The sequence below is a fragment of the Gorilla gorilla genome, chromosome 7, assembly GCF_029281585.2.
Source record: "Gorilla gorilla gorilla isolate KB3781 chromosome 7, NHGRI_mGorGor1-v2.1_pri, whole genome shotgun sequence".
Classification (NCBI taxonomy): domain Eukaryota; kingdom Metazoa; phylum Chordata; class Mammalia; order Primates; family Hominidae; genus Gorilla; species Gorilla gorilla.
The window spans coordinates 12,552,194-12,692,844 of record NC_073231.2 but is presented as its reverse complement, the minus strand read 5'-3'; the positions used below and the strand labels follow the sequence as shown (position 1 = coordinate 12,692,844).

At 41.3% G+C, this 140,651-nt stretch overlaps 3 protein-coding genes, 1 long non-coding RNA gene and 1 pseudogene across 10 annotated transcripts; all 5 read left to right on the top strand.

The window, feature by feature from the left end:
- The first annotated feature begins 20,663 nt into the window (after positions 1-20,663).
- LOC101144598 (large ribosomal subunit protein eL19-like) lies at positions 20,664-49,439 on the top strand (annotated as a pseudogene).
- Positions 48,520-93,410, top strand: MTMR9 (myotubularin related protein 9). The gene is made up of 10 exons (XM_004046642.5): positions 48,520-49,875; positions 60,489-60,597; positions 65,315-65,440; positions 70,129-70,302; positions 71,478-71,695; positions 74,797-74,958; positions 80,191-80,332; positions 81,968-82,188; positions 84,944-85,095; positions 87,872-93,410. Exons 1-10 carry the CDS (start codon positions 49,694-49,696, stop codon positions 88,033-88,035), a joined length of 1,650 nt encoding a protein of 549 aa, XP_004046690.5. The 5' UTR covers positions 48,520-49,693; the 3' UTR covers positions 88,036-93,410.
- A 2,347-nt stretch (positions 93,411-95,757) lies between these two features.
- SLC35G5 (solute carrier family 35 member G5) lies at positions 95,758-100,222 on the top strand. The gene has a single exon (XM_031013886.3). It carries the CDS (start codon positions 96,652-96,654, stop codon positions 97,666-97,668), a length of 1,017 nt encoding a protein of 338 aa, XP_030869746.3. The 5' UTR covers positions 95,758-96,651; the 3' UTR covers positions 97,669-100,222.
- A 2,996-nt stretch (positions 100,223-103,218) lies between these two features.
- Positions 103,219-108,882, top strand: LOC134759060 (uncharacterized). The gene is made up of 2 exons (XR_010134918.1): positions 103,219-103,780; positions 105,166-108,882. It is a non-coding gene; the product is annotated as an uncharacterized lncRNA (long non-coding RNA).
- A 3,435-nt stretch (positions 108,883-112,317) lies between these two features.
- Positions 112,318-131,158, top strand: LOC101145339 (L-threonine 3-dehydrogenase, mitochondrial). 7 transcript variants are annotated; one of them, XM_055349068.2, is made up of 12 exons: positions 112,318-112,873; positions 115,368-115,599; positions 119,298-119,454; positions 120,247-120,357; positions 121,287-121,473; positions 123,331-123,373; positions 124,397-124,467; positions 126,451-126,600; positions 126,700-126,872; positions 127,946-128,036; positions 129,791-130,060; positions 130,654-131,158. In XM_055349068.2, the coding sequence occupies exons 5-12, from the start codon at positions 121,302-121,304 to the stop codon at positions 130,791-130,793; spliced, it is 1,110 nt and encodes a 369-aa protein (XP_055205043.2). In that variant the 5' UTR covers positions 112,318-112,873; positions 115,368-115,599; positions 119,298-119,454; positions 120,247-120,357; positions 121,287-121,301; the 3' UTR covers positions 130,794-131,158. The 7 variants fall into 7 exon arrangements, with proteins under 7 accessions (XP_055205043.2, XP_018887551.3, XP_055205042.2 ...); XM_019032006.4 differs by lacking the exon at positions 119,298-119,454; XM_055349067.2 differs by lacking the exon at positions 119,298-119,454 and having other exon boundaries at positions 115,368-115,737.
- Positions 131,159-140,651: the final 9,493 nt, after the last annotated feature.

The window sequence follows — 140,651 nt, the reverse complement described above, 5'->3', positions numbered from 1 at the left end:
TCAGGCTGTAGCTGGCCTCCAATGGCTCCCTCTGATCTTTACTTCCTAGTATCCACAATCTTGTGTAGCCATCTCACTCACCAAATAGAGCTGCCCTGTGTAACCAGTAGGATATTGTGGAAACAATGCAATGTGACTTCTGGATCTAGGCCATATATGGCATTTTGGCTTCTATCTTGCTCTCTCTCTGTCTCTGAGGAAAGCCACCATATTATGAGGACACACAAGAAGCTTTATAGAAAGGTCCACATGGTGAGGAACTGAGGTCTCCTGCCAACAGCCAGCACCACCTCACCAGCTATGTGAGAGGCTCCAGCTGCAGTCAAGACTTCAGATAACAGAAGCCCCTACTGACATCTTGACTGCAATCTCATGAGAAATCCCAGTGTCAATACTAACACCACCTAGGAAAACTGCTGCCACACTCTAGACCCACAACAACTTCGTGATATAATAAAGGTTTGTGATTCAAGCTGCTAAGTTTTGGAGTAATTTGTGAAGCAGTAATAGATAAACAATAAGATCAAGACATACATTTTTTTAAAACTCCTAGATTTGGATGTGCAGCTATGGTCGGGAGCCTTTGGCATGGTATTCTGCTCCTATAAGTATAGCAGCTATCGTTTTGTGCTAGTGATATTCCTTGCTGGTCTTCACTGCTCACTTGTGTGCTCACTCAGTGAAGGAATGATGTTTTGTTCATCTGGGTACCTTCAGTACTCAGAGAGAACCTGGCACAGAATGAGTGGTCCATCAATATTTGTTTAATTGGAGTGACCCTTCCAATAAACACAGAGAGTAGGACCTACAACTGCCATCAGCCACCTAAACCATTTCAATGTATCTTTTTCATTCAAATAGTTTATTTTATTTTTATTTATTTATTTTTTGGGGGACAGAGTCTCACTCTGGCACCCAGGAGTACAGGCTGGAGTACAGTGGTGTGGTCACAGTCCACTGCAATCATGAACTACTCTAGGCTCATGCGATAATCTCATCTCAGCCTCATGAGTAGCTGGGACTACAGGCATGTGCCACCATGCTTGGCTAATTTTTTTTATTTTTTGTAGAGACAAGGTTTCACTATGTTGCCCAGGCTGGTCTTGAACTCCTTGACCCAAGCAATCCTCCCACCTCAGCCTTCCAAAGTGCTGACATTACACATATGAGCCACTGCACCTGGCCTCAATATATTTTAAAAGAGTCTACTTTGAGCCAAACACTGGGCTCATGCTGGAGTTGCAAAGAAGAGGAATGTCAGTCCTTGTAGCCAGGTACTTGGTCAAGCAGGGGACATCAAGGCGGCAGACATTGGAGACATGCAGGGGCACATGCCAGGGTTTGTCTAGGAGCCTCTGATGAAGTGATCAGTTCAGCTTGGGAGGGCTGAGATGTTTCCAAGAGTAAGCAACGCTTGAGCCATGACCCAAAGAGTGACTGGGGGTGTGCCAGCTGGACAAGGAAGAAAAGGGTATTTGGGGAAGAGAAAAGAACCATGTGCCTCAGCAGAATGACTTGAAATCACATGCAGTATTGGAGTAAAATGGCAGGAGGGTGAGAGATGAATATGGTGGTAAGGAGGTTGGATGTATTCTGTAGGTAACAGGATCACCGAAGCGTGAAGTAGAATTTAACACAACCCAGTTTACAATTTTAGAGAGCTACCTCTGTTTGCAGTGTGGATGATGGATTATAAGGAAACACTGAAGATTGCAGGGCCTCTTGGAGAAGGTAAAGACATTGTAATTGTCCAGGCAGGAGAAGGTATGGGCTGGCTAGGCAAAGTCAGGAAAAGGGGGAGGAGGGCACAGGTGTGAATAGGATGCTCCTACAGGCAGAAAATAAAGTTGAAGGACTGGAATCTGAAGCTTCTCCACCTTCTGCAGTAAGAAGGTTGGAGGAAGGAAGGTGAGTATGAGATATATTATCCAGGCAGTGTGTTCTTTTAAAATTTTCCTCCTAAGAACCAGAAAAAGATGGAAAAGCAAAAAGGCGAGGAGGGGTGGGATTCAAAAAGAAACTCAGTACATATGCTAATGTCACTTGGGAACTGTAAGCAGCTCACAATTTCCATCTATTATCATGGGTGAAGATATATTTCCAGCCGAAAAGAATAATTTTTAAAACATGGGTGTGAAATAAATGAGCACATGAAACCGTGTTGTCCAAAAAAAAAAACCCCAGCAGAATGTTTTCCTTAGAAAGCAGCCTTTGGGTGACACTGCCAGCAGCCTGCAGCCCCAGCAAGGATCTCTGCTTTTGTCACTCTGTGATTTGCAATGGGAAAGAAGCTCGCTTATCTAAGAAATGCCTCTGAAATTCCATGGCTGGCAGGTGCTTAAGAGCACTGAACAGATGTCTGTCGAATGTACCAAAAGTCATAGATATATATTGGAAAGTACAGATGCACTACATCTTTGCTACCATAGTAGAGAAAATATCTCAGATATGCACCAAGGGGCTTCATGCATTGACCTTGCTGACGTCTCTTCTACAGGACTTGGAGCCCGTGATGGGAGCTACTTAGAGACCTGTGTTCACTGGCATTTTGAAGGAGCTTGCTGACCCCATCTCCAAGCAAGACTGGAGCCAGCTAACCAAAGATTTCGGTATGGTGTCTGAGGTTCTCTCCAGTCTCATGAGCCTTGTATTTGCTAGTGTTAATGCTGCATCCCGAGTCCCCCTTTTCTCACCTGCCTCCCTCTCACAAGTTTTGGAGCACTAACCTGTTGCCTCTCAGGCTCCACTGCTGTCTAGTCCACCAGTCTTACTGACAAGGCCCCAGTGTACTTTTTCGGCTGCCTGGCATCCCTTAGACACCTCTCCAGGTTGACTCTCCTCAGTCCTGGAATCCACTCACTCCCCTTTCTCTTTTGGCAGAGAGAGGATGTCTTAGTCCATTTGGGCTGCTATAATGAAACACCACAGTCTGGGTGGCTTATCGACAAGAGAAATTTCTTTCTCACAGTTGTGGAGGCTGGAAGTCCAAGTTCAAGATATCAGCAGAGTTGGGTTCTCCCGAGACCTCTCTCCTTGGCTTGCAGATGGCTGTCTTCTTCTGTGTCCCCACACAGTCATCCCTCTGTGCATGGCTGTATCGTAATCTCTCTTTTTTTTTTTTTGAGACAGTCTCGCTCTGTTGCCCAGGCTGGAGTGCAGTGGCACGATCTCAGCTCATTGCAAGCTCTGCCTCCTGGGTTCATGCCTTTCTCCTGCCTCAGCCTCCCGAGTAGCTGGGACTACAGGTGCCTGCCACCACGCCCAGCTAATTTTTTTTGTATTTTTAGTAGAGATGGGGTTTCACTGTGTTAACCAGGATGGTCTCGATCTCCTGACCTTGTGATCAGCCCATCTCGGCCTCCCAAAGTGCTGGGATGACAGGTGTGAGCCACGACACCCAGCCCGTAGTCTCTTTTTATAAGGACACCAGTCATATTAGATGAGGGCCCATCCCAATTACCTCATTTAAACTAAATTACCCTTTAAAACCCCTATTTCCAAATACAGGCCCATTCTGAGTTACTGGGGGTCAAGGCTTCAACATAGGAATTTGGGGAGACAACATGCAGCCCATAACATGAGCTATTGTGTTAGACTCCTAACTTCTCTCTGTGCCTTTTTCCTCACCCTCTGGTCCAGCTGCATGGTACTTCTACCACAATCTTCCTCAAACACAATCTGAGCATGCTGCTTTCCTGCTCAGCATCCCACACGAATGTTCGTGACTCCCTGGCTTGGTAACAAGGACCCCCATATTCCATTCCAAGCAGCTTCTGCTGGAGCTCTGACTCCCACCAGCTCTGCCTCGGAGCTCTTCCCCCATCTTGGCCACTTCCTCTACGTACCTTCTCCACATGATGACGTGAATGGAGCTTGGATGACCTGCTCTTCCCACACTTCCTCTAAGGTACAAAGTGGGCAACGGCTTTCCATAGGAAAACACCATGGCATGAGATGTTGACTTGAGCAGCAAAAGACCATGGAGAAAATCGTAAGAAACCTGCCTGGGAAGCCAAAGGGCTACTTGCACTTTGTTAAGTCCTTCTCTCCATTTTGTCTTCTTCAGAACTTGCCTTTTGCTCCTCCTCCCTCAAGCAGATGGTTGAAGATATATGATCACATTTTTAAGTTGAGTGTGAATGGGATTGAATTCACTCACAGCTATTTGGGGGCTTATTGCAGGAAGTCAGGGACCCCGAACGGAGGGACTGGCTGGAGCCGCGGCAGAGGAATATAAATTGTGACGATTTCATGGACATTTATCAGTTCCCAAATAATACTTTTATAATTTCTTATGCCTGTCTTTACTTTAGTCTCTTAATCCTGTTATCTTCATAAACTGAGGATGTACGTCACCTCAGGACCACTGTGATAATTGTGTTAACTGTACAAATTTATTGTAAAACGTGTGTTTGAACAATATGAAATCAGTGCACCTTGCAAAAGGACAGAATAACCACGATTTTTAGGGAACGAGGGAAGACAACTATAAGGTCTGACTGCCTGCAGGGCTGGGCAAAAAGAGCCATATTTTTCTTCTTGCAGACAGCCTATAAATGGATGTGCAAGTAGGAGAGATATCGCTAAATTCTTTTCCTAGCAAGGAATATTAATATTAATACCCTAGGGAAGGAATGCATTCCTGGGGAGAGGTCTGTAAATGGCCACTCTGGGAATGTCTGTCTTATGTGGTTGAGATAAGGACTGAGATATGCCCTGGTCTCCTGCAGTAACCAAAGGCTTACTAGGGTGGGGAAAAATTCCATCCTAGTAAATTTGTGGTCAGACCGTTCTCTGCTCTTGAACCCTGTTTTCTGTTGTTTAAGATGTTTATCAAGACAATACATGCACCGCTGAACATAGACCCTTATCAGTAGTTCTGCTTTTGCCCTTTGCCTTGTGATCTTTGTTGGACCCTTATCAGTAGTCCTGCTTTTGCTGTTTTGTCCTGTTCCCTCAGAAGCATGTGGTCTTTGTTCTGCTTTTTGCCCTTTGAAGCATGTGATCTTTGTACCTACTCTCTGTTATTACACCCCCTCCCTCCCCTTTTGAAACCCTTAATAAAAAACTTGCTGGTTTGAGGCTCAGGTGGGCATCATGGTCCTACTGATATGTGATGTCTCCCCTGGTGGCCCAGCTGTAAAATTCCTCCTTGTACTCTTTCTCTTTATTTCTCAGCCGGCCAACGCTTATGGAAAATAGAAATAACTTACATTGAAATATGGGGAGTGAGTTCCCCAGATAGGGGCTTCCATGGACTGAATTGGGTCCCCTCCCAAATTCATATGTTGAAACTCTAACCTCTAATGTGACTGTGTTTGGAGATAGGACGTTTAGAGTAGTGATTTAAGGTTTAAAAAGAGTGAGGCGCTAATCTGATGGGACTGGTGTCCTTACCGGAAGAGTAAAAGATATGAGAGGGCTCTCTCTCCACTTACCCACAAAGGAAAGGCCATATGAGGATGGAGCAAGAAGGTGGCTGTCTGTAAGCCAGAAAGAGAGCCCTCACCAGGAGCCAAATCTGCTGGCACCTTAATGTGGAACTTCCAGCCTCCAGAGCTGTGAGAAAACACATTTCTGTTAAGTTATACAGTCTATAGCATTTTGTTATGGCAGCCTCAGCAGACGAACACAGGGGCTTTCCCAAAAGGAGTTGCGTGTTTTGCCTGGTTTTGCTGATAGTGAGACCTGCATGGCTCATTCATCAATAGCTCTTCCTTTGTATGAGCATCCTGGCTTGGACTCCTGATGTCTGTCCCTCCAGAGGTGGATGTAGAGTGATCCTTTAAGGAGGCCATTATCACTGACCAGTGACAGAGAGAGGAACAAGCCCCTTTCCTTCCTGACCCATGAGACTGGTGTTGGTTAGGAAATATCAACAGCTGGGAAATGTTTGAGATTTCACCCTACTTGCAGTCTAACAAGTTAGCCTGCCACACTTTCAAGGTTGCTGGCAGAAGACACAACAGAAGCAGAGACAAAGGACTTCATTACTCATAGCAATAGCAGTAACCAAGTGTCAGCATTTGTGTTCATCTCCCCAGTCCCAGTTCCTGCAGGCTAATGTGACAAGAGCCAGGTGTTATCTCCAGAGGCAGTGGGTGACTTTCCTAGAGAAGAAGCTCAAGCTTTGGAAGCCCAAGTCTTTTATATTGGGCAGTAAGCTTGTATGAACTTTGCTGTGGAGGGAGACAATATCTTTATCATTTTAGACAGTAAACAAGCCTGCCCTTTGCTGCTGACGGAAACACTATTGCTCTCTTACAAGGCTGGTTGCCATACAAGTACCCTGGTGGTGTATCTAGTGAGGTGTGTATGCTAGTGCCTCTGCTTCTCTGATTGAACTCTGATTGACACTGGCACCTAATCCATTTCAATAAGCTACGCTATTTATTATCCCTAGGAAATATTCCTTCTAGATAACGGAAATGGTCCTGGGACCTACACTTAAACATAAATATCTGGTATCCTGGAACTTGACAATATGTCTATTGTGAAATGCAGGTTTCAACATGATTCAGAAGGCAACTGCCATTGAAAAGATAGTTTGTTACTCACGGTTCCCAAGAGAAGGGGCAAGGCATGCCACACCACGTGATGGTGGGAGTGGGGGACACATGGAGAAGCCCTGGGGTTGACCAGGAGACAAAGGTAGAGAGGAGAAGTGTGGGTAATAGCCTTTACTGTGACTTCTGCAGGAAAGAATAGGTGAGGCAGGTGAGCAGGCTCAGGATTGGCTAGTGTGAATCCTTTCAGTGGGCTCTGGGGCATAAAGGCTGTTCCTAGTTGCCTGGAACGTAGCCTTGCAGTGATCGTGGCCCAGAGTGCAGGAGCCCCACAAAGGAGGTGGTTGGGAGGTGGGGTCTGGGTGGCTTGGTTCGCATGTGAAAGGCATGCTCACAGAAGAGCTCTTTGCTTCTACTAAGAATTGGCTAACCCTGGGTGGGGCAGTCCCTCCAGCATCAGCAAGTCCCCAATATGGCCAAGCCTCAGAATAAAAAGGTTGCTTAATATGACATCACCCAAAAACTACACCTCACTGTGAAGACCTAACTCCAGAAGAATGTGGAAAACTAACCAAACACCTTGCCTGACATCATCACTGAGCCTTCTGCCCTCTCAGTTAATCCAAGGTAGCTGGGCAGCATATCAGCTAAGGCACTTCCAGAGTTTAAAAGCATCCCACTACATAGCTGGTCAGTCAGTCAGCAAGTGTCCCGAGGGGGTGCTGTGAGTGAGGCATGGTAGGGGGTGCTGGGGAGATGGGGGGAACCAAACACACCTGGCCCTGCCTGATGGCACTTAGGATCAAGCTGAGCCCATAACCCCTTCCCCCAACCTGAGCAACATTCACTTGTCTTCTCAAATAAAGGGAGCATTTCTTTGGGGGAACATGTGGGCCTGAAGACACAGCACATCTCTGCCCACGAGGCAGCCTGGGGAGGAGGGAAGACTCTGCCTTCTGGAACTTCTTGTTCCTGTCAGAGGCATCTCCAGAGTTTTCTCAGCAGCCTGTGTGCATCTTGCATCAGGAAGACCCAGATGTCGTTTCTTGGTCACATTGGAGAAACTGTGTCTGCAGGTGGCTCAGCTCATCTCTGTGATGCTCTGCTGTGATCTTTTGGAAAAGTTGTTAAAGTGTTTTTGTAGCTTGGAAGGGCATCTAATTTGGGGATTCGCCTCTGCTGTTAGTCTCTCACTCGCTTTCTATCACATTCTCTGGAGGTAGGGCAGAGACTGTTTTAAGCAATGCTCTCTCTTCCATTGGGCAAGGAGCCAGAATGACTTGCAGCTGTTGACTGACACGTGCTGCCCAAGAAAGTGTAGGACACTCCTAATTATGCAAATATGAACTTCTCATAAAATAGACGTCAAAGCCCTAGTTTTTAAATCTTGTTGCAGTAAAATGTCTTAATTTGGGTTTCTGGAAACTACTACTATCATCTTAGGAGACGTATAAGTACATGTATACAAGACATTCACATCACAAGATTGTTGTGGATCATTTGCCCATCTGCCTTGGTTCTGTAATTGAGAAAGCATAGTTCCTGGAGTCTGGCCTAAGCATGAAAACATGTCACAATGACTCTAGGTTAGCAACAGTCTGCAAAGTGCTTACTTCTGGGGGCAAATTTCAAATTAAGTTATTGTAACACCTTGCAGTTCACCTAAGCATTAGGTCAGAGGCTGGTGTTTGGGAGAGTGCCTCCAGAATTGTCTGGAGTGCGTCTAGAAATCCCATTCTAGGGCTCTGCTTTCAGAGATTCCGATAGGATGGGTCTGGCATGGGGCTCGGGAGGGTATTTTTCAAAAGTTGCCCAGGTCCCTGTGATGAAAAACCTCATTTGGGAACCATCGGTTTAGTCTGAGAGTTTTGCTTTTTGAATATGGTCTCCATCCCAGTAGCTTCAGCACCTCCTGGGGACTTGTAGACACACCAAGCCTGCATCTTTACAGAGTCCCCAGTGGATTCTCAAGCCTTTGGAAACTTCAGAAGCACTGGCTAAGGGCATCCACAGGCCCAGGTGAAGTACATGGGAGAGAATGATGATCTCACGGCTAGTTAATCAAGAAAGCCTTTATGGAGAAGTTGGGATCTTCAGCGGATAGAAAAAGCAGAAAACAAACCACCGCCCCTATTTGACTGATGAAGAAGCGCAAGAGGTAATGGAGAGGCAGAAGGATTTAGGGAATGAATGAAGAGTGTCCTGACTCAGTTGAACCAAAACATGGAACACAAGCTCTATGTCATTGGCATGTTGCAGCTGCCATCCATTACATCATTATGGTTGGCCTTCGTCTGCAGGGCACTATCCTGGGTATTCATCAAATGTATTCACAGAGCATGTTAAAATGGTTTTTTGGAATTTTTACTCATCTAAGGGACTGCCTGATGCCAAAGAAAGTATTGGGATACCAGGAGATTGGGCCTAGAACCAGCCCTGCATCCAATCCTTTCACTAACCCACTGCATGTCCCTGGGAGAGTCATGTGGGCTCCCCAGGCCTCAGTTTTCTCATCTGTAAAGCATCAGTGGCTCCCAATTTAAGCAGACCATGCACCCCATTTTGTAATAGATATTTGTAACATCCTCTGTCTTTGCCATTCTAAAATAAAAGCCATAGACATGACTACTAACAGGCGTAATTTTTAAAGACCACTCTGATGCCCTACTTGTAATTTAAATGGGAAGTTGAGGGCAGGCATGGTGGCTCAAGCCTGTAATCCTAACACTTCAAGAGGCTGAAGCAGGAGGATTACTTGAACCCAGGAATTCTAGATCAGCCTGGGCAACATAGTGAGACCTCATCTCTACAAAACTAAAAAAATAGTTGGGTGTGGTGGTGCACACCTGCTGTCCCAGCTACTTGGGAGACCGAGGTGGGAAGATTGCTGGAGCCCAGGACTTCAAGGCTGCAGTGAGCCATAATCATACTACTGTACTCCAGCCTGGACAACAGAACAAGACCCCATCTGTAAATAAGTAAATGGATAGATAAAAATTTAAAAGAAGGCTGGGCCTGGTGGCTCATGCTTGTGATCCCAGGACTTTGGGAGGCTGAGGCACACAAGATATATTGGCTATCATTTTACTTAATTTTGAAATATTATGCTATGCATGTCCTGAAATACACACTTTCGGTCTTCTGATCCTTGCCCCAAATGAGTATACTATCAATGGCATGAGCCAATGAGCTGAGGAGGAGGACCCATGAATAATATGCAAGGCCGATGACCCAGTAAATCAGTGAGTGCAGGCTGTAATGTGCAAACTTTCCAATAAAACTCGCGATGATGCTAGATTCTGTTATGGGTAGATTGGCCGATCTAAAATCAGCTCCCTCTAGGGTGGATTTTCCTAAAGAAGAGAGCACTTACTTTTCCGCCTTTTCCCTCTCCCACCTTCACACGCAAAATGCTTTATCTCAGAAAGAAGGAAAAGCAAACCTCTGGTCGTGTGTGGTAGCTCATGCCTATAATCCCAGCACTTTGGGAGGCCAAGGTGGGCGGATCACTTGAGCCCAGGAGTTTGAGACCAGACTGGGCAAGATGGCAAAATCCCACCTCCTAAAAACATGAAAGCTAGCTGGGTGTGCTGATGCATACCTGTAGTCCCAGATCCTCAGGAGGCTGAGGTGGGAGGATCACTTGAACCCAGGAGGTCGAGGCTGCAATGAGCTGAAATTACAACACTGCACTCCAGCCTGGGTGACAGAACAAGACCCTGTCTCAAAAATTAAAAGAAAAAAACGTAAATAAATCAGAAGTTGAAGTAAAACTAAGTTATAATACAATAATATGTATTTCGTTATGTGAATACTTGGGCAGTATATTGACCATGTCTTTTACTTTCTGAATTCTCGTGCTTTGACACTTGGGCCTTGTGATATGGTTTGGCTCTGTATCCCCACTAAGTCTCAAGTCAAATTGTAATCCCCACATGTTTGGGTAGGAACCTGACGGGAGGTGATTTGATCGTGGGGGCGGGTTTCCCCCTTGCTGTTCTCATGATACTGAGTTCTCACAAGATCTGATGCTTTAAAAGACTTGTTTGCTTCCCCTTCACCTTCCACCATGATTATAAGTTTCCTGAGGCCTCCTACCCATGCTTCCTGTTAAGTCTGCAGAACTGTGAGTCAATTAAACCTGTTTTCTTCGTAAATTACCAGTCTCAGGTAGTTCTTTATAGCAGTGTGAGAATGGATGAACATAATGTTGCTTACCCCAAAGGGGCTGCTGTTACGACATGGGATGTGGCAGTAATAATGACACATCACAGCAAATGCGTCTCTGAACTTGAAATCCCACCACAGGTTGAAGCCTGCATTCTGTCTCAGCATGTCCGGCAGGATGATGGAAAGTCTTACCAGTCCTGGGTCAATTTCTCCTTGTGTGACCTGTCCTGAGCATTGCAGGATATCCAGTGTCCTCCCGACTAAACATCACTAGTGCCCTCCAATCATCATGGCAACCAAAACTTCCTTCAAAGATTTTCAAGAGATCCATGATGACAAACCACTAAACTGGATAACTCCCAAAGCACTCCCAGAATGAGCTCACTTCGATTCTAAGATCTCTGGGGTGTCACAGGTAAAGGAGATTGCCAATGAGTTTTAAAGTCTGGGAGTTACTATTGCAGGCCATTGCCGTGACCTGACCAGAACATAAGACACAAAGGAACATGAATCTAAGAAGGAAATATGGCAAACCAAGCCAAGGTATTTACTTTTGAGAGCAAATCACAAGCTTTAAGGGAAAAATAAAAAAATTACTTTTAGATCTTACAATAAGAATTGTGCAAGTAACTATAATTCTGGAAGTATGGTTCAGGGTGGGCACTCCTCGAGCCCCCAGGCTCTGAGGTGTGGAGCTGGTAGTGTGTCCATGGGGGTAAGGAGCTTGAAATATTGTGCTACATATGCCAAGTATGCTCACTCCATATGTTTCTGGAGAGAGGCAAGACAAGCAGCTCCACCCCTTGCTGTGTGGCTGTGGTCAAGTTACTTGACCTCTCTGAGCTTATTCTATAATTAGTAAGGCTGACCTCATATTCCTAATGTATAGGTAGTTGTAAGGATTAGATATTGCACACAAAGGACTTAGCTCAGTGCATGGTACTTAATAAAGGATGAATAAGCTATATGATAAACTATTCATTTTTTATACAGTATTGGATCGTTCTCTTTTCAAATTTTCCACTAGAGGGTGCCAAACACTAGCCTGAAACTTGGAAAAACTGTTGTCCAGACTCCCCCTGCCCCAAACACCCACTTTGTAAAACATGCTCTCAATATCCTAAGTATTGATGTCAGGAAAAAGACTTGGCAGACTCTCCATTTGCTTTCCTCTTCACCCCTGAGAGGTCCTACACCTAAAATAAAGACGCTCAACTTCAAGACTGTTAGTTTAAATTAAACACTTCTTACAGGTGCATAGACACTGGTAACTGTGATGTTGCTATGGCTTTAAATCAGCTGCATACACAAGACAGAGCTGCAGGGGCCGCCTGCCCCTGAGGCAGACAATGAGGGATGTTTGTAGAGAATTTAAACACAATAACACAGCTTACTAAGAGTCAGTTCGCTTATGATACCACCAAGTGCTAGCAACTCTAAATAACATCAGTGATAAAATACTGTTCTGCAAAAAAAAAAAAAAATCTTTTGCTGTTTAAAGTTCCAAATAATCTCTGCAGATATGATGGCATCTTAGCAATATGTATGTAAGCTTCAATTTGATACATTTCTTACTTACCACTAACAATTTTAATATATCTGGAAGTTAATTCAGAGAACTCCATGTGGTACAGAAGCGTCTTCCTAGTGGACTCAGCCACGTACATTTTGTTGTTATCTGTTCACACACAGCGCCAGCCCGGAGTTTGCACCTGGAGCGACAACTGTTTCCAACCCCTACATCTAAATAGTAAATTCAAAACAAACCATAATAACTGTGATTGTAATGATGAAAGGAGTAGACCTTGGGTTATCTTACTTTTGTCATTTTATGTGATAAAAAATTTTAAATTTGTATGTAAACTTTAAAACCAAAACAGGCAGAGAATCATGAGGTCAATTTTTTACTGGCAAACTGCAAATTTAGTTCATATGTGATGCGTTCCAAAATTTGAATAATATTCAAATGAAAAGGTACTCTTTCTTTCAGTTGTGTTTTGAAACTAGAGATTGTTCAACTGGTCAATTTTTTAAAAATGAAGAAACTACAGACTGACTCAAGAAAATAATGATTGCTACTGATTGCATGATTATCACTATAAAAATAATTTTGTTGTATGGGGAGGGTGTTAAAAACTCTCCACTCCAGGTGTCAACTGTTCTAGTTCTACTTTTGTCTTAAATCCCAACTAAGTCGCTTTGCACATCCAAGAAAGGAAGGCTGACTGCCCTGGGAGAGCCCCCAGTGATGCGCTGAGAAGAATCCTAGTTGTGGGCAGATGGGATTGGCTGCTCCTGAGCATACGCACTGCCCGTGGACTCCTAAGCCCTCCAAGCCCTGTCTCTTCCACTCCTGCACCCCTGGAGACCTTTTATTTAAGGAGGCCCTATTTGGGAAGATCTCGGAGCACTTTACAAATACCAACTTTGGTCTACAAGCGGGAGGAAGTTTCAATCTCTGTATCCTAGATGAAGGGGCAGGCTCAGGCAAGGGAAACCCCATTGAAAGGCTTGCTTTGAGTGTGTTCTGGCTATGACCACACCATGATATATGCATGTTATTACACACAGACCTACGCTTCAAGAATGCATGAGCTACCCTCCCATGGAACTTGGTCAGTTATTATCCAGCAAAATAAATGGACAACTTTTTTATTCCCTTCTCCTTTGCATTGTTGCAGGGTTTCACATTCCCATCCCCAAATTAGAGGGATGAAAGAAAGCAACAACATTCTTTCCTATCCATAGTACATGTTTCTAGCAACATAGCCAACTCCATTCCCCCAATAGCTACCAAGCTAGGAACAATTCATACCATTTATTAAGAGTAGAAGTACACACCAAATCAAACTGTTCTGTCTGCTTTATTTCTAATTCTTGCAGTAACTTCAAGCAAGTTGCAAAAACATCACCCAGCTAATGATACAAGGAGCCAGCCCTCTTTGTATGTTGGAGAACCAGGCATTCTTCCAGGCATGTATAGAAATGAGCTCAATCGGCCGGGCGTGGTGGCTCAGGCCTGTAATCCCAGCATTTTGGGAGGCTGAGGCAGGCGGAGCACGAGGTTAGGAAATCAAGAACCATCCTGGCCAAGATGGTGAAACCCCATCTCTACTAAAAATACAAAAATTAGCTGGGCGTGGTGGCGCATGTCTGTAGTCCCAGATACTCTGGAGGCTGAGGCAGGAGAATCGCTTGAACCAGAGAGTCGGAGGTTGCAGTGAGCTGAGATCACACCACTGCACTCCAGCCTGGCAACAGAGCGAGACTCTGGCTCAAGAAAAAAAAAGAAAGAAAGAAAGAAAAAAAAGAAAGAAAGAAAGAAGTAAGCTTACTCTTCCCCCAACCCCCAAATCCTTTTTTTTTTTTTTTTTTTTTTTTTTTGGAGAGACAGAGTCTTGCTCTGTCGTCCAGGCTGGAGTCCAGTGGCGCCATCTCGGCTCACTGCAAGCTCTGTCTTCCGGGTCCACGCCATTCTTCTGCCTCAGCCTCCCAAGTAGCTGGGACTACAGGTGCCCGCCACCACGCCTGGCTAATTTTTGTATTTTTAGTAGAGACGGGGTTTCACCGTGTTAGCCAGAATGGTCCCGATCTCCTGACCTTGTGATCCACCCGCCTCAGCCCCCTAAAGCACTGGGATTACAGGTGTGAGCCACCACGCCTGGCCGCCTTTTTTAAGTTCTAAGTTTTCAAATTAAAATTGTGGTACACTACACATAAAGGGACATTTACCATCTTAACCATTTCTCAGTGTACAATGTCATGGTCTTCAGCACATTCCCACTGTCGTACAACCGTCACCATCACCCATCTCCAGAACTCTTCATCTTACAAAACTAAAACCTGTACCCGTTAAACAATTACTCCCAATCTTCTCTTCTTCTTCTTTCCCAAATCTTAAGTATAAAGCAGATAGTATTATTATCACCATCCCCATTTTTCAGATGAGGGAATGGAGGCATCGTGAGATTCAGTAACTTCCCCTGATCACAGCCGGTTGGTGGCAGAGCTATGATTCAAAGCCAGGTGGTCAGGCTGCAGAAGTCATGGCCTCAACCACTGTGCGGCCTCAGGCACACCTCACAGAACTGTGCTGTGTTGTCTCTTCTGCTGTTGAGCTTATCTAGAAGATCAAGAAACGGTAGCTTAGAAAGTTAAAGCAAATTGCAGATTCTTCCTTGTAAAGGCCAAGGAGGCTCTGTGTTGAGACCGCTTGGATCCCAGGATGGTGAGCCTGCACCTCCTCTTAGATTAGAGCAGTGACCCTGTCCTTGGTCCCATCCTCTGTTCTCATCCACATCCAAAAGCAGCTCTGGTCCTCTCCCCTCAGTCCCGAGTGCAGCCTGTGGTTCCAGCTTGCCTGTGAGTAGAGAAGTGAACTCTGCCCTTTGGCCAGCAGACAACACACTAGGCCCACCTGGGATATTCTTGCTCAGCTGCACATAGCTGGGGGGATGTAGTCTGTGCTGGAACAGCCTGTGCTCCTTGTCACTGCTAAGAAAGCCCCTCTTCTGCCATTGGGTCAGCGCTGCTAAGGCAGGAAAACTTCCTCCTCCACACCTCCATCAGCTTCTATCAAACACAGAATGGGAGACTGAGCTGGACCCTTACCTAGCACCTGTGTTCAAGGAAGGGGTGCTAGGAAGATGGCATACCCCCTCCCCCATAAACAGATACTTATTTATTTATGTTGGCACGTTGGTCCTATTTTCAGTCATTAAAATGAATAGCCCTGAGGAAGAGCAGCTTCACTATGAGAGGACTTAATAAGAAGAGAATTTTTCCCCAGTTGACCAATGTAAGCTTGAAAGCCAACCTAGAAGAGGAAGAACTTTAAAACTCTACATCTGTTTAATCAGCACACCTTATTTTACCCAAAATAAACTCCACCACTGACCTCTGCTCACTCCACCACCGTAGCCCAAGCCCTATTGTCACTCACCTGTACAGGCCCCTCAACCCTGCTACCTCCCAGACTATTCTCCACAGGCAGCCAGAAGCAGCCTCTAAACTGTCAACCAGATCCTCTAAGATCAGGAATGAGACAAAGATGCCCACTCTTGCCACTTCTGTTCAATAGAGTACTGGAAATTGTAGCCATAGCAATTAGGCAAAATAAAATAAAATAAAATAAAAGCCAAATGAAAAAAAAGGGAAGTGGCCGGGCTCACGCCTGTAATACCAACACTTTCGGAGGCCAAGGCGGGCGAATCACGAGGTCAGGAAATCAAACCGTTCTGGCTAACATGGTGAAACCCCGTGTCTACTAAAAATACAAAAAATTAGCCTGGCGTGGTGGCAGGCGCCTGTAGTCCCAGCAACTGGGGAGGCTGAGGCGGAAGAATGGCGTGAACCCGGGAGGCAGAGCTTGCAGTGAGCAGAGATCATGCTACTGCACTCCAGCCTGGGCGACAGAGTGAGACTCTGTCTCAGAAAAAAAAAAGGGAAGTAAGTTTATCCCTGTTTACAGGTGATATAATCTTATATGTAGAAAACCCTAAAGATTCAACAACAGCAAAAAAACCTGTTAGAACTAGTAAATGCATTTAGCAAATTGCAAGACACAAAATCATCACACAAAAATCAGTGCATGTCTATACACCAACAATGAACAATCCAAAAAGGAAATGAAGACAACAATCCTATTTGTAATAGTATCAAAAAGAAAAGAATATTTAGGAATAAAATCTAAGAGGCAAAAGTCTTGTACACTAAAACCTACAAAATATTGCTGAAAGGCATAAAAAGACACACACATAAAAAGTGGAAAGACATCCTGTGTTCATGGATTGGAAGACGTAATATTGATAAGATGTCATACTACCCACAACAATCTATAGACTTAATGCAATCTCTACCGAAATTCCAACATTGTTTTTGTCAGAAATAAAAAAAATCTATTCTAAAACTCATATAGAATCTCAATGAACCCTAAACAGCCAAAACAATCTCAAAAAAGAGGAACAAAGTTGGAGGTCTCACATTTCCTCATTTCAAAGCTTACTACAAAGCCACAGCAATCAAAACAATGTGGTACTGGCATAAAGACAGACATATAGACCAATGGAATGCAATAGAGAGCCCAAAAATGAACACTTGTGTAGATGGTCAAATACTATTTGACCAGGGTGCCAAGACCATTCAATGGGGGAAAGGATGGTCTTTTCAAGAAATGGTGCTGGGAAAACTGGATATCCATATAGAAAAGAATGAAGTTGAACTGTTATCTTATACCACACACAAAAATTAATTCAAAATAGATCAAAGACCAAAATATAAGACCTAAAATGATAAAATTTTTTTAAGAAAACATACAGCAAAATAATATCTTTATGATATTGCTTGGCAATGACTTCTGGTTGATCACACTGAAAGTCAAGCAACACAAGACCAAATGAGTAAATTTTACTACATCAAAATGTAAAAGTTTTCTGCATCAAAGTACACAATCAACAGAGCAAACTCCACAAGTCAACTCATGGGATGGGAGAACATATTTGCAAATCATATATCTGATAAGGAGTTAATATTTAGTGTACATAAAGAATACTTACAACTCAAAAATGCAAAACCAACAATTCCATTTAAAAAATGGACAAAGGACTTGAATAGACATTTCTCCAAAGAAGACATTCAAATGACCGACAAGTATATTAACAGATGCTTAATACGACTAATCATTATGGAAATGCACATCAAAATCAGATATCACCTCACACCCTCACATATCATCAGGATGCCAACTACCCCAAAAACAGAAATACTGTGCATTGTTGAGCACGTGGAGAAATTGGAACCCTCATGCACTGTTAGTGGGAATGCAGAATGGTTCAGCTGCTCTTAAAAGCAGTACGGTGGTTCCTCAAAAAATTAAACATAGAATTACCACATAATCCAGCAATTCCACTACTGGGGAGATGCCCCAAAGAACTGAAAGCAGAGTCTCAAAGAGACATTTGCATACCCGTGTTCACAGCAGCATTATCCATAATAGCCAAAAGGTGGAATCAACCCAGGTGTCCATCAGTGGATGAATGGATGTACAAAATCTGGTCCGTCCATGCAATGGAGTATTATTCAGCCTTAAAAGGGAAGGAAATCCTGACCAAAGCTACAACATGTATAAATCTCAAGGACATTATGTTAAGTGGAATAATCCACACACCAAAGGACAACACTGTATAATTCCACTAATATTCAGCACCAGAGTAGTCAAATCCATAGAGACAGGAAGTAGAACAGGGGTTGCCAAGGACTGGGGAGAGGTGAGTGGGAGGTGGCGTTTAATGAAAACAGAGTTTTAGTTTGGGAAGATGAAAAAGTTCTGGAGATGATGGCAGTGGGGGCTGCACAGCAGTGTGGTTGTACTTAATGCCACATACACTGAAAAAATGGTTAAAATGGCAAATTTTATGTTATGTGTGTGTTTGCCACATACCCCCAAAAAATCAGTCAGACTGTGTGACATACCTGCTCTCAGCCCTCACTCAGAATACAATCCAAGTTCCTTCCTCAGTGGAGCAGGCCTCACACTCCAGCCACACGGCCCCTCCTCTCTCACTGGCCCAGCATGTTTCTGCCCCAGGCCCCTTGCAGTCACTCTGTGTTCCCTTCACAGGCTCTTCTCCCTGGCCATTGCACGGCTCATTCCCATATTTAACTCAGGACTCTGCTCAATCCTCACTGCTTTTGGCCACCCTATTAAGATAGCACATCCCTCCAACCCCATAGCACACCTTATTTTTCTTCATGAGTTTCATCAGTGCCTGGGATTATCTCAACCACTCATTTATCTGTTCATTATTTGTCTCCTGCAGTGGAGTGTGCGCTCCATGCAGTCTGGGCCTTTGCCTTGCTCACTGCTGTGTTCCCTGGGGCCTAGAATAGTGGTGGCCCATAGCAGAATTTAGGAAAGAGGAGTCCAACAATGAATGAATGGATAACGCCATGCAACGGATGTGTTGGAGAAATTGACAGAGGTGGTAGAATTGAGGGCGACTGATGATGGAATGAAGCTCCCACAAGATCTCGAGAGTCAATATGCTGGGCTAAATGACTAAGATGAAGCTTAGCACGGGTGCTAAGGCTGCACCTGGGTCAAAAGCACAACTGAGTACAGGATGAGGAAGAAGTTGTTTCACAGTAGCTGCACAACTAGCAAACACTTGGAAGCTACAGAATGGTGGGAAGCTCACAGTGGGATAGATGGGCCTGCAGAAACACCCCGTGATCTCAGGCTGCATGGGGTGGGTGGAGCAGGTGGCTGGTGTGCTCTGCAGGAGACACCTCATGGGGCAGCCCTGTTAGTCCTGGGCTTTGCACTTAAGCAGTCAGAGGTTATTCAAGTACATCTTGACCATAGGGACCTGGATGGTAAAGGCATTCAAAACTACATCCTCAACAATACATAGTTTCAAATAGCTCAAAGGAGGGTATTGAACATTCCCAATACAAAGAAATGATAAATGTTTGAGATGATGGATATGCTAATTACCCTGACCTGATCACTATACATTACATGTATAGAAACATCACTATGTACCCCATGAATATGTACAATTATTGTCAATTAAAAATTAAAAATCATACTCTATAAAAAAAGAATAGAAGGAATGTTTAGCCCATAGATGGTAGATTTGAGAGCCAGAGAGAACTGAATCAAATCCTGGTTCTGCCTTTTATTAGCTGCAGGACACAGGCAGAATTCTTAACCTTAGTAGTCTCTAGTTGTATGACTGCCAAGACCAGTGCCATAAAAGTAAAATATAACTGTTTGATTTTGTAGTTATACACAAAGGCTTGTACTGTGTCCTGCAGAAAATTTGAAGAGTCATCCTTTAAAAATATGTATCCATAGTCTTTGCTGAAATTGCCAATGAAATGTACTTTACCAGGGTCCCAATATCATGTACAAAATGTAGCATTGAAACTTAATGCCCACTTTTTATAAATGTTTATCTATAGATGGGCATCTCAATTTGAGGTAACACATACACAATCAGAACTAACAGTGAATACAAATGATGGAGTATCATGATAGTAGAATCAGATAGAATATTTAGAATAGAAACAGCCCTAAATGAATAACAACTTCTGTGTCTCTTCTGCTAGATTGTTTATAACTTAAAACAGTTCTGTTCTGGATGATCTTGGTAAATCATATGCTTGCATCGTGACTGAAATCATCTTGAAAAACGTTTTTTAAGCTGGGAGTGGTGGCTCATGCCTGTAGTCCCAGCTACTTGGGAGGCCAAGGCAGGAGGGTCACTTGAGGCCAGGAGTTTGAGACCAGCCTGAGCACCATAGCAAGACTCCATTCCTACAAAAAAATTAAAAATTAGCTGGGCATAGCTGTGGATGCCTGTAGTCCAAGCTACTCAGGAGGCTGAGGCTGGAGGATCACATGAGCCTAGGAATTGGAGGCTGTAGAGCTGTGGTCTCACTATTGCACTCCAGCCTGGGTGACAGAGAGAGAACTTGACTCCAAAAAAAAAAAAAAAACAAAAAGAAAAAACAAACAAAAAACCCTGCAGGTGGTACCTTTCAAAAGTGTTCCTTTTGGGATACAAAATTAATTTGGATCCCCAAACACAAATTATTTCATATAAATTGGGGCACCGCAGGTTTTACAGTGGAGTCGCTGCAGTGGCTGATGAAGAGGACACAGAACAAGAGTCCTTCCTCTGGGATTTGAATGCTGGTTTTCCTCATCAGAGGTTTGTCCTTCATGGCTCCAGCTTTCAGCGGAGTCAGGTACAAGCAAGTGATGACATGCTGATGAAAACACTGGACAATGCAGTCTGGATTTTTTTTCTTTTACAAAAGTGGAAATATCAGAATGTGACAACTTAAAGTGACCATATAATTTATCACCCAATTGGAATACCTTAGAGAGTGAGGGAAGCGGGAGAAGGTGAGTATGAATAGATGCACTGGGACCACAAGCGTAAACCAACACTGTCCTTTGTCACTGCTGTGGCTGAAGCCATGAGGATATTCAGGCTTCAGAAGAGGCTCGCCACGAGTGCCTCCACTGTAGCAAGATGGTCTGGCTGGACCCCAGTGAGTCCAGTGAAATTGTCAACGCCAACTCCCATCAGCAGATCCGGAAGCTGATCAAAGTTGGGCTGATCATCCACAAGCCTGTGACTGTCCATTCCCAGGCTGGATGCCAGAAAAGCACCTTAGCCCACCAGAAGGGCAGGCACATGGGCACAGGTTAGCGCAAGGGTACAGCCAATTTCCAAATGCCAGAGAAGGTCACTTGGATGAGAATGAGGATTCTGCACTGGTTGTTTGGAAGATACCGTGAATCTAAGAAGACTGATCACCACATGTATCACAGCCTGTACCTGAAGGTGCAGGGGAATATGTTCACAAACAAGCAGATTCTCATGGAACACAACCACAAGCTGAAGGCAGACAAGGCCCACAAGAAGTTCCTGGCTGACCAGGTTGAAGCCCGCAGCTCTAAGACCAATAAAGCACGCAAGCTCCGTGAAGAGCGCCTCCAGGCCAAAAAGAAGGAGATCATCAAGACTTTGTCCAAGGAAGAAGAGACAAGAAAAAAAGCTTCCCCTTTTTCTGTACATCCTGGCCACTGCGATTATATAGATCTGCCATTAAAATAAAACAAGCCTTAAAAAAGAAAAAGAAAAAAAAAACAGGACTGCCCTGAGAAAACTAGGACGTATGGTCACCCCAAGTGGAGTCCCTTCATGGGGATTTGGCTTGAGATGCACAGGCCTGCCAGGAGCTGTTTCATAAGGATTCAGTGTTTTTCTTGCACAGGGGAATGAATTTTGATGAGTATGAAAGATGAGTGAAAGGACCAAGACATTCCAATTCCACCCACTAGATTAGACAGTTTGGTTTTGACAGTTCTGTCCATCTATTTTACATTTTCCAGGTTTGGGAAATGCAGACATAGATACAGATAGTAACATTTTTAAATGACTCAGTAGCCCCTGATAGCCACAAGAGCTTGGCATGGGTTGAAGGCATTCTCCAGGTGGGAACCAAGGAAAAGCTGTATGAGTGCCTTTGCAAAAAGATAAAGAGATGCTTTGCAACAAAAGAGGGCTCCACCAGTCTGAAAATACAGTAGGACATATTCATTAAGTGTCTGAAATCCAAGTCATCTGGACCTGGCACGCTCACTGATGCCTTTGCCACACCTTTACAGACATTCTAGGGTTATGCTGCTTGCAGGTGACACAATTAGTTATATAAATAAACATGAAATAAAATTTATCTCAAGTGTTTTTGTACCCAGGTGCTGATTCTTGTCTTTTTTTTATTTTTGTTTTTTTTTTTTTTTTTTTTTGAGACAGAGCCTCACTCTGTCACCCAGGCTGGAGTGCAGTGGTGCCATCTCAGCTCACTGCAACCTCTGCCTCTTCGTTCAAACATTTCTTGTGCCTCAGCCTCCTGAATAGCTGGGATTATGGACATGCACCGCCACTCCCAGCTAATTTTTGTATTTTTGGTAGAGACAGGGTGTTGCCATGTTGACCAGGCTAGTCCTGAACTCTTGACCTCATGCGATTTGCCCTTCTTGGCCTCTCAAAGTGCTGGGATTGCAGACGTGCACCACCATGCCTGGCTAATTTTTGTATTTTTAGTAGAGACAGGATATTGCCATGTTGGCCAGCCTGATCTCAAACTCTTGGCCTCATATGATCTGCCCACCTCGGCTTCCCAAAGTGCTGGAATTACAGGTGTGAGCCACTGCGCCCGACCTGATTCTTGTCTTTCTAGCATGTGCATGTCTCCCCAGCAACGGGCACGTGCATTGGTCTAGGCACCACCAAGGGGCTGTTTTAGAAAAATCAAACATGGTGGAGATTCAAAAAAATCTGTCAGGTTGTGAATTTGGGGCTAGATCTTGGAAATAGCATCAGAAGGTAAACTAAAATCCAGAAGAAGGGAACTTTCAGGGCAGTGAAACTATTTCCTATGTTAAAATAATAATGGATACACATAATATATTTGTCAAAACCCAGCAAATATACAACTCAAAGAGTGAAGCCTGATATAAACTACAGGCTTTATTTAATAATAATGCTGTATCTTTTTTTGGTATTTTTATTTTATTTATTGGTAACTTTTTAAATTTTAAATTTGTAAATTTTTTTCTTGATAGTGTTGGTGAAAATCTTTTTGAAATATAATTTAATTCTATTTTTAATTGATAAATAATAATTATACAAATATGACAAATAATTTATAGAGTATGTAGTGATGTTCTCATAAATACAATGTGTAGAGATCAGATCACGGTAATTAGTGCATCCATCATCTGAAACACTTCATCACTTCTTTGCATTGGGAATGTTCAATATTTTCCCTCAGCTATTTGAAACAATATATTATTGTTAAGTATCATCATTCATATAGAACACTAGATCGTATCAGAATTGGTTTGTCAGTTATAGCAAACGTACCACACTAATACGAGATGTAAATAATAGGGAAATGTGAGGGGGGAGCCTGGGCCGGGAGAGATATGTGGGAATTCTATACTTTCCAATCAATTCTTCTCTAAGCCCAAAATTGCCCTAAAAAATTACAAATCACGCCTCACGGAGGAGAATCATGTAAGATGCTGGCCCAGACACAGTGGGCATGGCTGTGCCCATTCCTTCTCCTTCATTCATACCACACACCTGTGTCAGGGTCCTGGTGGTGCCACCATACATTGCTAGCTAGTGCCAGCGCAGGGTCTGAGCCTCTTCAGTGGCCACACCTGCCAGCAGCCTCTGATGGGCTACCCCCACGTCCTGCACCCTTAGACTGCTTGATGCCTTGCCCAGGATGGCCACTGCGGTTACCCCTGAGTGACTGGGGTGAAGTGGATCGGAAATGCCTCCCCTGCCATCTGCAATGCATTTCAGGAATCTCTTCCAAAGGTCCTGAAAGTTTGAGCAGCAGCTGCACTGGGTGTGGCTGCCTTGATGACCCCCCGCCGTGGGCTGGCTTTCTACCTTCCTCTGAGTCACTCCTCCTACCCCTCACTGCTGCTCCCTAGGACCACTTCCCAAAAAAAGTTCTGAATGCAAGTCTTCACCCCAGACTCTGCTTAGGGGAAGAGATACATTTAAGTGCATTTAAACCTGTGCGTGTAGGCATGTGTCACACCAAACAATGTTAAAATGACAACACTACTCAGCTCTTTGAAATGTGAATTTTATAAACAGAACTAATCTTATCAAGTATATTAGGTCTATTTGTACTATCTTCATTTGAGTGTTACAAAAATATATATGTGTTTCTATGGGCAAAAAGACATAAGCCAAAACCACGGGCATGTACTTTCTTTCTCTTTGTTTATAATTTAAAATATTTTCCTTGGAAAATTTCCAGATACGTAAAGACTATTCTCTAATTACTTCAGCTGATAATCAGCTAAAGGTCTCAAGTCAGTTAGGCATCTTAGAACATGTATTTTAATTTGACATTAAAGAAAATATAATCACTGTAATTATTAGAAATAAAACTCTTTAAAACTCCCACAGTAAAGGTGAAGTGATTCTATAGGCTCACCTAACTAGCGGTGTTTTATATAAAGACATCAAATGTTACAGCTTTCATTAAATAAATACATAGGTTTACATTTCTAGTCTTAAATATATGGTGTTAGCACTGATAACCTACCTGACAAGTAGAAGGACCTTAGGATATTCTATTTAGTTAAGCTTGAGATAAGATGATAATTCCAAAATTATGCATAAAGAGTTACATTTATATTATATTTTACACCATGATAAAATCAAAGAGAAAATATGTAGCTATCTATTTTGCCAAAATCTATAATTCATTAAGTATGCATGATGGATTTTTATATAATTCTTCTGTATTTATTTTTTGTAAGTAATACTGAAATCCTTCACATTTTACCTAAATTTCTAACACGCAAGGGTGTTTTGTAAAGCCGTCATCTGACTACTAATTGGTGGCTTAATGATTATTCACACTTCTTTCTTCTCTTGTAATTCAACAGTAGGAACTCCATGTTATTAAACTAACATTTGCATTTTTCCTTTTTCTGATCCAAAAGCTTTTTAGAGAGAGATGTAATTTAATATTAGAAAACAGGAACACTTTTCACAGTTCTATTAATGACTTAATTGTTTATACATAGTTTAAATTTTTTTAATTTTATGCTAACTAGGGTAATATATACCTTTATTTTTATCATCTTAACCATTATGAACTTTATAGTTATAGATGTTAAGTATATTCACATTGTTTTGAAAGATATATACTTTTGATGAATGACTTAATAATTAAATTAATTTCAAAAAATCTGTTCTCATTTGAAAATCTCCTTTTCCAAGAAGGAAACTATTGGATGTTTCAGTTTCCAGAAGACAGATTTCTTTAAACCATTTAAAATATCCATACGTGTCATTACAATATATAGCTTTTCAGCTAGGTGCATTTAGGCAAATTTCACACTTTATTTCTGTCAGGTGGAAAGGTTTTCCTAAAGGGCCACATGTCTAAAGCATTTTGTGTTTTGGCATAATTTCTTAAACTTTTTTGCACTTTGGGGGGGTCTGAGATTCTTTATCTTATTCATTAATATTCTTTTTAACTTCCAGAAACCATCAAAATAGCTGTATTGAATTTGCAAGACTTTCCAACTGTATTTGCTAATTCCCTTGGGAGACAGACTATCCCAACTATTCCCATTTGCATTTCTGCACCATTTTGTTAGCTGTGCTAGGGATGTAATTAGTTCACACATCTGGTATCGCATGGATTGGCTAGTGTTAAAGGTTTCACAAATTAATACGAACGCTTTTTATTTTTGAAATTGAAGGGCTCTTAATTAGTTTAAAAATAGCTATCAACTTGCTTATAACAAGCATTTGTATGTTGCTACTTGTTCTCTTCCTAAAGGTGGGGAAGTGAGATTTGACAACAGAGACCTATCTCCGTAAGAGTTATTTGAGAAAGAGTCTTGTTGGATCAGAGTCAGACTTCCTGTCCTGATTGCAGTAGTGGGTGGGGTGAATTTCCTTCTAGCAGCGTGGAAAAGGGGCATGGGAATCAATGCAGGTGGAACAGTGGTTCCTGATGTGACGTAGGCAACCATTGGACGTTGGGCTTTTTTACATCCTCAGATTCAAGAGCCTCTTGAAAATGTCTAATTTTGATCATATCGAGTTCTGTCTGTGAAAGCGATGGCAAGTCTGGGTTAACTAGTGCCCTAGTCTAGTCGAGTTAGCTTAAGACTCTTTCTTATAATGCATGGACATGTAAAAACCAGGAATTTCTTGGTGAAAAAATTTGTTTCCTTAGAACCAGAACAACCGATAATGCAAAGGCATAAAAAAGATTTGCAAATTGAGGTCCTCAGTCTCTCTAGATACATTTCAGGTGTTCAAGATCCACGTATAGCTAGTGGTGACCATATTGACATCATGGAAATATCTACTGGGCGGTGCTGGTTTAGACCATACTCTCTGAAACACCGCTTAGGCATTCACCCCATGATTCTGTGTATGACTGCCTTTAGTAGCTGCTGCCGCTATTTGCTACCACGAAGGCCGCCTCCTCCTCCCGTGGTCGGTAGGTAAGTTTAGGTTCTTGATCTCACCACACAAAAGAATTTGAGAGTGACTCCAAAGTAAAAGTAGCCAAAGAAGCTTATTGTAAAGCGAAAGTACCCTCTGAGAGGCTGAGTGGGCTGCGCAAAGGGAGAGACAGCAACTAGTGCCTTCAGAGGAATTCCTTTTGCGGGAACTGTTCGTATATATTCATAAAATACTGGTGAGGTCAAGTATGTAAAGACAGACCTGCGGTTGACACATGCGCTCAGCATCTGCATGCTGTAACATGCAATGCATGTATCATTAGCATATAAAATCTCCGCCTAGGGGTGTGTATTTTTACTATTAAAATGAAGAAAAGATTACTATGAGCTAAACCTTGAGCCTAGCTGAGCAGGTGGGACCCTGGAGCAATCCTCAGCGCTCCCGCCCCAAGGCAGTAATTTGCAGCTAATAGCTTCTTGGGTTTTGGATGCTGATTGGCTAGGTACTGGGGAAGCTACATTATGAATAAGTCTCTTTCCCGGGCTGTGCTAGCTATTAGGAACTTGTAACCATCTGGCAGTTGGCTGGTGTCCTGCAGGACTGTTTATCTTGCAAAAGAGTCAGGCGCTGACGTAAGAGGGTGCAAGGGATGCGGAGCCCACTGGGCTTTACACCAGGAGAAAAGTCAGTAAGTCAATACGGCCTCCTAACCTTCCTTATCCTGCTTCACTCCTCCTTACTCTTCTTTTTGTGGCCGTTTTATTGAGATATAGGTTACATACTGTATAATTCATCAATGTAAAATGTACAATTCAGTGGTTTTTAGTATATTCACAGAGCTGTGCAGCCATCACCATAATCCACTGTAAACATTTTCATTACCTCAAAAAAAGACTCCCATTTGCTTTAGTCATCACTCCCCAATTCCCCCATACTCCTGGCTCTAAGCAACTACCAATCTATTTTCTGTCCCTGTATTTTGCTCATTCTGGACATTTCATATAAATGGATCATGTCATGGGTGGTCTTTCGTGACTGTTTACCTCCCACGATGTTTTCAAGTTTTGTCCATGTTGTAGCATGTATTAGGACTTCATTTCTTTTTCTGGCCAAATAATATTTCATTTTATGAATATATCACATTTTGTTTGTCCATTCACAGTTCATAAATATTTGGGTTTCTATCTTTTGCTTTATGACTAATGCTGCTATAAATATTCATGTACAAGTTTTCATATGGACATACGTTTTCATTTCTCTTGGGTGTATACCTAGTAGTGGAATTGCTGCTCAAATGGTTACTCTATGTTTAGCTTTTTTGAGAAACTGCCACACTGTTTTCCAAAGTGACTGCATCGTTTTTACATTCTCACCAGAAATGTATGAGGGTTCTAATTTCTCCACATCCTCACCAAAGCTTATTATCTTTTTGATTATAGCCATCATGGTAGGTGCTAAGAGGTATCTTATTGTGGTTTTTAATCAAAAAATGAGTGTTGGATTTTGTCAAGTGCTTTTTCTGCATGTATTAATATGAGCATGTGGCTTTTGGTTTTTATTCTATTGATAGGGTCTATTACAATAATTAATTTACAGGTGTTAAGCTAACCTTGCCTTCCTGGAATAAATCCCACTTGGTCATAGTGTATGATTCTTTTTATATGTCACTGGATTTGATTTGCCACTATTTTGTGGAGGATTTTTGTATCCATAGTAATAAGAGATAGTGATATGTAGTTTTCTTTTTTTGTGATGTCTTTGGTTTTGTAATCAGGGTAATACTGTCATCATAGAATGAGCTGAGAAGCATCCCTTCTCTCCTGTTTTTTGGAAAAGTTTGTGAAAAACTGATATCGTTTCTATAATTCTAATAATTTAAGTCTTCTTTCTTATGTCTTGGTTGAATTCTGTTATTTTTGTTTACCTTTCCAAAGAACCAGCTTTTGGATTCATTGATTTTTCTTTACCATTTTGTATTCTCTATTTCATTAATTTCCATTCTAATATTTACTATTTCCTTTCTTTTTTGAATTAGGTTTAATTTGCTCTTCTCTTTCCAGTGTCTTAAGATGCAAGTAATTGTTCTGAGTTTTTTTTCTTTTTTAATATAGGCATTTACTGCTATAATTTTTCCTAGGCAGTTCTTCAGCTGAGTTCCATAAGTTTTGGAATGTTGTGGTTTCCATTTTAATTCAGCTCAAAGTATTTTCTAATTTTCAGTTTGATTTTTCTTTTGACCTACTGGCTATTTAAGGAGTATGTTGTTCAATTTCTACATATTTGTGGGTTCCCCAAATTACTTTATGTTTTTGATTTCTAATTTAATTCCAGTGTGGTTGGAGAAGACACTATGTATCATTTCAATCCTTTTAAATTTACTGAGGTTTGTTTTATGACCTAGCATAAAGCCTACCCTAGAGAACATTCCATATTCACTTGAAAAGAACATACATTTTGCTATTGTTTGATAGAGCGTTCTAGAGCTATAGCAGATTTTTTGAAACTCACTCAGGAAAATCTCAAATGTGTGCAGAAGTAGAGATAATATTATAATAATTGTGAGTTGAATTGTGTTCCTCTTCCAAAATATTGAATTCCTAGCCCCCAGTGTCTGTGAACAAAGGGTTTTTTGTGGGGAGGGGGCACATTATTAAGTTAAGATGAGGTAGTAGGGTGGGCCCTATCCAATATGATTGCTGTCATTTAAAATGGGAGAAATTTGGACACAGAGACAGACATGAACACAAGAAGAACACCATGTGAAGATGAAGGTGGAGATTTTGGAGATGTAACTACAAAGCAAGGAGCGCCAAAGATTGCTGGCAAACCACCAGAAGCCAGGGAAGAGGCATGCAACAGGTTCTTGTCCCTTAGAAGGAACCAATCCTGCTGACACCTTGATCTTAGATTTTCAGCTCCCAAAACTGTGAGACAATAAATTTCTGTTGGGCCAGGTGCAGTGACTCTCGCCTGTAATCTCAGCACTTTGGGAGGCTGAGGTGGATGGGTCACCTGAGGTCAGGAGTTTGAGACGAGCCTGACCAACATGGCGAAACCCTGTCTCTACTAAAAATACAAAAATTAGCCGGGTCTGGTGGCAGGTGCCTGTAATCCCAGCTACCTGGGAGGCTGAGGCAGGAGAATCACTTGAACCTGGGAGGTGGAGGTTACAGTGAGCCGAGATCACACCACTGCACTACAGCGTGAACAACAGAGCGAGACTCAGTTTCAAAAAAAAAAAAAAAATTATGTTCTTTAAGCCACTCTGTTTATGGAAAACACTTACGTACTCAGCACTCAGATTCAACGACCTTTTAGCCAGGTGTATCTTCACCACAAGCCAGAGCTCAGTGGCTCCCAGGCATTATAACAACACGGACCCTCTGGTCAATGATGGACTCTCAGGTGAGAAAGTTTAAAGGCAAAAAGACATTTTGGCATGCTGCCACAGTGTCCTCTGGTCAGGAGGTGAAAAACAAGTTCTGAGTATTGGACTTCCAAAACTGTAAAAGACAAAAAGTCAACACAGTTGAGCTGATGTGGTTTGGCTCTGTGTCCCTACCAAATCTGTCGAATTGGAATCCCCAGTGCTGGAGGTGGGGCTGGGTGGGAGGCGATTGGCTCGTGGGGTGGAGTTCTCATGAATGGGTTAGCGCCATTCCCTGGGTGCTGTTCTTGTGAGAGTGAGTGCGTTTTGGTGAGATCTGGTTGTTTAAAAGTGCGCAGCACCTCACCACTCACTCTCTTCTTCCTGCTCTGGCCATGTGAGATACCTTGCTCCCCTTTTGCCTTCTGCCATGATTAAAAGCTTCCTGAGGCCTCCCCAGAAGCAGAAGCCACTATGCTTCCTGTACAGCCTGGAACCATGAGCCAAGGAAGCCAATCTTTTCTTTATAAATTATGCAGTCTCAGGCATTTCTTTCTAGCAGTGTGAGAATGGACTGATCCATGAGGCTTGTCAAAATTTTATGGTATGCATAGTAGACAATCAAATACCAGATTGTCTGAGGATCTTGGAGGAAGGATTTTTAGTGCAGAATTAGGTTGTTTGTCAAAATGATTCTATAATGTTACACTGTGTGAAGGTTGTCAGAATCAAAACGGAGTTGCTTGTGTTAAAAATCTAAACAATAGACCCAGCGAAGGGCATGAAGGGAGGAGGATTCCCATGCACAAATGCCCGACAACAGGAATTATCACACAAGTCTGCAAAAATCACAACCTTGCATACAAATATACTTCTGCAAGGACATCTGCCCAGCAGCTGCCTGTCTGACCTTAGGTTGGCACAACCCTTATTATTGCTCCTTGTTGCCAAACATAATTATCTTAAAACAGTTATGCAGCCCTCCTCATTTTTCTTCAAAAAAACCTTTGTCTTCTTTTACCTCCTGAATATGCACATAGTTTATTATGACACACATATTCCCATTGCAGTGTCCATTCCCAAATAAATATCATTTTCTATTAGAGAGCCTCTCTGTTATTTAGGTTGGCAGTTGTTGAAGCATGACTTTGAAGGCAGATCTTACTGTGTCTTTGTTGTCGGGTTATCAGGTACTCTATAGTTTTCTGTTTGGGTGCTATTAGTTAAGTAGAGATCATGGCAGATGGTAGTTACTGTTTGTAAAGCTTGCAAAATTCATATTTGTTCCAAAGTCTAACAGTCCCTTTTATTTCTTTAGACATATTTAAATTTTTATTTCAATTTCCATTCCAATATGCTCAGTGTTTTGGAATGCATTTCTACTGTTTCTTCTTCCTCCCAACTCTCGCTCAAATAATGGTTTCCTCTTGTGTCTTACAGCTTGCTGTTGTGAAATTCTGTTCTGTGGAACAAATCTGTAATAATTTTTTAATTTGAGGTGCATTCCTCGAGAGAAGATTGACAGTTGCTTTTGCAGGTACTGGATATATTAGCAATCCAGAATATCTTTGTTTTTGTTTTCTTGTTGTTGTTGTTTTAAAGTCAGGGTCTTGCTTTGTCATCCAGGCTGGAATGCAGTGGCACAATCATAGCTCACTGCAACCATGGATTCCTGGGCTCAAGTGATCCTCCTGCCTCAGCCTCCTGAGTAGCTGGGACTAGAGCTGCACACCACCACACCTAGCTAATTTTTAAAACTTTTTTATAGAGATAGGGTTGCCCCAGCTGATCTTGAATTCCTGGGCTCAAGTGTTTCTCCTGCCTCAGCCTCCCAAAGTGCTGGGATTACAGGCATGAACCACCACATCCAGTACAGGATGTCTTTAAATTATGTTATCAGTTTGGTGTTTCCAGAATTCTTGGAGAGTAGAAATTCTGTCCCTAAACTTGTGTGACGGTAAAATACAAATTCTTAAACATGTTTTTCTCCCCTTTACTGAAAGGCAAAATCAAGGTAGACAAGTTTCCTTACTAACTCCTTAAGAAAGGCAGGATTTTTTTTTTTTTCGTATTACCCAGTGTGTGACTTTCAGGGTCTAAGCCTTATGTAAAATAAAAAGGTCTACAGTCAGACTTCCCAACTGCATTAATACCTGAGAAATTAATGAAATAGAGAATACAAATAAAGAAAAATCAATCAGGTGTGGGCACTAGATTTTGTCTCCTTTTCTCCTGAACTAAACCACGTAAATGGAATCTCCAGGTCCCCGGAGACTGGCAGATATTCCTTAAGCAAAACCGTTTCAATGACCTTGCTTACCTTTCTGAATTCATATGTTCCATTATTTGTGGTCTTTAAGGATTTCTCTTTTACTCTTTGCCAGACCAGCTATATATTTAATAATCTGTTGTTTAAAAAATATTTACACAATTATAGGTTTTTTTAAATCAAAAGTCTCATTATGATTCCTAAGTCTGCCATATTGCTAAAAATGGAAGGCTATAATGATTTTTCATACTGAGAGCTCTATCTCATCTGGAACTTATTTTTCTGATTAGTTTGAGGTTGGGCCAAATTTCATTTCTGCAGATTCTAACAGTGCAAGGAAAGGTAAAATGGGCCCTGAACGGGCGTTCTGTTAGGCACTTTCATGAGTTCAGCTTTAGGGGCAAAATGACACACAAAAGCAAAGATCAAGTAATAAAGAGTTGGCTTTCACAGTTTTGATGAATGTCTTCTATCCACCCTAGACCTGCTTCCTTTTGATACAAAAGGTGCAAAGCGACTTTTATTCTGTTCTTCCCAATGCTTTGTTCACTACATTTCCCCTGCCTCATACCAGAGCTTTTTCCCGCTGAGCTTCATGCACAAGGACCTTCCATTTGATCTTCATGGTTCTTCCAGGTAAGGTGGGACCTGAAAAAAAGTGAAAGATCAGAAGGATGGGAAGACTTAAGGATTTTGGACTGATTCTGGGTCCACATAAAGATAACCCAGGGCTGCTGATAAGAGTAAGTGTAGAGTAGTTGATCAGCAAATCTCATCCCATCTAAAGACAAAAACTTAGAATGTCAGGATAAATCCCAGTGCAATCAGCTTCAAAGAACTATCCTAATTCTTTGATGTATCGAATATGTGTTAAATAAGTAAGCGGTTGGCTAGGATTTCAAAACCTACTTTGTTATAGAGAGATTTAAAGTATAACACATTTTCTTTCAGAAATGGGGTCTTGCTATGTTGCCCAGGCTGGACTGCGATGGCTATTCACAGGCGAGGTCACAGAACAGTACAGCCTTGAACTCCTGACGTCAAACAATCCTCCTGTCTCAGCCTCCTGAGTAGCTAGGACCGTAGGTGTTCGCACCACCATGCCTGGCTCCAGACAGCCTCTTTAGAAATGACAGAACATTAAATGAAGACTATCCACTGTTTAAAGGTTAAAATCGCTAGCCTTTTTTTTTTTATTCCCTTCCTACCTTTTGATCAGAAAAGTTTGCTCTGTCTACTTTTTGAGGACACTGTATTTTATTACCATCCAAATATTAGAAATAACTTATATCTATGTGATAGAAGTTCCAATATTCTATTTTTACTTTTTCCTGCAGCAGAGCCTAGATATTCTTTTCTGATATTCTGCTTCTCTCCTATGAAATCTCCCTTGTTTATTTCTCGCCATCTTGCTGATAATTATACAGCATTTTCAGGGGGGGTTCCCTAGTCCTGACTTGTAGACCTTCCAGTGACTGTATACTTCTGATTGCTTTTACAGTTGCAATCACAGTATTTCCTCTCCCTCTTCGTGTCCTGGTTCTGTACAGAATCAGAGAAGCTTCAGAGGCATTGTCTAACGAGAAGCAGAAGGCTTTTAGAGGCTGTCTTCAAGACCCATGCCTGGATGTTTTCCCCAAATAATCTTTTTACTTAAAATGTCAGACCATAATAGAACCTCTAATGAAATGGTTGCTTTTATGTGAAGAATGAGCGGGGCTTGGGCTGGGTGTGGTGATGTGCATATGTAATCCCAGCACGTTGGGAGGCTAAGGCAGGAGGATCACTTGAGCCCAGGAGTTTGAGACCAGCCTGAACAACATAGCAAGACTCTGACTCTACAACAAAAAGTTTCAAAATTAGCTGAGCATGGTGATGCATGCCTACATTTTCAGCTACTCAGGAAGCTGAGGGAGGAGGATTGCTTGAGCCTAGGAGTTCAAGGCTGCAGTGAGCTATGTTTGCGCCACTGCATTCCTACACTCCAGCCTGGGTGGGAGAGCTGTTTGCTAATCATTTTATGTTTTCCCAAGCTGTTCCAAGAATTTGGCAGGGAGCTGACATCAACTTATCTGTCTATACTTGCTTTCCGAATAAACCACTCAAATACTGAAGCTGAAGACTTCTCACCTGTATCTAGGAATGGAACTGAGAGTGACATTACAAGGATTGGAAACGTTTTAGTGATCATCTCAGATACCTGAAAGACTGACAGACTGAGACTGGTGGGGCTTCTCTAAAAGTCGCCATGGTATAATCTCACGCAGTGGAAAGGTGGCAGGTCTTAGAACTGGGCACTATTCATTGAGCTGTCACCGTATAGAGGCATGGTGACAGTTGCAGCTTCAGAAACAACTGGCGAGCTTGTAGAACAAGCTTAGGCTCGCAGAGGTTCCTCTTTTTTTTTTTTGAGACAGGGTCTCACTCTGCTGCCCAGGCAGTAGTACAGTGGCATGATCTAAGCTCACTGCAAGCTCTGCCTCCCAGGCTCAATCAATCCTCCCAACTCAGCCCCCTAAATAGCTGGGACTACAGGCATGTACCATCATGCCCAGCTGATTTTTTTTTTTTTTTTTTTTTTTTGTAGAGGTGGGGTTTTGCCATGCTGACCAGGCTGGTCTCAAACTCCTGACCTCAAGTGATCTGCCTGCCTTGGCCTCCCGAAGTGCTAGGATTACAGGTGTGAGCCACCGCATCCGGCTGGCTCTTAGAGGTTCTGATTCGCTGGTTGGGGTCAGGGTCCAGGAATCTGCATGTTCCCCTGTGCCTACCCAGGACATACTGATGTGAATGCCTTTCACCCCATAGTTTAAGAAACACTGCCTACGGTCAGTAATGATTGGCTGTTGCTGCCAAGGTAACCCCAAGGGGACGCTGATGATCAGGAGGCTCTGGAGCCAAAGTAGTCTAACAGGCTGTGGGAAGCAACCTAGCACCTGCAGGCCCTGCCTCCTGCATTTCAGACACAGGCAAATTAAAAGACTTGAGCAAATGCTAACACAGCTTCTAACAGCTGAAAGCCACAACCCTAGGATGTCCCTAGTTCCCCTTAAAGTGCCTCCTTGAAAAAAAAAAAACACACAAAAATTTAAGGCTGCCAAATGAGTTTACTGTTTGTTCTATCCAGTATCTGACATAGGTCTCTTACCTCCCTTTCTTAGAGCATTTACCAAAAGGGGCTTATAATTGTGAATCTTCCTCCATCTTTGAGAGGTACAGGTGTGTGATATGACTCAAAAGAGTCTCAAGGACCTGAAAGTGCTTCCCTTGAAATGTAACAATCAGCCAGGCGCGGTGGCTAATGCCTGTAATCCCAGCACTTTGGGAGGCCGATCACCTGAGGTCAGGAGTTCGAGACCAGCCTGGCCAACATGGTGAAACCCCATCTCTACTAAAAATACAAAAATTAGCCAGGCATGGTGATGCATGCCTGTAATTCCAGCTATGCGGGAGGCTGAGGCAGGAGAATCGCTTGAACCTGGGAGGTGGAGGTTGCAGTGAGCCAAGACCGTACCATTGCACTCCAGCCTGGGCAACAAGAGCGAAACTCTGTCTCAAAAAAAATAAAAAATTAAAAATAAAAGAAATGTAACAATCAGGAAGGACAGGGCCCCGTCTCCTGCTGCAGACACGGAGGATCTAATCGCATTGACACTAAGCCTTTGCAATTGTTCACTTCCCGGAATCTATCGAGCCTCCTCCAGTCAGCCTCTGTACTTCCCCATTCCCCATTTCAAATGCCCTGTGTACAAATCAAAGTTGAGTTCAGCTCATGCCGGACTCTTTTTCCTATTGCAATAGACATGACTGATTAAGACCTGTCCAGACCAATTTAACTGGTGTCTAAATGACACTGATGCTGATAGAATGCCTGATGAAACCTTAGGCCAGCAGATGCTCTAAATTCAAAGTTATGAGAAACAGACTGTCATTGTTCATTCAAAGTGAAAACCTACAGGTACACATGGATACACACACACACACACAGATACACACACATGCACAGTTACGTCTGAACTAAGGAGAAAATGTGAAAGTGATTCCAGTGACTAAAGACTTCTCACCAGGGAAGAATTGACTGAAAATGCAGCAGAAAGCCAGCAGAGCTTGATGTCTATTCACATGCTCCTCCATTGCCCGGGAATGGGAAGTTGTAGAAAGCAGAGACCAGAGGCCAGCCTGTGGGGTACATCTGTTGGGCAGTTCGCTGATTTTTCATTCTTCCCCTGTTTCTCACTCACTGTTTAAGGAAAAAGCCATGCAATGCCCTTGTTAAAGCACAGTAAGGAAGGCTTTATTCAAGACCGTTGTGATAGATGAAAGGACCTCTGCAGTTGCATGTTGCAGTGGCGGAGAGAGATTGAGCTCCACTCCAGACACAGCCTGGGCAAGTGGGTGGGGTGTGGCAGTGGTTAGTGGGGTGAAAATTACTAAGAGGAACCATCGGGGATATGAGGGATTTCGGCTGAACTAACGTAAGAGGATTCCTGCTGAAGGCAGGCAAGAGTGACCACACATCACCTGCTAAATGGTGGAGGAAGAGAAACCCGATTAGGTATTGAAGATGCGGGCGGCGGCGGGGGGGTGGTCCTCACTAAACGGACTTAGCAGGGCTCTTTACCAAAACTGGATTTTACAAGGAAGTGCACAGATGGGCCTACAAGAAGTTTCAAGACTCCAACTCAAGCTTCGCCTAGCAATGAATCTTTGTCACCAATCCAACTCAAAAGTAAAAACTGAGCTAGACTAAGCAAATAAAGGGGAAGGACCCATTGGCTGTAAAAAAAGAGTAAAAAAAGACTTGAGGGTTAAATTTTTTAAAAAAGGATTTTAGTCTCTGTCCTGCCACTAACTAGCTGTGTGCTCTTAGCTGAGTCATTTCATATCCTTGAATCTCGGTCTCCTCACCTGTAAAACGAGCTGGTTAAATCGGAAGATCCAACTCCAACTCCATGCATGTGTATTTATCAAATGCTTATTAGGTACCAGCTACAAAGATAAATGAACCCCAGCTCTTGCCTTCACACGGGTAAAGGAGTTATGAGTGCTTGAAAGAGCATAATGAAAATTACTAGCCCGTAGATGGAACCTGGGCAGGGAAGGAAGTGATGTTAAATAAGGACCATGGAGACCCGAAGGCTCCCTGAGAAGGGCAGATTTATATTGAATGAAATTCAGGAAAAGGAAACCGCAGTCAAAAGATGGAATTTCAGGATTTGAACATTTCAGATGCATAAAAGTTCTTCTTGATGACAAGATGACAGTGCACACTTTAAATTATGAATGTATGATTCAACAATTCTCATTTGAACTCCTACATGTAACCCCTTAACAACACAACAATCAAGTCTACAGCCGCAGTTGCTGTTGCCAAGTCTTTTGGTGACCTTAGGATCTAATCATCTTCAAACTGGTAGATGACTATGCTTCCCAGTGTCAGGCCCATTAAAATTGATCCACCAACCCCGCCACTGCAGACCACGTGTGGTGCTAAACCTCCACTCATACTGGGTGTTTAGCTGTCAAATTCCAGAAATCCACATTAATGCCTGTTACACTGTAGCAGGTCAAAATTTGATATGTTTTTTCTTAATTTCACTTTTTCAAATCTTACTTTTGAAAAAAATTTCAGACTACAGAAAAGTTGAAACAACAGTACAATAAGCATGTTTAAACCCTTCACTCAGATTAACCAATTGTCAACAATTTGCCACATTTTTTTCTCCGTGTGTGTGTATGTGTGTGTGTGATATGGTTTGGAAGTGTGTCCCCACCCAAATCTCAGGTTGAATTGTAATCCCCAATGTCGAAGGTGGGGCCTGGTGGAAGGTGATTAGATTACAGAGGTGGATTTCTCATGAATGCTTTACCACCATCCCCTTGATGCTCGTGATAGTGAGTTCGTTCTCATATAAAAGTGTGTAGCACCTCCCCTTTCCCTCTTGCTCCTGCTTTTGTCATGTGATGTGCCTGCCCCTACCTTTGCCTTCCGCCATGATTGTAAGATTCCTGAATTCTCCCCAGGAGCCAAGGAGATGGTAGCACCATGCTTCCTGTAAAGCCTGCAGAACCGTGAGCCAATTAAACCTCTTTTCTTTGTAAATTCCACTGTCTCAGGTATTTATAGCAATGCAAGAACATACCAATACAGTGTGTACATACATACACATACATAACACATGCATACACACAGTACATATAATAAATATATGTATACACATGTTGTCATAAACAATTGAAAGTAACCTGCAGCTATTATAACAGTTAATCTTCAAAGTTTCAATACACGACTGTGGAGAGAAAGGACATGTTCCTCCATAACCAGGTCACGATTATCCTAAGAATATCAACTTAACTCAATAATGTCATCTCCTGTACAACCATGTTCATGCCTCTTCCAAAATGTCTTCTGTGGCATGTTATTCCTGATTGGAGATTTAATCAGGTTTCATGTCTCACATTTGGTGATTACATCGCTTTAGCCTCTTTTAGTCTACAGTGGTCCTCCTGCCTTCTTGCTTTTGTTTTGTTTTACATGGCATCGGATTATTAGGAGAGTCCAGGCCACTAGCCTGTAGAAAATCTCCCTGCAACACTCCTCCGTTGTGGACCTGACCGATGGCTTCCTCATGCTTAGATTCGAGTTAAGGGTGCTGGGAAAGACCGCCTCCCAGGGGAAGTGCACCTGTCATTGTGTCTGCAGCTCAGCACATCCGGGTGCTGCACTGCTATCCCTCGGCTATGGTGGTGATCACCAGACATCTCCATTAGAAAGGTATGTTCTTCTCTTTGGAATCACCGAGTTACGGATCGGGTGGTACCTGCAGATCTGTCCTCTTAAGGTGAACATCTCTGAGAAAAGCAGAGCAGGAAAGAAAAGAACACAAAAGGGGGAGAAGGTAAGTAAGGAAGGGCATGTGGAAGGCATGTCATAGTCCATTTAAAAAGTAAAAAGATTGAAAATATAACTATATATCACATTTATAATTATATATAGGCCTGGCACAGTGGCTCACACTTATAATTCCAGCACTTTGGGAGGCTGAGGCAGGAGGCTCACTTGAGTCCCAGAGTTCGAGACCAGCCTGGGAAACATACTGAGACTCCTCTCTACAAAAATAAAAATAAAAATAAAAATAAATTAAAATAAATAAAATAAAATTAGCTCAGCATAGTGGCACATGCCTGCTTGTCATCTCAGCTACTCAGGGGGCTGAGGTGGGAGAATCGCTTGAGCCCAGGAGGTTGAAGCTGCAATGAGCCATGGTTATGCCATTGCACTCCAACCTGGGCAGCAGAGTGAGACCTTGTCTGAAAATAAAATAAAGTAAAGAGCTTCACTTAAATAGTGTGGAGAAATAAGAAATGTGAAGCTAGGGAGGTGTGACTAAGACTTGAGAGCAGACTGAGATTGTTTCGCTATTTCACTGGACGCTGACCCTGATTTAGGGTCAATGACAACAAAATAATCCCCAACAGTAATCACTGAATTATCATTGTTGACATTCCCACCTAGTTATCCTACTTCTTAATTAGGCCTTTATTTTAGATGTGTCTCTGTATTTTAATTATACCTAATTATATGTAATTGCATATTCTTAGTTCATTTCATTATGGCTATGAGCAGAAAAGCACTTTGCCAGGAAAGTGTGCTGACTTTCCACATATTCTTTTTACTCTTCTTTCCAGTGGCCAGTGTGGATAGGGGAAGTTATTTGTATAGACATGTTTCCCACCCTCAACAGAGGCCCTTAGACACTGCTCCTATTGAGAGGCGGGGCCTATGTCTTCTTGAAATTGGGTGGGTGTTCGTGACTGTTTAGATCAGCAGAGCACAGTGGAAGCGACATTATGTGGCATCTAAGTCATAAAAAATGACCTAGGTTTCACTTTGCCCTCAAATTCTGCTATGTAGGCAGCCTCACTGCCCTGAGGTCACCATACTAGCAGGAATACCAAACCAGCTCCCCAGGAGACCATGAAGAGAGGCCCTGAGACTGCAGAGAGACAGGAAGAGAGAGAGAGAGAGTTGATTGGACAGCCCTAGTGGCTTCAGCCTCTCTCCACCAGCCCCCTAACAGTTCCCATCCACCAACTGATGGGCGTTGTTTTGAGCAACTCTGTTTGGGGTATTTTTAAATGTAGCAATACCAACAGGGCCTCCTCTTTTCACTTCTCCACTTTCTCGTAAGGTGCTAGATTCCTATTCTTCTGATTGGTCTCAAAAATGAAGTGGCCCAGGGATTGAAGACACAGAACCCAGACATAGGAAATATGATTGTTAGACTGCAATATCTGAAGCCAGACCCATTGATTATATTATTGTCCCCAGAACTTTCCTTTTGTTGCTCTGTACAAGGAAACCTTAGTCCCCCTTTGACTAGTTAAGAAAGACTGTCTTTTCCCAATATCCACAGTTCTGAATCTTAACAGGCAAAAGCAGTGCAAAATAAGTCTAATTTAAATTAGTGTGACAGAAAGGGCCCGGGCCTTGGACTTAGAAGTATTGCCTTTGGGTTTCTGCCTCACTGCTTGGTTTTGTTGTTGAAAGGATGGCACCTTCCCTTTGAGCTTTCATTCTTCCTCTCTGAACTGGGAACAATACCTCACCTGTCTACTTCACCAGGTCGTTTTGAGAGAGTCGTATGTGATAGCATAGTTGAAAACATTTTGTAAGCTGTGATACACTAACCAAATGCAAGAGATTTTCAGTATTATTGTCACTGAGAAGTTATTTATCTGCTTTAATTCCCTCATCTGCAAGGTGGGGACAATATAATATGACCTTTCCCCTATTCTCATCAAGACACTGTTATAAATATGTGCAATAATAACTAAAGTCACTCAGATTGGGGTGTAGGGAGGAGAGGTCAGGGTGGAATATGTTAAGTAAATAATGGGTATCTATTCAACAAACAAACACTGAGTGGCTACTATGTACAGGCACCAAGTTAGGTTGTGGACACACTGAAAGCAATAAATGGCCCTTCCCATTGAGGAACTCACTGTCTAGTGGAACATTATGGCACAGAAAGCTCTCTTAATACAGTTTATTAAGTAGTAATGAAGTAGGAGCCTGAACTCAACTTCAGGGCTGGGCTTGGACACTGGACCAAATTAAGGACTAGCTAAAACAGGGAGTGGAAGCAGCTTTCCATAAGACACGCCCACCAATGCGCCATGTCAGTTTACCGTTGCCATGGCAATGCCCAGAAGTTGCTGCTCCTTTTCACAGCAGCAGCCCAACGACTTGGAAGTTACCACCTTTCCTAGATATTTCTACATGATCTGCCCCGTAATTTGTATGTAATTAAAAGCAGGTATATGCCAGGTGTGGTGGCTCATGCCTGTAATCCCAGCACTTTGGGAGGCCAAGGAGGGCGAATCACCTGAGGTCAGGAGTTCGAGACCAGCCTGGACAACATGGTGAAACCCTGTCTCTATTAAAAATACCAAAGTTAGCCTTTAGTCTCTACTAAAAATACCAAAGTTAGCCTTTGGTATTACAGGTTAATGCACCTGTAATTCCAGCTACTCAGGAGGTTGAGGCAGGAGAATCGCTTGAACCCTGGAGGGGGAGGTTGCAGTAAGCTGAGGCAGCACCACTGCACTCCAGTCTGGGTGACAGAGCGAGACTCTGTCTCAAAAAAAAAAAAAAAGTGTAGGTATAAATATGACTGCAGAACTGCCTCTGAGCTGCTACTCTAGGCACACTGCCTATGGGATAGCCCTGCTCCGCAAACAGCAGTGCCTCTGCTGTTGCTGTGCACTGCTGTTTCAATAAAAGTTACTGTTTAACACCACAAGCTCACCCTTGAATTCTTTCATGGGCAAAGCCAAGAACCATCCTGGGCTAAGTCCCAATTTAGGGGCTTGCCTGTCCACCATCAGTAAAATTAGAGAGAGTCACTGTATTAGTCTGTTCTCATGCTGCTAATAAGACATACCTGAGACTGAGTAATTTATAAAGGAAGACGTTTAATTGACTCACAGTTCAGCATGGCTGGGGAGTCCTCAGGGAACTTAAAATCATGGCAGAAGAGGAAGCAAACATGTCCTTCTTCACATGGTGGCGACAAGTAGAAGTGCTGAGCCAAAGGGGGAAAGCCCCTTATAAAATCGTCGGGTCTCATGAGAACTCACCCACTATCACAAGAACAGCAGCATGGGGGTAATTGCCCCCATGATTCAATTACCTCCCACTGGGTCCCTCCCACGACACACGGGGATTATGGCAACTACAGTTCAAGATGAGATTTGGGTGGGGACACAGCCAAACCATATCAGTAACCAAGGTGGACTCAGTGTGCATGGTTGGCAAAGCATGGTGGTAAAGATCATGGGGTCTACACTTGACTGCTTGAGTCTAGATCTGGACCATTTACTCCCATCTGACCTTGGAAAAGTTCCTAAGTTCTCTGTGCCTCAATCAAAGGAGAACAATAACCAACCGTGTTAGTTTGCCAGGGCTGCCATAATAAAGTATCAAAGCCTGGGTGGTTTAAACAACAGAAATTTCTCTTACAGTTCTGGAAGCCAGAAATCTGAGATCAAAGCGTTAGCATGGTTGAGTTCTCCTGAACCCTCTCTCCTCACCTCTCATATGTGTCTGTGTCCAAATTTCCTCTTAGTATAAGGACACCAGTCATATTGGATTACAGACATCCTAATTATCTCATTTAACTTACCTCTTTAAAGATCCTAGCTCCAAATAGCCTATGGAGGTACTGAGGGTTGGGACATCAACACATGAATTTGGTGGAGGGAGAGACATAATTCCTCCCAAGATCAACCTCAGAGCACTGTAGAAGGAGGACATGAGACTACATGTAAGGCATTTAGCCAATGTCTAGAACACAGAGTAAACACTCAATTAGTATGAGTTATTATTATATGGTGCTATGAAGCCTATGTATTGTGAAACTCATATTTGTGAGGGAAAATCAGGGAAGGCTTCCCATAGGCAGTGATCTCTGAGAGGAGATCTGAAGGATGGTAGCATTAGCGGGTAGACAGACAAGTTGCTGGGAGTGAGGTAAGTATATACCAGGCAGAAAGAACACAAAAATTATTTAAAGTACTGCTTTCTTGAACTTTAATGTATGTATAAATCATCTAAGAATCTTATAAAAATGCAGATTCTGATTCAGCAGGTTCAGAGTGAGGCATTTCTAACAAAGATCCTAGGGAATGACAGTGATGCTGGTCCCTGTTCCACACCTCCATGTAGTAACAAGTTTATAACTGGGTGCAAAATCTCAGGAGGAAAAGGCAAGTTATTTGAGGACAGCTGGCATGAAAATTGCATATGGGTGGAGATTAGAGACTGCTGGATAGGGAAAGAAGAGCAGAGATGAGACCTGTGATGCTGATCTCTGCTTAAAAGGCTAAATCACCAAGGGCCTTATAAGTTAAGCAAAGAAAGAAAGAGAGAGAGAGAGAAGGAAAGAAAGAAAAGAAAGAAAGAAAAGAGAAAGAAAGAAAGAGAGAGAGAGAGAATTTAGAGCACCAAAGACAACCAAAGAGCTTCCAAATGGAAAAATGGATTGAAGGAGAACCCCACTGGAAGAAAGAAAACCAGCTAAAATATTTTTCCTGTTAAGTAGATGAGAAATGATGGTAGTCTGATCTAACATAGTGGCCTTGGGCATGGGGAGAAGTGGAGGAATTCAAGAGATATGAAAAGACGGAATCATCCATTTGGTGACTGGTTTGCTTGGGGGAGATGAAGGGAAGGGAAGACATAAGAAAGACCTGGAATGAGGTTATTGGGTTGGTTTCAGCTGCTGACTGTCAATACAAAACAACTAAGTACACGGAGAATGGCTGTTCATTAGGAGCATACACAGACCACGTCTTCTCTGTCTCAGATATTCCTGCTAATTTTGGACACGGTCGGCCTGCTTTGTTCAAACCACATTCAAAAGGCCTCAATTTCTACTAAGTACTCACAGCCTAGTAGGGCAACACAAAACCAGGAAAGTAAATCTGTACTTCAAAACTCAACAGTGATTTTTGTATTTTCTTCCCTAGTGTGGCACGTGTTAGCCTTCCCAAATTAGCTATTACTCCTTGAGGGCAATGGCCGTGTCAAACCCATTGTTTCCATTCCCCACAGTGCTGATGACCAAATAGACACTAAGAGCTGGTTGACTATTTGGGAGAATAACATCTAGATGATTACATATCAATGCCATTTGTTATCTCACAGACTGATTATAATAATAACATCTGTAAGTTGTTGAGTAAGTCTTTTACGTGCATTATAAATGCCACCATCTTCTTTGGGTTATCAGACTCCTCTCAGATCCTTATGTCCAGGCAGTTTGGATAAGAATGTGTTTGACTACAGCTTCATTGAATTATTTTAATAGAATGGAAGCCTATCCATTCCTGTTAAACTCCACTGCCATCTACTGTTCGTATAATAAAGTAACATATTGTGCTCTCAATCTCCGAAACTCACCTCTATGCTCTATTCCTTACAACTGAATTTTTGTTTTCCTCAGATCTCAAGGGCTTTCTATGCTTTGAGCTTCAACACAAGTAGATGTAATTTTTAAATAGTTTTGTTACAACAATCCAGCATGATATTGACAATTTTCTTTCATGGGCAAAAAAGTTCATGGTGTTATAGAAAAGTAAACATTTTTCACTTAATGAAACCATGAGCTTTTCATGTGCCTCCACCCACATAAAGAAACTAAAAGAAAAAGGTAATGGAATTACTGAAAAATGCATCCCCACCTCTAGGAGATGTCACTAAATTGGACATCTCTGTCGGCCACATTCCATTCAGAGTGTGACCCTCATCCTTCAAGGTCCTGTTTTCAAATGATACCTTCTCCATAAAACCTTCCCTGATTCTTCACTCTGTAATTAGATTCTTCATTCCACAATTGGTAATTGTTATAACTTATCCACATAAACAAAGAAAGTCAAAAACTCCAGTTTAAAAAAATAGCTTTGTAAATCATCCCCCTCATCTTCCCTACTCTGTTGGTTCCTGTTTTTAGACTGGACTCTCAGGTGTAACAATATTATTGTTACTGGTGGAGAGTATTGACTACAAATCACCCAGGTTCTTGGCATTTTGAACAAAGAATTGGACAAAATACACAAACAAAGCAACAAAAAAGTGAAGCGACAAAAGCGTAGATTTGTTGAAACAAAAGTATACTCCACAGAGCGGGAGCGGGCTCGAGCAAGTGGCTCAAGAGCGCTGGTTACAGAATTTTCTGGGGTTTAATTTTTTTATTTTTTTGAGGCGGAGTCTTGTTCTGTCACCCAGGCCGGAGTGCAGGGGCACAATCTTGGCTCACTGCAACCTACACCTCCCAGGTTCAAGCAATTCTCCTGCTTCAGCCTCCCCAATAGCTGGGATTACAGGCCCACACCACACCCGGCTAATTTTTGTAATTTTAGTAGAGATGGGGTTTCACCATGTCGGTTGGCCAGGCTAGTCTGGAACTCCTAACCTTGTGATCCACCCTCCTCGGCCTCCCAGAGTGGTGGGATTACAGGTGTGAGCCATCGTGCAGCATGGGGTTTAAATACCCTCTAGAGGTTTCCCATTGGTTACTTGGTTACACCCTATGTAAATGAAGGAGTGGCCCGTCACAAGTCTGACTGGTCATGGGAGGTGACCAATCAGAGGCTGAAGTGAAGGTAGTTACAGAGTTACACATGAAGACTTGGCCTGCAACCAGTCTGATTGGTTGTGGGAGGGGACCAATGAGAGGTACTTTCCATTTTTCATTTGCAGTGCAGTGCAAAGGGAGTAGCCTCTGATCCTTTTGTTACGTTGGTGTGAAGAGGTGGGGTTTCCCCTCTGATTCAGTTCTAGGAAGTCAGTGAGAATTGGCCTTAGGTTCCCTGCCTCCAGACCCTATTCTCCTGTCTCATTTCCCCGCTGTGAGACATGATCCCCATAAATCTTTATGGGAGGCAGAGGGACCAATGGTCTTTCTTCTGTAACTGCTTCATGCTGACTTGGGGTGCGGTGCCTACCTATTTGGGATCACGGAACTCTCACCCTGCTCTGTCTAGTGGAGACAGGGTAGCTTCTTGATGGCCAGGAGTGGTGTCTTCACCTGGAGCTGGCTGGAAACCTTGTTGCATGATCATCTGAAGCTTGATGGTCTCTAGGCGAGAGGAAATTAATTTGGTTAATGGATTTAATAAATATGGTCCAAAAACCAAGGCAAGTATAATTAACAACGAGCCAGCCAGAGGAAGGACTCATGAACCCCTAATTAGCATTTTTGAACAGGAGGACCACGACTTGGACAGCTGTTGTCGTATCTTAGAAGCCTGGTCAGCTAATTTCCGGGTGGCATCCCTTATTAATTCTAATTGGTTGACATAAAAACAGCATTCTTCCTCTACAAAAAGACATAAGCCACCTTTTCCAGCAGTTAGGAGATCCAGTCCCCTTCTATTTTGTAAAGCAACTGCTGCCAAGGAGTCTGTTTGAGTTTGTGTTGTGACGATACTTTGGGCAATGTCATCCAAGCTTTCCACAAAATCCTTGGAAAGTGTTGGTAACAGTATAGGGAAGTTGCAAGCCTGGTAACTCCCGTTCCTGCTCCACTGTTATTCCTAGCCCAACAAAAAGGCGTTTGAGTTGGATTGCTCATTTGTGTCTGGCAGTTGCAGTTAAAGGTATAATGAGGGATTGGTTGCTGAGAGCTCTCTCTCTCTCTCTAAATATATATATATATATATATATATATATATACACACACACACATATATATACACATATATATATGCAGACATATATATACACGCATATATACATATATACACATATATATACATATATACGCATATATACATATATACACATATATATACATATATACACATATATACGTATATACACACACACACATATATATATATACACACACACACACATATATATATACACATATATATATATATATAGTTTGTTTGTTTTGAGACAGTCTCCCTCTGTCACCCAGGCTGGAGCACAGTGGCTCAGTCTTGGCTCACTGCAACCTCTGTCTCCAGGGTTCAAGTGATTCTCCTGTCTCAGTCTCCAGAGTAGCTGGGATTACAGGTGTGCGCCACCATACCCGGCTAATTTTTTGTATTTTTAGTAGAAACAGGGTTTCACCATGTTGGCCAGGCTGGTCTCGAACTCCTGACCTCAGGTGATCCGTCTGCCTCGGCCTCCTAAAGTACTGGGATTATAGGCGTGAGCAACTGCGCCCGGCCAGGAGCTATATTGATTTCGGAGGCTAAAAACCAAGTGTACAGGTTCCAGTCCGATTGGCTGGTAAACATAGTAGGAACTGGTGCTGCACAGGGAAAAGGTTCCTTGTTTTTCAAGACAAAAATTGTTTTCCATGGTGAACATGTGGGTTAGCTTGTTGTTTTCACTTTCCCAAGTGGTTAAGTTTCCTGCTAAAGTGGCCAAGCGAAAATATGAACCCAGCTAGTGGGCCCACCTTCACAGTACTTAGACTGTGTATCCTTTGAAGTGCCCTTAACTAGGGATGGTTTCCATGAAAAGCATACCGGTTTTCTAAATGATGCAGTTTGGTTAACTGCATAGCTTACAGGATTGTGTGAGGGTTAATTTCTGGGGTGTGGTTGCACTGAAGACTTCAAGTTCCCACGACCTGAACAGAATTTTGGCTTCTTTCAATACAAAGTGGCATCTGGAATTTTAGCTCTGTGTATGTTGATGTTGGGCCCCTAATGGGTTTCTGTGGGAATGCACCCTCAGAAAGGTTGCTCTGATTGGACTGGAGAGGGTTTACTGCTCATCCTGTCATTTTAACCTTTGTCGTTTCCATACTTTTGAAGTCTTATAAGTCATCCAGATTCATTAATTCAAAGGGAGTTCCTCCCTGGTAGTTGGAATGATAGGTCATTTTTTTCAAGGACCCAAGATCGGGCTGGGATTGGGATGGCAGTGTATCTGGATGAAGATGGGAGATAAACAAAGCCAACAGTCCTTTGCCAGAGCTGAGCTGGTGGTATTTAACAGTCTTTGCATTAAATTTAAAGTTCTTCATAAATACCCAGAATCTATTAATTGCCAGAGGGGTAAAGTGAAGCTCTGTTGTAAAATAAAGCTGATTCCCAGTATGCGTGGTCCCTGTGTATACTGGGTGTATACTGGGTGTCCCTGTGTATACTGGGTGGCCATTATGGAACAAAAAAAAATATTTATTTGCTATTTTGTTCTATAGAATGGGAACTTCAGGGGGTGGATACCTATGCTGTCGGGAATGCTAGTTATAAAAATGAATTAAAACGCTTCATATATTACAAAGGAAGTGATTCCATCTATTTGGACGAAAGCAATTAAACTGCAAAAATATAAAAAATGGCAACTATTATCCAGTCTACAGTAACTATGCAACAAAGATACCAACTATGCAACAAAGTTGGGAGGCATTTACGTATCTCACTTAAAACAAGTCTATAAAGTGGTTTATTTTAAGAAGGGTACATTTTAAGAAGGGCAAAATCAAAAGCATGGACAAGTGTTGGATGAGCTGATGAGGTTGTGGCAATTTACTTTGTGAATACTGTGAGAGTTTGTCCAACTCGCTGTGCTTAGGTACTAGATGGTGAGGATTTAAAAGGTCAATGAAGTCACAGCAGACCAGCACTCAAACATATTTCTCATCTATTTCCTACTTTTGAATAAAAATGTCAGAAGTGGGCGGTGGGAAAGGAACAAGCAAAGGAGTAATTATTTGAATAAATTTTTGGCGAAACGTGGGTGTCTGACGGGGAGGCTGTGCGGTGGTGACCAACGCACCCATGCGCTGGGTTTCACAGATGCAGACTGAAGTCCAGGCTCTGCTGCGGATTAACGGGGTGGCCGCCAGCAAGTCAAGTGACTTGCTCTTCTGTGCACTGCATCTACTTGGGTTCCTCTCACAGGTATTCCTGTTTTTCCTTTCTTGCTCCAGGTTACACCTCGTGGCGCGGCTCTCTCGGGGAGCCTGTGGAGTGGCCCTGTGTCCCTCCCTGACCCCTGGAGGATTCCGTAAGGTCACAGTCACCGCCTCCATCCCATACTTGCCATCTCTTCAGGGCTAATGCATAACAATTAACACAATTTACAGCAGCCCCACGCTCTGAAGAGCTTCTGGAGGGGATACTGCTCAAGCGGAGGAAGGCAAGACAGGGACCTCCTCCCTCTTCCCGGACCTCTTCTGATAAGGAATATTTGTAGGTGGTTAAGAAGGGCAGCGGGAAGGCGTGAAGGCAAAGACAAGCTTTTTTTCTCGTAGGAACACAAATCTTCTGGTCTGGCTGTGTTTCCGGAGGCATTTCCAGAGGACCTAGCGAGGACTAACTTCCGGCGGCGTCTTCCGAGTTTCGAGACCGGCTGCTTCCGCCCGGAGTTGTTGTGGGCTCCAGCAGCGAGTAGCCACTTCCGCCCGGAGTCCCTAGCGGCCAGGGCGTGGAAGCGGATCTTGAAGCGGCTTTCTCCTACTGCCTTCCGCTTGCCAACGCGGGACCCGGAGCCCAACGACAGCGGCGGTCCTTGGGCCTGTGGAGAGGGGTTCTCTGTGGCCGAGTCCTAGGCCTGGGGAACCGGGCGGTGCGGGAGAGGCGCTTGGGCCTCGCCCAGCCCCAGCCCCTGTCTCCCCGCGGCCGGTGCCGGCGGCTGTAGGCCTCGCCGCGTCCACCCAGCCTGGGGCGGGCCCAGCCTCACCGCCCGGCCCGCCCCGCCCCACGGGCCAGCCCCGCGCCGGGTGTTTCCGCTACTCTCCCTGCGGCGGGGTAACCGCCTCGCACCTACCGGGCTCGGTTCCCTGGCTCCGGTCGCGGGGGGAGCATGGAGTTTGCGGAGCTGATTAAGACCCCGCGGGTGGACAATGTGGTGCTGCACCGGCCTTTCTACCCGGCTGTCGAGGGCACCCTGTGCCTGACGGGCCACCACTTGATCCTGTCCTCCCGGCAGGACAACACGGAGGAGCTGTGGCTCCTCCATTCAAACATCGACGCCATCGACAAGCGGTGAGTGCCCGCCCCACCCCAGCTCCGCAGGGAGCCGGGGGTCCCCTGTGGGCGCCCCGGGAAATACTTCCTAGCGTTTTCCGCGCAGCCTGCCGCCCAGCTAGCCGGCAGGATGAGCCCTCTGTGGCCTAGAATCAGGATTTACCAAGCTGAAACCCGTCCAGATGGAGGACCCGGTTTCCATTAAACCTGGATGGAGTTCTCAGGGTTATCGTGTGGCTGGTACCATCCTGATGATCATTTCTGGTTCGTAACACCATTTGGGCGGATTTTCGGCATTGTCTTTATAAATTTCTTCTTCTTGCCCCATCGTATTCCTTGAATCGGTATTGTCAATCACAGTTCATGAAGTTGTGATTGGATGTGGTTTAGATAAAGTCTTCACCATTTTTGAGGAAAACTAAGCAGATTATAAAGTTATGAGTGTCTACATGCTACAGAACCATTTTTTTAATTTCTGAAAAATGTTCAGTGTATCATATTTCTTATTTCTTACCTTCTGGGTCATCAAAATTTAATTCTCACTAAGGGAGACTCTGATGTCTTCTCTTCATCTTTACTCAATTCTGCTTGCTGAAAGAACAGGGTTGGCTCTCAAGGGAAGGCATGGATCAATTAACCTCTGTTTTCTTTTTGTACTCCAGACTTTATCTTTCCAAGGCAGTGCCTCGAAGTCAAAAAGTTATACTTTCATCTGCATTCAAAATTGCCATCTCCTTAGTGGCTACTCGCTAGCCAGGAGAGGGCAAACTGATTATCCATTTTCCACAGAAGTATAAATGAATGACGGCAACATTTTCTATTGCCTCACAGGATAATTTGGATATTAGGAAGATTCGTACAGAGGATATGCCTTAAAATAATAATCTCTTTCTTTCTTTCTTTCTTTTTTTTTTTTTTTGAGACGAAATCTCACTGTGTTGCCCAGGCTGGAGTGCAGTGGCCAATCTCGGCTCACTGCAACCTCCACCTCCCAGGTTCTAGCGATTCTTCTGTCTCAGCCTTCCGAGTAGCTGGGATTACAGGCATGCGCCACCACACCCGGCTAATTTTTGTACTTTTTAGTAGAGATGGGGTTTCACCATATTGACCAGGCTGGTCTTGAACTCCTGACCTCGCAATCCTCCCGCCTAGGCCTCCCACAGTTCTGGGATTACAGGCGTGAGCCACTGCGCCTGGCCTACAATAATAATTTCTAATGGTAGAATTGCAGGCAGTTAGGGTGAAGCCATGGTAGATTGATTGATTGATATGAGCAGGGGGCTCTTGTTAGTCTCCTCAAGCCACCTTCTGCTGTATAAAGTCTTCAGTGGGCCCGGCACGGTGGCTCACGCCTGTAATCCCAGCACTGTGGGAGGCCAAGGTGAGCGGATCACCTGAGGTTAGGAGTTTGAGACCAGCCCGACCAACATGATGAAACCCCGTCTCTACTAAAAATACAAAAAATTAACCGGGCATAGTGGCAGGTGCCTGTAATCCCAGCTACTCAGGAGGCTGAGGCGGAAGACTCGCTTGAACTTTGGAGGCAGAGGTTGCAGTGAGCCGAGATCGGGCCACTGCACTCCTTCCTTTGCAACAAGAGTAAAACTCCATCTCAAAAAAAAAAAAAAAAAAAAGTCTTCAGTGATCTCTCATTGAAAATCTAAACCCCTCAGTCATTCATGGCATTCTGTGTCTCGGCCCTAGCCTACTTTCTCACTTTATTTCTTGCCATTTCTTTTAACGAGCCCTTCTTGCACTTGCTTTCATGAACGCTTTTTACCAGCCAGTCCTCACCATTTACTGGTGCTGGTATATGTCCTGTATTCTGTCATCTGTGTATTTTATTGACTTCTTCCTTCTGCTGGAATGCCTTGCTTCTCCCAAGTTTGTTTAACATTTGCCAAATGCCTTTATGTTCTGGACATTTTGTGAGGCATTTAAGACACCAAGATAAATAAAATATATTACAGTTCTTGTCTTTCAGGAGTTCGCAGGCAATGAGCCTGTTACCTGTCTATGAGTATTCAGTTTAACCATTTCGACCGCTACCTCCTTCACAGATTCTTCTGTTAATTCCACAACTGGAATTCATTTTTATCTCTTTCGAAACGTCTAAGTGTGGCTTGGGCATATAGACGCGTAGGAAACAAAAGAAGGATTGACCGCTGAATCGTCAGATGCCGTTGAATACAAATGAGTAGTTTCTCCATGACCATCAACTACCTTTCCTTTCTTATTTACCTTTTATGGTGGTTACTTTGCGCTCGTTTGTTTCCTCCTTTTTACCTTGCATTTACAAGGTGCTGGGCTTTGTAGTACATGAAGAAGAAGCAGATGAGCCATGGACCTTTGAATCTGTTAGGAGAGAATGACGAACTGTACACACATTTATCCTTTTCCTGGGAAGCAGCGTGGTGTAGTGGAAAGAGCATAGGGGAGGCATCAGATCAGAGTTTGTTAAATTGCTGCTTTCAAGAAATCTTTACATCCACCTGTTTTCCACGTGCATTGTCTGAGCTGTGCGGCTGCAGTGGTGACTAAGACGAGATGCTTAGGTACTGGCCAGGGAGATGGACAATCAAGCAAGTCCAGAAATAAATATATATTTATTAGATATATTTATATTTATTATGTTTATTATATATAATACATATATATCATAATATATATGATATATAATATATATCATATATGATATATAATATATATAATATATGATATATATTATATATCATATATGATATATATTATATATCATATATGATATATATTATATATAATATATATCATATATAATATATATCATATATTATATATAATATATATCATATATATAATATATATCATATATATAATATATATCATATATCATATATAATATATATCATATATATAATATATATCATATATAATATATATCATATATAATATATAATATATATCATATATAATATATAATATATATCATATATAATATATAATATATATCATATATTATATATAATATATATCATATATTATATATAATATATATCATATATTATATATAATATATATCATATATTATATATAATATATATCATATATTATATATAATATATATCATATATTATATATAATATATATCATATATTATATAATATATATCATATATAATATATAATATATATCATATATAATATATATGTTATAATATATATCATATATGATATATATAATATATGATATATTATATATAATATATGATGTATTATATATAATATAATATATATGATATATATTATATAATATGTATTATATATTATATAATATGCATTATATTTCACCTATATAATATATATTTCACCCATATAATATATATAATTATTCACCTAAATATATTAAATAATTATTCACCTAAATATTCACCTAATTATTCACCTATTCACCTAATAATACATATAATTATTATTATATATATCATATATTATTAATAATTATATATTGTATAATAATTATATAATAATAATTATATATTATAATATAGTATAATATATATCATATGATATATAATATAGTATAATATATATCATATGATATATAATATAGTATAATATATATCATATGATATATAATATATTCGTATAATATATATCATGATATATAATATATTCATATAATATACATAATAGACTATATATCATGATATATAGTCTATTATGTATATTATATGATATATAATATGTCATATATTATATGCTGTATAATATGTCATATATGATATATAATATGTTGTATATGATATATAATATGTCATATATTATATATATCGTATAATATATGACATATAATGATGTCAGGTAATAAGTGCCAGGAAGGAAAATAACGGAAGATGAGAGGATAAAGAGCACTGGGAGGCAGTTTCCTTAGAAAGGATTTCAGAGAAGGCATGTGACATCTGACTAGAGACGGGAATGAAATGAGGAAGCTAGAAATGTGAGTATCTGGGGGAAGAGCATTCCAGCCAGAGGGAACAGCGAATACAAAGACTTGAGATGGGGAACATGCTTGGCATGTGCAGAGAAGAGCGAAGAGGCCAATGTGGCTGCAGGGCAGGGAAGAGAGGGTACAGGAAGTTGATGGTAGAGACTGGCTGGAGGGATAAGCAGTGGTCAGACCGTGGAGGGCCTGCAGGCCACTGTAATGGTTTTCATGGGAGCCCTTGGAGAGGTGAAAGCTAGGAAGCAGCAGCTGATAGATGTTTCAGAAGACAATTCTGGCTGCTGGCAGAAAATTGTATAGGGGCAAGACTGGAAGCAGCAGGCCCAGCTTGGAGAGTAGAGTAGTTCACATAAAAGATGATGGTAGGCCGGGCACGGTGGCTCACGCCTGTAATCCCAGCACTTTGGGAGGCCGAGGCGGGCAGATCACCTGAGGTCAGGAGTTCGACACAGCCTGGCCAGTATGGTGAAACCTCATCTCTACTGAAAATACAAAAAATAGCTGGGTTTGGTGGTGCATGTCTCTGATCCCAGCTACTCAGGAGGCTGAGGCAGGAGAATCACTTCAACCTCGGAGGCTGAGGTTGCAGTAAACTGAGATTGCACCACTGAACTCCACCCTGGGGTGACAGAGTGAGACTCTGTCTCAAAACAAACAAACAAAAAACAGTAGTGTAGTCACAAGGAATCTGATTTGGGATGTGTTTTTGAAAGTGGAGCTGCCTTACCTTGCTAGTGAATTGTAAATGAGGTGAGAAAGTCATTAAGGGTAACTCCTTCAGTTCTGCCTCTTACTAGACAAGTGCCTTTGGGCAAACTACTTAATCTCGTAGAAACTTAAGTTTAAATAATGCTTTACAAGTCTGTGGAATACTTTCATATATATTGCTTACATCATTTTATTTGATCCTTTCAACATGCAAGATTGTATACAAGTTTTACAGTTATACCTGGTTTTTTTTTTTAATGGACCTCAGAAAATTGAGTTACTACTACTCAGTTGATGACTCATCATTTTCATGATTGATTCCTTAAAAGGTTTCCTCTGTTGTTGATTTTCTTCCTCCCTAATTTTCACTCCCATTTCCTGCCTCATCCACAGTCCCTGTAGGCAACCACGTTAGTTGTTGCTATAAAATAGATAGCACTATTGTGTATGGGTGTGCGCACACATGCACGTGTGAGTTTAATTTGCCTAACTGGGATTATGTTGTAGATTTTGTTCTGCTTCTTAATATGGTGACACAATACTGTTTCAAGATCTCTTCATATTGCTGTTTGTACAACCATTTCACTGCTTCTGACAGCATAGGATTCCAAAGTATCTAAAAGAGCTTCCTTAACAGACCTTTTAGGTAACTTCCAACTCCCTGCTATCACAAACAACTCTGGTAAACATACTCGTTCATGTCCCTTTATATAGTCTTGTGCCATAATTGCTCTGAGACTGCCCCTAGGATGGGATGGAGCCATAAAGTAGGTGCGTATCTCATTTCACAAACTAATTGCTTTCCAGGATGACAATTGCACACTGCCTTCCCATGATGGTGCAGGAGAGGGTACCTCGTCTCCGCTTTCTTACCGACATTTGGTATTGTCTTTCTAGTTTTTCCAGTCTGAAGATTGTGAAATAGTTATTGCTTTGTTTGAATTTGAATTTCATTAATTATTAGTGAGTTTAATTATCTTTGTATATGCTTGTGAGCAATATACTTAAAATTTTTTTTTCCTTTTTGTGAATTGCCTAATTTCTGTGGTCTACTTTTAAACATTGGGTTTATTGTCCTTCTCATGTTGATTTGCATGGGTACCTTGTATACTCTGTGGGTATTCATTCTCCATTTAGGCATTACGAATGTTTTCTAGTGTGTCACCCATCTGTTGTTTTTTTCTGTGGTGCCCTTTGTTGAACAGAAATCTTTACTTTTAATGCAGAACTTGGCAATGTTTTGCTTTATGGTGTGTGGCTTGTCTTAAAAACTCCTTCCCTGTCCCCAAATCACCAGGATGTTCTCCTACATTTTCTCCATAATAGCTTCATAGTTTTACTGTTCATTTTTAGGTCTTTAATTTGGATTCTATCTTTGTTTCAAGTGTGATAAGAACCTATTTTTCTCCATAGAGCAAGCCAGTTTTCTTGATCCCATCACGTGACAACCCAACCTTGGCTGGTTTATGTCAAGTTATCCTATATATACGGGTCTATTTCTGAGCTCTCTGTCATAATCCATTGGTTCATTAATCTGCTTTTTTGTCATCATCATATTCTCTTTCCTTCTGTGGCTTTGTGATGTGTCCAGAAATCGGACAGTGCTAGTTGCCCCGCTTTCGTTTTTTTTTTTTTTTTAAAGTTGACAACTATGTTTCGACCTTTATGTTTCCATGCAATTTTGGAAAACTTGCTATATTCATGGGATTTTTAAAAGTCTTTAATAATAATTGAAGACTCACAGGCAGTTGCAAAAATTGCACATAGAGGTTTTAGAATCGTCCACTCAGCTTCCCCTAATGTTGACCTGTTTTATAACTGTAGTGTAATCAAAATGAGGACAAAATTAGGACATTGACACTGGTGCAGTACTATTAACTAGACCACAGACTTTATACAATTTTCGTAGGATTTTAAAAAAATGAATTGTTTTGGATTTATAGATTAATTGGAGTCAAATTGACATCTTGACATCCATGAACAATGTTACATTATTTATTCAGATCTTCCTTTAAGTCTCTTAGTAGAACTTTAAGATGGTGTATATGCTAGGTGCTGTACTAGGAGCTGAGGATATAGAAATTAATCAAACATGGCTTCTAGCTGAAAAAACTAAGAACCATTATAAGAAATAAACATATAAACTAGGAAGTTTAATAAAGTATTTTAAATGCTATGATAGGGATGTATACAGGGCATGGATGGGACAGTAAGGACAAAATGATAAAATAGAACTGAATCTGACAGTTGATGTGAATCATAGGAATTTTGTGGAGCTCTTATGTTTTTAAAACATATTTTTCCTGGCCCACTGTTCTATAAGTAACTGACTAGAAACATTGAATAAATGAATGGAGAATACCTTAATAGTTTATAGCATATTTATTCTGACATAAAGTAACAATTATTTTTAACTCCTCTAGTCATTCATTATACTTTATAGCAACTAAATAAAACCTGCCAGACTAGCAAAACAAAATTCACCTTATAAAATGAGTTAGTATGACAAGCATAGATGATATGGAAATTTACAAGAGAATAACCGTATGTCTTGTACATTTTTTTTTGTTTTTTTACTGACAGTTTGGTTGCTGTGTGTCTTTCACTTCAGCTGAAGCAGAATGACAGTGATTTTTAAAACAGTTTTATTGAGGTACAGTCGACGTATTACACACTATATATATTTGAAGTGTAAACTTTGATGTGTGTTGATATATGTACACACCCTGAAACTGTCACCGTAAGTTCAAGATAATGAATTTATCACCCCCATAAGTTTTCTGGTGCCCTTTCGTAATCCCTTCCTTCTTTTCTTTTCCAAGTAGTCACAGATGAGTTTGCATTATCTAGAAATTTATGTCAGTACATCATAAATCATGCAGTACTGTCTTTTGAGATTTGTCCATGTTGTATATATCAATAGTTCGTTCTTTTTATTGCTGAGTACTAAGTGTCCATTGTGCAGTATTCCATAGTTCATTTATTCACCTGGCGATGGAAATGTGGGTTTCCAATTTGAGGCTATTAAATAAAGTTGTTATTAATATTCTTATGCAAGTCTTTGAATAAACATGTGGTTTCTTTTCTGTTGGGTGGCAAGCCATTTACTTGCCAGTGGAATGGCTGGATCAGATGTAGGTATGTGTTTTACTTTTTAAGAAGCTGCCCCAACTGTTTTCCAAAGTGCTTGTACCTACAGTTCTACATTCCTATGAGCAGTGTGTGAGAGTTCTAGTTCCTCCACATTCTTGTCAGCATTTGCTATGGTCTGTCTTTTAAATTATGGCAATTCCAGTAGATGTTAAGTGGTATCTTATTGTGGCTTAAATTTGCATTTCCCATATGACTAGTGGTGTAGGGCATCTTTTCGTATGCTTATTTGCCATCCATATGTCTTTTTTTTGCTAAGTGACCATCCATATATTTTTCCCATTTGTAATGGATTATTTGCTTTCTTACTGAGTTTTGAGAGTGTATGTTTGTATATTCATACACAGTCATGTGATTTATTATATATATGATGGTAGTCCCATAAGATTATAATGGACCTGAAAAGTTTCTCTTGCCCAGTGACGTTGTGTTTGTGGTGATGCCAGTATAAACAACAAACCTGGGCTGCCAGTTACACAACAATATAGCACATACAATTGCATACATCACATAATTATAAACGATCATAAACGACTTTGTTACTGGTTTATGTTTTTACTGTAGTATACGTGTTATTGTTATTTTAGAGTATACTGCTTTTACTTCTAAAAAGAATATTAACTGTAAAACAGCCTCAGGCAAGTCCTTCAAGAATTCTCCAGAAGAAGGCATTATCATCACAGGAAATGACAGGTTCATGTATGTTATTAATATTTCCCCTGAAGACCTTCCAGTGGGGCAAGATGTGGAGATGGAAGACAGTGACATTGATGATCCCAACCCTGTGTAGGCCTAGGCTAATGTGTGTGTTTGTGTCTTAGGTTTTAACAAGAAAGTTTACCAAAAAAAATTTTTTAATTGGAAAAAGCTTATAGAATGAGGATATAAAGAAGGAAAATATTTTTGTACAGCTGTATGGTGTGTTTGTATTTTCAGCTTAGTGTTATTACAAAAGAGGCAAAACGTTAGAGATTAAAAAGTTTATAAAGTAAAAAAGTTACAGTAAGGTAAGGTTAATTTATTGTTGAAGAAAGAAACATTTTAACAATAAATTTAGTGTAGCCTGTTGATGAAGTCCTCAACAGCCTACAGGAATGTCCCGTGGCTTACCTTTTCATGCTCTTTAACCCTGTGTTTCAAAGAGCAGACGTTTTACATTTTGAACATGTCCAGTTTGTCAGTTTGTTCTTTTATAGATTGGGATTTTAGTGTCTTATCTAAGAAACCATTGCCTCACCTAAGGTCACAAATATTTTCTCTCATGTTTTCTTCTAGCAGTTTTATAGCTTTAGGTTTTACATTTAGGTAAAAGGTCCCATTTTGAGTTAGTTTTTGTATATGGTTCATGATTATAGATTCAAATTCTTAAAAAAAAAAAAGCTATCCAGTTGTGCCAGCGCCATTTGTTGAAAAGACTGACCTGTCTTCAATTGAATTGTCTTCGTATCTTTGCTCATGTGTAAGTGGATCTATTTCTGGACTCTTTTTTTCTTTTCAGTTGATCTGTTTATCATCATGTCATTTTCACACTGTCTTAATTACTGTAGCTTTATAGTAAGCCTTGAAATTGTGTAGTGTTAGCCATACCACTTTGTTCTTATTCAAAGTTGTTTTGGCTATTTGAAGACATTTGCATTTCCATATGAATTTTAGAATCACCTTTTCAGTTTCTACATAAAAGTCTGCTGTGATTTTGTTTGGAATTATGTTGTATCACTGGATGAATATGGTGAATAATTGACAATAAAAAGAAAATTCTGGGTACATTTACACAATCGTCATCTGCAAATAAAGGTAGTTTTACTTCTTCTTTTTAAATCCTTTTTTATTCTTTTTACCTTAGTGCACTAGTTATAACCTTGAGTGCAATGTTGACTAGAAGAGGTGACAGTGAACATCTTTGTGTTATTCATGATTTTAGAGAGAAATAATTCAATCCTTCACCATTAAGTGTGCTATTAGATTTAGGGGTTTTTTTGTGGGGTTTTTTGTAAATGCCCTTATCAGGTTGAGGAAGTTGCCTTCTGTTTCAAATTTGCTGAGAAATTTTTGGTTTTTCATGTTTTTAAATCAGAAATGGGTGTTAGATTTTGTCAAATACTTTCACTTTTTTTTTGAGACAGAGTCTCAACTCTGTCACCCAGGCTGGAGTGCAGTGGCTCAGACTCGGCTCACTGCAACCTCTGCCTCCCAGGTTCAAGCAATTCTCTTGCCTCAGCCTCCTGAGTAGCTGCATGCCACCACACCCAGCTAATTTTTTGTATTTTTAGCAGAGACAGAATTTCACGTTGTTAGCCAGGATGGTCTTGATCTCCTGACCTCATGATCCACCCGCCTTGGCTTCCTAAAGTGCTGGGATTACAGACGTGAGCCACGGCACCTGGCCCTTTTTGCTTTTTATAAATTGATACATAATATGTATCACTTGGAAGTAAGGGAAATCTGAAGTGAACTATTTTCCTATGCTCCGGAAATATCTCTCTACAAACACTTAACACATTAGTTACAGATCTTTTTCCTATTCTTTGAAATAAGGCCCCAAATAATCTCCATCAGAACAATTAGCTTAATGTGAATTACTTTATATATTTGAAATTTAAAAAAGACATATATTGTAAGTAAAGTATGGCTCACATTTTAATGATGCAGCCTTGCTTCTTCCTTAATTAGACTGAGGAGAAGAAAGTTAATATAGATGGTAACTACAACTATATTCTCTTTTCAAAGAAATAATAATATATTTAAAGTTAGTAATATATGTGTTCCTAAACATAATTTGCAATTTCTTACAGATTTGTGGGATCAGTGGGTACCATCATCATAAAATGTAAAGATTTTCGAATTATTCAGTTGGATATTCCTGGAATGGAGGAATGCTTGAATATAGCCAGTTCCATTGAGGTAAGTATTTTGGAAGTAAAATCTAATGAAACATAATTTTATATTATGACTCAGTGTAGGTCTTCCATTTCTTCATTAGATAATTTAGTCATGTTCTCTGACTCAAATACTGAAGACAGATAGGAAAAGCCTCACCCTGGTTCATTGTCATATGAGTGTAATGGAACTTTCTTGACTTCCAGCAGTGTCTGGTGTTACTCACGTTATATGAGTAGCTCAATTCCATGAGTTGCTTGGAATTCCATTTCCGATGGCTTTGTGGAATTTCCATGAGTTCATATTGGTTAAATAACAGATACTGTTTCACTTGAGTGTATATGAGTTCTTATTTGGGGAAACCATTAGAAGATTTAGTAAAGAGGTTCTTGGGAGAAATTTTAAAGTTTTGCTTGATATTTTATGTTCACTATACAAATCTCTGTGCCAAAGACTGTAAACTTCTTTTTCTTTCCTTTACTTGAGGTTTGTTCAAGTAAAATCTTATATGGAATTGTAAACCAATAAAATAGATGCAGTTAGAATTGCTTTTAGTCACATTACAGTGAGTAGGTAGGGACTGGGGGGACCTAGAAGCCCTCATTGACTTGACTATTCCCATCTGCCCTCTACAGAGTTCCTTAGAGACACTGCAAACCACTAGTGAGTTAACCAGTGCACTGTTCACTTCTCTACCAGGTTAGCAGCTAGAAGTGAAATTGTTTCTTCTTGAATATACTAGTATATCTTTTGTAATAAATACAGTTCTAAAAATTTGAATAGAAATATTAATAAATTACAATGTTATTATACCATATTATTACATATATATACACATTATTACATGTATTAGTATATTTTTGAACGATAGCACAGTTTGATTCTTGATTTTACCACATGCTAGCTTGTGACCATTGGTAAAGTACTTAACATCTCTCTGATTTGTTTTCTACTTTTTATAAAACAAGGATAATAGTACCTATCTTTTAGAGCTGTTTTCAGAATTTTATTAGTTGATGTGTGTAGAATGGTTAGTATAATACTTGGTAAATAGCAGCTACCATTTGAGGGTCCTCTGTCATTACTTAATATAATTTTATGGTGATGCTTTTTAAAAAAAATTGTGGTTAGAAAACACTTAACCGTTTTTAAGTGTACAGTTTAGTAGGGTATAAAACTTTATTCACATTGTTGTGCAGCAGATCTCCAGGACTTTTTCATCTTGCAAAATCGAAACTCTGTGTTAAACAACACCGCATTTTCCCCTCTCTCCAGCTCCTGAGAACCCCCATTCTACTTTCTTTTCTCTGAATTTGACTACTTTAGGTATCTCATATAAGTAGAATCATAGTACGTAGTATTTGTCTTTTTGTGACTGGTTTTTTTCACTTAGCATAATATCCTCACAGTTCATCTGTGTTGTAAATTCTGACTTTTTAAGGCTGATTAATATTCCATTGTTATGGATATATGTGGTGAGACTTTTAAAAAGTTATTTCTTTTCTAAAGCAAGTAACTGTCACCAGTGATTATAGTTTTTTGTTTGTTTTTAGTAATATGAATTTTCACGTATCAATTACCTTAAGACAGGGTGTGTTTGCTTTATATTTATATAAATAATATTGAATATTGGTTCAGATTACAAATAATAGAAATTTTACTTGATTAGTTTAAATGGAAGAGCTCACACTGTTTTCTTTCCATTCTAACCAACTATTTTGATGTACACTGAAATTTTAAATTGCCTTATTTTAAATTATTGCCACTAAATTATATCAATTAATCTTAGGTTTATAGTGCTTTCTAGACTACTATAGGAACATTGATTTTTTTCTTTCCGTGTTTGTGTAACTAATCTGGACTTTGTGTCCAAAAAATGCTATCAGCTTAGCTATTAAAAATGGGTAGAAAGTCTTAAAAATCTAGAAGTAGGATTTTAGTGATTTTTAAAACAGGAATAGTGAAATAGAGGAAAAACTGTTATAGTGCTAAGTAAATGGTACATAACACATTTCTTCCTGCCTTTGTTGACTTTTACTTAAGGAAATGAGAAGATGAACTGAACTGTTTGTCTTACACATCTGTCATTTGGAAGTAATGCATGATGTTGATTTGATGTAATTTGTTAAGTTTAATGAGAATGCATGTAGTTTATAGACTGTTAAATTGAAATAATGTCCCACTATTTGGGCATTTGGGCAGAGGAACATTACCCACTTCCTTTGAGCATTTATGTGTTTGTGGGTTTTGTGGGGTTTTTTTTTTTCAGTTAGGAGATTGGATTTTCACTGACCAGTCTTCGTTTTTCTTATTCCTTTGTGACAATTGATCTGTAAGATGACTGGCTGGTTGGTGTCAGAGATGCTGCCTGTGGTGAGGCACAGTGGTGAAGAAAAAGGGGAAGTGTGCTACCCACTTGCTGACGCTGATCAGTTGTTTAAGTGGCTATATATATTTTAAAACTCTTTAGAAACTGACTCATTATATAGAAGCCCTTAGGACTGAAAAGAAGCCATAAATTATGAGCTCATTTGACCTCAGAAAATGAATGCTCTGTAAAATGTTCTTACAACGTAGTGATTAACATAGTGAACCTGTCCTCTATCCTTTTCCTGGCACACAATCCCTCCTGCTAGCCCTCCACCCTTCCCCGAATACATCTGGACACGATTTGTGAGTAGTAATTGAATTTTTCGTATAGCATAGCTGAGCTGTCCTTTGTAATTAGGAGTCCATATACTCAAATATATTCTGCTGCCACACGTAGAATCCCATTGGAAGAATAGCTTGCAAGTGCTCAGTTATCTAAATTGTAGCAATAAGTTAGTGAAGCTTTTTTTCAGTGTTTCACCTGCCTTTGGAATTGAAATGTTTTCAGTTCTCTCAGCATTAATGTGTTTAAAGGAAAAGACCTCTTTCTAGTGACATAAGATCTCAAGATGAAATATGAGTGCTTATTGCCTGTGAGAGTGGTTGCTGACTTGCATTTAAAATAATGGTGATTCTGATTGATGGCGGCCCTGAGTTAGGTCAGACGTGGACGCTGTTCTGCTTCTGTTTGGTGTGATTGGCAGCCAAAGACAGTATAGATGTAGGAAAAAAATATATATATATATTTATATGGATAATGGATTATACAGCCATGCTTCTCTATATTTTGTTTTATGAGGTAGGAGAGAAGGTTTCATGATTTATAGATGGATAGAAAAATAACTCTGGATGGAGATGTTTTTGCTAAACTGCTGAGCTATATGTCTGGTCTCCTATTGAGTAGTCATGGGCCTATCCTTTTGCATGCCTGATCTTCCTCTGACCTGGAGGGAGATAACTGCGTTCTGAGCATTGCTGTTGGGCCTCCTCCTCCTGTCCAGGTGAATGTCTCCATCATTCCTGCAGTTTGAATTATGCTAATTTATATGGTATCCTTTCCCCGCTGCCCCCCCCCCACCTCCAGTCATAGAAATACTTTTTTCCATAATCCCCCTGTGAGAAGGATGAATCTGCCTGGTGATAAGAGACTGTCCTTCTGTCTGTTCCTCCCATCTACTCAGGTTTTCCTATGTCTGTTTTCCAGGATTCAAGTGCTCCAGGTAAATATAGGCCCATTTGGGGCTGATAGAGTTATTGCCCCCATTTGAGAATGGATCCCTACAGCATGAAAATATGATGATACATGACCAAATGGCATATACCAGTCTAGGAAGAGAGGAAATGAACATTGATGGAATTTCTACATATGTAGAGCATGTCATAGCTGAAATTGGCCAGGTGTGGTGGCTCACACCTGTAATCCCAATACTTTGAGAGGCTGAGGCAGGCAGATCACCTGAGGTCAGGAGTTCAAGACCGGCCTGGCCAACATGGTGAAACCCCATCTCTACTAAAAATACAAAAAAAATTAGCTGGGTGTGGTGGCAGGCGCCTGTAATCCCAGCTACTCAGGAGGCTGAGGAAGGAGAATCACTTGAACCCGGGAGGCAGAGGCTGCAGTGAGCCGAGATCGCGCCATTCTAGCCTGGGTGACAAGAGCAAAACTCTGTCTCAGAATAAAAGCGGGAATTACTTTAGATTTTATTATGTGCCAGACACTGTTCTAAGCCTATTACACACATTATCTCTCTTAATGCTTCAACAACACTATGAAGTAGGTATGTTGTTTCCCCCATTTTACAGTTGAGGAAACTGAGGCATAGAGTGGTTACATGACATTCCTACTGCACTGCTAGGATTTGGAATTTCAGTCCGGCATTCTGATTCCCATCTGACTGTAGACCTCTAGGCTGTATCATCCTTTTTTACAGTTACTAACCCACCCTGATTTCAAATAATTTACGTAAGTTTATTTAGGTAATAACTGGATTTTGAGCCAAGACCTTACTGACTAGCCAAAAACTGATCCCCAGAAATACTTAGACCTTTTTATTAAGCTTTATTAATTGATGTCAAGAGGTGTTATTTGATTTTTCTTCTAGAATTGGTATGCACATTTTTTTGTTCTTTTTTTCATCCCGTCAACACTTTTGAGTGTGTGTTATGTGTCAGATGCCTTGTTAGATACTAGAAGCAAAGAAATCAGCTTCCGTAAGACTGTAATTGTATCTGGTGATAAACACAATGTTAGAGAAACATACTGGGTGCCCATCATTATTAGACCATGTTTGCTTAATACTAATTTGTCAGTTAGAATATGTTTCCAGTTGTGGATGTTTCTTTTTTGTCTTTCTTTTCTTTTTGCCCCCAGGCATTGTCTACTCTGGACTCCATCACTCTGATGTACCCTTTCTTTTACCGTCCTATGTTTGAAGTGATAGAAGATGGCTGGCATTCCTTCCTTCCTGAGCAAGAATTTGAACTCTGTTCCTCAGCTGTGAGTTAACTTTTGAGAACTGTGGATTATGAGAAGTAACCCAATACCTTATTTGACTTGTGAAAATGATCACTTCTTTTGAAGAGTAATAAGGTGAAGTTGACTTATCCATTCCTAATCTTAATATATTTAAAAGGATTGAAGCCATGCAGAGTATGATCTCTGATCACAAAGGAATTAGATTAATAATCAGTAATACTAAGATATCTAGGAATACCCCCAAGTATTTCTAAATTAAACAGGACGCTTGTAAATAATCTGCATGTCAAAGAAATTAGAAAACATTTGGAAGTGAGTGATAATGGTAATGTAACATATTGAAATTTGTGGAATACAGACAGCTAAGGCAGTGTTTAGAGATAAACTTACAGCTTTAAAATTTTTACTAGAAAGGAAAGTCTAAAATTATTGACCTAAGCACCAATTTAAGAAGCTAGAAAAAAAAAGCAAAGTAACTAGAAAGAAAAAATAATAAAAATAAGAGCAGAAAGCAATAAAATAACTAGAATAAGTAAGTTTAGCAAAGTTGGTTGATATAAGATCGGTATACAAAAACGAATTGAATTGGCAACAAGCGATCTGACAATGAATAAAATGTTTACGAATAAATTTAACAAAAGAAATTCAAGGTCTATACACTGAAAGACATAAAACATTGTTGGAAGAAGTTGCAAGAGATCGAAATAAAAGGAGAGATATACTGTGTACATCAATTGGAAGACAATATGGTTAAGGTTAGTGGTTGGCTGACTTTTGTGAAAGACCATTAGATAGTAGATATTTTAAGCTTTGCAGGTCATGTGGTCTCTATTGTAACTACTGAACTCTGCTGTTGTTGCATGAAAAAAGCAATCAGATGAGACATTAATGAATGGGTGGTGCTATGTTCTAATAAACTTTATTTGCAGAAACAAGCAGCAGGCTGGATTTGGCTCATTAAAGTGGCAGTTCTCCCTTAATTGATCTGTAGAGTCAGTGCAATCCCTGTTAAAATTCTAATAGGTGTTTTTGTAGAAATGGACAAAATGATACAAATTTTATGGAAATGCAGATTTAAATATATAAGTTTATATGAAAAGTCAAAACAGCTTTGAGAAAACACTTGATTACTGTAAAGCCACAGTAATCAAGAGATTATGGTATTGCTGTAAGGAAAGACACACAGACCAATGAAACAGAATACAGGGTACAGAAATAAACCTTCCCCTTAATGCTTAGTTGATTTTTGACAAAAGTACCAATACAATTCAAGTGGGAAAGGATAGCTTTTTCAACCAATAGTATTGGAACAGTTGGATATCCATATGTAAAAAAGATAAACCTAGACCCTTACCTCACATCATCCACAAAAATTAACTAAAATGTATTATACAACTAAACATGAGAACTAAAACTATCAAACCTCTTTAAGAAAGCACAGGAGAAAATCTTTATGACCTTCAGTTAGACAGAGATTTTTTAGATATGACACAAAAAGTGACTGAAAGCAGGTTAGTGATTTCCTAGTATTGGGTGTTACACAGGTGTATACAACTGTGAAGACTCATGAAATTGTGTAGTCAAAATGGATTCAGTTTATTTTTTATAAGTTTTGTCTCAATAAAGTTGACTAAAAAGAAGATAAAAGAATAATGCAAAGGTTAAGTAGCTGATTAGAAACAGCTTAGGAGAAAATAAGTGATTTGGAATATAGATCCGAAATAATTACTCAGAATATGGAACAGAGAAGGAAGATGGAAAAACAGAGAGGTTAGACACATGCATGCTTAATAAAGGAAGAAGATCCAATATTTATTACATGGGAGTTTAGGATAAAAGATGATAGAGGCTGATTATGGTGGCTCACACCTATAATCCTAGCACTTAAGGAGGCTGAGGCAGGCAGGTCACTTGAGCTCAGGAGAGTTTGAGACCAGCCTAGGCAACATGGCAAAACCCCATCTCTATGAAAACATTTAGCTAGGTGTGATAATGTGTGTCTGTGGTCCCAGTTACCTGGGGGTCTGAGGTGGGAGAATTGCTTGAGCCCAGAAAGTTGAGGTTGCAGTGAGCAGTGATCATGCCGCTGCACTCCAGCCTGGGTGAGAGAGCAAGACCCTGTCTCCAAAAAAAAAAAAAAAAAAAAGGAAGGCAAAAAAAAAAAAGGTGATGATAGAAGAAAGACAATATTCAAATACATAATGGTTGATAATTCTCCAGAATCAGTAAAAGTTATTGAATCCTTAAGCTCAGGTATCCCAGCAAATACCATACAAGATAATAAAAAAAATCTTTAGACATGTTGTTGTTCAGCTACTGAACAATAAAGCAAAGAAAATACCACAAAGTTAAAAGACAAATGACCTGCATGGTGTTAGATTAACAGAGGAAAAAAGTTTGATCAATATCTATTCATGATAAAAGCTCTTAGAGTTGGATTTGAAGGAAATTTATTTAATCTGATAAAGGATGGGTACCAAAACCAAAAACATACCAAAAGCAAATCTTGTATCATTCTCTCTAAGTTCAAGAATGAGGCAAGGATGTCCATTATCAGTACTTCTAGTCAGCTCAATAAGACAAGAAGGAAAAATACAGGGTATAGGGATTGAAATGAAGGTAGCAAAATTGTCAATATTTATTGATTATATGCTTGTCTACATAGGAAAAGGAAAGAATCTTGAGATCATAGGCGTTTCTGTACACCAAACACAATTTTGCAGAGATGCAGTTAAAATGCAACAAAGATTATTGGGTTTCTAGGAATATATCTAAGAAAAGATAGTGAGACCTTTATTGAGAGAATTATAAAAATTTATGGAAAAAATTTTAAAAGCTTAAACAAATGGAAAGACAATATACTCATGGATAGAGAGACTGAATATTCTAAAGATGTAAGTCATTCCCTCCGATTTATAAAGTCAATACAATCTTAATAAAAACCCCAGTTGGTTTTTACATTGAATTTGATAAAAGTTACATGGAAGACCAAAAGACCAAGAGGAGCCACGTTACTCTTTGAAGAACAAAAAGGTGAGAGGAGGAAACTTGGCCTACTAGATACCAAACTTATTTTAAAAGCTATAGGAGTTACTAAAGTGGGCAAGTGTGACGGGATAGAGAGCACAGTACATTTGGACCAACAGAAGCGGCATTGCAGATCAATGGAGAGCCCTGTCATTCTCCAGAGTAGGAAATCAATAATAATACATCATAGTGAAAATTCAAGAAATAACAGTATTATCATGTTGTTTAGAAATGTAAAGGTAAACACCAAAAAAGCTAAAAATGTTGAAAATGATTGCCTTTGGGGAAAGCAAATTGGGATGGGCTAGCAAGGAACAGATAACTACATTTTTTTAAAAATAATAAATCTTTAGAAACTGTGTTTTTTTAAAATTAATTAATTAATTATTTTTTGAAACAGTCTCACTCCAGTTGCCCAGGCTGGAGTGCAGTGGCGCTATCACAGCTCACTGTGGCCTCGACTTCCTGGGCTCCCGTGATTCTTTCACCTCAGCATCCTAAGTAGCTGGAACTACAAGTGTGTGCCACTGTGCCTGGCTAATTTTTGCATTTTTAGTGGAGATGGGGTTTGGCCATGTTGCCCTGACTGGTCTTGAACTCCTGGACTCAAGCAATTTGCCTGCCTTGGCCTCCCAAAGTGCAGGGATGATAGGTGTGAACCACTGTGCCCCGCCTAGAAACTATGTTTTTAAACTGGTAACATAAATAACTTTGAAAAGTGAAAAAATTTAATTAAAAATGTGATACTATATCTTATAAAAGCATTTTTTAAAAGTAATAATCTTGTCTGTTAGTACATCTAACATACTTTTTAGCTTTATCTTCCTGCTATTGTAACCCATGGTTAGGCCAACTCAGATATACAGAACATATTGAAATTTACATATAATTTGATTTTTTTTTTTTTACTGTAAAACCTTTTGACAGTCTTCAAGCTGTTTTCAGTTCTGATGTTTAAAATAAGTTGTCATTTGATAGTTTTATATTGTACACTTCTAGTCCTTACTCAGTTTGAAATTATTTCATTGACTCCTAAGCTTAACCTTCCTTAGTATTGAGTTGGTAGTGTTTTAAGAAAGGTGTTACCAATCTTAGTACATTTTTTACCTTTTTTAAAATAAACAAAGGATTTGATATAGATAGTAGCTGTGTTCTCATTTGTTCTGGGGATGCATTATCTGGAGTCTTACAGTCTTACTTGTGCTTTAAGAGGATCATTAACAAACTAAATGGGACCCAGAAAAGGAAGAAGTAGGATGATGTTGGCCATGATAATTGTGGATGTGCTTAATATATTTAACTTGGAGAATAGAACACTAAGGAGGATCAGCTGTCTTTCAAACATTTGATGGGATACCGTGTAAAATAGGGAACTTGTACGGTGTTGTCTGAAAGTATAGTAAAAACCAATAGAGGGAGGTACAGAGCAACAAGTTTTGCTCAGTGTGAGAAAGCACTTTCTAGGAACTGGTGATACCTAGCAATGCAGGAAGCTGGCCCTGAACCATAGAGCTCCTTTTCTCTGCAGCTACTTACATATAAGCTAGAGATCGTCCTGTGAAATTCCTGAGAAATGGTTTCTTCGTCAGTGAAAGTTTACCTCTAAGGTCTTTTAAAATTTCTCAGATTATTTTGCGACATTGAGATAGTTGCTTAGCTTTGAAGTATTTTGTGTTTTTCAGACCAGTGAATGGAGGCAAAGCTATGTCAATAAGGAATTTGCTGTCTGTCCCTCTTACCCACCAATTGTCACAGTGCCCAAATCCATCGATGATGAAGCTCTTCGGAAGGTAGCTACATTTCGACATGGAGGGCGCTTCCCAGTACTAAGCTATTATCACAAAAAAAATGGGATGGTAAGTGCACAGCACTACTGCTTGATGTACTGAAAGGCTTCGGTTGGGGATCTTTTAGTAGAAATGTTCCCTTTTGCTATCTGTCTCTTCACTGAAATGATTGTCCAGGTCTCCACCACAAGGGCTTCCTTCATGTAAGCTTTAGGGAATCAAGAGTAGGGTGTTTTCTGTGGTGAGGATGTGATGCTGAATTCTTTCCATGATCCTGCTCAGCTGTATAAAAGCCCTGATAGCTTTATCTCCAGGACACTATACAAAGGAAACTAGTGTTTATTTGATGCTTACAGCAACATTCTTCTGGTAGAAAAATGAGAAATTTCTCTGTTCAGAATAATGGTAAAATACTTGAATTTTTCTTAACAACTTTACATGTGAAAGGTAGAGCAGACGTATTTATTTTCAAAGGTGAAAAGAGTGATGCTCATGTCATTTAGTCACAACTCTAGTACACACTGGAGTCAGGATTAAACAAGGAGTTAAGATAACTACCTTGTAATGGTGGCCTCTTGAAAGAACTCTAAACCATTCGCCAGGGAAGAGATTAGTATAATAGACACTGATTTCTAGAGAAAAGTTTCAAAAGCAAACATTTCCAGATATATAGTTGGTAGGGTAGTTTTTAGAAACAAGTAGTTAAATCCTTGAATACTGAAAAGGATGGTAGAGGCCACTGGAGAATAAATAATAGACAGTCAGCTTCTGAGGTATTGAAAATGATTTCCCAAACAGTGAGAACAGTGTTTGAACTTTTAAATTTTGCCACTGGTGCCTTTACTTCTTACAATTCTTGTTAAAACCTGCCAACTCTATGTATGTTTAGTTGAAGTCAAGGTTTACTGGCTCATAGGCCATTATTGTCTTTATTACAGGGCCAGGTCTACAGGTATTTGATTCACACACTAAATGAATTGCAATATTTGATCTTAAAGAGGTGATGTAATTTATTATGTGACAGTATTTTGAGACAGAGAAATTGTGTAAAAGCTTAACGCTTATCTTTTATAGTTATTAACTATTGTCAATACATGCAAATATTTCTTTGTTTATGGATCAAATCCATCTCCAGAGTGTCACACAATTGTTTTTGTGATACTCTTAATCTAGCTAATTTCTGTCTGTTTTCAGAAACTTTAAAAGCAACTACTGTTGAATTTTCAGCTTTATTGTGCTTCTAGGTAATTATGCGAAGTGGTCAGCCACTCACTGGTACAAACGGGAGGAGGTGCAAGGAAGACGAGAAGCTGATAAATGCTACCCTCAGGGCTGGAAAGCGTGGCTACATCATTGACACCCGATCCCTGAACGTGGCTCAGCAAACTAGAGCCAAAGGAGGTGGCTTTGAACAAGAAGCTCATTATCCCCAGTGGAGGCGAATTCATAAGTCCATTGAGAGGTAAAAGATTCCAAAGATAGTAAAGACTCTTATTAGAAGCTAATTATAGTGGGTAAGGCCTTAGCCATTTGAAAATCACAAGTGCTTAAATTAACCTCTGCATTAATTTAGGGTCAATGATGGGCTAGCCATCTTCTCATTTTTTTTGGTCAGCTCTATTAAGGTTTGATTGACAAATAAAAATTACATGTATTTGTGACGTACACTGTGCTATTTTGATGTACATATACATTGTGAACTGATTAAGTGAATTAACCTATCACGTCGCATAGTTATCATTTTTTTGGATGGTGAGAACATTTAATATCTATTCTCTTAGCAGTTTTCAAGCATACAATATGTTAGTTTTAACTACAGTTACCATGCTGTACAATAGACCTACAGAACTAATTCCTCCTAAGTGAAGCTTTGTAACCTTTGATCAACATCTCCCCATATCTGTGTCCTCCTACCCTGACCCCTCCTGCTACTTTCCCTTCCTCTGGCAACCACCATTCTACTCTCTGTTTCTATGAGTTTAACTTGTTTAGATTCCACATATAAGTGAGTTCATGCAGTGTTTATGTTTCTGTGCATGGGTGCCTGACTTATTTCATATAGCATGATGTCATCCAGGTTCATCTGTGCTTTTGCAAATTACAGGTTTCCCCTCTTTTTTATTTTTATTTTATTTTTTTTGGGATGGAGTCTTGCTCTGTCAGCCAGGCTGGAGTGCAGTGGCACGATCCCAGCTCACTGCAATCTCTGCCTCCCAGGTTCAAGTGATTCTCATGTCTCAGCTTCCCAAGTAGCTGGGACTACAGGTGCCTGCTACCACGCCTGGCTAATTTTTGTATTTTTAGCAGAGACCAGGTTTTGCCATGTTGGCCAGGCTGGTCTCGAACTCCTGACCTCAAGTGATCCACCTGCCTCGGCCCCTCAAAGTGTTGGAATTACAGGCATGAGCCACTGTGCCTGGCCTACCCTCTTTTTTAAGGCTGAATAGTATCTTATTGTGTATTGTACCACATTTTCTTAATCCATTCATCCATTGACGGGCATTTAGGTTGAGTCCATATCTTGACTATTGTGAATAGTGCTGCAGTGAATGTGGGAATGCAGATACCTCTTTGAGATCCTGATTTCATTTCAGTTATTCAAAATATTTACCCAGAAGTGGGATTACTGGATCTTATCGCAGTTTCATCTTTAATGTTTTGAGGAGCCTCCATATTGTTTTCCACAGTGGCCATACTAATTTACATTCCCACCAGCATTGTACAGGGGTTCCCTTTTGTCCATATTCTCAACAACACTTGTTAAATCTTGTCTTTTTAGTAATAGCCGTTCTAACAGGGGTGAGGTGATATCTCATTGTGGTTTTGAATTTCATTTCTCTGATGATGAGTGATGCAGAGCATTTTTTTTTTCAAATACCTATTGGCCATTTGTATGTCTTCTTTTGAGAAATGTCTATTCAGGTCTTGCCCATTCTTTAATCAGGTTATGTGTTTTCTTGCTGTTGAGTTGAGTTTCTTACATATTTTGGATATTAACCCCTTATCCAGTGTGGTGTTCACAAATGTTTTCTCCCATTCTATAGGTTGTCTCTTTACTCTGTTGATTGTTTTGCTGTGCAAAACTTTTTAGTTTGTTCAGTCTCATTTGTCTATTTTTGCTTTTGTTGCCTCTGCTTTTGAGGTCATATCCAAAATAACTTTGCCCAGACCAATGTCAAGAAGCTTTTTCCTTATGTTTTCCTCTAATGATTTTTACAGTTTCAGGTCTTATGTTTAAGTCTTTAATCTACTTTGAGTTGATTTTTGAGTATGGTGTGGGGTAAGGGTTGAGTTTCTTCTGCATGTGCGTACCCAGTTTTTCCACCACCACTCATGGGAGAAACTATGTTCTCAGCAACTTTTTCAAACATCAATTTACCATAAATGCATGGATTTATTTCTGGGTTCTATTCTGTTCCATTAGTCAATGTGTCTGTTTTTATGCCAGTGCCAAGCTGTTTTGATTACTTTAGCTTTGTAGCATATTTTAAAATCAGGTACTGCGTGAGGCCATCAGGACCAGGGCTTTTCTTTGATGGGAGATCTTTTTAATCTCCTTACTCATTATTGGTCTGTTCAGATTTTCTTTCTTCATGACTCAGTCTTGGTAGGTTGTATGCTTCTAGGAGTTTATCCATTTCTTCTAGATTATCCAGTCAATTTGTTAATGTGTAATTGTTCACAGTAGTCTCTTATGATCCCTTGTATTTCTGTGATATCAGTTGTAATATCTCATCTTTATTTCTGATTGTATGCATTTGCATTGTTTTTCTCTCTGTTTTTAGTGAAAGAACCTTTAGCTAAAGGTTTGTTAGTTTTATCTTTCTTTTTGAACAGCCAGCCTTTGTGTTTGATAAGCGAAAGCTGTGCTCTTGGAGGCCTGCAGGAGTCCCTTTCACTAGCATTCTTTCTCTAAGCCAGCCCTGTGGTCTCATCACCACAAGGCCAGCTCCTCTGCAGGTAGGTCAGCAGTTGCTACGCTGAACAGATTTGCTACATATACTTATATTTTCCTAAGTCAAAGACTTTAGAGATTTAATTTCTCCCCATATCGACCTATTTTCGCACAGTTTCCTCCACCTATAGTCTCTTGTTTGTACTGTAAAAGAGTGATTTATAAGTGGCTCTAGGTGGGTGAATGGGAGCTGTAGCTAGAAAACAGTGGGATCCAAGCTGGGTTGGGTAAGGCTGCTGATGGCACTGGGTCTCTAGCGTTAGATCGGTGGGAACAGGATTGCAAATGTAAGTGGTGCTGTGTCTGCTGACCTGTCATGAAACGCAGGGCTCTGGCCTCTCCTATAGTCAGATAATCCAGGTATGTGAACTGTGTTTAATCTGTTCAGGTAAGGAATAGGTTACCATGGCAGGCATTTTAAGCCTTTGCAACAATGTTTAAATATTAGTTTTTCAACCTTTAATCCTCAAATTATAGCAGGGTAAATATTTTTATAGTATTTTGAACTACTTTTGCTCTTAGATATGTTGGAGGCTGAATCTTTGGTTTGGTTTCTTTATCTTTCTCTTTTCTGGGTTTGTTATTTTTTACTTTCTTATTTTTAAAAGGTATCACATTCTTCAGGAGAGCTTAATCAAACTTGTGGAAGCTTGTAATGACCAAACACATAACATGGACCGATGGCTCAGTAAATTGGAGGCCTCTAACTGGCTGACTCACATCAAAGAGATTCTGACAACTGCCTGCCTAGCAGCTCAGTGCATCGACAGGTAAAGTGCATTTCAGCGTTCCTGAGTGGAACATGGCACTGATAAGTAGACTTTGTGTTTATCCAGACATATGTTTATAGATTATGTGAAAGTTTGCGGTAAATTACTGTGTAGGCTAGTCAACACCATCCCATTATTGATGAGGTGTGTGCCTAGAGTCTGGCATTTAATAGATAATGTTTGTTTAATAAATATGAACCAGGTACATATACATGTCTTCTATGACACAAATTTTTAAGTACTAATGGACCTGTTTTTTTTTCTATTACACCCTTAAATCATGAATTTGCCAATTTTTTTCTTAAACTGTGAAATAGAATGAAAGGAAGTTTTCTTATTTTTTCTTAGAGGAGCAAACTTACCTCCTTACTTTTGAAATATCAGCGAAAGGAAATGTAATTTTGTTACACAGTAAAATGATCCTTTCTAACCTCCGGGATATCTTATTTCATACTAATTGATATGTGCGATTACATCTGGATCTCAAGTTGAGAACACCTAATGGTAGTGATGTTGAGTATATGAAGTGATTTTAGTTTATTCACTCAGTTAAAGGTGGCTAATCCTTGAGTCTTGTGGCAGAAGACTTGAACAGAGGCAGAAGGATTGGCATAAATTCTTGCAGAAGCTTAGAATGCCCTTTCTAAGAAGGGGACTCCACTGTAACAGTAGGTAGTTATAAGTATTATCGCCACATGGATAGATGGCACTTTTCTTTGAGACTTTAACTTGTTTTATTGATGCTTCCAAATTAGGGAAATATATACCTAATTTGTTATGGTTATAGAGAAATTCATAATAGAATGGGTTGCTGAAATCATGTGGTAAGTTAGTAACAAAGCCATCAACAGGTAGAGTCCCTTGGGGTCAAGATTGCCAGGCTATCCCTGTTCTTTCTGTTTTAGGTGTTAGGTGAAGCCCATTTACCTAATAAACTGTGGGAATTAAAGACCAAGGTTCTGTGGCAGAGAAATAACGAATACATAATGATTTTGTTAATACTGAGGGTTTTGTTTCTTTTTAACTTAAGTTTACCAGATTTCTCCTTATATTATGAGTACAGAGGCTTTTGTTTTTTTTGTGAAACAGGAATTGTAATAAACAGTTACCACCACATTTCTCAATTTGCAGCTGTGATAGCATGATGATACAGATTAAGACCCCTCAGTGCAGAATGCAGAACAGTTCTCATGATCTCCACCTTCATTTAGTTTGAGCTGGCCACCTTAAAGGCAGAGACTTCCAGACTCTTGGGAAGGTTCAGAGTTTTGGTTAATTTTGCCATGTTTGGGTCCCTTTTTCTGATATATATTGGCCTGTTATTTTCACCTCCATACAAATTTGCCCTTATAATTAATTACTGAAAACATAAAAATAGAGTTTAAATGAATTGAATTCAGAATATCCCACAGATAATTAAGGTACATATCCAATATACACAGAAGCCTTAAAGTATGTGCTCATCGCCTACAACCTGGTCATTAGGTTTTATCCTGAGAATGGGGTTAGCCTAACCATAAGTGACTTCAAGGAATCTGTTACTTTTAAATTAAGAACCCCCAAAGAATTCAACAGAAGACAAAAAGCTAAGTACATCATCTATAATGTAACAAAAATGGGCATAACCTAAATGTCCAACTATAGGATTAAGTAAATTGCAGTTCATCACTTAATAGGATATTACACACAGGCACACCTTAGAGATGTTGCAGGTTTGGTTCCAGAAAACCACAGTAAAGCAAGTCATGCAATAAAGTGAGTCACATTCATTATTAATATTTGGTTTTCTGGTGCATGTAAAGTTATGTTTACACTACAATGCAGTCTGTTAATTGTGCAATAGTATTATGTCTAAAAAAACAATATACATACCTTAATTTAAAAATACTTTATTGGTATTTGAGGTTATTGGCCCTGGTAGAGGGCCTTGCCTCCCCATTGATGGCTGCTGACTGATCAGGGTGGTAGTTACTGAAGCTTTGGATGGCTGTGGCAATTTCTTAGACAAGACAGCAATGAAGATTGCCACATCAATTGACTCTTCCTTTCATGAAAGATTTCTCTGTAGCATGTGATACCGTTTGATAGCATTTTACCCACAGTAGAACTTGCAAAATTAGAGTCAGTTCTCTCAAACACTGCCACTGCTTTATCACCTAAGTTGATGTGGTATTCTAAATCTTTTTTTTTTTTTTTTTTTTTTTTTGTCATTTCAACAATATTCACAGCATCTTCACCAGGAGTAGATTCCATCTCAGGATACTACTTTTCTTGCTCATCCATAAGACACAACTCCTTATTTCTTCAAGTTTCATCATGAAATTGCAGCAATTCAGTCAAATCTTCAGGTTCCTAATTATTTATTTATTTAGGAGACAGGGCCTTGCTCTGTCGCCCAGGCTGGAGTGTAGTGGCAGGATCACGGCGCACCGCAGCCTACAACTCCTGGGCTCAAATGATCCTCCCACCTCAGCCTCCCAAATAGCCAGGACTACAGGTGCACACCACCACGGTCAGCTAATTTTTTTTTGTCAATTTTTAACAGAGATGTGGTTTCTGTTTATTGCCCGGGCTGGTCTCAAATTCCTGAGCTCAAACAATCCTCCTGCCTCAGCCTCCCAAAGTGCTGAGATTACAGGTCTGACCCACTACACACAGCATTTTGTTTTTTATGAGACGGGGTCTTTCCCTCTGTCACCCAAGCTGGAGTGCAGTGGCACAGCCATAGCTCACTTTAACTTCAAACTCCTGGCTTCAAGCAATCCTACTGCCTTGGGCTCCATAAGTGCTGGGGTTACAGGCATGAGCCACCATGCCCCACCTTCAGGTTCCACTTCTAATTCTAGTTCTTTTGCTATTTCTGTAACATCTGCAGTGACTTCTCCAGTAAAGCCTTATGCCCCTCAAAGTATCCATGAGATATGGAATCAACTTCTTCCAAAATCTTTTTAATGTTGATGTTTTTACTTCCTCTCATGAATCACAGATATTTTTAATGGTATCTAGAAAGGTGAATTCTTTACAGAAAGTTTTCCATTTACTTTGTCCAGAACCATCAGAGGAATCACTAGCTAGGGCAGCTATGGCCTTAAAATAAAACTTGAAAGCTGAAATTACTCTTTGATCCATGGCCTGCAGAATAGATGTTGTTTTAGCAGGCACAAAAACAACATTCATCTCCATGTACCTCTCCATCAGAGCTCTTAAGTGACCAGGTGCATTGTCAGTGTGCAGTGATGTTTTGAAAGGAATCTTTTCTTCTGAGCAGTAGGTCTCAACAGTGGACTTAAACTATTCAGTAAACCATGCTGTAAACAGACATGCTGTCATGCAGGCTTCATTGTTCCATTTATAGAGCACAGGCAGAGTAGATTTAGTGTAACCCTTAAGGCCCCTAGGATTTTCACAATTGCAAATAATCACTGGCTTCAGCTTAAAGTCACCAGCTGCATTTTTTCGCTGACAAGAGAGTTTGCTTCTTTCCTTAAACCTCGTGAACCAGCCTCTGCTAGTTTCCAGCTTTTCTTCTACAGCTTCCTTACCTCTCTCAGCCTTCATAGAACTTTGTAGAATGGAGGAGAGTAAAGGCCTTCCTCTGGATTAGGCTTTGGCTTAAGGAAATATTGCAGCTGGTTTGATCTTCTATCCAGACCACTCGAACTTTGTCCATGTGAGCAGTAAGGCTGCGTCACTGTATCATTTGTGTGTTCGCTGGAGAAGCACTTTTAATTTCCATCAGGAACTTCTCCTTTGCATTCGCAACTTGATTAACTAGTGCAGGAGGCCCAGCTTTTGGCCTGACTCAGCTTTCGACGTGCCTTCCTCACTAAGCTTAATCATTTCTAGCTTTTGATCTAAAATGAGACATGCTACTCTTCCTTTCATTTGAACACTTACAGGCCATTGTAGGGTTATTAATTGGCTGGCCTAATGTCAATATTGTTGTGATCCCTGGAATAGAGAGTCTCCCTGAAGAGAGAGTCAAAGGAACAGCGGGTTAGTGGAGCAGTGAGAACACACAAAGCATTTGTTGATTAAGTTCACTGTCTTATATGGACGTGGTTCCTGATGCCCCCAAAACTTGCAGAAGTGACATCAAAGATCACTGATCACAGATCACCATAGCAGTTGTAATAATAATGAAAAATTTTGAAATATTGTGAGAATTACTAAAATGAGACAGAGACACAAAGTAAAACATGCTGTTGGAAAATGGGTGCCAGCATACTTACTTGACGCGGGATAGCTGCAAATCTCCCATTTGTGGAAAATGCAGTATCTGTGAAGAGCAACCAAGGGAAGATCCATGAATGAGCTATGCCTGCAACTGTTATTATCCTAGTTCTGAAGTTGACGTACAAACATGGAAGGCTACGAGTGTAGAATAAGAGTGAGAATAGAGGAAATTGCCTCGTATTAAAGCTCTATGTAGTGTATATGTACATGGGTAAAAACTGACAGTAGTAACCAAACCCGAAGCTTTTGTGTGAAGGTGGTGGTTTTTATTTTTTCCAAAGTTTCCTTCATTGTTTCAACAGAAAGGGTAGAAGAAGGGGAGGGGAGAAGATGTACTAAATTTAGTTTTGGTGTTTTCTTTCATTCTCTTTAGAATAATGGGGTCCCAGACACTTCTGAGTCTCATGATGCAGTGGTATCTTTACCACTGACTTTCTAGATTGACAGTTTTATGTTTGTTTTTTTCCTGTTGTCATGTTTCTCAAAGTGTGATCTAGGTCTCATTTTCCAGATTGAATTACAGTTTATGAAGGTATCCTTATAGTCAGCTGATGGTGGAAAGGTAGAGTCAAAGTCAGAAAAATAATTTTAGTGTATGTCTATAGTTTTGATGAGAAGAGGCTTTAACCAACGATTAAAGCAGAAAGGGTAAATGCCTTCTGTGTTAAGAGCTGCTTTTTGGTTTTGTAGAGGGAAAGAAAAATTCAGCTAAAAGTTTCTGTGAAATTTGTTATAACTTAAAGAGGTCTTGCCATGTGAAATTTGAGATTCATTATAGTCGTATTTTTTCCCAAGAGAAACTTATCTATCGTATGCCTTAGATTTAGATTTAGATTCTGAACTCTACAAGCCAGAGCAGAATGTTGTACTCAATACACTAAATAGACTGAACTCAGTAGACTAAAATGTTGTGCTCAATAAACGCTTGTTATTAACAGAGTTCATTGACCATGTTGGACATTTCCCATTTGTACTCTTCCCTGATTTTCCTATCAGGGAAGGAGCATCAATATTGATTCACGGAACAGAAGGAACTGATTCCACACTCCAGGTGACCTCCCTGGCCCAGATCATCTTAGAGCCAAGAAGCAGGACCATTCGTGGTTTTGAGGCCCTGATTGAAAGAGAGTGGCTGCAGGTGAGAAGAGCTTTTTGATTCACAGAGGAACTGCTTATTGATGCTGTGATCCTGCTTTGTGTGGTAGCTGACATAATGTGTGAAATTTCGATTGATTAAAATTTCTAAGTTGTGTGTTTAATTTCCTGCAGGACAGTTAATCTGTCTTCTCCTCGTTTCTGGATGTCTCTTTGCCTGTCTTCCTCACTTGACACTTGCTTCACTTAGGAAACTCTTGTTGGCTGTGCTTTATCACATACAGGAGAAATACAAAGAATGGGAAGCATAGTGCAGTCTCCCAGAAGCTGGGTCTTGACGGATCAAAGACATAAGCAGTCGGGGAAGGGGGAGTGGGGCCTGTAGTTGCAAGGAAAGCGCTTTAACCCTTTCTGCCTTTTGCTCGTGCTGCTCCACCCTGTGAAGCTTCCTTCAAAGATAAAACTGAATCATGTAATGTTGGATGGCTGCCAAAATAAAGGTCTCACTCATAACCGGGATTGATATCCTCCACAGAGATTACTTTTCAATATATTTCTACTGTGTAACCTGGTAAACAATTGTATTTGAACACAAATGCTTACATATCTTGAAAGCAGACATTTTTCTGGCAAAAAGAGTATCTTGCTCCTCTGGTTACAATTCACATTTATTGTGCACTAATGCTGTTACGTACACCATGTCCACCCTGCCTGACAACTGACCTTACCTCTGTTTAAGTCAGACCATCCTAAGTTTATGCTCCATATTTGATGAAAGTCTATTGAGCTATATTCCTCATGATGCATAGTAGACAAACAAATGAGTATGACTGACTGACTTATATGTTATTTTAATGGATATCACAATTCTGTGAACCACTGTAAAATTTCTATGGCATTACCTTTGTCACATACAGTAGTAGAAGGACCCAGAGACAAAGCAGATCTGTGAAATTCCTAGCAGAGTATGATTTGTATTAAGGTCAGCATTTGGGTTCTGAACAAGACAGTCAAATGAGTCTTAAATTTACTTTGGTCAGTAGATGGCAGACTCTTGCTGTTCATTTTGGGAGAAGAGGGTAATTAATGACAGCTTTATCTCCTGTAGAAAAGTACTCATAAAGATCTTTCAACACAATAACTTTTCATATGTAATTAGAGATTTACTATCAGAGCTGACATTATAAAGGTGATCGGAGTTCCATATCTGTCTCCACTTAGGGTGAGGCTTGTTTAGTGTATAGCACAATCTACAGTGTTAGACAGAGGTGATGATTCTTCTTTGTACTGAGAGCTTATGTTCTTTGACTTTGCTCCAGGTTTTGTAGACCTAGAAAGGTTTATTTTGTAAGTTTATTATTGCTTAAGTTCATTATTCTTCCATGGGATATTCCAAGGGCAGTGCAGTTCCTGTGGTCACACCTTAGCTGCGCAGCCTCATTAAGGATTTGGAAGTGTGTCTTTTTCCTTAGTTGCTGCTGCTATTTATTTTATACCAAGAAATCATTAATCTGTACAACAGCTACCCTAATTATATGATGTTCCAGTGACACTAGGAGTGTCACTGTAGTTGTGTGTAGTGGTGTCGGTTCTGTGATTGTGTGTAGTGGTGTCGGTAGAATGCTCTGTCATGTGATCTCACCAGGATATGACTGTCACGCCTCCATCTTCCCTCTAGGCTGGTCACCCGTTCCAGCAGCGCTGTGCACAGTCAGCCTACTGTAACACCAAGCAGAAGTGGGAGGCTCCTGTATTTCTTCTCTTCTTGGACTGCGTGTGGCAGATCCTTCGTCAGTTTCCCTGTTCTTTTGAATTTAATGAGAATTTCCTCATCATGCTCTTTGAGCATGCTTATGCCTCACAGTTTGGAACATTTCTGGGCAACAATGAAAGTGAAAGGTGAGTACACCGTTCACATGGGGACCTTTCCTTTTCCATTGTTTTGGCTACTTCCTAAGTAGCCAGAATCTCCTAGGAGACCACGATTTGGATCTATTATAAGTTAAATGACCTGAAGTATATTCTTTTATGAGAGCATGTCCTAGACTTTGTTCTGTTAGGTTAAAATTAGTCCATACATGAATTAAGGGGCAACCATTTTAAATGTTAATTTCTTTACATAGGATCATAGTATCTTATATGTGGAAAAAGCTTAATTTATAATTCAGGTCTTCCCTCTAATTTTATTAAGAAAGTAAGATCCAGAGAAGTTACGTGACTTTTCCCAGGACATAGAGCCAGTTGGTCATCAAAAGTGTGGCCTAGAGCAGCGATCCCCAACCATTTTGGCACCAGGGACCAGTTTCGTGGATAACAACTTTTCTTTGGATTGGGTGGCAGCGGGATTGGTGATGGTTTTGGGGTGAAACTGTTCCATCTCAGATCATCAGGCATTAGATTCTCATAAGGAGAATTCTCATAAAGGCGCACCCTAGATTCCCCACATGCGCAGCTCACAGTAGGGTTTGCGCTTCTCTGAGAATCTAATGCTGATGCTGATCTGACAGGAGGTGGAAATACGCGCTCATCTGCCACTCACCTCCTGCTGTGTGGCCAGTTCCTAACAGGCCACGGACCCTTACTGGTCCATGGCCTGGGGTTTGGGGATCCCTGGCCTAAATTACAGGTCTTCCTCCTCGTGCTCTAGACTTTGTTACACCTAGAAACTGTCCTCAGGCCCGGAGTGACAAGTTCACCTTACAGCCCAGGCACCATCAAGTGTATAGGTTCATTTAGAAGATTCACATCAGAATGATCTTTCAGGGAGGTTGCCTGGTAATCTCTTTAGGGTACAATCACCAGGCTTCCTTGCCTCATTGCTGGCAGCCACCATTTTCTGAAGCATGTGTTGCTTAGCCCTGGACTGTACTCTGGCAGGGAGGGACAGGAGGGATTGGCAATTTCTATAGCCAAGGAAGTTTGGTGAATATGACATAATATCCTCCCCACTTAGAGGGGAGGATTAACTCCCCCACTTAGAAGGGAGGATTTAATGATTAACGCATAATCATTAAAGGCTTTAAGACACCCTTCAGTAAAGCAATGTATATAAGTTTAATTCAGCATTTAAGAAATGTGTTTGATGATGAATTTTTTTTGGTGTTATACCTGTTAATATCCTCAGGACTAGGTTTCAAGAAGGGATCAAAATAGATTCCCATTCTGTTTCCCAGTTGGTAGAGGCTGCCAGCAATGCTGATGGGAAGGATTCTGAAGTGGTGTCAGGCTCAGCCAGAGCAAGTTCAGTGGTTGGCCGGCCATGGGCTGGGGGCACAGGGCTGGAGGCAGTGGATGCAATAATGTCCTGTCCTTGTCATCCCTGGTTCCTGGGAACATAGCGTGGGACATGCTATCCCAGCAGTTAAAGTCCAGTGCCACATAGGCTCTGTGATTATGTGGATTATTTTTATTGCTAGCTCAAAAAGAATGCAGTAAGTTGCACGTAGCTCATAAATAATCATGTGGTTTCAGAGACAAAACTGATTTTATAATAAAATCTCAGCTTAAACTGAGTCTTATGAGAATTGAATGTATTATCTTTTTGGTTGATGTAAGGTTTACCACAGACTGTCTTTCAATCTGTGTTAAAATGTATTTTTTTCTAAAACATGCCGATCGACTATTATCCTTCTCTAACAGTTTATTACATGATAAAGAGTGTTCCAGAGTTTTAGAATTATTATGAAGCCTGTTCATTGTATGTGGATATAGATTAAATATGTATTTACGTCAAGATTCACATTGATTTTTCATCTTTGACTATCTGTATTTTATGTACATGTAAGTTATTTTCCCTGAAAGCTAAGTCTCTAAAAAATTTTAAGTTTTGTTTGAGATTTGACTCAACCTCCATTTTTAATATTAATATGGGCGTAAGAAAGATACAGTGGACTTTGGGGACTTGGGGGAGGGACAGAAGGGGGACGAGGGATAAAAGACTACAAATAGGGTTCAGTGTATACTGCTCGGGTGATGGGTGCACCAGAATCTCACAAATCGCCACTACAGAACTTACTCATGTAACCAAATACCACCTGTTCCCCAATAACTTATGGAAAAATTAAAATAAAAAATTTAAAAAAACAATTAGAAGGTGGTTATCAAACAATGTAAATAATGAAGACCCTGGGGGTCTTCCTAGACATTCATATTTGTAAGCTATCCTGGTTGTTTCTGCACAACAAGCCCTTTCTTACAGAAACTAAAAAAATAAATAGGACATAAATGTCAAAAAGTGTATAATTTTTATGTTTATATTATAGGCTTTTCAGAGACAACAAGATTAGAAAGTTTTTTTATGCTTAGCTATTTTTAATTAAAATAGAATCCCAAATATAACAAAGGACTTTTGTGTACAGTAATGTTCTCTGGGTTAAGGTTTTACACCAAACGTGATGTGACCAGATTCTGTTTTTATCCTCCTGCCAGCTTCTTGGAAGTCTGTAAAATACTCTTTGTTTTGTTGTTGTTGAGAGTTCTAATGACAATTGAGCTTTTTGACAAATCTATTGATTTTTCAACACTTTGTTTCTCTACCAAAAGTCTTGTATTCTGTCTTCTTTCATACTGAGAAGAAATTGTCCTAGTAAGAGGAGCACTCAATAATGGTTGTTATAAATTAATTACTTTAATGGCAGTGTTCTTTCTTGATCAGATGTAAGTTGAAGCTGCAGCAGAAGACGATGTCTTTGTGGTCCTGGGTTAATCAGCCCAGTGAGCTGAGTAAATTCACCAATCCCCTCTTTGAAGCCAACAACCTTGTCATCTGGCCTTCAGTTGCTCCGCAGAGTCTTCCGCTGTGGGAAGGTAAACCACGCATCCTTTGCAAACTTCTTAATGGTTAGGTGTGCATGCGGCTGCCTGTGAGTGTGTGCTATTGGTGATGTATGAAGATGGTGAGCTGGACGTGGCCCTCAGACCTGTGTGAATTGTCATTCTCAGTGTGGGCATGTTTTTCTCTTTCAAATCAGTTATCTAGCCACACTTTTTTTTTCAGTTCCCATTGAGAAATTAACAGTGTTTCTTTACATTGCTGTTTATGTTGGATATTTTTCTAGATAAGAAAGTACATTACTCTTTGCCTAAGAGAGTTGGTAGGTAGTTGGGACATGAATAAATTGTAAGCTCATCAGGGAGAGTTTCTGTCCCTTAATGAAGCAGTCATTAGGATAGGTTCCTGTATTAAATGGTATTAAAGAGTTACATGGCTGGGCATTCCAGTAAGTTTCTATAAATGGGCACAGAATACCATCAGTGCAGTAACACAGATATTTCATTGTTCTTATGGGACTATATGCTTAATTTTTAAATCTATTCTAAAGTAGATTTTTTATATGCACTGATTTTTCCACCTATTGAAGCTTATCCCCTTAAGTATTGAAGCTTATTAATTAAAACATAACCAAAATCTGGCCAGGTGTTGTGGCTCACGCCTGTAATCCCAGCACATTGGGAGGCTCAGGTGAGTGGATCACTTGAGGTCAGAAGTTCAAGACCAGGCTGGCCAACATGGTGAAACCCCATCTCTACTGAAAATACAAAAATTAACCAGGCCAATTTGGTGGTGCGGGTCTGTAGTCCCAGCTACTCAGGAGGCTGAGGCAGGAGAATCACTTGAATCTGGGAGGCAGAGGTTGCAGTGAGCAGAGATGATGCTACTGCACTTTAGCCAGGGTGACACAACGAGACTTTCTCAAAAAGATAAAAATAAAGATAAAAATAACCAAAATCTATCTGAACTGTATAGTGTTTCATTAAACAAAGCCTCTAAAATACTATTTAATTTTTAAAGTTATTTTGAAGATAATAAGCACATATTTATTCATGTTTATGTTTAATAGCATGAAGTATACATACAAGAATGGTAGCTGTTAGTTAAATTAAACCGAATTACCGTTAATGCCAGTTGTTACGCCGTATTCTAGTATGTTATACTCTCAAAGGCAATTCAGGTGTCGAAAACTATTTGCCCTTTGTGGAAACGGGTCTCAGATTGCTTTGGCTTCTCAGTCTGAGACCAAATCAGTTTCTGTCTCTTCTCTGGATGTCAGCTGTCACATCTAGTTCCTCTTGGCTTATCTGCCATTAGTGGCTTCCTTCCACCTCAGTTCATGCTTCTAATCTTATCTATTGAAGTGTCCCCTAGTTAGCATTCTGGGGAAATGGTCTTAGATGGTCTTGAGGTTCTGGGTGTGAGCTTTAGTGCTTTGATTTGTGAAGGGATGGTGACTGCTCAGAACTTCTCTTTGCTTACTTTCGTGATTGTCGTCACAGTCAGTACAGGGTTCATGATCTCTTAAATGAGAGGTTACAGTATTCTTCCTGTTTAGGACTTCTGGGACAATGTACTTAAAAGCCACTGTCACATTTAATAACTGAAATGAGCGTAGCTGTTTGGGAGAAAACCCACATTGGGAGCTGGGTGGCCTGAAGGATGATTTAATTGCTTTGTACCAAACCTCTTTGTGGAGCTTAGAGATAAGTGATGGGATGAAATCCTTGTTCTGTGGATTAAGTCCTGCCATGCCGGAGTTTCAGTGTGTTTCATGCTCCTCAACCTAGAGCTGGGAGAAGAAGAAGCTCTCTATTAGGTAAAATCCTATGGTAGGCATCTATATTGAATGAGACTGCTCTTCAGCCTTAAAATGTCTCTCTACTGTTTACATTTACATCACAGCTAACCATTAATATTTAGAAATTCCTGAATTAGAAAAATCAATATGGGTGGGTCAGGCTTTACGCTGTTGTTCTGCTTTCCCTTTCTGATACAGCCTGATGTTGGGAACTGCATAGAAGGGCTCATTAGGACCCATGGCAGTTTGGTTTGTAGAGAGTGTTTTAATGAATCAAAACCTTTGTGAACTTGCCATCCACTGACATGGTGCAGCCTGGAAGATTTTCGTGCCTCCTTACTTGAGTAACTGTAAGGCATTATTGTGGTATGATACAGTTAACATAGGGCTATGGAGAGGAGAAAATATTTCCTTTTGGTTCATAATAAAAGGATAAGTATTATTTGGGGAAAGAAGCAATTGCCTGCAGAATTGAAAGATTGCCTCTCAAGTAACAGGGAGAGAGGCGTGTAAGCACGTGGGCTACAGTTCAGGCTTTCAAATAACAACATATGTGGTTCTGCTTTTACTGTAGTTGTCGCTTTTCAGGTGAAAATGGCTTCACACATTTAAGGGATCTTACATGTCTGAGCAATATTCTATAATTATAAAAATAAATGATTTATATTGTGAAATTGGAAAGTTTATGACATTGTAAATTATCATCTTGTTTTCCTGAATATATCATAAAATGGTATTTGGATCTATTTGATAATTTTGTGGGATATTTCTGAAGAATCAATGAGCATGTACATACAAGTAGTGACTTCTCAAATATTGTATTCAATTGCATCCTTTTCAGTACCTCAAGATTCCTGTATATTTTAGAGTATAATAAAATACAGATGTGAGTTGTGGCAACAAAAGAAAAAAGAATGTATAATACGTAAATTACATCTTATCCACAAATGTAATTTTAATCCGTTGTATATACCTTTCTTCCTTCTGTTTTCCATTCCTGGATTCAACAGGTATTTTCCTACGTTGGAATAGATCCTCTAAGTATTTGGATGAAGCATATGAAGAAATGGTTAACATCATTGAATATAATAAAGAATTACAAGCAAAAGTCAATATCCTTAGAAGGCAGTTGGCAGAACTGGAAACAGAGGACGGGATGCAGGAGAGTCCCTGAAAGGTCTCCTCGCACCCTTCGCAAGGACCTTCTTGGGCCTGTGTCCGCCGTTCTCTCCTTGTGCCCTTCAGTTCACTTTTACACAGTAGCCTTGAAGTGAAGGCTTTAGATGTGGGACCCCTCTAATGTAATGGATTTCTCAATACTGTATGAATAATGAAACTTACTATCATAAACCATGTTTCATGTGGCCTGTTAGGGCCTGTCACTTTGGGAGCCGGAAGGAGGTGCTAGTCATTTTATTTTTACGTGAAATAGATGACCTATTTAATGTCATTTGTGTTTCATGCCATTTTATCCAAAGCTTTTTCTCTGTGTCCACTCTCCAAGCAGCATTCTAGAGCAGTCAAGGAGACAGCTAATCTCTCTAGGAACTATTTGGTGGTTTAAAAAAAGGGTCAGACTTTTAAACACTCTGACCATAGAAATGTTTTTCAAAATGGCAACAATGGATAAACCAAGGATTTTGTGTTTAACAAGCCATTTTCAGTGTCTTCGCCACATAAAATAGCCATTTTCTTTAAAATAGTTTTGGACTAACGAAGCTGAAATCTATTCTCATTCTTGTTTGTCAAGAAAGGAAAATCTGTTTTTCAAGGTAAATTATTTCTACAAGGGCAACAGGTATGGTCCTCCGATATTTACATTAAGAAGAGTTAAATTTATTTTAACGTAGACACTAAAAGTATGTGCAATATACAATTAAAGTAGGAATTTGTTACTGATTGAGAATTGTAACTGGTGAATTGGTTTTCAGGTTTTGAGCATACATATACAATGTGTTTCAAATGCTGCTTGTAAAATTAAACCATCATCTAGAATAGAGTTAATTTGTTATAATCAAGCTACAAATAGGTTTTCTTAAACCAGAGATGCACTGCCCTTGTCTAAAGTTCTTATTGCACTGGTTTATATGTATATGTGTGTTTTATTGTGTGTTTTTTTAATTTGTAAGTATTCTAAGAGTTTACTAATACTAAGGTTAAAATTTTCATGTTGACCTGAGCCTTTTGCAAATTTGCTTTGGCTCTATTGATTTGTCCATTATGTGTTAGGCAAATATAACTTAAGTGGAGGGGGAAGTTTATGAATATAATATAGCTCTGTGTTTTAAACCTCAGAAACAGATTTGAGTGTTTCAGTGTTATAGAAACAGTGATGACTATTCATGCTCTGCTAGTCTATGCCTGCAACTCCAAATGTTTATGCTTCAGTATTTCCCACCTACATTTCTGTTTGGTGACATTGCTCATTTTAACAAATATGACCGAGTCTAGTTTTTCTTTAAAAGGATAGTTTATGAGTAATCTTTAAAACCATTTCCATACCATCTGTATATAGCCATTTCGGTAGAGAACACACTACACTGAACCCTGCTTTAGAGCTGTGTGTTGAGCTAAAAATATAATTTTTTAAAAATTGACTAGCAAAATCTGTGGCCACACTGAGAAGCCTTTGAAAATGGCAAACACTTTTCATCACCAGTTGCCCAATTCATCTTTCTTCTGCTTCCTCAGCCTTGTAGCAAAGGCTACACAGCAGCGCACAGTCCACAGTCTTTTTGGGAAAATTGGCCTGCCGCTTTCTTTAAGCTCAGTTTATTTTTGACTTACTTTCTTTGCTGTAGTTATGAAACTTGGGGCATTAAAATCTCATGGCAAGGAGCATAAGAGATGTTCTCGTAGCTCTGCATTGTGTGAAATGTCCATCTTAGTTTTGTTAAAAAAAAAAAAAAAAAAAGGAAACAGCCTCACTTTTTTGTGGTCCCTCAGAATTGCTTGCTATGTCTGTTAATACAGCTGAGCTTTTTGTTTTCTTCTCTTTTTGTCTCAAGATTGTATATGAAGGAGCCTTTTCTTCTCAGCTAACAGGCATATAAGGAACACCATCTAGAGAGTTTTCTTTAGAAGTGACTCCCATTAGTCTGGTGTGATGGTGTGTGCCTATAGTCCCAGCCACTAGGAAAGCTGAGGCAGAAGGATCCCTTGAGCCCAGGAGCTTGAGGCTGCAGTGAGCTATGATCGCATCAGTCCACTCCAGCCTGAGCAGCAGAGCGAGACCCTGTGTCTAAGTAAAGAAAAAGCCAGAAGTGACTCCCACTGCTTCTGTTGATCGGCCATAGGGCTTCCATGGGTGGAAACTTGCGAGGGAGTTTGTATTAGGTCTGGTCATGGAGAGATGATGTACCATCAAGGTAGACCCATCTTCCTGATGCACATTTGCTGTGCGAGCCAGAGTACAGTCATAGCACGGTATTCGCATTTCGTTTTCTCTGTCTCACTGAGACAACAATCTATACTGTTTTGGCAAGTTTGCATTTTAGTATTAATTTATAATTAGGGATTGTTCAAACTTCAGATCTGTTTACAGGTTGTAAAAATAAACTTCGGTATCAGTGCATCTACAAAAGTGTTATTTGGTAATCCAAATACTAGAGTTTTCCCAAATCCAAAAACGGTCAAAAATAAGTCCATTATCAATATAATTTGAAGAAGACTTTTAGTAGTACTGTTAAGTTCGTGCTTTCTTGGATGAGAAGAATAAATGACACGGATACACTCCTGAGAAGACACTTGTTAAACATTGCATCGGAGAGTTGCCTTTGATAAATGTGGTATTAAACGCTTGAATGAAGAGAATGGTGGCAGAATGAGTGAGCAAGCAGATTGCCCCAGAGGGGCCAGTAATAATCACGTGAGGGATAATCAGATTCCTGTGTATTCAGCACCTTCTCTATTCATGTGGAGTGAAAGCTGGTTTTTATACGGGAGATACGTAAAGTAGGCCCCGCAAAGAATATTTTTAAAATACAAAGGATCACCACAATCCTCTATTGAACATATAAGGATCCTCAGATTTAAATAAATACTTTTTTTTTTTTAATCAGAAGAACATTGTTGTTTGATTATATGTTTTTAAAAACCTGAAGCTTTTTTGGTGGCAGGACCTTTCAATAAATATTTATTTGGTCAAAATTTTTTATTTTGATTTTATTAAATGGGAAGAAAGCAAGCAGAAATAGTAAAATTCAGTAGGTTTAAAACAATCTATAAATGTATTTTATTTCCAAGAATACTTAGGGTCTCAAAGCAAGATTTTAAAGTGATTTTTGAGAAGACTTGGGGGGACAATAATAGACATTCATGTCAAATCCCTTATGGGGGATTTTTAAACATTTCTTTGAACTTTGAGACCTGATTTAGGGGTGGGATTTTATTGCTTTTTGTTTTAAAGGATGAAATTTTGTGGGGTTTTAGTCTTTGATTCAGTCAGTATTTGGTTTATGTTAAATAAAAAATCAGTATCATGGAAAAGATATGACCATAATTTAGTCTCCTCAAGTGAAAAACAGGAGTAATGTTTCGTTGCACTTTGAAAGATCTGCTTCAAGGCATAACTCTTGTAGTTGTCTGGTTTCAGGGATAGCTGTTTGAATTGTCAGTCTAAAGTAGGTCATCAGGTTCACTTATTATCCGACCTTAATCTGGGATAAAGGTTTTGGTATTTGCCCACTTCTAGATAGAATGAATGAAAACGACACGAGCGTTTTATGAGCACTCTTTATCAGAAAGGTATTTCCTGGACCAGAAATGGGCAATAGTTACAATAGTTGATCCTCTCTGTTCTGTAAGCTTTGAAATTTATCAGAGAATGAAGTCATTCAGTACACCTGATAAAGTTTTGTTGTTGTTGTTGTTGTTGTTGTTGTTGTTGTTGTTGTTTTAATTGGGCATCCCTCAGAACTGAAGAGGTTCAAAGAACTTTCCAGGTTTATACTATACCTCAAGACCACATAGATTAGCTACTGCTTATTCTTTCACGTGGGCTAGGCCTGTTCTCCTCCTCCAGACCTAGTATCCTAAGTTATTACCACATAGTATTTTTATGTTACCCATCATCTTTAAAAACATTATAGGCTGGGCATGGTGGCTCACGCCTGTAATCCCAGCACTTTGGGAGGCCAAGGCGGGCGGATCATGAGGTCAGGAGATCGAGACCGTCCTGGCTAACACGGTGAAACCCCATTTCTACTAAAAATACAAAAAATTAGCCAGGCGTGGTGGCGGGCGCCTGTAGTCCCAGCTACTCAGGAGGCTGAGGCAGGAGAATGGTGTGAACCCAGGAGGCAGAGCTTGCAGTGAGCCGAGATCGCACCACTGCACTCCAGCCTGGGCAACAGAGCAAGACTCCATCTCAAAAAAAAAAAAAAAAAAAAAGACTCATTTCTCCATTTACATTTATTCTCAGATGATAAAATATATACTGATACTATAACTTTCTTATGGTATCAGTTTTCTTTATTTTCTTGAATAAAATTACTTCTACCTTCACTTGGTCTTTGTAATCCACTGTGCACAGCATCTTCCTTTAAACCAATAGTCCCAGAAGAGACCCTCTGAAATTCTAGGACTGGGTATTAAAATGCCTGAACCTGTTATCTAAATCCTTTTTAAGAAACTTAATGCTCCAGCTCTTGAACTACACTGTGGAACAGTAATTTGTGCCCAGTTTAGTGGAAGATAATGAGGCTCACTGTAAACACTACATTGTCCTGCAAAGTAATTCTGATGAGAGTTTACTGACTTCTAGAGCCATTCTCTTTAACCGTCTGCAGGTCTAAGGATTAACTATATTTGTGATTTGTAATAAAACTGAGTTGTACAACACTGCCTGTGTTTGTCTGGCCAAGACATTTGCTTCACTTTTAAAATGCACGTTATCTTTGGAGAGGTGAATTATTCTACAAAATGCACCCTAAATCTCATTGTTTAAAACCTTACTGATCTAATACCATCTACACAAAAAAATGTTGTACTTGCAGAACTTAGTTTATAAAAAGAAAGAATGTGTATTTCTTCAATAGCCGGGTATTTGGATTGTTCTCTTGATAATATTTGAATGTGACTCTTGGATTTAAGTGCGCTATTATTCATGGCTTATACAATAAAATTGCACTGTATGGCAAATATGTCTATAATGTATGCTTTGCTGAAACCTCAAGAGTGCTGTAAGGTACAGGTTTCCATATTGTGAACCTGTGTACACACACACACATATACATATAGTCTTAGGGAAAAAAAAAAGCAGAACTTTTGTAAGTCTGTGTAACATTTTAATATTGTTTGTAATATTCACTAGGTGAAAATTTCCCCTGTACCCTGTAACTGTAATCATTCACCTTGGGTTGGCCAGTTTGTCAAGCTTGGTTTACTGAATCAAGAAAGAGTCTCGTCGAATGTGGTACTGTTCTTAGTGTGTAATATTTGCGTATGGTGTTCCTCTGCCTCAGAGGACAGTTACACAGATGGCTAATGTTAAATTTCTATAGATGATGGTAATAAAATCTGAATATATTTAAGTGCTAATAAATTAAATCTGTGGGCTTATTTTAATTTTTTTTCAAATATTGGTGAAGGTTTGGATGGTGTTTCAATTAAATCTATATACTTTTTACCTTACATTTTGAAAAAATTGAGATCTGCAAAAAGGCTGCAAAATAGTACACTGATCTCCCTAGGTTGTTCCTAGATTGAATGATTGGTAAATTTTCCACATTTGCTTTAATACCACGTGTGTGTGTGTGTGTGTGTGTTACACTGTTATTTTGCTGAAACATCCGTGTTAGCTGCAGACATTGTGACCCTTTCTTCTAAATACTTCACAGGAATCTCCCAAGAATTAGGAGTATGTATTCTACATATTATTGATTTAGTATGTATTAATATAAACACATGACTCAATGAGGGTAAAAGGAAAGCTCTTTCTTAGAGTAGAATGCCAGCTATTAAATGTAGAAAGTAAATGGAATTAAAAAGCCACTATTTGGCATATTATTACAGTAATCATTGACTTAGGCAATGCCTAACAGTGAATGGCAAAACTAGCAGGTGAAAGTTTATGAAGAAAAGAATATAATCTCCAAATAGCCTTCCACAAAATACTTACTAGTTACAAAGGAGAAAATACTAACTTTATAGTGAAAGGAACTGGTAGATATCACCTTATCTCAGGAAAAGTTAACATCATTAGTAATGGGACATATCAACATCATGTGCCTTCTGATATGATCCATCCAGAAACAGCACCACTGTTAGAGGGAAAAAGCAGTCTTAGGAGTTTTATAGTTTAAAATCTTACATTTAGATCTTAATCCATTCTGCGTTAATTTTTGTATACTGTGTAAGGTAAGGGCCCAATTTCATTATTTGCATATGGATATTCAGTTTTTCCCAACACTTTGTTGAAGAGACTGTCCTTTTCCCATTGTGTGGTCTTGGTATCTTTGTTGAAGATTATTTGACCATATGCATATTCATTTCTGTGCACTCTATTCTGTTCCATTGATCTATATGTCTGTGTTAATCACTGGAAGGCTGAGGCGGGAGGATCACATAGGGCCAGGAGTTCGAAACCATCATGGGAAACATAACAAGACCCTGTCTTTACAAAAAATAAAAAAATTAGCCAGGCATGATGGTGCTCATCTGCAGTCCTTGCTACTCAGAAGCTGGAGTGGGAAGATCACTTGAGCCCAGGAGTTCCAGGATACAGTGAGCTATGATCATGCCATTGCATGCCAGCCTGGATAACAGAGACAGATTCTGACTGAAAAAAAAGAAAGAAAGCATATCACTTATTTTGTATTTAGGTTTGTCTGATGTTAACACTGAAAAGTAACTGAATGTATAGACAACTACATCCTTCAATAATTATAATAATAGCTCCCTCTCCCTCTCCTCCCTCTCCCTCTCCCTCTCCCTGTCTCCCTCTCTCCCTCTCTCCCTGTCCCTCTCCCTCTCCCTCTCCGTCTCCCTCTCCCCACGGTCTCCCTCTCCCTCTCTTTCCACGGTCTCCCTCTGATGCCGAGCCGAAGCTGGACTGTACTGCTGCCATCTCGGCTCACTGCAACCTCCCTGCCTGATTCTCCTGCCTCAGCTTGCCGAGGGCCTGCGATTGCAGGCACGCGCCACCACGCCTGACTGGTTTTCATATTTTTTTGGTGGAGACGGGGTTTCGCTGTGTTGGCCGGGCTGGTCTCCAGCTCCTAACCGCGAGTGATCTGCCAGCCTCGGCCTCCCGAGGTGCCGGGATTGCAGACGGAGTCTGGTTCACTCAGTGCTCAATGGTGCCCAGGCTGGAGTGAAGTGGCGTGATCTCGGCTCGCTACAACCTCCACCTCCCAGCCGCCTGCCTTGGCCTCCCAAAGTGCCGAGATTGCAGCCTCTGCCCGGCCGCCACCCCGTCTGGGAAGTGAGGAGCGTCTCTGCCTGGCCGCCCATCGTCTGGGACGTGAGGAGCCCCTCTGCCTGGCTGCCCAGTCTGGAAAGTGAGGAGCATCTCTGCCCGGCCGCCATCCCATCTAGGAAGTGAGGAGCGCCTCTTCCCAGCCGCCATCCCGTCTAGGAAGTGAGGAGCGCCTCTTCCCGGCCGCCATCCCGTCTAGGAAGTGAGGAGCGTCTCTGCCCGGCCGCCCATCGTCTGAGATGTGGGGAGTGCCTCTGCCCGGCCGCGACCCCGTCTGGGAGGTGAGGAGCGTCTCTGCCCGGCCGCCCCGTCTGAGAAGTGAGGAGCCCCTCCGCCCGGCAGCCGCCCCATCTGAGAAGTGAGGAGCCCCTCCGCCCGGCTGCCGCCCCGTCTTGAGAAGTGAGGAGCCCCTCTGCCCGGCAGCCGCCCCGTCTGAGAAGTGAGGAGCCCCTCCGCCTGGCAGCCGCCCCGTCTGGGAAGTGAGGAGCGTCTCCACCTGGCAGCCACCCCGTCCGGGAGGGAGGTGGGGGGCAGCCCCCACCCGGCCAGCTGCCCCGTCCGGGAGGGAGGTGGGGGTTCAGCCCCCGCCCGGCCAGCCGCCCCGTCCGGGAGGGAGGTGGGGGGCGCCTCTGCCCGGCCACCCCTTCTGGGAAGTGAGGAGCCCCTCTGCCCAGCCACCACCCCGTCTGGGAGGTGTACCCAACAGCCCGTTGAGAACGGACCATGATGACGATGGCGGTTTTGTGGAATAGAAAAGGGGGAAAGGTGTGGAAAAGATAGAGAAATCAGATTGTTGCTGTGTCTGTGTAGAAAGAAGTAGACATGGGAGACTTCATTTTGTTCTGTACTGGGAGGGGTTCTTCTGCCTTGGGATGCTGTTGATCTGTGACCTTGCCCCCAGCCCTGTGCTGTCTGGGGCATGTGCTGTGTCCACTCAGGGTTAAATGGATTAAGGGCGGTGCAAGATGTGCTTTGTTAAACAGATGCTTGAAGGCAGCATGCTCGTTAAGAGTCATCACCACTCCCTAATCTCAAGTACCCAGGGACACAAACAGTGTGGAAGGCCGCAGGGTCCTCTGCCTAGGAAAACCAGAGACCTTTGTTCACTTGTTTATCTGTTGACCTTCCCTCCACTATTGTCCTATGACCCTGCCAAATCCCCCTCTGCGAGAAACACCCAAGAATGATCAATAAAAAACAAAAAACAAAAAAAGGAAGCAGAGTTGGACTTAGCGGGAAAATAGGCGTGCTGCCACCTCAGGAGAGTTCCAGGGAAGAACCCCACCCCCACTCCAATGAGGTCACAATGGCTGGAGCTCTGAGGGGCCCAGGCTCCCTGAGCCAGGAGGAGAGGAGAAAGTCCAAGGGAAGATGGCTGGCAGTCACCCCTACTTCAACCTGCCTGACTCCACACACCCATCACCGCCCTCCGGTCCACCCAGCCTCCGCTGGCACCAGCGCTGCCAGCCCTCTGATGCCACCAATGGCCTGCTGGTGGCCCTGCTGGGTGGGGGCCTGCCTGCTGGCTTCGTGGGCCCCCTTTCTCGTATGGCTTACCAGGCTTCCAACCTGCCGTCGCTGGAGCTGCTCATCTGTCGATGCCTTTTCCACCTCCCTATTGCCCTGCTACTTAAACTGCGTGGCGACCCCCTTCTGGGACCTCCTGACATCCGAGGCCAGGCCTGCTTCTGTGCCCTGCTCAACGTCCTCAGCATTGGATGTGCCTACAGTGCGGTTCAGGTGGTGCCCACTGGCAACGCTGCCACTGTTCTCAAAGGTTCTTCCACCGTCTGCTCCGCCGTCCTCACCCTCTGCCTTGAGAGCCAGGGTCTCAGTGGCTACGACTGGTGTGGACTGTTGGGCAGCATCCTAGGACTAATCATCATTGTGGGACCTGGACTCTGGACACTACAGGAGGGGACCATGGGTGTCTACACCGCCCTGGGCTATGTGCAGGCTTTCCTGGGAGGCCTGGCGCTGTCCCTGGGGCTTCTGGTCTATCGTTCTCTGCACTTTCCCTCCTTCCTCCCAACAGTGGCCTTCCTATCTGGCTTGGTGGGGCTGCTGGGCTCTGTACCAGGCCTCTTTGTGCTGCATACCCCCGTGTTGCCTAGTGACCTCCTGAGTTGGAGTTGTGTGGGGGCAGTGGGGATCCTCACCTTGGTCTCCTTCACATGTGTGGGCTATGCGGTCATCAAGGCCCACCCTGCCCTGGTGTGTGCTGTCCTGCATTCCGAGCTGGTGGTGGCCCTTATACTGCAGTATTATATGCTCCATGAGACTGTGGCACCTTCTGACATCATGGGGGCAGGGGTTGTGCTGGGCAACATTACCATCATTCCAGCCTGGAACCTCAGCTGTGAGAGGACGGGGAAGGTGGAGGAGTGAGATAGAACTTGGGAGCCCAGGGGTTGAGAGGGACAGGGATAAATAAAGGCAAAGACTGAAGACGAAAAAAAAAAATTATAATAATAAACCCTAGGAAAGGGTGAAAGTCTAACTTCCATAGCACATTATAATATTGAGATGTTCAGTTATAATAAAAATATCACAAAGCGTGCAAACAAATGAGAAATCTGGCTCATTTACAAGAATAAAATTAATTGAACTATCCTTAAGGAATCCCAGACTTTGGACTTACTAGACAAAGACTAAACAATTGTCTTAAATATGCACGAAGAGTTAAAAGACAACTAAATGAAATCAGAGAAATGATGTTTGAATAAAATGAGAATATCAATAAAAATATAAAAATTATAGAAAGGAACCAGGTAGAAATTTTGTAGCTGAAACGTGCGACAACTGAGATGAGAAATTCACTACAAGGGTTCGATAGAGTTTGTTTGTTTTTTGTTTTTTGCTTTTTTTTTTCTGAGACAGAATCTTGCTCTGTCACACAGGCTGGAGTGCAGTGGCATGATCTCAGCTCACTGTAACATCCGCCTTCTGGGTTCAAGCAATTCTCCTACATCAGCCTCCTACGTAGCTGAGATTACAGGTGCATGCCACCACACGCAGCTAATTTTTGTATTTTTAGTAGAGATGAGGTTTCACTGTGTTGGCCAGGCTGGTCTCAAACTCCTGACCTCGTGATCCACCCGCCTCGGCCTACCAAAATGCTGGGATTGCAGGCATTAGCCACCACGCCCAGCCTTCCATAGAGTTTTTGATCAGGCAGAAGAAAGGATCAGCGAATTTGAAGATAGAATTATTGAAATTATCCACTCTGAGGAGCATAAGGAAAAAGAATAAAAATAGTGAATAGACTTCAAGACTTGTAGGATACCATCAAGTGGACCAACATATGGTTTATGAGAGTCCTAGAAAAAAGCAAAAAAGTGTTTTAAAAATGAGGGCTGAAAACATCCCAGATTTGATGAAAGACATAAGTCTACAAATCCAAGAAGCCTCTACAACAACCTCTAATACCATAAACTCAAAGAGATTCATACCAAGACACAGTATATGAAAACTATCAAAAATCACAAAGAATCTTGAAAGTAGCAAGAGAATCAACTCGTCACATTACAAGGGATCCTAAATGAGATTATCAACTAATTTTTAATTAGAATTAATGGAGGCCAGAAGACAATGGGATGGTATACTTTAAATGTTGAAAGAAAATAACCTGTCAACTGAGAATTATATATCCAGCAAAACTGTCCTTCAAAAAATAAGGGAGAAATTAAGACATGCCTAGATTTTTAAAAAGCTTAGGGAGCTTGTTACTGCAAGATATGCCTGACAAGAAATGCTAAAGGGGGTCCTTCAGTGAGATGAAAGAACACTAGACAGTAACTCGAACCCATGTGAAGAAAGAAATATCTCCACGACAGATAAATTCTAGGGCAAATATAAAAACCAGTATTATTATAACTTTATAACATCAGTTTTTATTTTCCATAGGAATTAAAAGACAAAAACATAAAAAAGCAATTATAAATCTATGTTAGGGAGCTTGTTACCAGTAGATTTGCCATACAAGAAATGCTAAAGGGAGTCCTTGAAGGTGAAATGAAAGGGTGGTAGACAGTAACTCAAACCTGAGTGAAGAAATAAATATTTCTGGTTGCTATGGTTTGAATGTCCCCTCTGAAATGCATGTTGAAATTTAATTGCCATTGTGATGGTATTAAGAGGTGGAATCTTTAAGAGATGATTAGGTCATAAGGGCTCTGCCCTCATATGTGGATTAATGCCATTATCATGGGAGTGAGTTAGTTATCATGGAAGTGGGTTCCTGATAAAAAAGATTCTGAAATTCAGCCCTGATCCTTTTCTGTCTCACACACTGTCTTGTCCTTCCACCTTTTGCCATGGGATGAGGCAGCACAAAGGCCCTCACCAGATGCTGGCACCATGCTCTTGGACTTCCCAGCTTCCAGAGCCTTGAGCCAGATAAACTTGTATATAAATTATCCAGTCTGTAGTACTCTGTTATAGTAGCAGAAAAATGGACTAAGACACTGGTAAAGTAAATACAATGGCAAACATAAAAAAACAGTATTAATGTAATTTTGGCTTGTAACTCCACTTTTTATTTTCTAAGGAATCAAAAGACAGACATAAAAATAAATGTTATTGAGCACTCAATGTATAAAGATTTGGGACATCAATAACAAAGGGCGTGGGACAGAGCTGTATAGGCATACGTTTTTCTACACTATTAAAGTTAACTTGGAATAAGTTTAGATTAGACTGTTTAAACTTTAGGTTGTTATGTGTAATGCTTATGGTAACCACAAGGAAAATATCTATGGAAAACACAAGAAGAAATGAGAAGGGAATCAAAAGATATCACTACCAAAAATACATAAACTAAGCACAAAAGACAGTCGTTATGGGGAAAACGAGTGGCAAGAAAGTAACAAAACATACAGAAAAGAAGTAACAAAACAGCAGAAGTCCTTATCAGTGATTACATTAAATGTAATCACTTTTCAATCAGAAGGCAGACAATGACGGAATGGAAAAAAGAATGATGTCCCATGTATGCAAGGCTGATTTAAATGTTAAATGTTAAATCAGCCTTCAGTTCAGCCGGTCAGTTAATGTAATCCATAACATCAACAGAGTAAAGAAGAAAAACCACATGGTCATATCAGTAAATGCAGAAAAAGCTTTTCACAAAATCCAAAACTTTATGCTAAAACTCTTAGTAAACTAGGAATAGAGTGGAACTTCCTCAGTTTGACAAAGAACATCTTTAAAAAATTCTGCAGCTAACATACTTAATGGTGAGAAGTTTGCCTGCTAATATCAGGAAGAAGACAAGCATGTGCACTCTCACCACTCCTTTCAACATTGTATGGGAAATTATAACTAATGCAATAAGACAGAAACAGAAAATAAAAAGTATACAGATTGGGAAGGAAGAAACAAAACTCTTTGTTCACAGATGATATGATTTTCTATGTAGAAAGTCTAAAATAAGCAACCATAATCTCCTAGAACTAATAAACAGTTATAGCAAGGTTGCAGGGTGCATGGTTAATTTACAAAATTCAATTGCTTTCCTATCTGTCAGCAACGAACAAATGAAATTTCACATTTAAAAATATCATTTACATTAGCAGCTCCCCAAAATTAAGTACTTAGATATAAATCTAACAAAATATATACAAAATCTACATGAAGAAAGCTATGAAGTCCTGATGAAGGAAATCAGAGATGAACTAAATAAATATAGAGATATTCTATGTTCATGGATGGGATGAATCAATATTGTCAAGATATCAGTGCTTCCCATCTTGATCTAGATTCCATGCAGTCTCAATCAAAATGTTATTTTGTGGATAGTGACAAACTTCTTCTGAAGTTTATGAGAAGCAAAACCCATAACAGCCAACACAATATTGAAGGAGAAGAACAAAGTTGAGGACTGACAATACTCAACTTCAAGATTTATTATAAAGCCATGTTAATCAAGACCATATTTGTTGCCTAGCTTCTGGTACTTTGCTGGCAGACTGAGGCATTAATTGGCCTGTAGTAGCATTACCTTGATCTCTGCCTTCATCTATACATGGCATACTCCCTGTGTGCATGTCTCTGTGTTCAAATTTCCCCTTTTATTTTCTAGTCTTACTGGATTATATCGCACCCTAATGACCTCATCTCAACTAATTACATCTACAATAACCCTATTTCCAAATAAGGTTATGTTCTGGGAGTTAGGACTTCAACACATGAAGTTGGGGGGAGGACACAATTAAACTCACAAGAAATACCATGGTAGTGAATAACATTCTATCCTCAGATAGCAGAAGTATTACAGACAAGGAATGCATAACTGCATACAGAATATATACATTTTGGTGAGGACAAATCACTCCTTCATGATAAAAGATGTACAATGTAATCAACCTTCTACCAGGTGGCTGGCTGCTTCCAACCCTCAGGAAAGAGTGCCATATCAAGAGCTCAGCATTAGATTCTGGTGTTGATAGGTTGGGTAGTCAGCAGTGGCAGTAGCCAGACTGGTCTTGCCCAGAGGAAGTCCATGTTGCTGAGTCTATGCATAGCCTCCATCCCTACCACATGACTACTTTGTATTTGGTTCCATTAACCAGGACCTGGGGTGGCTGGAGAAAGAGGCTGACTGATCCTTTGGCTCTATGACCCATAGGCTGTGTCAGCGTGTCCACCTGATTATTGAAAACCTCCTCTGTATTAGATTCCCTTTGGTGAACATTCACACCGAAATATAAAATCTTCACAATCTATGCCCAGTCTGAAAGGTGTATTTAAAATACTTCTTTAGTCTTCCTTGACATTAACCTTCCAATCTTGTTCTTTACAATTTCCTGGGCAGCCAGCCAAACCATTATTCACTGTCCATGAATTGATGTAGATAAGTACTTTTGGCCATCTCCAATGCCAGGAAAGTAAGCAAATATACCCTTAAGGTTATTAGGAATATTTCTGCTCAACAGGTCCAATATTTTTCTTCCTCTGTGTGCTGGGCATAAGGAAATCTTCAGGACGCCAATGATGCCAGCTAAACGAGAGCAGGCAATGCAGCAGAAGTAAGTGTGAAAGGGATCGGAATCACCTGCACATACAACTTTCTAGTGCATTCTGGACTTGCTCAAGCACCATCCACTATACCATTTCCACTTGGGATGGATTGCTATTGTATGCATCCAACTGTTTAGCTTGGAAAGTCAGATAACTCCCAGTTCATAATGAGTACCTCAGGTTGCAGGAGTTCTTGATGACTCATGGTCTAATAGCAAGCCAGAAGCTGTTTTTCAAAGAGAAAATGGTAATCTGCAGAAGGGGGCATTGCTTTGCTGCAAAATCTTAGAATCTTAGAGTTCTGGACTGTTATCTACTGGTACTTGTCAGAGGCTACATACAGCATTCTTACTTGCCACAGACACCAAATATCACTAGGTCGCTGAGTAGCAATGCGGCTTGCACTGCATTCTACACTTGTTGCCTAGACTTCTCTTGCTCTCGTAGCCACTCAGAACCAGCAGACTGATGGGTTACTTTATAGTAACTTAAGTAGCTCTCAGAAGTATACTCAAATGTGACATATGAATGCAAAAAGGCTCATGGTGCATCACTGCACTTGGTTTTTAGTAATAGGTGGTACAAGGTGCAGTAACTTCTCTTTCACCTTGGATATCTTAACATTCTCCAGACCATCACTCACCAATAACTTCATCAAACTGGCAGGGCCCTGAATTTTTGTGGGGTTTTTCCTCTACCCGCTGCCTTGCATATGTCTTCCTCAGACATCTCAGGTACTTGTCACTTCCTGTTCATCAGATCCAATCAGCTTCATGTATTCAATGAAGTGGTCCAGTGTGATAGTCTAAGAATGTCAAAACAATTGAGATTTCTGCGTTCTATATATGGCAGAGACCAGGAGTGTTGACATAGCCCTGGGGCAAAACTGTGAAAGTAGACTCGGTCCTGCTAGGGAAAAGCAAACTATTTCTCCTGATCCTTGAGAAAATAAATTTTTAACACATTTGCCATATCTCTCATTGCATTCTAGGTACCAGTGACGGAATTCATGTGCTCCGGTAAAGGTAGAGAGACAGATTCCTGTCACTTCCTACTCTGCTATCTTCTTGATGTCACTCTTGAGATTGAGTCTTCACAAGATAGTACCTGTCCTCCTAGGATTTACTGCCACCACCTCTCAAGGATTCTATGACAATGAATGTAAATAGAATCAAATCTCAACATGGTTCCTGCTGTAGTTCCCCAAGGAATTGTTCACAGCAGCTTCAGGACCTGGCTAATATGTCCAAGGAGAACATGTCTGGGAATGGATCTTGAGGGAGCATTGGGACTTGTGGGGAAAAGATTGGGAAAGGAGGAGCAATGATTCGGAGACACTGTCCCATGACTCAGAATTTAGCGTCCTGGCAAGGACATCTGGAGCTGATGCTTGGAAAAATGATGGTCTTTAGTAAATGAGGTGGGGATGCCAGAACTTCCTCAGCAGAGTATTGAAGAATGAGTCAAAAGGCACGTGGAGGTGGGTATGATTGCATGAATTCATTATATGGACCAGCTTCTGTTGTTCTCCGGAGTGTCCAGAGGTCTTTCCATCATAATAGCAATAAGAAATGTGCTAGTGAGGTGGCTCTGGCCTTGTTGGGAAGCTCAGTGGTGGTGACCTTTGTAGGCTGGAGTTCGTTGTAGGGGAAGTGGCTCTATTGAACTGGGCTCCATAGTGTCAATGGTGAGGACAGAATTTCAGAATAGCAGAGGACAGATGGCAACAATTAATCTTCAGTGGAAAGGTAGACATAATTCCTGTAATGGGAAGCAAAGCTGGAATGGTGACCAGGGGAACCTTTTCCACAGTGATCTGTGGTAATGGCCAATAGACCATGGCATTCCTATGGATGAGACTGGCAGCCAATGAGGTCACTGCTTTGCCTTATACAAAATATGACCAAGAATGGGTGAGTTGAAGGCTGATGTCAGCTGGCACGATGAAAAATTACATTTTTTGCTCAGTTTCTAAATCTGAAATATTCTAAGACCCAGAGTCTGCGGATTGAGGAGAGGTAGTTCTTTTTAAGGAGTGACTCTGCAACACCATGGCAACTTTAGACAGTAGCAATTTCCCTCAATCCTTCTCCAAAGAGACACGTGGTCATTTACCAGAATAATTTTATGCTGGGAAGAAGGGAATCCATAGCTGTTTTGAGGGCTGTTAGATATAACATCTGAACTGATAATGCCATGGGACTCCTGATGCCACCATGACTGCTTTTAGAGTAGGGACATATAGTGTCCAGGTTATAGGACACTGTGTGCCCCCTGTGCAAGGCCATGTCACAGTGGCAGAGATTAGCACCATTCTCCAGGACTAAAGGATGCAGGGGTGTCAATCCCCTTAACATTTCTTTTTAATTCATCAGTCTGACCCCTGCAAATCCAGTTAGGTCATGGTGGTTGATAGTGATCTATTGTAATCTTAATTAAGTGGTAGCTCCAATCAAACAGCTGCTAGGCCCAGATGTTACACCTTTACTAGAACAGACCTACAAAGCCTCTGACAATTGGTATACTATTTATCTGGCAAATTTGTTCTTTTCAGAAACTATTCCCTTGGAAGAGTCAGTATACATTCATGATATGGCCCCAGGCCTTTAATAATTATTCATTCTCTATCACAATACAGTCCAAAGGGTCCTTAATCATTTGGCTATTCTATAGAACAGGGATCAGCAAACTCAGATCTGTAGGCCAAATCTGGCCCGCTGCCTGTTTTTGTAAATAAAGTTTTATTCGAACGGACACATTCCTTTGCTTATGTACAGTAATGTCTATGGCCGCTTTCACTCTATGATGGCAGAGGTGAGTAGCTGTGACAACAAAATAGAGTATTTGCAATCTGTTCCCTTACAGAAAGTTTGCTGACCTCTACTCTGGAACATCAGGCTGCTCCCTATGTTGGTGAATCACGTTTGTCAGAGCTGGGGAGCAGAAGTGGTGAGTACGTTGGGTGCCTCAGTAAGACTCATGAATTCCAGAGGATGGAAGATAGACCTAGAAAAGATTCAGGGGCCTGCCACATTGGTGGAGTTTTTGGAGGTCTGGTGGTCTGGGCATGCTGAGGCATCCTTTTCAAGATAAAGCCATTAACTTATTCAAGCTTGCACCTCCTACCTCTAAGAGACAGGCACAGCACTTGGTTAGGCCTCTTCTATTTCACACACAGCAGATTCACTCATGAGAATACCACTAGATCCATTTATCAGGTGACTTGAAAGGCCGCCAGTTTTGAGGTGGGCCTCAAAGATCAAGAGGAGGCTTTGCAGTGAGTTCTAGCTGCCATACAAGCAGCTAGCTGCCTTGGGCCATGTGACTAATGCATTGGACATCATGGTGCTGGAGGTATCCATGTAGCTAAGTCTTCTACCTGCATTGAGAAGCAATGGTTGCCTGGCTACATGGTGTGGGGAAGGCTTCTCCAGGGGCCTGCTGGAGGGGGATTTCCCCTTTTTTAGGGGAAAGGATCTCTGTTGGGTATGGGGTACCAACAAGGGCTAAGATGTGAAGTGTAAGTAAAGGGCACATTGTATTACCATTTTGACCTGGTGGATGTTTTGAGTCTGTTCATAAATACAAATATTCAATAAATATCATGCATATATCAAGTTTTCTCATCAAGAAATTATTATTATTGAGACAGGGTCTCCCTCTATTGCCCAGGCTGGTGTGCAGTGGCATGATCATGGCTCACTGCAGCCTCGACCTCCCTGGGCTCAATTGATCCTCCCACCTCAGCCTCCCAAGTAGCTAGGACCACAGATGTGCACCACCACACCTGGCTTGGCTTTGCTTTGCTTTGCTTTCCTGTTTTTTTGAGACGGAGTTTCTGTCTTGTCACCCAGGCTGGAGTGTAATGGCATGATCATGACTCACTGCAGCCTCGACCTCCCTGGGCTCAATTTATCCTCACACCTCAGCCTCCCAAGTAGCTAGAACCACAGGTGTGCACCACCACACCTGGCTTATTTTTCTTTCCTTTTTTTTTTTTTTTTGCAGGGTGGGGGAGGGGCAGAGTTTCCTCTTGTTGCCTGGGCTGGAGTGCAATGGTGTGATCTCGGCTCATTGCAACCTCTGCCCCCCGGGTTCAAGTGATTCTCCTGCCTCAGCCTCCCGAGTAGCTGGGATTACAGGTCCCAGCCACCATGCCTGGCTAATTTTTGTATTTTTAGCAGAGACCATGTTGGTGAGGCTGGTCTCGAACTCCTGACCTCAGGTGCTTCGCCCACCTTGGCCTCCCAAAGTGCTGAGATTACAGGCTACAGGCATGAGCCATGGCACCTGGCCTTATTTTTCTCTTCCTTTTTATTTATTTGCATTTTTTGTAGAGATGGGGTTTTGCCATGTTGTCCAGGCTGGTCTTGAACTCCTGGGCTCAAGCAATCTTCCTGCCTTGGATTCCCGAAGTGCTGGGATTACAGGCATGAGTCACTGCACCTAGCCAAGAAAGTGTTTTCTAATGCTAACTCTTGTTTGGAGATTTGCTCAAATCAAGGTGACTTCCCTATCTGTCAGAATTTTAAGATTCGTTTAATGACTGTGTTACCTTCTCCAGAGAGGGATAAGGAATTGGGCCATGTGGTCATGAAGTTTGAGAAGTCTCAAGATTTACAAGTTGGAGACCGTGGAGAGCTGATGATGTGTTGCCGCATGAGTCCGAAGGACCGAGCATTAGGAGAGCCGATGGTCTAATTTCCAGTTTGAGTCCAAGTCTAAAGGCAGGAAAAGACCAACGTCCCAATGACCATCAGGGAGAGCCAGTGAATTCTCTCTTACCCTGTCTTTTGTTCTAGTCAGGCCTTCAATGGCTTGGATAAGACCCACCCACATTGGGGAGGGCACTCTCCTTCATTCAGTCCACTACTGTAAATGCTAATCTCATCCAGAAATATCTGGAAACCCTGTGGCCCAGTCAAGTTGATATAGAAAATTAACCATTACAATGACAACGAGACAGAAACTGCAGGACACAAAGAGAGACTGGCTTCTGTCTTATCACGTGCCATGCCCAGACAAACTTGGGTTACAGAAGTTTTGTCAGATAATTTGTTTATGGCTATGTGCCAACATTTAATTACAATCTTGTATACTGGGAAAAGATCTCTAATAGGCCAGTTCAAAGGTTTGCTCTAGATAGGGACATTTCATGGGAAAGGTGAGTTATTAGGGCAACAGTCCACAGAGCATGGTCCCTGGGCCAGCAACATGAGCCTCATCTGGAAACTCGCTAGAAATACACTCTCAGACCCCACCCTATCCCTACTGAATAAAAAAACTCTGGCGTAGGGACCAGAAATCTGTGTTTTAACAAGCTCTGCAGGTGATTCTGTTACATGCCACAGTTTGATAACTACTGGTCTTGGTAATAATTGTTACGCTAAATGTTTAAAGAAAAAGTCTGGTTCAACGTCACCAGCTTCCTAACCATCAGCAGTCAACCAAGAGGTGGAGGTTAGTAGGTAACTAGCTTATCAGAGCAAGTCGTAATCAAAGAGTCCATGAAGCAGTTTTTTGTTTTGTTTTGTTTTGTTTCAGAAATAGTAATGTCTCTCTAGAAGGAGGTTGTGAATTACAGGACATGGCTTGGATTTTTATTTTAGATGTTACCAGCATTGCCTTCATTGCTTCTGCTGGAAGGTGGAAATCTTCAAGGGTCTAAGTAATTCTTAGACCAATGAAGGGTCAAGGCTGGCCTTTTACAAATAACGGAGAAAGAGGGTGTCCATAGCCTACAGAACTTTCTCTCAGAACTTCTAGGTCAGTGCTGTTCTGCGGGAATCTAATATGAGCCACATATGTAATTTAAAAATTTCTATTAATCACACAAGAGTAAAAAAAACAGGTGAAATGAATTGTAATATGTTTTATTTAACTTACCTTACTAAAAATATTTTCCATTTAACATACAATATGAAATTCATTAACAGATAGTCACATTTTTAAACGCCATATCTTCAAAATCTGGTGTTTGACAGCACATTTCAGTTCAAACTAGCTACGTTGCAAGGATTTAATAGCCCTATGTGGCTAGTGACTGTTGTATGGAACATTTTCGTTCTAGACCCTCTACTCCTGCAACTGGAGGGGAAGACCTGGTACTTTTATTTATTTATTTACTTTTTCATTAAATAACTAAGGACAGAAGTTGTGGCTTGATGATGTAATTTACTTGCATGTTCCCTGGGGCTTAATTTCTTTAGTCATTCTGGGCATAAGTCCCTGTCCAGGCAATGCTATTAGACCTTATACAGAAACTAGCCTCTCCCTTCATATTTTAAAGCACTGTGGGATCTTGAAATGAAGCATGGAATTTGCATATTTTGTCCATTCTTCCTGAACCATACATCTAGGTATCTTAAGCGAACAAACTAAAAGAATGTTTTGGTATGTCCTGTTTAGGAACTTATTGTCACAAATGTATTCACATTCTCTAATTGCATACGAAGAAAAAATCTTTTCATTTAGAAATTTAAGCCTGTAATCAATTTTCTATGAATGATTTCATTTTCCCTCCTTTTCCTTTTTCCTTTACTGAATTTTATTTGTAATTCATTACTTTCTATTAAATTTTGCAACAAAGATTTGATTCAATATCCAGTGATTTTGCTCATTTCAGGTTTAAACCGTTTCTCCCATTGTCAGTCTACTTTCGTGGTCATTATTTCTACAAAGTATATTTTTCCCAAGTGAAATTTTACATATGAACATTTGTCAGGAAGCTCTTTAGTCATTTTTACCAAGTAACAAATTTTACTTTTTTTTTTCTTATCAAGATACTTTTTAAAGTTTTTATTTTAAGATCTTTTTTGTTTGTTTTCTTTCTTGAGATGGAGTGTTGCTCTGTCACCTAGGCTGGAGTGCAGTGGCGCGATCTTGGCTCACTGCAACCTCTGCCTCCCAGGTCCAAGCGATTCTCATGCCTCAGCCTCCCAAGCAGCTGGGATTGCAGGCACGTGGCACTAAGCCTGACTAATTTTATTTTATTTTATTTTATTTTTAGTAGAGACAGGGTTTCACCATGTTGGCCAGGCTGGTCTCAAACTCCTGACCTCAAGTGATCCACTTGCCTCAGCCTCCCAAAGTGCTGGGATTACAGGCGTGAGCCACCATGCCCGGCCAACATCATTTTAGACAGACAAGGTTGCAAAAATAGTGGAGTTCCTTTGAACCCTTCACCCAGTGCCCCCTTATATTAACCTCTTACCTAACTGTAGTACAACTCTAATGGAGAAGTAATCTATAAGGAAGTAAAAAGGGCACTGTACTATGAACTAAACTAGAAAGTTTATTCGTGTTTCACTGGTTTTTCCACTGATGCTCTTTTTCTGTCCCAAGATCTAATCCAGGATTTCACGTGACAGGAGTCATTGTCTCCTTAATCTGTGACAGTTCCTCAGTCTTCCTGTCTTTTGTGACCTTGAGACTTCTGAAGGGTACTGGTCAGTTATCTTGTAGGAATGTTCCTCCATTTGGGTTGTCTAATGTTTTCTCATAATGAGATTGTGCATTGTTGGGCAGGAAAACCTCCAGGGTGCTGCGCTCTTCCCAGCGCCTCCTCTGTCAACACGTTTCTGGAGAGGTAAACCTGGGTCACGTGGTTAAGGTGGTGATGCCAGTTTTTTTCACTGCAAAGTTACTATTTTTCCCGTTGTTATTGATAAACATCTATTTTGGGAGAGATGCTTTGAGACTATGCAAATATCCTGCTTCTCCTTAGGCTTTCCCAGCTAATTTGCCACATCTGGGGACCCTGCCTGCAGCAATGATTGCAGTAGTGTTTCAGTGGTGATTTGCCATGTCTCTCATTCCTTCCACATGTATTAATTGGAATTCTGCAAGAAAGAGTTGTCGGCCAGGCTGCAGTGAGCTGAGATCATGTCACTGCCCTCCAGCCTGGGCGACAGAGTGAGATCTTGCCTCGAAGAAAAAAAAGAGTTGCCCCTTCCCCCCATTTAGTCACTCATTCAGTTATTTATTTATATGAATATAGACTAGAGGCTATTTGTTCTTATTTATTTTTTTATTTGGGTTTGTGATTTTAGCGCCAAAATCTCAACCGTGAAAATGGAGAGAAATTCTGAATATTATCACTCCGTAAGTTAGGACAGAAACTTACTTTGCAGACAGAAGCCAAAGGGTCTGAGGAGGACACAGGCTCACTGGGAGGACTGGAGAAGCAGCCTGAAGGGGCAGAAACCCAAGGCGGTCCTAGAGCCAGGAAGCCCTTGGCAGTGTCCCTGGGCGGGACTGGCCTCAGAGGGCCTCTGCTGGTAGGGACAGGATTTAAATCTCAGATAGTGTCTGCCCCTTGACTGAGGAGGGCGAGGACTGACGCCATTCACTTCAGCCTCTTTGCATGGGGAAGAGAGGAAGTAGATGCTAGGTAGCCAGCAACCACCCACTTTTCAGTCCCTGGAATCCCCAAGAACAAAGGTTGAAGCTATGGTCTGTGCCCCTGCCCGACCGCCCGCCATTCCCCAGTGCAGACCAGAGGCAGTATCAGCGGATCGCTCTACTCCGCAACGCTCCCACCTGTAATCCTGATGCAGGGCAGGTGAGCCCCAAAGTGGAGCTTCCACCAGGAGGGTTCTTGGCTTTGCCCAGGAAAGAATTCAAGGGCAAGCCAGAGGTAGAAGAAAACAGCTTTATTGAAGAGGCAGGGTTACAGCTCCGTGACTGCTCCTGCAGAGCAGGGCTCCCCCATAGGCAGAGAGGAGCAGCTCAGGGCAGTTTTGCAGTCACATATATATATATATATATATATATATATATATATATATATATATATATATATATATATATACACACACATACATATACACACACACACACACACACTTTTAATTGCATACAGATTAAGGGGCGGCTTATGCAGAAATTTCTAGGGAAGGGGTGGTAATTATTGGGTTACTGCCATGGAAAGGGGCGGTAACTCCCTGGTATTGACATGGCAACGGTAAACTGACGTGGCACCCTGGTGGTCCTATCTGATGGAAGGCTGCTTTGGCCCTGACCTTGCTTTAGTTGTCCTCAATCTGGTCTGGTGTCTGAGCCCCGCCTCCTACCTCAATCCCCCTCAAGGCGAGCTTGATATCCTCTTCCATCCACCACCAAGTTTGTGAAGAACGGAAAATAGCTCCTCATGATATGATAAGGAGTATTACAAAGGGCAGCGAGGCAGGGACAGGTTGCCTGGGTCAGCATTCTGGTCCCCCGTGGCCTTGATCCCATCTCGTCACGTCTCTGGGGGTATCGTGGTCTCGGTAATCTCAAGTATCTTGAGATGCCAAAAGTCTGAAACCCCTCCCTCCGTGGGCAGTTCGGTAGACCGCAGAACCGTAGTCATTTTAGATTGCATTAATAACACTTCAGGCGGGGAGACTACGCTGAGCAGAATGCACAGTGATCATGACCTAGTCGACATATTTCAAGCGCGCCAGAGGCAGAGCCGTCTTCAGGGATCAAGTAAAAGGAGAAGCTGAAAAAAACGGGGCCTGGCTAGCCCACTAAACAAAACGAGATAGATTTCACAAAATCACAGATTCTTAATGTCAGAAGACACCTTAGAGTTGTTTCTCCCAAACCGAAGGCGCCTGCAAGTCACCTGGGGATCCTGTTAAAATGCAGATTCCCTGGTTCGGTAGGTCTGGAGTGGGGGCTGCTTTGTCCAGAGACCACACCTTGGGTCCAACCTTCACAGCACACTGGAATCGCTTTAAGAGCTTAAAAAAATACTTAGGTCTGGGCTTCTCTATCCCCGTCCCCCCAGCCCCGGAGATTCTGTCATTTGGTCCGGGGGCAGCCTGGGCGTTTGGAGGTTCAAAAGCTCCCAGGTGATTGCAATATGCAACGGAGTTTGAGAACCAGCGCCTTGGACCCAGCTTCTTAAGCTACTGCGCGGACCGGCGACCCGCTGGGGGCGCGCGAGCCCCACCCCCAGAGATGCTGACTCAGCAAGTCGGGAGGGGTTGGGGTGGGACCTGGCAATTTGCATTTCCAGCCGGCGCCTAGGTGACGCTGACTCTGCTGGTCTACCGTCTTGGAGGTCACCTAATTTTTCAACGATGCCTCACAGCTGGGGAGGCGAAGAAGTGCATCGCTCAAGGTCTCCCCACACCCGACCTCCAGACCCTCAATCCTGGGCCAGCTACACCGCAGACCTTTCCAGCTGTCTCTCCTGCGCCCTGCGTTTCTTCCCCACGTCACTTGCCAGGGAGCCGCTAAACAGCAAGACCGCGCGCTCTGCGGCTCCAGAGTGCGGATTTCGGTCGCGTGCGGCTCTGACCGCGTCGCCCCATCCCTGGCGGGGCCACGCACGGACGCCATGGCTGGCGCCGCGGAGCGGGGCGATGCGCCCGGACTCTCCCGGGGCCCTGACTGTCCCTGAGTCCTCCCTGCGGGGGGCGTGCGCGGCCCGCCCTCCGCGGCGCCACGCGGCCCCTCCTCGGCCGGGGATTGGTGCGCCGGGCGGGGCGGTGCGGGATAAAGGCGCGGGGTCTGGCTGCGCGCGGTGTGCGGGCAGCTCCAACTCTGGGTTCGTAGTCTGCGCTGGGTGCGCAGGAAGGTCAGTGTGGGGGTCGCCCGACATTTCCCCCCCGCGGAGGTGGGAGCAGAGCCATATCTTGGAGTGGGGACTGGCCGCGGAGCGGGTTGCCCAGGGCTGGCCGAGGTCGCGGCGAGCTCTGCGCGGCGCTGGAGACTGCACTCCCGGGCGCGCGCAGGGTCCCCGGCCGTGGCCGCAGAGTCAGGAGGGGCGGCTCCGGAGCCCGGTGCGGGGAGGGCCTAGGCGCAGTCGGGGTTGGCAGGGCGCGACACCCGCTCCATTCCACTTTTGAAAGGACTTCCCACACCGAGAAGAGGGGCGGGCATGGCCGGCCCGGCGAAACCAGTTTTTACAGACTTTGGGAAGCCATCGCCGGCGGAGGGTGGGACCCCACAGCCTGTCCACCCGCCCAGGCTGAGACCTCGCGTCCTGGTCCTGGATGCCCCACGGGTTTCTCGTCCCGGGCAGCCGCGCACGGGAGGAGGAGACTCCCGGTCTGCAGTCAGACCTCCCTCTGAGACTCTCCCTAGCTCACGCTTAGAGCTTTGGGATTTTTCTCGATCCTTTCTAGCTTTCAGATCATCCCCACGTAAAGTCCAGACTTTACCAGCCCAGAGAGTTAAAAAAAAAAAAAAAAGAAAAGAAAAGAAAGCGAATGTGGATTGAGCCTTTACACGGACCGCGCAGTTTGCACAGTGCTTTTCATAGATTGACTGCTTTTATTAAACGCTCTCAACAGTCTATTAGGATGGCACGGTGATTGCCCCCTTTCTGAGGACGCGGAAACTTGAGATTTGGCGAGGCAAGAAGCCAGGCGCACACAGCTAGGCGGGCCGCGGGCCGCGACCCCCTGGCTGGTCCGTGCTTTCCCCCTGGGGAGGGGTGCAGGCTGCCAGGAAAGGTGCCCCCTGCGTGGCCCTGGTGGTGTTTCTTCCTCTTTGCCTCTTCTTAGGCATCTGATCTCATCTCTTCTCTTAAGTGGGAAGAGTCGGGGTGGTGGAAGTAGAGGGTATGGGACACGGTGGACCTACCTCACTTGGTAGTTAGTAACTGCCTGACCTTGGGCGGGTCAGTGGATTCTGAACAATGGGGAAAAGGTCCCAGCTTCGGGGTTGCTGTGAGGGTTAAAGAAGAGTTCAGGAAAGCAGATGCTTCGCCAACGCTCCGTAGTTACGAGGCGCCTGATTTTTCCTTGGATCATTACTATTAAGAGGATGCATTGGTGATGATGACGATGTAATGAGTCAGAGGTTTTAAAGCCCAGACTGCCTTGAAAATGCGTCTGGTAAACCTTCTTGCTCCTTAAAGCAGAATAAGATTGGAGTGGGGGAACCCAGTGAAAATGAAGGTGGGCATGGACATATAGGTATTAAGTTAGAAGTGGGGAGGGGGCAGGGGGCATTGGCGCCAGGAGGTTGTAAACTGGGCAGTTATCACCGAGTTCAGAGCAGGGAAGGCCCGATGTGAGGGGCTAGGCATGAAGGTACCAGCAGCGGAAATGCTCCTGCAGACCCCTGAGGCTGGAAGGAAGGAGCGGGCAGTGGGAGAGTAATAGGTTTAAGCACGTTTGCAAGTGGAGGCGGAGAGAGGACAAGGGCTGGGGGAGTTGGAGTTTGCTGGGTCTCTGGGGGCAATATTGATCTATGTTAGGCGAGTTTTCTCACTCTTCAGGTACATATATACATATATGCATGCAGGTCACTTCTTGGTGCTAAACACTGTAAAACTTTTTTTCTATTGTAGGTTTTAGTTGTGATTCCTATCACATAACATTAGATTTACCATCCTCAACAGTTCTAAGCATACTGTTCAGTAGCGTTAAGTATATTCACGCTGTTGTGCAGTCAATCTCCAGCACTTGTTCAGCAAACTGAAACTCTGCGCTCATTAAACACTAATTTCTCTGCCTCTATCCCAGCCCTTGGCAGCCAGTCACCTTCCTGCTTTATGTTTCTGTGATTTTTTGAGTGCTTTAAATAATGCACATCAGTGGAGGCATACAGTGTTTGTCCTTCGGTGACTGGTTTATTTCACTTAGCCTGATGACTTTGAGCTTCACTCATGTTGTAGCAATTGTCAGAACTCCCTTCTTTTTTAAGGCTGAAAAACTTCCATTGTATGTGTAGACCCTATTTTCTTTACCCGTTCATCTATTGGAGGCTGGATATCTTAGTTTCACGCTTAATTGTTAAAGACATTACTTAATACATCTTTTACTATCTCCATACGTAAGAGTAATTACAGCCAGAAATGTTGGGAGATCTCATGACAGCAAGAACATTGAGGAAAACTGATGTTGCGTATCTAGTTGCCTTCGGTATTATGGGTGGAAGTTTCCTTAATATCTAAAAAATTATCTATCTTTAGAGCAATCGTAGTTAAATTAAGTCCCCTCCCCACCCCCCACCGCCACACCCCAATAAACTGAAGTAACTTTTTTTCCCCTGAGAACAGGATCATTTGATTTCTTGAGATGTAAACCTGTGATGGTTTCCCCTTACTGTCTGCCTCTTAGACACAGCGTTGAGTGAGTACGAACATGCTTCACAACTTCCTGGGAGAGGCAAATATATCGTCTTCTGGCACCTAAACCCAGCAGGTCCACAACCAAACTCACTTGTCTTCTCACCTGACCTGCTTCTTCTCTAGAAAGCCCATTCTTGCAGCGGCCCAAATTAGAGACCTTCATATTCTTGACACCTTCACCACCCACCCATGTGGAAGCTATCACTCAAGCCAGCTGAGCCGTGAGTCTGTATCTGTATCACCCCCTCATTTCCAGATGCCGCTGCTGCGTGACTGCTGCTGCTGTTAATGCAGATAAGTGGATATGCAGGGGCATGGAAGAAGTCATGACCTTCCATGACCAACCCAGAGAGGCCCAGGTTGGGAAAGTGCTTCATTATTTGTGGAGGAGAGTATATTAGCCTTTTCCTCTTTATCCCTTGCAGTTAAAGTAAACAAGGTGCTTGGGAAAGAAAGTATGGGCTATCATTTGATGTTTAGGTAGGAGGGACTGAAAATCATCTTTGATGGCTTTCTCTATGTAAATTTAGTATCTAGCTTGGCAAAGAAAGTTTTACTTTAGAACAACTGCTCTCCAATTGTAATCTGGGGAACTGTGGAGGGTCCCTGAAACCTTTTGTAGGGTCCATGAGGTCAATACTATTTTTAAAAAGAATGCTAAGATGTTATTTACCTTTTTCATTCTTTCTCTCACAAGTGTGCAGTGAGTTTCCCAGAGATTACATGACTTGCAAAGAGCTTTGCCTCTCATGACTAATAGGATTTGTGCTTGTGTATTCTTCTGTTTCTCAGTCTTCTAAGGTGTTAGGGTTAGGATAAAAGTATCTGCATTTTCAGAGATGAACTCAGTTTGCACTTAGTATTTCTACTGTGCGCTCACTGGCTGTCTTCACGTAGACCTGTTATATCTGTGATCTCATTTTCTTTTAATAAGTTATTAATTTGAAATCCCAGAGTTTTCTGTGCCTATATAAAAACACAACAAAAAGTACACTCTGTAGTCTTGATTGGAAAGCCTTTCTAAAATTTCAAATGGTATGAAATTATTTTTGAATGTAATATTTTATTCTAAAATAAAAGGATATTTGTGTATTTTTGTATTTAAGGATAGATTATTGGCTTAACAGGGGGATATTAGAAAAGTTGATTTTTTCAGCTCGCAGCTGCACCACCTATGCCTAAAACGCTGAAAAAATGAAATGAATATATCAGAGTTTCTGAATCATGAAAGGGAGGAATTTACTCCAGAGAAATGGGCAAAACTAAGGCAAGGTGAAAGCTTTCCTCAGCTTTATAGCTGTTAGTAACTGGTCTTATGAATCTTACGCCAGAGAACCACTGTCAATGGTATTATGGTGCCAGTAGCGTTATGTTGAGACCAACCATTCAGAGTCCTCTAAAGAAAAATGAATTGAATCGTTTAAGTGTGGATATAATGAGCGTTTTAAAAGCCAGAAATTTTTGTCATAGCTTTTCAAACTGAAAGCGACAAAGTTGAAGCATAAAGCAGGGTAAATTATCAAGTTGCATTGGTCCCAGAAACACACGATAAAGCCTTGTTTAGATGAAAAAGCATTGAAAGAGCTCATAGCACTTCAACTTTCCAATGATACAGTAATCTGCCAAATTAAAGATTTAGCTGAAACGTGAAGACCCAGTTAGTAAATTGACTGTAGAAGTGTATTTCTGCCTTACAAATGGAAGAAAGACTAGAGGTGCCATTTTGCTTGTATTCTTCTGGTATCAGCACCAAACCAATCAATACCTTTTTAGATAATCTTTTTATTGTAATATGTAATACAATATACAATTGTTTATCTTTACAGTAGAGAGTATCTTTTTAGTGAATGCTTGGTAGCAAACATGAGTAGTACCAAGATATTCAAAGTGTTGAATAACTTTTTTGAATTTTGTGGTTCATTCTGGAACAAGTGCACTGAATTTGCGTTGATGGTGCCAGAGCAATGCTGGGTAAAACTCCTGGTGCCTTTGTGCAAATCAAGGCAGATGGTACCAAGCTGTTCTAGTCGTCACTGTATTCTTTACCGCCCTGTGCTTTCAATAAAAAATAAGAGAAAATTGCCAGCTTTACTTAAGAATGTCCCGATGAAACAGTAAAAATGACTGTCTGGATTAAATCTTGACTTATGAGTATGCATCTCTTTGGTATGCTGTATAGTGTAGGAAAGTGCCCATAAAGCATTCTGTGACATATTTCAAAGTGTGATGGTTGTCTTCAGGTAAAGCAGTGTGTGATTGAATTGTGAGCCGAACTGGCCACTTTTCTTAATAGAAAACCATTTTTGCTTGACAGACTGACAATGAGTATTCATACTTGGATAATTGCCAGACATATTCTAAAACATGAACGAAGTGAGCCTGTCACTTCAAGGAAACAACTAACAGTGTTTGTTGCCAATTAATTTGTATTTACCACCATGAGCTTGACAGCTTCCCCATACTTAGGAATTTTCTGATGAGACCAGTGGTGATATTACCTAGTAGGACTTTTTAATATTATATAGTGAAGTGTGTTAATATTTGGACAATGTGCATAACTTACTGAACCAATAATTATTTTATATTACAATGCAATAATAATGGAAATAAAGTGCACAATAAGTGGAATGTGCTTGAATCATCCCGAAACCACCCCCTTTCCTCCCAGTCCACAGAAAATTGTCTACCACAAAACTGGTCCCTGGTGCTAAAAAGGTTGGAGACCATTGATTTAAACCATTAAAGTAAGTTTTAATGTAGAAAAGTACAAAAAGTTCATTGATAAGGTTTCAGATTCCGCATCACAACTAACCTTTAAGAAGACTGACAACTAACCTTTAAGAAGTTTTGGAGTGGTAGCAAAGATAAACATCCAGAGTTATTTGAAAAAATGAATAAAATAACATTTCCTGTTTTCACTGCTGTTTGGATTTTTTTCCAATTAGAGCAACAAGTTACAGAAGCAGATATGAAAATCCAGTTTTTTTATTTTATCAAAGAGAAGTATAAAGTTTAAAATAATGGCACTCCTTCCACTGAATATTTTTTGTATTGGAAAACTGTTTGTTTGTTTGTTTGTTTGTTTTTGAGATGTAGTCTTGCTCTGTCTCCCAGGCTGGAGTGGAGTGCAGTGGCACCATCTCGGCTCACTGCAACCTCCACATCTCCGGTTCAAGCAATTCTTCTGCCTCAGCCTCCCGAAAATATAGTTATTTTAATAATGATGTTTATGTTAACATGTTTATTGGTTTTAAATGAATTAATAAAGATGTTAAACATTTATTTGTTTTCTAACACTAAATATTAATAGATATAACCAACATTAACAGTAGCTTTTTGGAGTTCTCCATTTTTAAGAGTATAAAGGAGTTTTAAGACCAAAAAGTTAGAGAACTTCTGCCTGAAGAGTATTAAGTTTAACTTGGCAGGAGTAAGAAGAAAAGCTACATGCTGTAGATGGTTGGAGGGTTTTTAAATTTTGTTTTTGTTTTTAATACCTATGTGTTGTTAAAGCGATTCTGTAATAGAGGCAGTATTGCTGCGCGGTGGTTAAGAACTAGGTTTTCTAGGGGAGTGGTGCTTGCGGTAGTGCTATGAAGCACTCACCAGCTTGTGGCATATAAACAGCAAAAAATGTTAGGTACTTATAATAGTGGAATAAGAAGAACCAACTCCATTGCGAACTGTCTGTGTTGTTGAACTAAAACTTCACATTCAATTAACAATTTGTTGGGTGCCTCCTTCATGCTTTCCCTCTGTGGAGAAAGAGATGAATACATTTGTACCTGTTTTATATCTTTAGGGTTTCCTTTCCCCCGCAGCTCCAGTCTTTTTAAATTTTTAAATTAAAAAAACAAAAAACCCTTTTTAACTGTGACCATTCATTATTTTGCTTTCGGGAATTGGAATTGTCTTTCAGTCTCGAATGTTCTGGGAAATGTTGTCTCTGGGCTTCCTCAATATCCCTTTGCACTTGCTGAAATAAGTGACTGTAAGAATCCAAGTTCTTGGCCGGGCGCGGTGGCTCACACCTGTAATTCCAGCACTTTGGGAGGCCTAGGCGGGCGGATCACGAGGTCAGTAGACTGAGACCTCCTGGCTAACACGGTGAAACCCCGTCTCTACTAAAAATACAAAAAAAATTAGCCGGGCGTGGTGGTGGGCGCCTGTAGTCCCAGCTACTCGGGAGGCTGAGGCAGGAGAATGGCGTGAACCAGGGAGGCGGAGCTTGCAGTGAGCCGAGATCGCGCTACTGCACTCCAACCTGGGCGACAGAGCGAGACTCCGTCTCAAAAAAAAAAAAGAAAAAGAATCCAAGTTCTTACCTGGTTTCAGGTGCCAGCAGTGGCTACACTTAGTGTTCCTGTAAGGGTTGCTTGAGGAAAAGCTCAGGCCTTTCCCGTAATGTTCCCTGGACACCTGCCTCATCACTTTGGGCATGTGCGGTAAAAGCAGAGATGTGCCACGGTGAGAAGGTTCTCTTCTGCTCGCTTATTTGAGAACATTAGCTGGGGTGAAGGGCCTCAGGTGTCTTATAGATGCTGGGCACCTGGTGGGTCCAGTCACTGACCCCACAGAAGCCACCAGGCAGGTTCCACCTGTCTTGTTTTGGAGTAGTAAAGAGCAAAACCCTCATGACCCAGAAAGGTATAAAAAGCTGTATGTTTTGAAAAGACATTATTTTCCTTTTGTTTCCTGTAATTTGGGTTTTGGTATGATTAGGGATTGCAAGAAAGCTTCTGCTACTTCTGGCATTTAACTTGGAATCACTGAGGCACTGAGGCACTGAGTACCTTCCTGTAAGTTCAAATCTTACAGGAAATGTCTCTAACTGTGGTTTGTTTACTGTTTTTCCCTTTATAATGCAGAATAGAAGATGCTTGAGGGGATGGGACACCTGAATTGGCTTTGAAGCTCACCTGCCTTTTTTGTCGGAAGAGATCTTCCTGTTCCAGGGGGCGAGTGAGTAGAGGCCACAGGTCAGTGTGAGTGTGTGGTAGGCCTGCCTGTAGGGAGGGTGGGGGGTTTGCTGTTAGAACCAGCAAAGCAAGCTGGGCAGCTCTGGTTTACTCTCAAGACATGCCTGCCTGGGTGTTGGGGACAGGTTGAAGAACATGGCAGTCTCAAGCCATATGTGACTGGACCGTGTTGACCTCTAAGGCCAGGGCTGATTTCATGGTCAGCTGGTACTATTGAAGCTGATGAGGAGGAGGAGCTAGACTAAATTAAATTATGTGATCTTTGAAACAATAAGAAAATGGCTTTTCTACGTGACCCTTTCTACAGAGATGATGGAAAAACAAAAATCCTTCACAGCTTACTAAATATTGCTGCGGGACTTTTTATCCTTTTATCTTAACCCTCTGCTTTTCTAGGCCGGTTCATCATAACGTGAGTGTTAACACAAGATTTATAGGGCACTTTGTATGTAATCTGGGACCCATTTGTATCCTCAGACATTGTGTGGACAAGTTGATAACAGTTGTAGTCAAGACTTAAAGCCTTTGCTAGGATCCACCAACTTTGTCTCTGTGATGTGCGCGTTCTCTGTGCAGTTACCGCCTCTGTTGCATTAGATCCCAGCTGGTGTCAGCGTTGTGTGGTGTCAGTTCTGAATCTCAGTTCGGCCTTTGTTTGGCTGGACTTTGTGTGAGCAACACTTTATCCCTTTATCACAGGGCCTGGCTCACAGGAGGCCCTTGACTGGCTTCCTATCGGCGAACTCAGCAGTCTCTTTAGTTTGATTCCTGAATCTAAAAGCATAGCTTTAAAAAAATAAAATAAAGCAAAAGCATAGCTTTGCTCATTCGCTGACAATCTTAGCGTTCATTTTAGCTGAAGAGTTTGTTTTGAAGAGCTGGTGAGATAAAAGTTCACATTGTTAACTCTGCTCCTTTTTTCTCACAAGGTATTTGAAAAGAAAATGCTGTGCATTAGGATGCTGAGGCGAGTGGGGCAGAGCCCAGCCTTTGGCTGTTGGACGCCTGTCCTGCCGGTCCGCTTTCTGGGCATCTCCCCTCGGCAAATTCCATCAGATGCTAACTTCCACTCTGCGTCTTTCTCTGACACAGACCATCCACGAGTCTTAATTACAGGTTAGTTTTTCTTTTCTTTTTTCTATTTCCACGGCTTGATTCTTTCCTGTGCTATGTGTCTGTGCCTTTGCTTTTGGAATGTGTAATATGCTATCTGAACCATACTGCCTGTCTCTGTAGCCGATAATGCAGCAAAAACAGGCTTGGCCAGATGACAGAATCTGGATCTATTCTCTATACTATGAAAAGGATTTCAGAATGAGGTATTTTATAATACAAAAGTTTTAAATTAGAGCAGCTGATCTTATTGATCAGACACTGTCTTTTTCACTATTGGCTTTTTATGTTTGTTTTTTAGAATTTTGCAAATCCAAATCCTTATTTCATCACTGTTGCCAGCACTTGGTTTTCCCTGCCATAATTTTTGTTGTTGTTCGAAGGAATCTAGGAAACTGGGGGCCAAATAGCTGCTCTGGAACTTGGTTTCCTTCCATATTAGGATCAGTCTGGGGAGTGAAGGCTGGTGGACAGGAGGGTGCTGGGGCTAGAACATTGATTCTGGTATTAGGCACGCTGTTCCTTGACCAGACTCCTGAACCTAAACTCAGAGTCATTAATCCCAAACTGTTATTGCACATTTGCATGTTGGACGTAGAGAAGGTAAGTTAGCGTCTGGTCAAGGGACTTGTTGCTGCAGTGTTCATTGTTGTCCTTGAGCTCATCATGGCCCTTGAGCTCATTGTTGCCATTGAGGTCATCATTGCCAGTGACTCGCTCCCTGAACCTCCTCACCTCAAATATGTTCAGCCCCTGATTTTGTATCCTTCTCACTCCAGACTTTACTCTGTCACTTCCAGCCAGCGCAAACCTACCTCCAGTGTGATGGACATGTTTTACTTCTTTCTCGTTCTTGCCAGGCTTTCTTGCCTTGGTTTTACAGCATTATCCTTCTCATTTTCGTGTGTGTATGTGTTTGTGTGTGTGTGTGTGTACTCTCTGACTGCCTTGTCCACTTCTGATGCTGAAATAAGTTTCAAGCTTAGTAGATGTCCCTCTCTGCCTTTCTTCGGATTCACCCATCGTGTTGTCCGAGTGTTTGTTTTATTCCCTCTCACCTCCCCTAATGATGCATCTTTCAGGGTGTCCTGGTTTTATTCCCAAGTTAACAAATGCTTACAGGAAGTCCCACTTTTATATCTTCCTGCCTCATCAGTTTCTCTCAAATGAAATGGACTGTTGTCCTTACCCAAATGTGCTCCTAGCCCCCTGGCCTCCCGTTTCTATCAATGGCATGTTTAATCCTTCAAACTAGAAGCTGCACTATTCATTTTAACTTTCTCAGTGGCGCCTTGTTGATTCAGTTGTCTGCCCCTTCTTCAAATGACTTCTTGGTTTCTCCCTGCCTCTTTGCCCTTTCATATCCCAGTCCACTTCTAATGGAGGATGGGATTCTGCCTCATCTCACCAGAGGTGGATATGAATCTGTTCATACTGGTTTTGAATGATTTTGTCACCCATAGCAGATAAGCTTCAAAGTTCATCAAAATAATGAAGGCCAAGATTGAGTTCCTGCCCCAAGAAATTCCAGACCTGTGTCTGGCTTTCATGAGATTTTTCTCGTCTTATGCCCTTGCTTCTCCTCTTTCTCGGAACCACTCCATGCTGGTGAGTGTTGTCTCTGAAACGCATGTTACCTGTGTTGGTCTCTGTCCTAGCCTGGGGGAGATCATTGCATTTCTAAGTGCTGCACCATGTTCCTGGGAAGATTGGAAGTAAGCAGCAGTTATATCAGCTCAACCTAGGACTTACGTAGTTAGCTAAGACTGAAAACTAGTCTCACTCAGTTATTACATTCTGGGAATAATTGAACTGTTTAGATTTGCATTAAAGCTTCACTTTTTTTTCTTCTTCATCTAGGGGGTCTTGGCCAGCTGGGAGTGGGGCTTGCTAATCTTTTGAGGTAAGAGCCCTAAAAACTTGAAATTTAAAATCTGTGTTCTTAAGTATATGGAGCTCATTGGGATGCCTTTTAAACTTCTTTTCTCTCTCTTCTTGCTCCTTACCATTGTTAAGATATATCTAAATAACTGCTATATATAGCTATAGATATAGATATATAGAGATATAGATACAGATATAGATATAGATTTTTTTTTTTTGAGGTGGAGCCTCAGTCTGTCACCCAGGCTGTAGTGCAGTGGTGCAATCCCGGATCACTATAACCTCCACCTCCTGGGTTCAAGTGATTCTCCTGCCTCAGCCTCCCGAGTAGCTGGGACTACAGGCACATACCACCACGCCTGGCTAATTTTTTTTATTTTTGGTAGAGATGGGCTCTCGCTATGTTGCCCAGGCTGGTCTTCTAACTCCTGGCCTCAAGTGATCCGCCCACCTCGCCTTTCCAAAGTGCTGGGATTACAGATGTGAGCTACTGTGCCCAGCCTGAAATACATTTTATTTTGCCTCTGAATATCCCAGACTTGTCGTAGGCCCTTGACTTAACATCTCCAGACTGGTCCTTTGCTCTCTCTCTGTTTCCTAACTTAGGCAAAGTGAGACACCCATCTCCCAGTGAATCACTTTGACTTTTAGTTGTTTGAGAACCAAGGGAAGTACAGGTGCAAACTGGAAGGGAAGAGTGTGGGATTTGGAGAGAATGGGGTAAGAGAATAAGAAGAGGGGAGAGAAGATAAGAAGAATGGTGAGGAAGAGGTAAAAACTCTAGGGGGTAATGGGAAGAAACCGGTGACAAGCATAGGGTTAACAGTCAGGTGAGAGGAGAAACAGAAGAGAGAGTCGTGGGCAGGGAAATAGAGGCCTGAGTGTGAGAGAGATAGGAATTGAAGGTGTGGGAATTGAGGATGAAGAGGAAGTGGAGATTTGGAGGCTGGCAGAAAATTACAGTTCTTGTTTTAAAAGACTTCTCACAGGACTCATTGCATCCTAGATGTTGCCAACTTGTGTGGGTTGATTTTCCCTTTAGGAAACGATTTGGAAAGGACAATGTGATTTTGTCTGACATAAGGAAACCCCCTGATCATGTCTTTCACAGTGGTAAGAGATCAATAGGTCTTGCTTTTATTTTTATCTCTAATTTTCAAAGCACAAAGAGGTGGCTCGTGAAATTGGTGCGTGCAGCAGCTCATAGCTGAGTTTATGACTCAAAGAGAAGTTATTGAGGCACTGGTATTTCACTTAAAAATACGTATTTTACCCAAAGGATTATAAATCATGCTGCTATAAAGACACATGCACACGTATGTTTATTGCGGCACTATTCACAATAGCAAAGACTTGGAACCAACCCAAATGTCCAACAATGATAGACTGGATTAAGAAAATTTGGCACATATACACCATGGAATACGATGCAGCCATAAAAAATGGTGAGTTCATGTCCTTTGTAGGGACATGGATGAAGCTGGAAACCATCATTCTGAGCAAACTATCGCAAGGATGAAAAACCAAACACCGCATGTTCTCACTCATAGGTGGGAATTGAACAGTGAGAACACATGGACACAGGAAGGGGAACATCACACACCTGGGCCTGTTGTGGGGTGGGGGAGGGGGGAGGGATAGCATTAGGAGACATACCTAATGTTAAATGACGAGTTAATGGGTGCAGCACACCAGCATGGCACGTGTATACATATGTAACAAACCTGCACGTTTTACACACGTACCCTAAAACTTAAAGTATCATAAAAAATATGTATTTTTAGTGCTGCTGCTTGTTCAAGTGATAAAAGAACAGAAGAATTCTTTTGACCTTGAAGTTTTTGGAATAATATATTTTGATGTTATTTGAAATGAAAACTTTGTTTCCTGTCTTTTTGTGTTTTAAGTTAACTTATTGACTTGGAGAGAATACAAACAAAAATCAAGAATACAAACAAAAACACACATACACACACACACACACATATACACACACATACACATACACACACATACACGCACATACACACACGCGCATACACATACATGCACACACACACGCACATACACACACACACACACACGCACATACACACACACACCTCAAGCTCTTCTAGTCAGGTTTTTTACTGCTTCAAAAATGTTTTTATGTCTAGGCATGGTGGCTCACACCTATAATCCCAGCAATTTGGGAGGCTGAGGTGGGAGGATCACTTGAGTCTGGGAGTTCAAGACTAGCCTGGGCAATATAGTGAGACCCTGTCTCCACAAGAAATAAAAAATGAGCTGGGCATGGTGGCACGTGCCTGTGGTCCTAGCTACTTGGGAGGACCACTTGAGCCCACTAGGTGGAGGCTGCAGTGAGCCATGATTGCATCACTGCACTCCAGCCTGAGGGACAGAGCAAGACTCTGTCCCCGCTGCCCCAAAAATAAGGTTTTGTAATGCCCCCTAGTCCTTCCTGGTTCAGCATCAGCCTTTTGCTGCTCACCATGGGGACGAGTGACAGTTTGCTGTAAGTGGGGAAAATTGGCACAGAGCAAGATCAACTTTACCTCTGTGTAATTAAGTATGATAAACTCATGATTTGTGGGTTTTCTATACCAAGGTGGTGGTGGTGGTGAATAAGTCCGTTTCTCTATTCCTTTTCAAATGTGCACCTTGGAAGCAGAGTGAAGCCACTCTGTGCATACAGGGCTGGGAGGAACAGCACCCACTCTGGAGCCCGATGCCTAGCTGCAGCCCCATTTCCTCCACTTGTTCTCTGATCCTGGCAAGTTGCTTAACCTCTCGGTGCCTGTTTCCTCATCAGTAAAATGTGTTTACCTCCAAGGCTGTGTGGGAAAGAAATGGACATAAAGTCCTTAGGACAGGGTCTGGCCCAGGCAGGTCCTGTAGGAGCATTTGCTGTCATTACCTGGTGGGGGGTGGTTGTGACTTGTGATTCTTCCATAAGAAAAATGCTGCCTAGTGCCCAGCTGGCTTAGTTATCGCTTGGCTACCAGTGAAATTCACAAGTCAACGGGGGAAAGGGGAAAGGTCCGTTTAGTTCACAGCCCTTTTCACGTTCGTGGTTTCAATTTATGTTCCTTGCAGGTCCGTTCATTTATTCTGATATCTTGGATTACAAGAATCTTCGGGAGATCGTGGTAAACAACCGCATCACCTGGCTGTTTCATTACAGCGCTTTGCTCAGCGCCACTGGAGAAGCAAACGTTTCCCTGGCGAGAGCAGTGAATATAACTGGTAAGCATCTGGCTCTGGCTGGATGTGATTTATTTGCCAGTTTTTCTAGTTCTTTAAGAAGAGATGTTTTCAGATTCTGATAGTGTCTGTTCATTTCAGGCCTGCATAACATCCTGGATGTCGCTGTGGAACACAATCTGCAATTGTTTGTGCCTAGCACGATTGGGGCTTTTGGACCCACCTCTCCCCGGAACCCAACCCCCGATCTCTGTATTCAGAGACCCAGGACCATCTACGGGGTGTCCAAGGTCCACGCGGAGCTCATGGGAGAAGTAAGCATCACTCAGCTAGATTGCTGAATGTGCCCTGGCTGGCACGATTTGCTGTTTGCTTTCTCATTCTCTTTGCCTCCAAGGCCTGGTGATTCATCCCTGGAGGAACTTTACCTCTTCTTGGATCCCAGCCCCAGAGTCGCTTACTTAACTCACTGGGTTTGCCATGTAGCAGGTGTCTCCAGCTCCTGAAACCTCCTCAGCCATATGGGAACACTCAGCACTTCCTGGGTGCCCCGTGCACATCCGCCATCTCTTCATTTGCTGCTTGTCTTGTACTCCACCATTCTTTCTGGCTCCTAGTATTGGTAGCCATTGGTAGTAACTCTAAAACCTCAAACATCTTGGGTTTGTTTTGTTTGTTTGTTTTATGAGACAGAATCTTGCTCTGTCACCCAGGCTGGAGTGTGGTGGCGTGATCTCAGCTCATAGCAGCCTCCGCCTCCTGGGTTCAAGGGATTCTCATGCCTCAGCCTCCGAAGTAGCTGGGATTATAGGCACGTGCCACCACGCCCAGCTAAATTTTATATTTTTAGTAGAGGCAGTGTTTTGCCTTGTTGGCCAGGCTGGTCTCAAACTTCTGACCTCAAGTGATCCACCCACTTCAGCATCCCAAAGTGCTGGGATTATAGGTGTGAACTACTGCAAAATACTCTTTGTCTTTATAACTCTAGTAGATTTGAGTTGCTGCCTGCTCCTCCAGTTCTGTCATAGCCATGGCCCTCTCATCCACTCTTCTCTCCTCTGCTTTTCCCCGTGCTGCTTGTGGGAATGCACTCAGGCTGAATCGTTCAGAATGATGATCAGTGGCGCCTTTCCAAAGAGAGGCTGGAAATGCCTACTGTAGACTAATGTGTCATTTACAGCATTGATGTACCACCTAAAAGTTGATTTTTTTTAAAAGATAAAAACTTAGGAGTCTTTATTTTCTTTAGGAGTATTTAAATATAACTGATGGAATGAGATTTCAGAAAAAGGCAGGGTTTTTGTTTTGTTTTTTTTTTGTTTGTTTGTTTTTTGCATCTATCTGATTTAAAATATCTGTGTTTGAATACGTTTTCTCTTTTTCATAGTATTATCATTACCGGTATGGGTTAGATTTCCGATGCCTGAGATATCCTGGAATCATTTCAGCTGACTCCCAGCCTGGAGGAGGAACAACTGGTTAAGTGTTTTCTATTTCTTATGTCTCTTATATGTTAGATAGGCTTTCTAGCCAGGTGCGGAGGCTCATGCCTGTAATTCCAGCACTTTGGGAGGCTGAGGCAGGAGGATCACTCCAGCCAGAGACCAGCCTGGACAACACAGTGGGACCTTGTCTCTATGAAAAATAAACAAAAATTACCCAGGCATGATGGCGCACACCTGTAGTCCCAGCTACTGGGGAGGCTGAGGCAGGAGGGTCTCTTGAGCCCAGAAGGCCAGGGTTGCAGTGAGCTGAGATCGTGCCACTGCACTCCAGCCTGGGTGACAGAGTGAGACCCTGTCTCAAAAATAAAAAAACAACAACAAAAAAACAGCCACCAAAAAAAAAAAAGAAAATAGACTGACTTATTGCTAGGTGGAGTTGTCTTTGTAGTAAATGAATTTGCTATCTTTTTAGCTGTATGCTGACCAGAGTTTTTCTGTAATATCTCCCAATGTGCATTTTAAAAGCGCAGTCAACCCAATTGGCTTACACTCACTAAGGGTAGCACATGCCAGCGTTGTCAGTTCAGCTCGGGATTGGCCACCCACAGTGCCAGAATGAAACGTAATATTCAACAACAAATCTGTGACTCACAGTATAGGAAGACCCCCAGCAAGCAGCAGCCTCTCGTTTCTTAACGCGCAGAGAGAACCCTATTAAAATAGACTCTAGGCATTGTGTATGTGAAAGGAACATAAGTATGATTATTATTTTGGACTCAAACACTCATTCTGTTTCATAAGTCCCACATCAGGTATCCTTCCCACATCTGTGGTCCTGAGAATGAATATGGAAGGTACTTGACCACATCAGAGGGATTTGGAAGCAGGCCTTAAAAAACTGCTTTTTAATATGGTGCTTCTCCAGGTGTGATCTGGGGAGCTCCGGTCATCCTCCAGACACTTTCAAGGGGTCTTGGGGTTCAAAAATCTTATCAATATGGAGACGTTACTGGCCTTTTTCACTCTACTTTCGCAAATGCATTGTAGAGTTTTCCGGAGGTGGTGTGGCGTGTGAGATAAGAACGGACTGGATACAGAAGCAGATGGGGCTTCAGTGGACCCCTATCAAGCCAGACCCTAAAGAGATGTTTAGAATGTACAACAGACCATCCTTCTCAGTAAATTTTGTTTGTTTAGAAAATATACTCTTTTTCCTATAAAATGTTATACATATTAATATGTGATAGGCTTATTGTCGTTTAAAAAGGTAATATTCTAAACAATTCTCAGTTAACTCTGTTTCAGTAAATATTGGTATAACCCACATTAGTCAGATCTCTTTGGGAGTTCTCAATTCTTTTTTTTTTTTTTTTTTTTTGAGATGGAGTCTTGCTCTGTCACCCAGGCTGGAGTGCAGTGGCGTGATCTCAGCTTACTGCAGTCTCCATCTCTCCTGGGTTTGAGCGATTCTCATGCTTCAGCCTCCCAAGTAGCTGGGATTACAGATGTGTGCCATCACACCTGGCTAATTTTTGTATTTTTAGTAGAGCTGGGGTTTCACTGTGTTGGGCAGGCTGGTCTTGAACTCCTGATCTCAGGTGATCTGCCTGCCTCGGCCTCCCAAAGTGCTAGGACTACAGGCCGGAGTTACTGAGCTTGACTGGAGTTCTTAATTTTTAAGAATCTGTTATAAAAAGACTGAGACTAGAACATTTGAGAACTGCTGCCTTGATCCAAGAGGCTCATTCATTGTTTTGTTATAACCTACATACGGGATTCCCTTTCAGACTATGCAGTCCAGATTTTCCATGATGCCACAAAGCATGGCAAATTCGAGTGCAACCTGGAAGCCCGCACGAGGCTGCCCATGATGTACATTGACGACTGCCTCAGAGCCACCCTGGAGGTCATGGAGGCCCCAGCTGAGTCCCTTTCCATGAGGACCTACAATGTCAGCGCCATGAGCTTCACACCCGAGGAGCTGGCCCAGGAGGTCCTCAAGCACGTGCCAGAATTCCAGATCACATACAACGTGGATGCCGTTCGGCAGGCCATAGGTTCGTACCCGGAGGCAAAGGCCTTTACTGTGAGTCCCTGGAGAACGTAAACCTTGGAAGGTTGAAGAGAGCATAGATCCTTCCCAAGGGTCCAGACGCCTTTTGGAGAAGGAGCCTAGCCCAAGAAATTGTTGAGCCCAAGCCAGCAGATGCTTTGATTTTGGGGAATGATATCTAAAGTGGGTGAAATCATTCCATTCCAAATAAACAGCTTGTTAGCCTTTCATCATTTTTACAGTTTAAACATAAAGCAAGGAAAAATAGAAGCAACAGAGGTAGTATGAAAACAGCCCCAGGTTTTCAAATACTGTAACTTTGCCAATTTGTGGATGGAAGCACCTCTTTGAGTATAAAACTTCCTATGAAGTTGTGTGAGATTTTGATAATGTGTGAAAATTCACAGTGCCTGACGAAAGATGGGTTAATAGTCTTCGGCCCTAAGAGGGTGACTGTGCATAATGGCGGTTCTGCTTTACTCGAAGGAATTTCCTGTTTTGTACCTTGTACGGTAGACCTTTATATAAAATGGTCAAGACCTTTTTGCAAATCCACAACCTGAATAACTTAAGCTACTCTTGCGTATCTTTTCCTAGCGGATGGTTGGCCGATGAACTTTGATGACAGCAATGCTCGGAAGGACTGGGGGTGGAAACACGACTTTGATCTTCCGGAGTTGGTGACTGCCATGTTGAACTTCCATGGTTCTGAAACCAGAGTTGCCCAAGCCAACTGAAAGAATCTGGAAGAGGAGCTCCTGTGTCCTGGTCCACTGTCAAGGGAGAACTGTCACAACTCCAAGGTTATAGACTCCAAGGAGCCTACATTATTTGGAACTGACTCATTGGACTAAATTTTGGCAGCTCGTATTGAACTGCTAGACAAAGAATGGAGTTAACATTTAAGCATTTTCAGAATGTTGTAGGTATGGTGGTGGGACTTTTTGGTTTTTGCTGTTTGCCTGAACTTGTCTAAACACATTCCACAGAATAAGGCTTAAGTCATCATTAGTTTCCATTTCCTTAATTAGGATGAAGTGACTATTTCTGGGAAGGTGGGAGTATGTGACATTTGTATTTAATTAAATTCATTTTGAATATTCCTCTTAAGTCTCGATTATTCTCTTGACTAGAGACCAAAGATTACATTTTAAGGACTTTCAAAGAGGTACTCCTCATTTATAAGTATTCTTTACTATCCAGCAAAAGTAAAACATGTTTGGTGTATTCATCCCATGTCCATCACATTCAAGATATTTTGACACTGCTTCAAAAATTATAATTTCTGGTTTTTCTGTAAGATGCTAGATCTGTGGGAAATTAAGAATTTAAAGATGATGTAACCAGTGAAGGGTAGCCCCGCTCGTATTTTGATTGCCCTCCTGTTAGTGAGCTAAATGTAATTCCCAGGAACATAATTCCCTGACCTGGCAACATCAGCATCTAGGGAGATTGTCTAATACACAGGTTTCTGGGCTACACCCCTTTAGAGTCACTCATTAAGTGCCAGGTGCCACTGGTTGTTTGAATCCAGCTGAGGCCCACTAGTCACACCAGTTTAGACCAATGCAGTTTTCTAAAGAGCACTTTCTTGTTGCATCTTTTTGTTTTTTTAGATATTCCTGGGTTGAGCTTTCAGAAGGTCTACTCTAAACCCTCTGATGCAATTACCATATAGATATATACAGGTTAACTTTTTCAGTTGAAGTTAGGCCAAATCACCAATTTCTGATTGTATTTTATGGTAAGGGCATGAGTGTGTTCAGAAAATGCTTTCAATCCGGTCATTTAAAAAAATATTTCTGGTGCAATACTATATAGATACGTACAGGTTAACTTTTTTCCAGCGACCTCGGAATGTACTGCATGTAAAATCACTAGGAAGTGAAACTTCCAATTCCACAGATTAATCATGGATATATTTGATAACAGCTATCAAGGATTAAAAGGCGTTTATTTATGTTACATGCTTAATAACAAAATGTTATGCATTTGGAGTTTTGAACTGTTAGGTAAAGCGTGGATTTTTTTGAAGGCATAACTGGATTTAAAATCTATTTGACTATTAACTGGAGAACTTTTAGGTAATTGAATTGTTTAATAGTTACATTATTGTAGCTTTTTCCTCCACTTAATAAGGTTTATGTTTGTAGATTTTATTTTTTTGTTATTTTTCTTTTGGGCTGCTCTTGAGAGGCAGGAAGATTTTATTTTTTAAAATCAGAAAGTTAGTAATGAATTCTTTTTTTGAAAGTTTGAGATATAGTTTACATACCATAAAATTCACTCATTTATAGTTCTGTGGTTTTCAATGTATTAAAAAGTTTTGCAACCATCACTATAATCTAACTTTAGGCCATTTCAACACCCCACAAAGAAATCATATAAGCCCTTCCCACCCACGGCAACCACTAATGTACTTCTGTCCCTGGGTTTGTCTGTTCGGAGCATTTTATGTAAGTGGAATGTGGTTGTCTTTTAGTGGCTTCTTTAATTAAGCAGTCCATTTTCAAGGTTCATCCATGTTTTAGCATGTATCAGTACTTCATTTTTTATTGCTAAGTAATATTCCATTGTAAGTAATACTCTATTTTCTCTATCCATTCATCCACTGAGGGACATTTAGGTTTTTTGCACTTTTTAAGCTATTATGAATAATGCTGCTATGAACATTTGGGTAGATAATTGAGTTTTAAAACGATTGCTTACTGTTTATAGTTTAAAAAACAGTTCTTAAGTTTGATTAATTTATTCTCAGTTATCTTAAAGGAGCAAGCATTTCTTCCCTTTCATGAGATAAGAAGCAGCAACTCGAGTGACCTTTGTCTCCTAGACCCTAACCTTCCAGCGTTTCTACCAGGCTCCTAGAATGACCTTTAATTGGGATCATTTGGAGGGGTTTGTTCCAAACAGGTTCCCTGAATCTTTCCCAATCTGTAAACACACCTCCAGGAGATCTCAAATAAGAGTGAAAAAACAATGAATGCTTCAGCTTCTTTGGATGATTCTTATTCACTGACATCTTTGTACTGCAAGACTAGAATTAGAGTTGTCCCTTCTGTCTGAACACTCAATATCTGGTGCACATCTTGGGATCCCAGGGCCCATCAATGATTTCCTGTAAAATGCTTTCCATTCTGTTGGGAGAAAGGGTTTTTTATGGTTAATTTGGAAATAACCCAAAAAGCTACTTAGAAGGAAAAGTGGGTTTAACCACAAAAATAGTTTATTTATAAATAAAAAAGAAAGAATACAAAGATTGGCTTTGTTCTGATGTTTTACACAGGCTCCCGGTGGTTATTAGTTTTCTGCTCACATGTTTGTGTGTGGCGTTGCTGGGATGTGCCTTGTGTTGCTACACAAACAGCGATCCCGAAGTCTGCCAGCAAGATAGATGGCCTGGAGTCTGGAACACACTGGATTAGTGAAAGCTACTGCAGTGCTTTGGACACTTACTATGGTACGTGGGAGATATTTAGTATTTTTTAATTCACATAGGCCAAATCACCAATTTGTGATTGTATTTTATGGTGAGGGGATGAGTGTGTTCAGAAAATGCTTTAAATTCTGTCATTTTAAAAAAATGTTTATTAAGAGTTCAGACCATTTAAAAGATATATAATGAAGTTGTCTTCCCCTCCAAACCCAATCAATAACATGTTAGCAGTGTAATGTGGGCCCAGTGCAGTGGCTCACACCTGTATTCAGTACTTTAGGAGGCTGAGGCAGGAGGATTGCTTCAAGCCAGGAGTTCAAGACCAGCCTGGACAACATAGCAAGACTCTCATCTCTACAAAAATAATTTAAGCCAGATGTGGTGATGCACACCTGTAGCTGCTACTCACGTGGTTGAAGCTGAAGGATCACTTGTAGCCAGGAGTTTGAGGCTGCAGTGAGCTATGCTCGCGTCACCATACTCCAGCCTGAGCCACAGAGCGAGACCATCTCAAACAACAACACAAAAAAAACTAGTGTATACCTTTTATTTTCACCTGTGCTTATACAATCTAGGAGTGGAAGGTGAAACCTTTTTCTTTTACTATAAAAGTAGTGCTAAGACAATATTGTCAAAAGTTTTGGAAAAGACTCACTTTCAATTTTTGCCATGTCACATGGTAGCTGTTTTAAAATATTCTGCAGTCCTCTATGCATTACAAAGAACTTACATGTAGTTTTAACATTTGCCATTTAAAGATAGCTGCATAACTGGTTGAATGGAGTATCATACTGATGTCATTATTCTATTTAATTGCTGAAACCCGGAAGTACAATTACTGGGTCACAGGGCGTAAACACCTACTTGCCTCTTCATTTTACGTGGTCAAATGCATCTTCGGAAGGAGTTGGATTAATTTGTGATCAAATTCTTGACCATCAACACCTTCCTCTTGGCGCATATTCATGGACCTCAGTATGGTTTACATTTGTTGAAAAGTTTTATTTTTGTGGCTGGGTGCAATGACTCATACTTGTAATCCCAGCACTTTTGGGAGGCTGAGGCAAGAGGATCACTTGAAAGTTTTATTTTTCTAAAAGGTTTGAAGAATATAAACTTCATTTTTTGCTGGAGAATCTTAACATTCTAATACAAGAGCCGTGAGTGAATGACTCCTAGATCTCACATAACCGGATGATAACTGCCTCTAAATCAGTGAATTGCTTCCAAAAATCACCGGTGAGAAAGGAATCTTCTTTTTTAATGATTTTTTTTAGGGTAGTCACTTTAAAAAAAATTGTTTCATGACACTGTTTTTATAGCTTTAGTATGTTTGTCTATAAGGTAGCTAAACAGGCCACCCCTTACCTTCCAATGTGAAGATCCCAGAAAACTTTTTTAGCCAACTTACATATATAAAGTTTAGGATTGTAGATGAGAGGATAGAATAGACACCTGTACTATTAGTTACAGGTGTTTCAGATTTGTTCATCTATTAACCAGCATGTGGGCTTTCCCTCTTCACATTCGCTTTTCAGGCATGTCACTCCCACTTCGTATTTGATCTTGGTGCCCCCTTTGGCATCCTCTAATAGGTTAAGAGCAGATGATCTTTTTTCTTTCTAAGTTGTTTGGGATGCAGCAGTTTTGGGGTCTATGTATGATGCTGTTGGTGGACATTTATCCCAAGCCACGAGTATGCCTGTGTGTAGGTAGCACTAGGGCAGCTGCTTTTCAGAATCCACAGAGCATTGCTTTCGATTTTTAACAGGCTTCTTTCCAGTGACACCAAATACTTGTAACTGTGGCTTTATAATCCTAGAGACCGTGACTGTTAATGTGCCTCCTTTACAACTTATCCTATCAGCCACAATATTAGCATTGCTTAAGGTTGTTTGAGGCTAATAATGTTTCCACAGAACAATAACTTGTATTCTTTTCAGGTTACCGACAGCATTTAGTATATCCTGAAAGACTGTAATGTTTCAAATATAAGGTGAGCATCCCTAAGGGGATAGTTTTGGGAGATAACTCTGCCTTATTTTGGAAGTATATGTGATACCTTGTCTATTGATCCATTTATCTGAAGTCCTTAAGAAAAGTTTTTCTTTTTTGTTAAAAGATCGAAAATTTAAAAATTATTTTGCCCAGTTCTTTCTTTACACTGTAAGTACAATTCTTCTGTACCTACATTGCTGTGAGAAATTTAAATATAATTTGTAATTTAAGTTGTAGTATGAAAGAATGAACCAGAACAAGTAGCTGCCTCCAAGGATGTACTTTCCCAATTTTTTAATATTCAAGGCACCTAGAAAATATATCATTAAAAATATATTATTAAAATATGCTGTTATTTGTAATACACACTATTATTTTTATGTTCTAAGAAAGGAAGAAAAGTTGCATTTAAATAGACACAATGGCCAAGTGCAGTGGCTCATGGCTGTAATCCCAGCACTTTGAGAGGCTGAGGGAGGAGGATCGCTTGAGTCCAGGAGTTCAAGACCAGCCTGGGCAACACAGGGAGACCCTGTCTCTACAAAAATTAGCTGGGTGTCATGGTGTGAGCCTGTAGTCCCAGCTAGTTGGGAGGCTGAGGTGGGAGGATAACTTCAGCCCAGGAGGCAGAGGCTGAAGTGACTATGATCAGAGCATTGCACTCCACCCTGGGCAACAGAGCGAGACCCTATCTCTGAAAAAAACAAAAGAAAAAAGAAACAGAATGCTTTCTTGTTGTTTGGACTTTTTACTTTGTATCCCATTGAGGAGCTCTTTGAGACTTTGCTAGATGCAGACGTTGTCACTTGCACATCTGTAGAAACGGATCTAGAAATGTATGTTTGTTTGTTTTCCTGAAACTTCGGGTTTTGCTTTTCTGAATCACTTTTTGACTCAGTGGTTGGTGTCTCTGGTTTTTCCACCCAGTGTTGTTCTCTGTGCCAATATGAGTTTTATGTTAGAGCACTCCTTAAAAGAATTCATAAAACCTAAAAGTCACTGGCACTGTAAACCAGCTTTATAATTACGCCAATCTCGCCTACTTTTGACACCTGCTTTAGGAATGTGCTATCTCTATTTGGTTTGCCCAAAACCTAAAACTCTTTGGCTCCTAGGAGTTACAATGATGGCTATATGTTTCTCCTGGCCTCTGACACCCACTGCGCAGGTTTCAGTGCTGTGTTTGGAAGGTGCCTATGTCACCAATAGGCAATGCTAGCACTATTACAATCACAACCTGCACAAAAGAAGGTGTAGGATAAACCTGATTTCAAATACGTAAAAATCTGGAAGAAAATGTGAGTCTTAGCAGAGGGTGAGATGTGGTTGCATTTGCAACCACTAGTGTGCCAGGGCAGTCCCCGCCCTGCTCAGGCTGCTACCTCGAGGGCTGAAACGATCCCGGGAAAGCTCAGCAGTAGATGGTCACTGCAGGGCTCACACCTTCCTTTCACATGGCTGGGGGGGTGGGGGGGGGCGTTAGCAGTTGTGGTGGGCACTAAAGGAGTTGCTAAGGTTGGCAGCAAAGTGCCAGGCCTCATGGGAGAAAAGAGGAGATGGGATATGAGCTGCCAGGAGACAACAGTTGGGAAGAGCAGATCGTCCCATGGGGGGTTAGGTCCTGTGTGGTTCCTAGGATGTGATCCATCCTTTTTGTTCCATAAAATGTTAGGCGATGCTTTCGTGTTCCATTAGTGGAGCTGCAGCACTGGAGGCTGCTGCAAAGGGCTGGAAGGGGCGGTGAGCAGGTAGGCGGGGCAGGGCTGCCCACTCTCTTGATCACACCACCATCTTCTGAGTTATAAAAAGAAGAAAGACTTGTTATTTCTAGAATATTTTGTTAAAGATACAGTGCTCATCTACCAAGGCGTCTAGATCTCAGATTATGTGTCAAGATGAAACCAAAAATCTTCAAAAAAAAATTACACTGCATAGTCCTTTTCCCTCCCCTCCCCGCCGCCAGGACAGGATCTTGCTCTGTCACACAGGCTGGAATGTAATGGTGCAATCTTGGCTCACTGCAACCTCTGCCTCCCAGGTTCAAGCGATTCTCCTGCCTCAGCCTCCAGAGTAGCTGGGATTACAGGCGCACACCACCACACCCGACTAATTTTTGTATTTTTACTAGAGACAGGGTTTCGCCATGTTGGCCAGGCTGGTCTTGAACTCCTGGTCTCAGGTGATCCATCTGCCTCGGCCTCCCAATGTGCTGGAATTACAGATGTGATTCACTGTGCATGGCCAGTACTTTTTCAGTATTATCTGAAATTAACAACCTGAGAGGTTGAGGTCCCATTTTAAGTATCTACCTACTTTTCTTTTAAGTTTTTAATTAATTTTTTTAAATGTAAGAATTTTACATGGTAAAATTCAGGCAGCACAAATGGGTAAATACAGTGAAAAGTGTGTCTGTCCTTCAGCTGCCCTCTCCAGAGGCAACCATGACTGGGTGCAGATTTGCACATTCAGCTACATATATACCTATTTATGTGTGTGCGTGTGTATGTGTGTGTATTTCCCTTATTTTTCTAAAGCATGAATATTATGTACATTCCTTTTTCACTTGACAACCTAGGAGACTTTTCAACATCAGTTTTTTGGGATCTACCTCATTCATTTTAAAAGCTGCATCACTTTTTATTGTACGGATGCACAAAAGCATAGTTAACTGATTCCCTCATTTTGGACAATTAGACTCGTCCCTCTTTCACTATTGCAAACAGTGCTACAAATAACTTCATCGCAAATGTAAGCTGTAAGCTTTTATTGGCTAAAACATACAAAAATTAGCTGGGTGTGATGGTGCATGCCTGTAATCCTAGCTATTCAGCAGGCTGAGGTATAAGAATAGCTTGAATCTGGGAGGCTGAGGTTGCAATGAACTGAGATCGTGCCACTGAACTCCAGCCTGGGCGACACAGCGAGACTTTGTCTCAAAAAAAAAAATTATGAGATAACTTGCCCAGATGTTTTTATGAAAAGAGCTATGTTGGATAAACATTTCATGTTTTCAATTGGGAGCAGCTGATTTAGAAGTGGACCGACCTATCAATTTCTGGGTACTTACTTCATGATTGCCACGGTTTAAATTGCTGATACTCATAGTTTATGTTCCATTCCAAATTAATAAGACAAAGTAATCCTTTTGAATTTTTTTATGTTGAAACGTTCACTATGTGAAAGAATAATCTACCATTATCAAGATAATAGCACAGCAAAGTATTTGTCAATCTTGGCACAAAATCATAAAGTGTGTTGAACTGATGACGAATAAACATGTAGGATGCTAGTGAAAGATGGAAAAGTGATGGAAGCCTATGTTCCCAGCTTAATTTTTAAAGTGCAGGTGCTCATAAACTAGAACATCTGGAAGAAATGGATAAATCCCTGGACACACACACCCTCCCAAGACTAAGCCACAAAGAAATTGAATCCCTGAACAGACTATTAATGAGCTTCAAAATTTAGGCAGTAATAAATAGCATACCAACCAAAAGAATCTCAAGATCAGACAGACTCACAGCCAAATTCTACCAGGTATACAAAGAAGAGCTGGTACCATTCCTACTGAAACTGTTCCAAACTCCTCCCAGCTCATTCTATGAGGCCAGCATCATCCTGATACCAAAACGTGGCAGAGACACACACAAAAAAGAAAGCTTCAGACTAATATCCCTGATGAACATTGATGCAAAAATCCTCAACAAAATATTGGCAAACTGAGTCGAGCAACACATCAAAAAGCTAATCCACCATGATCAAGTAGGCTTTATCCCTGGGATGCAAGGTTGGTTCAACATACGCAAATCAATAAATGTGACTCACCACATAAATGGATCTAAAGACAAAAATCACATGATTATTTCAATTAAGAAAGGCTTTCAATAAAATTCAACACTATGTTAAAAACTTTCAATCAACTAGGTGTTGAAGGAACATACCTCAAAATAAAAGCCATCTATGACAAACCCACAGCCAACATCATACTGAATGGGCGAAAGCTGGAAGCATTCCCATTGAAAACTGGCATAAGATAAGGATGCCGTCTCTCACCACTCCTACTTAACATAGTATTGGATGTCCTGACCAGGGCATTCAGGGAAGAGAAAAAAAATAAAGGACATGCGAATAGGAAGAGAGGAAGTTAAACTATCTCTGTTTGCAGATGACATAATCCTATACCTTGAAAACTCTACAGTCTCTACCCAAAAGCCCCTTAAACTGATAAACAACTTCAGCAAAGTCTCAGCCTACAAAATCAATGTACAAAAATCACCAGCATTCTTGTACACTAACAATAGTGAAGCCAAGAACCAAATCAGAAATGCAATCCCGTTCACAATTGCCACAAAAAGAATAAACTACCTAGGAATACAGCTAACCAGGAAGGTGAAAGATCTCTACAAAGAGAACTACAAAACAGTGCTCAAAGAAATCAGAGATGACACAAACAAATGGAAAAACATTCCGTGTGCATGGATAGGAAGACTCAATATCATGAAAATGGCCATACTGCCCAAAGCAATTGGTAGATTCAATGGTATTCCCATCAAACTACCAATGACATACTTCACAGAAATAGAAGAAACTATTTTATGATTCATGTGGAACCAAAAAGGAGTCCCGATGGCCAAGGCAATCCTAAGCAAAAAGAACAAAACTGGAGGCATCACGCTAGCTTCAGTCTATACCACAGTAACCAAAACAGCATGGTACTGGTACAAAAACAGACACACAGACCATGGAACACAATAGAGAGCCCCAAAATAAGGCCACACACCTACAACTATCTGATCTTTGATGAAGCTGACAAAAAGAAGCAATGGGAAATGACTCCCTATTCAATAAATGGTGCTGGCATAACTGGCCAGTCACATGCACAAGACTGAAACTGGACCCCTTGCTTACACCATATATGAAAATTAACCCAAGATGGATGAAAGACTTTAAAACCCAAAACTATAAAAAACCTGGAAGACAACCTAGGCAATACCATTCTGGAGACACAGGAACAGGCAGATTTCATGACGAAGATGCCAAAAGCAATTGCAACAAAAGCAAACATTGACAAATGGGATCTAACTAAACTAAAGAGCTTCTGCACAGCAAAAGAAATGATCCACAAAGTAAACAGACAACCTACATAATGGGAGAAGTTTTT

Excerpts from the sequence above, each read along its gene's own strand:
- SLC35G5 (XM_031013886.3), top strand. The coding sequence starts at position 96,652 with ATGGCTGGCAGTCACCCCTACTTCAACCTGCCTGACTCCACACACCCA.
- MTMR9 (XM_004046642.5), top strand. The coding sequence starts at position 49,694 with ATGGAGTTTGCGGAGCTGATTAAGACCCCGCGGGTGGACAATGTGGTG. Across the intron at positions 80,333-81,967 it reads TTGAAAGAGAGTGGCTGCAG|GCTGGTCACCCGTTCCAGCA; the intron begins GTGAGAAGAGCT and ends TCTTCCCTCTAG. Across the intron at positions 85,096-87,871 it reads GAGTCTTCCGCTGTGGGAAG|GTATTTTCCTACGTTGGAAT; the intron begins GTAAACCACGCA and ends TGGATTCAACAG.
- LOC101145339 (XM_004046644.5), top strand. The coding sequence starts at position 121,302 with ATGCTGTGCATTAGGATGCTGAGGCGAGTGGGGCAGAGCCCAGCCTTT. Across the intron at positions 126,601-126,699 it reads GAGAGCAGTGAATATAACTG|GCCTGCATAACATCCTGGAT; the intron begins GTAAGCATCTGG and ends TGTTCATTTCAG. Across the intron at positions 126,873-127,945 it reads ACGCGGAGCTCATGGGAGAA|TATTATCATTACCGGTATGG; the intron begins GTAAGCATCACT and ends TCTTTTTCATAG.